Below are 144179 nucleotides of genomic sequence, written 5' to 3' on the forward strand. Positions count from 1 at the left end.
GAGCATTGTCACCTTCCTCTGGGTGTGGTGGAGGCTAGTGCACGTAAAGCTGAATTGAAAGCACTCGTAAACCCACGCTCGTTAGCACATGTGCGGTTATAAAGTGTGCTGCACCGGTCAACTGTGATACAATACTGATAGTTGCGAGTGCATTCAAGTACACGCGAGCATGTACTGTTCTATGACGGAGGAACAATGTGAATTTAAAAATAGGAAGCGAACTTTACAAAGACATTTATGCAAGTGCATATTGAGGCAATTTGTAGACAAAGAATAAATGTATCCTCACTAAAAGCTCATGTGTTAACGCAGAAGGAGAAATCTCGGGACACCGCACCTCAGATTACCGAGAATGAAATGATAATATAATAGAGGAGAAAGTAGTTCTTTTGTGTATAGGTACATATGTACGTAGCATGTTATCGGATTTCTATTGAAATATTTGTTTCATGTGACCTATCATTTTAGAACGAAGTGCACATTCTTCGACAGCATGGGGTGTCACGGGGAGTCGCTGGTACCAAAAAAACTACGCTCTGAAAGCCTTTTCGCGGATGAATCAAAGGTCAGTCCTATTAACCAAACCTTTCCAATTCATCCTACGACTTTAACATCCAATAAGTCACCCGAAAAGAGAATTACCTGTGTAGGAATCTTGTATTTCTTTTTTTCTTGTTTGTCTTTCAGGCCCGAGGAACTGTAACTGTTTTACTAAAAAAGAATGGCTTTACTTTATTATTGAAATATGAAATTATAAAACATCTACAAAGAGAGAAATCGACTTATACGAAACTAAGGAGCTAAGAGGTAAGTCATGCGATGTAATCAGATAAGTTAGAATGATTTTTCTGATCAAAGACAATTTTGTGAGTTTCTGTAGTTGGAAGAGTAGAACGAAAGTACAATTCATGTTACTATGAAAACTGATATTCGAAAGAGCCACGTACAAGGTCAAAGTGACAGGGACAATACAGTTATAAATACTACGATTTGAAAATACCCCAGAACATTCTTGCCAAAGTCGAAGACAGTACGTAACAGACGTTTTATAAAGTGAATAATTGGGCTCAGTCGTCTGAGTGTGATCTACATAGACTTCACCCACGGGGAGGGTGAAACTTTACAATAAATAATTTTGATCACAGATGGAATATTATGATCTCTGTATAAAAACAGCAGATATGTTAAGATTGACCTCTTTGTGTCACATTCTGGCATCTTTACGTTTCTGGCATCTGTACTTTTTTACTTGTTGAATGGAGTTCATCCAGAGGGGAGTATGTCTGTTCATTGTTTAATAATGATCATTCAGAAGAATAAATCAGTGCACATAATTAATATTATACACCTGTTGCACCTTTTACTAAAGAGAAGGAGAATTATTTTAGTTGTTCTTCGAGGCTGTAAAAGGAGGTAAGTGGAACGGGTTAAAACTTTGCTGGCTTGGACTTCGTCAAAATGACTGCTTGTGCGGTACGTAAAAGTTAAGAGTGTAATTCTCATCCTTTTAAAGAGCTTGCAGGCTTTATCATTCTGATTTCACTGTCGAAACATAAAAGAAATAATATTTTTCTCAACGTCAACTCATCAAAGACGACCTCAGCCTCCTGCTTTCCGATGAAAGGCGAGACTACAATTTTTTTCATGAAATATTGCAGTAGAAAATAGCTCGTCTGCACCTCTCTCGTTAATGGAAATCCCTATTGTGTGCTGCGACTAACGATCCCATCCAAAAATTGCTGGCGTATCTCATTTTCGAAATTATTAACTTTATTTTTCTCTTAAGCGGCAGTCAACGGTTTTTCTATTCCCGTCAGACAACGCAAGTCATACAGAATGAGATTTATCATCATTAAATCTTATCCTGGTAGTATATAAATATTTTGTGACAGTTTCTCAACATTCAGATTACTTCTGTCATTAATTAATTGTTAAAGCAATGTCATCCACATAATGTGTTCAGAAACGTTTTCACCCTGCAGTTGGATTCCTTCCTCTAACATGAGGACGGATAGTAGAGGTGAGAAGGCAATGTCCTGGTTCAAATGGTTCAAATCGCTCTGAGAACTATGGGACTTACCATCTACGGTCATCAGTCCCCTAGAACTTAGACCTACTTAAACCTAACTAACCTAAGAAGAGCACACAACACCCAGTCACCACGAGGCAGAGAAAATCTCTGACTCCGCCGGGAATCGAAACCGGGAACCCGGGCGTGGGAAGCGAGAACGCTACCGCACGACCATGAGCTGCGGACAGCAATGTCCTGTCTCACGCCAGTGTATACAGTAATATTTTCAAAATCTTCTTCACATCCAATTCTATATGGGTTTGGTTGGGTTGTTTGGGGGAAGAGACCAAACAGCGGGTTAATCGGTCTCATGGGATTAGGGATGGACGGGGAAGGAAGTCGGCCGTGCTCTTTCAAAGGAACCATCCCGGCATTTGCCTGGAGCGATTTAGGGAAACCACGGAAAACCTAAATCAGGATGGCCGAACGCGGATTTCTATATGTACCATATATATTTTGTGTAATATTACTAATATTAAAACAATAAATCTAGTCTACTTTCTTATTCATAGCAGATGCGCATCACTTTATTTAAAGCATCTGCGACTTTCGAATTTTCAAGTCGCTCAAACGATTACATCATGAGTTCTTTCGTTTAAAATTATTTTTTGCTTTGTTTCTATGTTATTTACATGCCTTCTTCTATAAACGGGCCGCGAATCACCACTTCTTTTTTTGGTGACCACTGCAGATGCTGTAGAGAAGGTGAAGTGTGTCTAGTCCAAATGAGATTTTATATCGTCGACAAAGACGGGATCCACATCTACATGTACATACATACTCCGCAATCCATCATACGGCACGTGGCGGAGAGTACCTCGTACCACAACTAGCATCTTCTCTCCCAGTTCCACTCCTAAACAGAACGAGGGAAAAATCAGTGCCGATATGCCTCTGTACGAGCCCTAATCTATGTTATCTTATCTTTGTGGTCTTTCTGCGAAATATATGTTGGCCATAGTAAAATTGTACTGCAGTCAGCCTCAAATACTGGTTCTCTAAATTTCCTCACTAGCGATTCACGAAAAGAACCCCTCCTTTCCTCCAGAGTCTCCCACCTGAGTTCCTGAAGCATTTCCGTAACACTCGCGTGATGATCAAACCTACCAATAACAAATCTAGCAGCCCACCTCTGAAGTGCTTGTATGTCCTCACTCAATCCGACCTGATAGGGATCCCAAACGCTCGAGCAGTACTCAAGAATAGGTCGTATTAGTGTTTTATAAGCGGCCTCCTTTACAGATGAACCACATCTTCCCAAAATTCTACCTATGAACCGAAGACGACTAGCCGCCTTCCCCACAACTGCCATTACATGCTTGTCCCACTTCATATCTACCTGCAATGTTACGCCCAAATATTTAATCGACGTGACTGTGTCAAGCGCTACACTACTAATGGAGTATTCAAACATTACGGGACTCTTTTTCCTAATCATCTGCATTAATTTACATTTATCTATATTTAGAGTTAGCTGCCATTCTTTACACCAATTACAAATCCTGTCCAAGTCATCCAGTATCCTCCTACAGTCACTCAACGACAACAAATTCCCGTACACCACAGCATCATCAGCGAACAGCCGCACATTGCTATCCACCCTATCCAAAAGATCATTTATGTAGATAGAAAACAACAGCGGACCTACCACACTTCCCTGGGGCACTCCAGATGATACCCTCACCTCCGATGAACATTCACCATCGAGGACAACGTAATGGGTTCTATTACTTAAAAAGTCTTCGAGCCATTCACATATTTGGGATCCAATCCCATATGTTCGTACCTTCGTTAGGAGTCTGCAGTGGGGAACCGAGAGTAACGCTTTCCGGAAGTCAAGGAATATGGCATCCATCTGATACCCTTCATCCATGGTTCGCAAGATATCATGTGAAAAAAAGGCGAGTTGCGTTCCACAAGAGCGATGCTTTCTAAAGCAATGCTGTTGCATGGACCGCAACCTCTCTGTCTCAAGGAAATTCATTATATTTGAACTGAGAATATGTTCGGGAATCCTGCAACAAACCGATGTTAAGGATGTTGGTCTGTAATTTTGGGGATCCGTCCTTCTACCCTTCTTATATGCAGGCGTCACCTGCGCTTGTTTCCAGTCGCTCCGGATAAGTCCTATAGTACTTGCAAAATTGCTGCTATGGAAACAGGTCTCAAAAATATAGGCAACTATCTATGTGATTTGCCAAACAACGATTTTATTTTCTTTTAAATTTTGGTAATATTCGTATCGGCATATGATAGATCTCCAAATGACGGGCACTGAAGAGTGCGTCGTTTACCGTTAGTTTAGTCCCCCGATAGAAATTGAATGAATGGTGGCTTTGTACATCGAAACGAACAGCTAATGTTTGACTATTAGTGAGGGTGCAGTAACAAATTTGAACCTTCAGAGGAGGTAATTTTAACCGTTTTCCGATAAAATGTATTTTGCACATGTTTGGACACGAAAGGTATAAAAACTGTCTTCCGTTAGGTTCAGCAATACACCTTTCGCCGGAAGAAATTTAAGTTGACCGACTTTGAGAATCTTGGAGATGGGACACATGTGGCAAACGAACCTAATTAGGTCTATGATCACATGTGAACCGAGTATTTTGAACGATATATTTTTGTTTGTAGTGTGATTTTAGCTGGACTGTAAATACGGAAAAATACATAACAAATCAGTACCAATACACAAAAAATGGTTCAAATGGCTCTGAGCACTATGGGACTTAAATTATGAGGCCATTAGTCCACTAGAACTTAGAACTACTTAAACCTAACTAACCTAAGGACAAAACACACATCCATGCACGAGGCATGATTCGAACCTGCGACGGTAGTGGTTGCGCGGTTCCAGATTGTAGCGCCTAGAACCGCTCGGCCACTCCACCAATACTTATTTTTCTCTTCTGACTGTCAAAAACACGAAATATAACACACAATTTTTCAGCACAAAATTTCAATATGCCTGTGTCATTTACTAATATTTTGTACAACAACATCTATAACGCATAAGGACAGTCAGTTATCTCAGACATTCTTACAAGATGGTGATATGATTTGATTTTCGCGAAGGCCTGGCCACCTCACGGTCCGTAGTATTTTTCTCGAAGTTCCGAGAGCACATCGCTAGGTGGTAATACTTGTCAGATATTGGATATAGACATCCTGAAGCTCGAAACTGCGTTTCACTTTAGTGGGACATTTCTGTTCCATCAACCTAGAAAGTTAGATTGTGGATGACTGCAAGCCAATGGCTATGGTAAAGAGCCTTGTGTGTGATATTCAATTGTAAGATCAGTGGAGAAGAACTGGGGCGTGTCTCTTTTGTATAAATGATCAGTGGTAAGTCGATCAAATAGCAAGATCGCCGAAGGAAACCGATTACCAGACAGATCTGTTTGAAGCATTCTGGGAGAGTTCGTTCAGGGCATTTGTAAATGAAACCGCGTACAAAACTTTCTTTTTTTTTTCGTCATAAGTCTTCTGACAGCTTTGATGCGGCACACCACAAATTCCTCTCCTGAGCGAACCTTTTCATCTCGGAGCAGCACTTGCAACCTACATCGTCAGTTATTTTCTGGATATATTCCACTATCTGCTTCCTCTACAGTTTTTACACTCTACAGTTCCCTCTAGCATCATGCAAGTCATTCTGTCATGTCCTAACAGGTGCCCTACACTCCTGTCCCTCGCTTTGTCAGTGTTTTGCATATATTACTTTCATTGCCAATTCTGCCTAGAAACTATTGCGGTCAGTTCTGAATTGTTGAAAAATCGTTTATATTCCCTACGAAGTACGCATGGTAACAAAAATAAGATGAAAACAAATACGCGCTGCTACGACCTCAGCAGGTCGGTACTTATATAAAAGTGTAACAGAGGTGCTCGGCAAGGTTAAATGGGTTTCTTACAAGGAAAAGTGACGCTGTTCTAGCGAAACCCAGTTGAAAAAATTTAGCGAACTGATGTTTGGGAAGGCTGAGCGGCAGTTCTTCCGCCACCATCGTGCACCTAGCGGAGGAATCCTGAGAATAAGATAATAATGACGCTTTGCCTCCGAATAAATGGCCCAATCTCGGTAGGCGAATGGAATAATAATATTGAAAAGAAATACTCTCCACCACTCAACGGCTTGTGCATTATATACCAGAACTCCATTGACAAAGTTTCCGAGACGTTTCTACAGATCTCCACAACAGAAAGATCTCTAAACAGCTTACCTTCAGATACACAAGCACCATTCATCTTCGAAACATCTGCAGAAAGCTATTTGCTATTTTGGGAGGTTGTAGTACGGACAAAAACAAGAAAAGAACTGTCCAATAAACATGGGCGTAAAAGGCTTATCTTACGAACTATGAGTGCTTGGTCAGGAAAGGAGATGTGTTTCACAAATATTGAGATGAGCAAGTGTTCAGGGCTCTTAACGTATGCATTTCAGAACCAACGTTTGCTGTACTTTTCTTTCTTGTTTTGATCATCTCACCTCTCTCAAATTGCGGAAAGCAGAGCTTCCAGTGGACAAGATGTGTTTAACGCTAGCAAAGACGAGTAAATATTCCTTATGGCATGCATTTTGCAGCCCATGTTTACTAGAAATTAACCCAAAGTAATACGGAATTGACCACTACATGTCACGAGAGCCAAACCCATCACTATATAAGGAGGCGCTGTGTATTATGATGTTAGCAGAGGAGCAGTAGTAGCATAATGTGTCGGTCATAAGAGCTCAGTGGCTTCGGACGTGGACCAGTCACGGCAAATCACCTGAATAACAAATCTGTCAGGGACATTTCACCTCTTGTAAAGCTACCTAAGTCGATTGTCGGTGATGTCGTTCCAGAATGGAAACGCGAAAGAATAACTGAAGATAATCCGAGACTTGACAAACCTCATACACTGGTGAACAGGGACCACCGATCGTTGGGGAATGTGATTGTAAAAAGGCACATGAAAACGGTGGAAGGAAAGCGTCGTGAGTTCCTAAACCAGTAGTCCAGGTAACAAAGACATTATGCATAGGTAGTTAAAAAGAATGGGACACAATGGCCGAGGAGCCCCTCGTAAGCCACACATTTATGTAGTCACTGCCAAGCAACAGCTAAGACCGTGTAAAGAGCGAAGTTGCTGCTGAGTCAGTTGATGATGGTTGATGTAAAATGTCGTGTGACTAGGGCCTCCCGTCGGGTAGACCGTTCGCCGGGTGCAGGTCTTTGAATGCTGGCCCCTGTTTACCCACTCGTCCATCAGGGTGCCTGGAGATGGCGTAGTAAACTCCCGTAGCCAAATAAACAAACAGTTTGGAAATTCGACGACTGAAAAGTGTTTGATTTGACAGTATGTTTCTATAAATTTGTCGCTGACAGCATGGACTTAGACTACATGAGTGCTCCATTCTCCACCTGTGGATTTCATGACTGGGAGAGGAAAAAGGGACGTCTCACGAAAACAGCGCTCATCATCGCAGAAATTCTGTGACGTGGCTTCTGTGGTTGACAGTGAATTTCAGCATATGATTAAAGCAGAGGAAAATTGTTGGTTGGCGCGTGGTAGCATCTGTTAAACACTTGGCAATAAGAAGGCATGCTTTTCGTGGTGATAATGAAATTTTTGGAGACTGAAATAATGGTAATTATTCAGATTCCCTAGAACATCCAAGAGCATGGCTCTAAAAGTCGTGGCCGTCAGTTATATTTCCTCAAGTCTATTTGTGAGGAATTCATCGGCCGTATGGGAAACAAGGTACTGAATAAAATAGTTGATGAAATTCACTCAGCAAAATATTACGGTCTAGTTGTAGATTCACCAGTAGACACATCACATGAATATCAACTAGCTGTTGCAGTAAGGTACTGTTTTGAGGGAACAATCCAAGAAAGAGTTTGTATGTTTTTCACATACACAGTCATAGAAGAGACAGTCTTAGGAAAGTTATTCTAGATCTCGTTGGAAAATGCAGTATTAGGGTAGAATACCGTCCTTCTCAATTCTATGCCAGTGCTAGTAATATAAAGGGAAATATTCAGTGTTAAGTGGAAAGGTAAAGGAACTGAATTCATTAGCTTTGTATGTGTACTATGTTGCGCTATTGTTAAACCTCGTGGTCCAAAACAATGCAGAGGAATCGTTAAATCAGCTGGTTTTATTTTTCAAGTTTTGCTAGGACTATATGATTCTTTTGTAGTTTCTACTTATCGTTGACACATTTTTGTGAAGAATGATGGGTGACTTAAAACACTGTCCGATACTAGATGGTCGTGCCATGAAGAAGCAATACCAGCTGCCCGACAGAAATTTGGTGCAGTGTCACTTGAGGAAATTGTCGAGAGCGAAGAAGAAAAAGCTGTGACAACGAATGAGGCAGTATCGTTTCGATCAAAACCAAAATAACTGGAGGCTGCAGTTGCAATGTTTGTTGTTTTTGTTTGTGGCGTGTGACGAGGGCCTCCCATCGGGTAGACCGCTCGCCTGGTGCAAGTCTTTCGATTTGACGCCACTTCGGCGACTAGCGCGTCGATGGGGATGAAATGATGATGATTAAGACAACACAACACCCAGTCCCTGAGCGGAGAAAATCTCCCACCCAGCTGGGAATTGAACTCGGGCCCTTAGATTGCCAGTCTGTCGCGATGACATATTGTCTCGAATGGGCAAAACTAACAAATATTTGGAAAATCCTGGACAGGACTTAACTAGCGGTTGCCAATCGTTGCGATCATTGATTCCGTTTTTGAGTCGTGTTAGCATAAGTTTTGTTCAATATGGAAACCTATCGAGGAGCTTAAGTGAAAATGTGTACAAAGAATATACCGACAATGGAAACACAAAATAAGAAGATTTCGTGATGGAGAAAAATTAGTAGAATTCAATAGCCGTGATAAATTTCATGTGGCTTTTATCGCAGTTGTTGATAAATTACAAGCAGAACTAAAAAGGTGAGAAGGAAAGAATTGCGAAGCAGTCGATCTTTAAATACGTTTAGCAAACAATATTGTAAAGCAGGATGCTAAAGAACTCTTAATATAAGCGTTAAAACTTCGTGAAAAATACCGAGGTGTTCTCGATGAAGAAAGTTTTCGTTTTAGATTCTTCATTATAGTGTCTATGTGAAGTGTTCCCTCAGAGAAATAAACATTTCACCAATCGAATTGTATAAATTAATGGTTGAAAATGATCTTGGCGATGTTTCTCCTAATGTGATGATTGCTTACCGAATTTTCCTTCCACTATCAGTTGCAAATTGTAAATCTGAGAGACGATTGTCCAGACTCACCGTTATCGAAAAGAATTACTTGTCACAATGCAAGAAGAACGCATTTCGGCACTCGCCGTGTAGTGAGTTGAACATTAGGTGACCAATCTCTTGACTTCCTGGCGAAACGTGATAGAGGACTTCGGTAGGACGAAAGCGAGGTAAAGAAACTTTTGAAGAAATAATTTTTTAGTTATGAATATATATATTAGTGTAATTTTGTGCGCCAGACCTAGAGAAACCGACCTTCCTAGAGAAGACAACATTGATCAAAATCATTTAAAAGTGGCACCCTACAAAGCTTGAAGAGATGGATCTATAGCCATAGAGAAGACGACCATCTAAGGTGACACAACCCTTAAAGAAAAACTGGTGTCTTAGGATATCTAAAGTTGGCAGCTCCAACACCCAGTTACCCTGGCTACAGCTCGGTATCGTGTAACGGGGAATGACAACGTTGCTCACAAAAATCATGTAGAAAAACGGTGAAAAGTAGGTGTTACAGTACGAGAAATACAATGGCGCTTTCATTGACAGAGCTCGGTGTACGTACAATCAACGAAGTATTTGTCTTCCTATGTTTTATTTGGCGGTTAAGCGTTTTTGAATCATGTCGCTCGTACAATTCTGCCATTTAGTCTCCTGAGAAGTGTCGTATAGAGCAAAACCGTTCCTGGCTTCGTAAATGCACGTAGAAGAATAGCTGTTGTGGTTTCTAAACGTTCATGTTAATCAACCGCGAAAGCGCAGCGGAATCAAGATTATTGATACCTCTTATGTAATTAATAAAGGCTAAGTACTCGACTACGTTTTGTGATAACGTAGATGGACTGTCCTCGGTTTGAAATATGCATTCCGCGTACCACAGATGAGTTTCGCCTCAGTCACGCCTATAGGATGTTCATAGGTCGTAGCAGAAATAACCCCAGCACACTCCCCAAGCTACAGATGTTGCTATACAAAAGTGCGTTCAAATAGTAAGGCACTAGGATTCGGTGTCTCCTCTGTTTAGTGGCACCCAGCATCTGTGTAGGAGACAGCTGTGCTGACGTATCTGTTACGTCACGTCGTTACGACACCGGCGCTCCAGTACCGGCCAGCCCGGATAGTGGGTGAGGCCTTCCAGTCTGTAACCAGAGGAACACTACTGCCGGTCTAATGCGGCGGCAGAGCACAGGGATTCACTTAGTTTCACTCAGCTCGGAATCGCTTCAAGAACAATGGAATGAACGTAATTACATCTGCAGCCGGCTGGAGCGCTAATAGCAGCAGCCTGGCCCGGGCGCTCATTAATTGAGTTTTGTGCCGCCTCGCCCTGCCTCTACCACTAAAGCTGGCTGGCGCCATCCACTTGCAGTGATAGCTGGTGGTAGGGATGGGAAGTGGGGGCGGGGGGGGGGCGAGGTCGGGTGGGCCACACCCCCGTACTGCCCTACCCAAGACACCACCAGTAGCCACTCAGCTCTTACAGTGGTTGTGTAAGAGAACCGACAACATTCCCGCTCTGGTGGTCCATGAAACGCTAAAAGAGAGAGGGGGGAGAATGGTGTCAGGAATGGGAGTGGAAGTTTCGAGCTTCTTTGGATATGTATGAAATTACCTCTAAGTTCGTCGATTTCTCTCAGCTAAGAACAAGGAGTTGAACTCTATTTGCTATAAAGTCGCGCATCAATTCAAGAAGCTCGTCCGATACTCGCATTAGATCGTAGGCACTTCACTTAAGTTAATCATGATCGCGCCTCTTTCCTGTCATACAGGGTGAAGAAAAATTCGCGCTCTCGAACTTCCTCACGTACTAGCAATATAAACATGTCCCTCACAAAATCTCATCCAGAGCATATTTCGGGCAGTAAGTGAACGTTAATGACTGGCAATCCGGCAACACTGTAATAACATGTACAGTAACTACTTGTGTCAGCAGATACAGCAGTACTGTGCAGTTGCTACAGTCGATAGCGTTTTGAGTTAGCATGCAGGCGGTGGACGGTTTGATTCTGGGTGGAGGATTATTTGTTTTTATTTGCTACAAGCAGTGTGCATGGTACGGCGCCTGGCGTCTTAATCGTCATACGGCTATTACAGTGGTTCTTCTATAAAACATTTGCAGTTACGTACTATAAACACAGAAATAGAAGTACAATTGTTTTCATTGGTCAGCTTTTAAAGAAACATTTTGCACATTGTGGACGCGAATTGTTTCGCACCACTGCATCTACTAGATTCCAACGTTGTTTTTTTTTACCCTCCCCCAATGGTCTCATCGATTAATACCAACTACTATTCTTGCCAAGTTCAGGGTCATTAATTCTTTAAGACCTTTCACCAGTTGGGCTAGCAACGTCCTATGCAAAAAATTTCTTCGGGACCATTGGGTGAGGGTATACAGAAAACAGGTTTGGAATCTAGCAGATGCACTGGCGCGAAACAATTCATGTCCAAGACTTGCAAAAAGCTTCCTCAAAAGCTGATAAACGAAAATGAATGTAGTTCCATTTCTGTGTTTGTAGTACGTAACTGCAAATATTTTGTAGAGGACCCACTGTAACCTCTGTATGATAATTAACACCCCAGATATCGTACCACGCAGAGTACTTTTAGCAAATAGAAACAAATAAGCCACCACCCAGAATCGATCCCTCGACCTCCTGCAGGCTAACCCAAAACGCTAGCCGCTGCACCAATTGCCCAGGACTGCTGTAACTGTTGACAGAAGTAGTTACCGCACATATGACTACAGTGTTGCCGGACTGCCAATACTTAACGTCCATTTACTGCCGGAAATACGCGCAGGACGAAATTTTGTGACACAAATTTTTGTATTGCCAGTAAGTAAGGAATCGCACTGCTAAGTCCGAGTGCCTGTATAGTACGTTCACGGTACATGATCTGGCGCCTATGAAATTTATATATACCATTTTCTCTCTTTCTTCTGCTTCTCCCTTTATGGTCACAGAAGAAATGTTTCGAGTCACTTCCATGATATTCCAACAATTCATGTACTATTCAGTTTACACACAGTGTCATAGAAATGTTGAGACAAAATTCGACGTATTGTAGAGGGTATCTTGAAGATAGGAACCCTTGCCCGAAAAAGTCACTCAACGACGCTACAAGTTATAGGCACCATCGTCTGCCGCTAGGTCACGCTTCTGCAGGCAACGTAATTTCGTAGAATGATGGACGTAGGTGGACCGACTTGCAACGTAGTTTGCTACTCAGTCATCGATACTGATAGCCATGATCGCCTGTGGTGAATACTGTGTAGACAGGCCTTGTCTCCTGTGAATGAAATACTGTGTTGCCTTGGTGGATGACGCTTTTGGACACGGGTTCCATCTGCATTTCATTTTTCTCTTGTATACAGTAAAACGTAGGAGATTTTAGAGTGTTCCAGGAGGAAAAGAAACTGCAGATGGAAACCCATGTCCGAAACCGTCATCCACCAAGAAAGTAGAGCACTGCATTCATAGAAGGCAAAATCTGCTGGCGCAGAAGGCAGTCCTGTCTTCTGCACTGTCTATCGCCGCAACCAGAGACGATAAAAAACTGCACTGAGAGACGTTCGTCAACTTACAAAGTCACATCTGCTGCCGAGGGGCTGGCCTAGTAGCAGACGCCTAGGTCTGAAACTTCAACGCTATGTAGCGTCGTTGGACACGGGTCCCTGTCCTCAATTTGTTCCCCCAACACATTCCACACTGCATAAGTGTTTGTCATAAAATTCTGGGACAGCCTCTGCAACAAAACTTAAATTGTTATTGTACCTCCTGGCACTGTGTTCAGGCCAAAAATTCAACGGAAACCGAAGTAATATAGTTTCTTCCTGTCTGAAAGAACAGACATTGTTGATGACTCGCAGATGTATGAAATAGTTTCGAAATTAATTCACTGACTGCGAATTTCCTGGCCATTAGCTATGTTTAATATATATCTAATACCCAACAGTGACAGCAAATTTATGCTAGACTGGTTTCGGAACATTGATTTCCCACTTACCACGAGCGGCACATGAACATCAGTGGTTATCTATACACACTCTCCAAATTCACTCGAATTTCAATATGTCGCACTGTCTACAGTCTGACTGTGTGAGCTAACCTGTTCTTTTTCTTTCTTTTTAATGATCCTAATGGAATACATAGAAAAACCGTAGTTTAGTAGTAGGGCCAAGTGGATCCTGGGACTCTTTTGATACAAAATTGATTGGTTAATTACTTAATTTGATCAACTGAACCAACTCCCCTTAACCTATTGTTCTAGTAAGTAATTTATGTGCTCTCAAAGAACTCTCCTCTCATAACCTCCAAACCCCCAATGCTTCGCGAGAATTCTTGAAATTTAATTATGTGATTTGGTTTCTTCTTCCATATACATGGGGATGGAACAAGTCTCTCTTAGTGATGTGTTCACCAGTCAATAGTTCTTACCAATTGCACTTGAGGCACTTGGATAACTCAATGTTGTCCACGGGCCTGCTTACAACGCTTCAGGACACTGTAGGAAGCAGATGTGTCTTCACAAGGCTCCCAGCAAAGGAAAATAAGGGAGTAATTTGTCTATCATCATGCATCTGTTCAAGCTGTTAGTGTGTGTGTGTATTTTATACGGTTTATTTGTGGTACATGTATTAGGAGGGTTTTTTGTGATCTTTGTGGGATGCTCAAGTCTTTATTGGCGATGTTTTTGCGATATGTTATTCCCACTTCCAATCTGTAGCAGTGTAATCAGAACAGGACATCATGTCTTATGTTTGTGGCAGCTGAAAGCTAGTGCTTCCTGCCACCTCTGACCTGATGACTCAACCACAAAGATCGTTGTCATCATATGATGCTTTGTTCAGGGATTATGGCGACTTCTGATGTGCATGCCAAATGATGTAGCCCTGTATGTAGTCGTCTTTATTGACCTTCAAATGCTGAAATATGAGAGGCCACTGGTGCTGCTGGCTGTTGTGGTTCCCTGAATGTCTACCATGTCACTGGCGCTTAGACATCTTCACCAGATGTGGATTGCAGTGGTGGAGGAGTTTGCTTGTGTAGTCACGCATCACTGTGTACAAGATCTCAGATATATGATGAGTACTTTTCCTGTAAATTGCAATATTCTACACTTTCAATCAATTTGACGAGAGAGTTCCCATCAAATATGCAAGTGATCAATCAAAATTGCCTCAATATTACTGCAGAAGTGATGGGTGATGGACTCAATGCAGTAAGGATTTTGACCTAACTGCACCAGTATCCACCAAAAAGATGTGAGGTGATGTCAAAAGAGTGTAGGAACAACAACTGAGCTATTTCCAACCAGGGGGGGGGGGGGGGAGCCATGCTTCGCACAAAATGATCAAATAAAAGATGTGCATTAATATATTACTGTTATTGACATTTATGTGAATTATATGACATAAGATCCTTCCTCTCCATCACAGAGTGAGATATTTTTCTGCTACTTTGGGCAGATGGGAGAGGGAGGTGGAAGCAGGGTTAGTGTATGCTGGGGGATTTCTGCAGAGGGGAACAGGTGCTTTAGAAATGTGTCCCTTTTTCCAGAGGGGTGGAGGAGGGGGGAGGGGAGGGGAAGGAAGAAGGATAGGGATGTGACATGTCTCAGAAGGACATTATCCCCAGGGTTTAATACATCAACTACTTTGGAGTGGGGAGGATGTTTTAATTGGTCAGGTTAAGTGATTATCCCATCAATTTGATATCAGAAGTGCACCAGGGCCCGCTTTCTTCTACTACTAATGTAATGCCACATGTAAAAGAAAAGAAATTAACTTATTGTCTCACTCAAAAGCCACCGAACCTAGTTCCTAGCCTTGCCATATACTCTCATCGAAACATCCAAAACAGTTTGCCACCTGTGGAAATGTGATCGAAGTGTTTGATGGCAGTTAATGCAGTAACCCACTGAAATACAGCGAAATTTATGATAGAGTAATATTACTTCATAGAACTATAAGTGTTTTAACTTACAAGAAACCGCTAACTTATCTAACATCTATCTGACCAATCCAGATGTCTTCACGGTTTCATTATCGACACTTTAAAATTGTAGGTCTTCAGTTTCAAGACCTGTACAACGTTACAACTTGTTGCATAGTTATGTATGGAACACTATTGCCCAGACAGTGGGTAAGTATGTAGTAATTACGAATGTGTGTTTGTCTACTTGGTTACATAACACGGTATGTAATTCAGTCACAGTTAAACACAATCTTCCTGCTGTTTGTATTAATGCCGTTCACATGTTGTTGCAACTACAAGCATATGATTTCTGTACATAGTACTCGGGCAACAGTATGCCCATTTAAATGCAGATCACAGTTCACAGATTATTCATCGTCAATCATTGCTCTTGAGCTATCCACATAAATCCATTTTGCACGATATTTTCAGCGTTTTAGCCGAATTGTGAGACACAAGTAAACGACAACTAAATATAATGGAATGAAACTAAAAAAGAGTGCAAGGTAAATGACGTGTATACACTAACGTGACAAAAGTCATGGGATAGCGATATGCACTTATAGAGATGGCGGTAATAGCGATTACACAAGGTTCAGAAGGGCAGTGCATTGGCGTAGCTGTCTTTTGTACTCAGGTGATTCAAGTGAAAAGGTTTCAAACGTGGTTATGGCGCCACAGCAGGAATTGACAGACTCTTAACGTGGAATGGTAGTTGGAGCTAAACACACAGTACATTACATTTCAGAAATCGTTAACATGTTCATTATATCGAGAGCCACAGTCTCAAGAGAATGCCAAAAGTCAGGCATTACCTCTCACCATGGACAATGCAGTCATGGATCGCCTTCACTTAACGACCGAGAGCAGCGGCGTTTGTGTAGAGTTGTCAGAAACAAGCAACACTGCGTGAAGTAATCACAGAAATCAATGTGTGACGTATGATGAACATAGTCGTTAGGACAGTGCAGCGAAATTTGGGATTAATGGGGTATGAGGGCAGGTGATGGCTTTTTCCAGCACCAGGGCACTGCCTTCAGCTCTCAGCTCTCCTGAACTCTTAGTCATTTCGGTTGGAGCCTAGACGACTGGGAAACTGTGGCCAGTTCAGATGAGTGCCGAATCCATTTAGTAAGAGCTGAGGGTAGGGTTTGGGTGTGGCGTAGACCCTTTGTAGCCATGGACCAAAGTTGTCAACAAGGCACTGTTCAAGCTAATAGTGGCTCCAAAATGGTGTGGTCTGTGTTTACATAGAACTGATTAGGTCCTCTGGTCAAACTGACCCGATCATTGAGTGCAAATGCTCATGTTTGGTTACTTGTACGCCATACGCAGCCATTCATGAACTTCATGTTAAAGAAAGAAAAGATGGAATATTTATGGAAGACAATACATCATGTCAATGGGCCTCAACTGTTTGCGATAGATTTGAAGATAATTTTATAAATTAGGGTGAATCATATGATCCCTCAATTAACATTTATGGGACATAATTGAGAGATCAGTTCGTGCAGAAAATCTTTAACCAGTAACGTTTTCAGAATTATGAATTATTTTAGAGGTAACATGGCTCCATGTTTCTGCAGACGGCTTTGAACGAGGCTTGTTGAGTTCATGGCACATGGGCTGCACTATTCTGGGTAAAAGGACGTCCGACAAGATATTAGCAGGTATCACATGAGTTCTTTAACCTCAGCAAACGCACTCTATAACTGTAACATTACAGCATCGATTAGTGACAACTCAACTAGAAAATTTAAATTGCCTCGAATGAACTCAGGCAAGATATATTGAAGGTAGTTATATGATGAGGTGAGCAAAAGGGTCAATTTAATATGTAGGGAGTGCTGTGGTCTGGAAATCGCCGAATAATCATGGTTTACTGTGGCGTGATCCGTTTCGAAAAACCTGAAGATGCTACAGTCTCATTACTCGAAGTTCCTCTCCCTTGTTCAACTGTAATAAACCAAGAACATTTACATTTGTTTTTGAGGGTGTCTGGATGCTTTTTATCACGTAGTGTATATTCTCGTTTGATTATATCCGTTGTATTTTAAGTGGCATTCCCTCAATAACATGTTATACTTTATTTTATAGGACACTTTAACGAACTTGCTGACAGAAATAGAAAACAATTGATAGTGTTTTACTGCAGGGAACTGTGGACTCAGACTCATTGAAAATCATCTCCTTAGCATATGGGAAATTGTAATTTGTCCACTTGGAAACAAAAGAGATTTAAAGCTGGTAATAGATAACTGCTCACGTATGTGAGACTGGTATAAGTCGAACCAACAAAAGCTACAGAGCATATAAGTAGAAATTCATAGCGAATTGTCTCAGTATTGTGTGAATGATGAGAGAAGGTATCACGAATGTTGAAAAATCTTAACTAGCAGAAATGCACCGTACATCTCACGAGAAATTCCTTGGAGAACTGCCAGAACTGTCTATCATAGAGGAATTAGGGTTATTGCTCAGGCCGAATGAATACATTAAGGATTAAAAATATTAAATTAGACACATAGCAGCTAGCAAAAAGCCAGACAAGTAATGAATCTTCCTATGCTGCAAAATGGAAAGTAACAGGGAGAAGGAACAATAAATGGAACGGTAGAAGGCCACTATGTCACAAAACCACAGCAGTTCGATGAATATAGATGTAGAGGTCTACAGCACATGTACATGTTTAATGCTATGGAAAGTGGCATCACACTTTAAAAAAACCTGAGAAGCAGTTCTCTTATTCTTTTTACGATATATGATCAATAGCATCTGGTCATCCAAACGCAATATGGAAAGGACGACTAGATTCCAAGAGACGAGAACTTGTCGATAGAGAAGGAAGTGGGAAGTATTGCAAACGAAGTTACATTGTCAGAAGAGAAGCAAAAACAGCAGAATGGTTTAGTCAGGAGAGCTCAATGCCTTCTGTTGTGGACTAGTCATTGGATGTCACAATGAGCCACAAATTCATCTGGGAGATTTCAACCCCTCTAAAGTTTCTCTGGTCGATTGTTGGTAATGTACCTGTGAAGCAGTGTGCAGGGAGTTAATAAGAAGTACTTTAGGTGCAGACTTCTGTAGTCAGTGCTAAGATTTGCTTGAGGTGCTTGGAGAGTGGACGATGGGAAAAGAGTGATTTGGTGTGATGAGCAGCGATATGTCCGGTCGCAGTCCGATGGAAGGGTAGGTATAAAGAAGGTAGTGTTATGATATGGGGGTGCTTTTCATGGTTAGTGTGAGTTCATTTTATTACGCACAAGAAAACTCTAAATGTGGGATGATATGAAAGCGTTTTACAGAACTATGTGCTTTGTACAGTAGAAGAACAGTTCTGAGATGATGACTGCATCAGCATTACAATGCACCCTGTCATACAGCAATATATGTCATGCAATAATTTGTGTAGAGTATAAGACTCCAGAAATGCACTGGCCTGCCAATAGTCCCAAGCTGAACCCAATGGATGAGAACATCGACTGTGGTCCAGATCCCAACGTCCACACGAGTACCATCTATGGTTTTGACTCCTGAGGTAGAATGACCTGTCGTCCCTCCACAGACATTCCGACATCTCACTGAGAGTTAAACACGTCATTAGGACGAAGTGTGGACAGTAATATGTGTCTAGATGCTTTTGACTTGATGGTGTGTATATAAGATAAAGTACGCCAAGCAAAAATGGCGTTTGATCATCATATCAAACCTGTGGTCTTACGTCAGTACACGGCAGAGTGTACAGTTCTGACGCTACGTTTCATAAATGAAACGATCGTTATGTGCTCAGATGTGCAGGGCACATGTTTATACCAGCCAGTCGCACATTTCAGGAGAGGGTGGGGAGGGGGTGCTGGAGGGGAAGGTTGATTGTGCTGCCCTCGACTTGAAAGTCTACTACAAGTAGCTGGAGCGTTTGTTCCCACTATTGCCTACCAGCGTTCTGTTTCTGGGCTTTCCTAGGTCCTGAACCAGGTGATAAATTTTGTCAAAACAGGAAACTATTAGTGTTGCATTTTACTCATATCTAGCTACTGTATAGTGTTTCTCTTTTGTCGCCTTGCTGGTGAGAGACATACTGCATTTCCTAATTTTTTCCTCTTCAAATTTTTAAATTATTAATATAATCATTCCCCCTCCCCCATCACTCTACCGAATGTTTTGACATAATACGTGGTGATTTCCTCTTCTGTGCCAGTCTTGTAATCTCATACACATACAACGGACAATTGAATTAAAACAAGACAGATGGAAAAAGTAAGTAAACTGTTTGTTATTCCAAAAGTAATAGCTGCACTTGTTAGTACATCTATCCCACTCTGAGACAAGGCTGTCACAGTCTTCATGGAAAAATGTTTGTGGTTACCTACTCTAATGGTCACCACTGTCTTGTAGCCCAAAGTTGATTTATTAATTTTGAAGTAAGTTAATAATTGGGCAGCTGGTCACAATTTTACAAAACTTGGCATGGTGAGTTAGGGACACCCTGCAGGGAGAAGTAGCAATGGAAGAACTTGTATAAATAGTTTTCGTAATACTCGTCTTTTATTATTCTTCTTTGTTGAGTTGTGGGTTCATAGTCCTTTCTGAAATGCAGCTCTGTATATTGATCTAGAGGATGCTCAGCATCATTTTCTTTAAATAATATGAACACTAGCGGAGTTTCTGTTCTTGGATACATATACACTGAGTCATTACACTTCACAATACAAATTATAACCAACCACTATGCTAACACAACTGACATAGCTTCTACTCCATCCTCACACTTCAGACTCACAAAAAATGTTGTAATGGTTGTATTTCAGATTCCAAAGTCTTTTTAAACAAATACAACAAAAGTGTATATAATGCATTATTACTTCTTAAATTTATCAATAATCTCCTTACTTGTATCATCTCAGACAGGATATAATTTTAAATATTTGGAGAAAACATCAACCATGACACAAATATAACAATAACCAATTAGAAATTTGATAAATTACCTTAAAAATCCACAGCAAGTAAATCCATAGGTTTGTCATATATCATATTTTGCATCTCACCTTGACAAGTTTTGTTACTTACCTTGACTTTCTAACACCTGTCACAAGTAGACTATTTTTGGTGATATTTTTAGCCGTATTATAGAAATAAATCTTTTCTTGTAGCTTTTGTACACACTTCTGATTATCACAATGTCCATAACTCTCATATATATGCTTAATCAACTTCCCAGGCTGTTTCTCTGGCCAACATAGCTTCCAGTGGTTACAATCCACATCTATTCTCCTGAAAACTGTTCCTTTTTATACTTTACAATAAGCATCCAATTTTTCATAGCCTCTTTTGCTTACACAACTCCTTACTAACATCCAATTTGAATCACAGTTTTGATTCTTTCTAATTGTGTTACATATGGTCTTAATAATTTTCTTATAATGTATACCCTTCATGTATTTGATTTTAAATTCTTTTTCTTAATTTAGGGTGTAACACTTACACCTAATGACCTCTTTGACAGAGCATTTCAAAAACATTGTTTGATCACTTAATATATTTAATTTCATAATCAAATTTTTGCAAATACATTCCCTGTCTGGTAAGTATATTGTGATAAATTCTATAGTCCTGCAGGTAACTTAATGCTTTGTGGTCTGAATATACAATTACTTTATGTCCCAACAAATTAGATCCAAATTTAGTACATGCTCAGTAAGCAGCTAATAATTCTTCTTCTGTGACAGTGTTTGATTGCTATGTCTTAAGAGTCATAACTCCTTCTCAAAATTTTTTGCATACCTGCTTCAACAATTCAAAATGCTCTTCCCAGTTTTGTCCTGTTACCAAAATGTCATCTACATAAACATTAAGTTTTCGAACTAGATCTTGGTAAAACACATAATCTAATGCTCTTATAATTTTAGCTACAGATGATTTCAGACCATAAGGTGCTACACAATATTGGTAGAATCTACTGCTGTAAAAAAGTTTATTTATATGATCATGGAGCTGATGGTACTTGATAAAATCCATAGGTTAAGTACATACTAGACATGTTTTCAATATTTTTATATTTGTGTGAAATTTATCACTGTTTTTGAGGTGATCTGTTTCTCTGTGCAAATACTTGTTCAAATGCATAGAACCCAGTGCCAATGTCACTTCTCAGTCTCTTTTTGACTATTGGGATTTTATATGGGCTAACACTTCTCCCAGTCATATCACACGCTTCCATCTTATGCAACTCCTTCTTCACTTCAACTTTATTAGCTATATGTACACAATATGGATCTATGAAAAATGGTTCGTGTTGTTTTAGGTGTAAGGTACACTGATATCCTCTCATTCTACCTGAAATATTACTAAACACGTCAATATACTCCCACAAGAATGATTCCAAAGCCCATTCCTTATAATCAGTTAACCCATTTCCTTCTGAAATCTAAGTGTCTACAAGTTTTTTAAATTGTGCTTCATCTATATCTAATTTCTTATCTTTGACTACAAAGCCACTATCTTTTAAAAATTGTACACTATTTAGTTTATCCTCCTCATAAAATACAGTTGACTTTATTAAATTAGTACAAGTAGAATCCCAATGAGGTGCATTGATAATCAACTTCCATTCTCCCCAATAAAAATCTGCAATCACATTAACTATCCGTTACATACTCAGGATAAGATCCTCACTGAGATCTTGATTTGTTAAACATCCATGTGTAAAAGATATTCCCTCAGTTGTGGAAGTTATTAAAGCCTGACTTTTAACATCTTTACTACGTCCACAGTTGCACCTTTAATTCATACTCAGATTACAGCAGTCCCCAATATGTCTTAGTTTTTACTTAACGATTCAGACACTCCTGGAACCAGGCTGCCTGTGTCAATAAGATACCTGCCTTCTCACGATGCTATTCCGGCTTTAAAGAACAGACAACAAACATCAGTACATTTATCAGCCTCAACATCCTTATAAAACAGGTCACCTTCTATCTCTTCAAAACTAAAGCCTTCAAAATCACTGTTGTTGTTAGCAGTTCCATTGCCTTGGCACACTTTCATTAAATTATCACTGACATCATAATCACTGTCTCTGGGAATTTCCTCAGTCCATGTACACTTACTTGTTTCATGTAGATCCGCATTATCTATAAATTGCTTTACAATAACACATTTGATTTTATGCCACCAGTCTGAATATAAAGTAGATCACAGATTCTTATCATGATTCTAAAGCTTTTATCATTCTCAACAGCATCATCATTAACAGCATATTACATAAAAAAGATTCATTTTCTTTCACGACATTAAGTAGTTTCCTGTCACTGTCATAACTCGTAACTGAATTAGTATGATCATCTATACATGCATCTTTACTAGTAATGAAATCAAGAGTTTTGTTTTCTTAATCCTTTAACAGTGTCCTTGGGTACCTCTACAGCATCATAGCCACTACTCCTCATTTCCTTACTAATACCTAATCCCTCCAGTTCTTCTTTAAAACAAACAAAATACTTTTCTTCTTACTATTCACACCATCACTGACCTTCAGTTTATTATATTCAATAATACCACAAACATCGTCAATATCATCACACAGATTACCAAATCATCATTCCTGTTTAAATACCCAGTGTCACTTGAGTTGCTGTTTATGAATACATTATTCAGGTTCTTCTTTCCTGGTTCTTCTACTAATTTCTAAATACAAAAATCATCACTGAAATCTATTACTTCAGCATTTAAGAAATGACTAATCACTACCCAGTTTCAGAATTCAGATAAATTAACTTCTTGTTTACCCTCTCTCAAATTTCTGTGTGCTCACTTACCTTATTTGCATATTTTGCCTTACCTGGTGAACATACTTCCTTCTCAACAGACGTAATATTAACAGGATAGCACACATATTGAAGATAGCTACCGATAGCTTCATTACAGTGCTTTTCTTGTGTGTCAGTATTTGTGTAATTTGTAGTCTGTTATTTGTTTCATGAGCCACCAACTTTCAGATCGACTGTGGGGTTCAAATTAATTTTTCGTTTCCTGAATTGTCACCCAATCCTGTTTCCTTGTGTTTCTGCTATCATCTATATTCCAACTGTTCCAGCTATTGCCATGTTGCTCTCCAGAATAAAAAAAAAAGTAACTATTTAGTCTATTATGTTCCTGCTTATGATAATTGTTACCAATGTGGCTATGATGTTCCACCTGTTCTGATTATTAGTGTGGCAGTTTGGATTATTACCTCTTTCAAAATGAGTGAACCTGTTGTGGCTGTATTTCCGTGTTTATTTTTCCAAAACTCTATCTAATTTATATAGATGTTTCCTGAATTAGCCACCTGTGTCATCTGGCCCATACACTAAGTCCCACTGTATGTCAACTGCAATCTTCTTTTTAAAGCATCGCTCTAAAAGAGTTCATGGAAATGTTTGCTCAAATGAACTAATTTTTTAAGTTGATGCAAAACTGTTTCATGCTAATAAGCTCTTCCCTGTAGTTTGATCTATTGAGAAATAGACATTTTATTCTTGCTTGTTCAGTCTCTAATCAAAATCTATCTGGAAATACTTTCTGAAACTCTGTATAGGTTGTGTCATCACTAGTTTACTGATTAGCAAAAATTAATGCATCACCTTCGAGAAACTTCTCAACAAACCCTATTTTCATATCAGTCATATTCGACACAAAATAATATCTACAACGTCGCAGAAAATCTACAGGATGTAAACCACCTTCACCTCAAAAGTTTCTGACTGGAATGTAGCAAAACACAGTACTAAAATTGTTAGCAAGTTTCTATTAAGTATACCAGTGGGCAACTTTTTAACTTCTTTGTGCAGGAGAGAAAAATTATTTTCTAGTGTGCTGGTTTCGTTGTTACTTAACATTACATTTTCTACAAATTTATTATCTACTGTCTTCACCTGTTTGACAAACGCTTTAAAAAAATGGTTCAAATGGCTCTGAGCACTATGGGACTCAACTGCTGTGGTCATAAGTCCCCTAGAACTTAGAACTACTGAAACCTAACTAACCTAAGGACATCACACACATCCATGCCCGAGGCAGGATTCGAACCTGCGTCCATAGTGGTCGTACGGTTCCAGACTGTAGCGCCTCTAACCGCTCGGCCACTCCGGCCGGCACAAACACTTTCCAGAAGTACCAATATGATATCAACATTAGTTTCCAAAGTCGAAATTCGACTATGTACATTTTTGTCGATGGTGGAACTAACCCTTTGATGCTGGTACGAAATTAAGAAAAAAGTTAAAAATTTAAATAGATGTATAAACGAAGGCAGAGTAACCAGCTCTCTTGTACTAGCAGCCATTGTGGTACAAAATTCAAAGGCATCCAAGCAATCTGAAATTTGGTCCAAGGTCAGAAGTATGTAATGGTATCGATAAATACTGCTGTATTTCCATGTAAAAAATACTTAAGCTTGATCTGAATTTTGCATAAATTGGCATATACCTACTTACCTTACAGGTTAAGCAGCACTTGCAAACGAGCATATTTCAAGTTCTGTACCACTCTTGGTGTAAGGCACATGGACACTTAAATATTTCCACATCTAAATATTTTTATGAAACATATGGTGGGTGCCAAATATGACAATGTTGTTTCCACATGAAAGGTGTCCACAAAATGTCAGTAAAACAGCAGTGAAAGGTGTATGTCAAGCGTTATAAGGTTATTTCCACTCACACAAATATCTGTCTAAAATTTTCCTGGTGACTCTCACAATAAGAGCCACAAAGATATCTCCATGTCTAAATGATTACAAAATATATGAGGTTAAAACGTAATACACTAATCATGCAGTGGACATTTTATTTTTTGGAATACACTTGGTGTAATGCACAGTGGATTTTCAAATTGAATACTTAAAAATCCAAATTTTTCTACAAAATACAAATTTCTTGCCACAAGTCAAAATGTTAATTCAACATGTAAAAGTCTGCCAAAACATGTGACCTTCATCAACACCACAATGTTTAAATGTATTCAACCTCATTATCTAAAATATCCACACACACACACACACACACACACACACACACACACACACACACACATGTTACTTACACAGATAAGTTGTTACGAAACACATATGCATACAAAATATCAGGTTGAGCAGGTCCTTGACACATAACTTTAGGTCTAAAGTAAGGCACTGTTCCAATACACGCTCGACCAAGCCTAAAACTAAGCGAAACACATATTGGTTGAAGTACTAAACTAAGCAGGCAAGCCCACAAACATGCATGCAGGTTGAATTACTGTTAGCTGCTTGAAGAATGCAATCAATGTGTGAAACCTGAAGTATGAATGTAAACTCTCGAATTAACTGCCACGTCGCTGATTCCACATCTAAATTGTACTATATTTGTGCAAAGCAAATGTAGCATGAAAAGCAGGTAATAATTTGACTTAGTTTTTAATGAGTGCTTAAAAAAGCACGTGACATCAATAAAACAACATTATTGAAAAAACGCGTTTGTTAGTTATTTTATTCACAGCCACGGTAAAGCATTCTGAGCTACACAATATATTGTATTTCTATGAATGAACATCACCTTTACGTAGTAGCTTCCCCACAAAATTATAAGAGATTCTACTCGGAGGTGTCACTTTCAATATACCAAACAAAAATTACTGCACCATTTCAGTTGCGATCTTTTTGCTCTAGACGCATCCAGATATGAAGCTATTAAAGCCATACACTGCCGATTACTGCCACATAAGCCTGTCTCTCGCCAGCTTCACTTCTTCAACAGTCGTAAGTCATCAGACAACTTCCTGCATTCAGATTAAGACAAAATGAAAAATGCTTCGACCCCCTTACATCAACGTATTTCTTTATAATTTTACACAGAGACGACAAAAGCCATGAGATTGCTCCTAATATAGTGTCAGACCTCCTTTTGCCTGGTTTAGTGCAGCAACTCGATGTGGCATGGACTCAACAAGAATTTGGAGGTTCCTGCAGAAATGCTGAGGCATGCTGCCTCTATAGCTGTCCGTAATTGCCCAAGTGTTGCTGGTGCAGGATTTTGTGCACGAACTGATCTCTAGATTATGTCCCATAAATGTTGGATAGGATTCATACAGGGCGAACTGGGTGGCCCAATTGTTCACTTGAACTGTCCAGAATGTTCTTCAAACCAATGAAGAACAGTTGCGGCCCAGTGACAGGGCTCACTGTCTTCCATAAAAAGTCCATCGTTGAATGGCTGCTGATTATTTCCAGGTATCCGAACATAACAATTTCAAGTCAATGATCGGTGCTCCTGAATCATAAGACCTAGTCCAATCCATGTAAAAACAGCCTAAACCATTACGAGCAACCACCAGCTTCAAAACGCCTTCTTGATAACCTGTGTCAATGGCTTCTGCGTCACACCCCAACCTTACCACCTGCTCTTACCAAGTGAAATCAGGACTCATGTGATCAGGCCAAGCGTCTCTCCAGTACTCTAGGGTCCCAAAGACATGGTCACGAGTCCAGGAGAGGCGCTGCAGGCGATGTCATTCTGTCAGCAATGGCATTCGCGTCAGTCGTCTGCTACCAAAGCCCACTAACACCATGTTTCATTGCACTGTCCTGACGGACATAACCACGTCGGGAACCTTTTCACATGTGTAATCTGGCACAAATTACAACTCTGCCAGTGCACTGCCCATCTATACTTTGTGTACTAAATACTTCTGTCCCATGAGTCTTGCCACCTCAGTGTTTTTCATAATCTGTTGGAATAACGTTCTGGTCCAGGTATGGTACTATTAGATTTTCTGCAGGCTGGTTTACACACTGATCTCAACGCCTTGACTATTCCGCAAGTGACCAGGTTTAAGTTCCTACCGCTGCCAATGGATCTATCCCCATAAATCAATGAAACGTATTACAACATTTATATTCAGATTATGATTGAAGTCGTAAGTCCACATTACACCGTGACCTTTACATCGTGTAATGGGGTTTCCTCGACAGTTCTATAATTTGAGACAGCCCAAATACTGTAGTTGTTGGTGTGAAATGCGCTTCGTCAGTCCACAACACTTTAGACAACCAATGGTCATCTTCTCGTCTCTCTTGAAGTGTCCACAACGCAAATGCTCTCCGCGTCTCAAAATCGGTGGGTAGCAGTTCATGATAACGCTGGATTGTGAATGGATAGAATTGTAGGCTACACCTTAGCGTTCTGCAAACAGCAGTGCTTGGAATGCTTTTGCGACGTGTGACTTCACGAGTGCTGGCTTCACCATGCAGAGATGAATCCTCTCCTCGTTTCTTTCTGAAGTATCCGAGAAGCAGCAGTACCTGTGTCTGGTAAAGTTAATAAGTTGCGGCTGCTGCCGCATCTGACTCCTTCCATCACTACAGCTGACATTATACACGGTCCTAATGTAGTGCCATTGACGTGGTACTTCCCAGCGCTTTCTGCTTGTCCGTTTTTGCACCCGTTTTTGTTTCAATAAACCATCATGTCATTTCAGACATGTATGTCAATTTTTACTTCTCTACCTACATTATGCCTCGAATTAGTGCATTTTCAAATGTTAACGGACTTCTGGGTCACTCCGTTTTAAGGCGTGACACCAATTGTTTTTGGTGAATACAACAAGATGCTTTCAAAAGTGTCGTTGTGTATAGTATAACAATATCGACAGTTGTGTTAAGTTAATTGGTATAATACACTACTTTCAATCATCCTGCTGTGTATTATAGTCTCACACATACGGCCATATTTCTGCGCAACAGGTGTCCGATAAATTGCACTAATTTATCTGAGCTATTTCACAGTAGTTTCTCTATTTGTTAGCAGACAGTTATTTCCAGCGACGGGGTGTGCTAAAGTTGGGCTCGAATTTCGGATAGCGTCAGAGGAACAGCTCAACAGTTGTTTTTTACTTAGCCTAGCTGAATACAACGTCTGGATGGACACCAGAATAAATAAACAGAAGAGGAAATTTGGTGTGGAATATTTATAGTAAACTAAGTACAGATTTAATCAGTATCACTCTGTTTCTTCATTGCAAGAGGTGGTGGAGCGATACACAACCGTAAACTGCTAATATAACAGGTTCAGTAGAAATTGATTTTTCTGTTTTTAAATCATAACCTAAATCGTTCTCGTGGCATTCAATGTATTTCCTAAACCATATCAAGAAACACTTGACAATGGTCTTCCTTGAAACTAGGACAATTAATGTTTTTTCAACATAGAAATGAATTGAAACTGGAGCTGTAGGAATAATTCTTTTCAGAATGAAGCCTCCGATGTCTCTGAAGATGAAAGTGCCAGCACCTACTTCTACTTGTCACAGAGATGCATGAAATTTCACGTGAAGTCCCTAGAGGATTCGAGATTGCTGAGCAAGATTTGTAGAGCAGCACTTTAGGAATATTTAGGTGGAAAAATAAAAATAAAATTGAACATGTAAAGGACTCTAGCAGAAAACGTAAATGACCAGATTCAAGGCGGACAGATGGCATCAGAAAACATATTACATGCGTCCAAGTTTTATTCATTACAGACATACCAGAAGTTTTCATATCGCGTGACAGTACTCCTGTTGCTGTGGGTATATTATCCACTGTCATTTTGGTTTTGTAGTTCTAGTTGCGAATTTGTGCATGAGCTGATATGACTGATTTTTTCAACTGTGGGTGTAATACATAGTTCAAATTTAATGGATCGCTTCAAGCATGGTTCACGTTCACTGCGCAACACAATTAAAATATAGCTTTTTCGAAACTCCATGATTGTGTCCCACTGCGACGCATAAGTTTCAAATTAAGACAACCTTCCGATTTAATGGTGCAAATGCGTTGCGTCCTGCCACATCACCCTCGGTCTCCGGGACGCTTCTAACGGCAGGGTGCCGACACATTCGAGAAAACGTCCAGAACTCAGAAGAGTGAGGTGTATGGTGGATTAATGATATCACACTGGCACCAGATTTCATAACATTCTGTGCAATTCTATAGTTGACAGGTCACACCACGACAGGATCATCACATCACCTTTTAGCCACAATCAACCCTTCTTTTGACACCTCTGCGATGGACACAGGTCCTCAACTCCCAGAGCTATCATCGCGCTGTTTCCTTATGGATAGCTGAGCTAAGATTTCAGACAAACCGCCGCTCAAAATCGACACGAAAAGACTTAAGGTTGTGGCGTAGATCGTGACAGTGAAACCTCTTCTTCCTGCGGACGTCGATTCCCGCACACTTTGCATTCGAAAACAACAGTTCGCTGTGCAGTGTGACTGCAATTTTTACTCTGGTGTACAAGGTGGAAACACTAGGGACCGTCCAAAACTATTCGACGACACTTGAACGTGATCCGAAGCAGCAAAATATGTTTATGTTTTTTCAGCCTATCTATTTCGCGCACGACTGTGACATGATTACGGAGGGGTGCAACACTGACACATGCACGAGTAAAATGGCAACGGGTCTCTCTAGGACCAACCAACTCGGCAACACCCTCGGTGACATCCACCCATCCTTGCTGGGCTCCTTCAAAATGTCCTTGCACAGACAGGACCGTTGACATTAGTCCGTCTGCTGGCTGGATATGATGAAGCTCTTGCGCCTGTCACAGTAGACCATGCGGAATTGTTGTTGGAGGCATGCCTGTCTGCGAGAGCCCAGGGCTTCGTCACTGATTTTCTCTGTTCAGGTAAATTTTTAAGTGCTCAACGAAAGTGAGAGGGTCACACCGAGGATGTTACCAAAATGAGTGGTCTAGGAGGGACCATTGTCGTTTTATCATACATGTGACAACGTCACACCTCGCCGAAATTACGCCACTGGAGGGTGTGAAACAGGAGGACTGAAAAATAAAAGCAACTTTTGCTGCTCCAGATCACCTTTAAATTTCTTCTAATGGTTTTGAAGGGTCGTAGTGGTTCCAGCATCTAAATCGGAACAAAAATAGCGGCCGTACTGCAATCCAAAGTGGTGCAATCACGTTCAGTGGGGTTGCCGATCCACGATGTCCTGAGTGATAGGTTGCAGAGTTCTTGAGGTATCAGCAGTGTCAAAAGTCGTTAAGAACGCCATAGTGTTGCTCATCGCACCTGCGAACTGCCGTATTCGACCGGAAAATGTGTGGAAATGAACGCCCCACGAGAAGGGGTAGTTTCATTGACACCCTATATGCCACCTCCTCAGGTCTTTTCCTATCGAGCCTGACCGTTGAAGTATATGAGAGACTTTTCTCGACAACCCATAAGAAAACCGTGTGAATTCAGCTCTGAATGTTGTGGTTCTGACCTCCATCGCAGAGGCGTTAAATGAAGGTGTTAATGTGGATAAGATGGGATCTTATGGTCCTTTACACGTGTGCGACGTCCACTGGGGCGTTTAACAACATTTTTTGAGAAATTTGGTGCCAATGTGACATCATTAACCCAGGTTACACCTCACTTATGTGCTCAGAAGTTTTTTTCCCGCATGTCTCTACATCCCGATGTTTGAAGCGTCGCCGAAAACGAGAGTGGTGTCAGGGGCGCCATGCATTTGAGCCACTTAAGAGGAGAGTTGTAGGCACCCTTTAGCCACATTTGAAACTTACGTTTCAAAAAGGGAGACAATAACGGTGTTCTGAAAAAGTATTCCTTTAATTTGTTGCGTAGTGTATTTACAAAGGCACAGTGTCTCTAGTCTTGTTTCGTAATGGAAACACTGCTGTTGCTTATAAAGAATACTGTAGACGATTTTCCGAAGACTGAAAGAGCTGACAAGTGCGAGAATTATCGCACTATCAGCTTACAACTCATGCATCCAAGTTGCTGACAAAAATAAAATTCAGAAGCATTAAAAAGAACATTTAGATTGTGATGAATGACGATCAGATTGGTTTTGGAACAGCTAAACGCAATTCTTACGTTCCGGTTGATAATGGAAGCAAGACTAAAGATAAATCAAGACATGTTCATTGGATTTAACGACCTAAGAAATGCGTTCGACAATGTAAAATGGTGTAAGGTGTTTGAAATTCTGAGAAAAATAGGGTAAGCTGTAGGGAGAGACGGGTAATGTACAATATGTACAAGAACCAAAAGGGAACAATAAGAGTAGACGGCCAGGAACGAAACGCTCGGATTAAGAAGGGTGTATGGCTTGGATGTGGTCTTTCGCCCCTACTGTTAAATCTGTACATCGGAAAAGCAATGATGGAAATAATAGAAAGGTTCAGCAGTGGAATTACAATTTAAGGTGAAAGGCTATCAATGACATGATTCGCTGAAGACATTGGTATCCTGAGATTAAGTGAAGATGAATTACATGATCTGCTGTATGGAATGAACAGTGTAATGAGTACAGAATATGGATTGAGAGTAAATCGAAGAAATAGGAAAGCAATGAGAAGTTGCAGAAACGAGATGTGTGAGAAACTTAACATCAGGTTGATGGTCACGATCTTGACAAATTTAAGGACTTCTGTTACCTAGGCAGCAGTATAACCAATGACGGATGGAATAAGGAGGACATCAGAAGTAGACCAGCAGCGGCAAAAAGGGCATTCCTGGCCAATAGAATCTACTAGTATTAAACATGGTCCTTAATCTGAGGAAGAATTTTCTGAGAATATACCTTTGGGGCACAGCATTGTGTGGTATTGAAACATGGACTGTAGGAAAAGTGGAACAGAAGAGAATCGAAGTATTTGAGATGTGGTGCTACAGACGAATGTTGAAAATTAGTTGGGCTACTGATAAGGTAAAGAAAGAGGAGGTATTGCGCAGAATCGGAGAGAAAAGAGTAAGTGGGAAACACTGACAAGGAGAAGGGACACGATGACAGGACATCTGTTAAGACATAAGGGACTGACTTCCGTGGTACTAGCAGGAGCTTTAGAGAGCAAAACCTGTAGAGGAAGACAGAGATTGGATTATATCCAGAAGATAATTGAGGATGCAGGTTGCAGCTGCTACTCTGAGGTGAAGAGGTTGGCACAGGAGAGAAATTCATGGAGGGTCGCATCAAACCAGACAGAGGATTGATGACTCAAAGAAGAAGAGAGTAGCAGGTTCAAGATTATCTACTTTTTTCACTAAACTCTGTAAGACAGGGACAGTGTCAGCAGTCATGCAAATGAAAAGAGTATAACTGAAGTAGAAGAGATTATTCGGTTTGTAGAACTTAGTCCTTCAACAAGAAAAAGCAAAATTTCTGCATGTTTCTCAATTGCACATGCAAGATTTCAGAGTATGTTACGTATGTACGGCCTTTATTCTCATCCCCTATAGCGGATTTAATACCTCCGAGAATGAGATTAAATAAGATCATTGTAGTTTTATCGTTGAGAGACGTTGCAAATCGCCTAGCAGTCCCATTAGTACTGCTCGCTGGGGAAGAAGCTTTCACTCGTGACGGTTTCAATAACACATGGAACTTGCGTTGGTGGTCCGACATGTTACGGCCTTTTGTTTTGAAGAATGCTTCTAAGTTAGTGTGAGTTGTGGTGTGATGGACAATCAGTTAACTGGGCTTATTGTCTTGCGGCATCGTCTTACATAGAACAGTTACCTAGAGCTTTCTTCAGCCTTATAATAAGCGGTTCCTTAGGCTAAAAATATGTGTATGTTCTGCTCGTATGACGGGGCTCCAGCGCATTCTAGTCGTCAAGTGACACGTCATCTAAACCTAACATTCCCCGGATGATGAACTGGCAGGAATGTTAGAGACTCTTGGCCATAAAGGACTCCAGACCTTATCTCTCTAGAGTTTTTGTCGGTGCGGATGGATGAATGGCAACGCCATATACAGGGTGTTACAAAAAGGTACGGCCAAACTTTCAGGAAACATTCCTCACACACAAAGAAAGAAAATATGTTATGTGGACATATCTTCCTCCTCCTGTGACTGCTGCATCCTATCTTATTTTACCCAATTTGCTGCTGAGAAGCATTGGTCTCCCGTAGCAATATTTGCGCTCGCAGTTTCCAACGTTACCAGGTAAGATCCGAGGATGCCACAGAATGAGTGCTGCCCACTGATCTTGTACAGGGTGCCTACAGGATGCTGCGTTCTCGGAATGCTATACAACAATTTAAACAAATAATATTGATAGTTTTATTTCAATAAATCAGATTTGACGGTACTTAACTTGAATTTACAGCAAGTGTTGCAAGCGATGAGAGACATGCAAACAGTAATGATCTTCGCTATAGACCAAGTCCAAACAAGCAATGGGTATGGATCACTACTAACTGATCTCGTAGCACTCCCTGCAAGGCCGTACTAATACTCCACTAACGATCGCTCGAGGATGGCGCTTACATTCACTTCTTGCAGACGTTGTCCTGTTGAGGCGCAGTCCTTGTCAGCGGGCAATTGGCTAACGTCACCTCACTGCGTTGTCTGGTCTTGCGTTCTTCCTCTTCGTTCCAGCGCTTGGGGTTAAGCCAGAGCATCAACCTAGCCCTTCTTTAAGTAAGTGCCTAAAATTTATCTCTTTCACAATTCGATTCAGTACCATTTCATTAGTTATCCATTTTACTCTTATAATCTAGAGCGTTCTCCTGTAGCATCACATTTAAAAAGTCTCTATTCTCTTCTTGTCTGGACTATTCACTTTTCACTTCTGGGCAAGACTAAATTCCAGACAAATACCATAAGAATAGTGTAATATTTAAATATGTAGCCTATTTCATGTTAACAAATTTATTCTTTTCGTAAAGGCTTTTCTTTAATTTGCCAGTGTGTGTTTTATATGCTCTCTACTTAGACCACCGTGACGTATTTTGTGTACCTATTAACAAAACTCATCAGGTTCTTCCAGTATATCAACTCATTTCCTAATGTAATTACATCAACATCGAATTACTTAATACGATCACATTCGACTCCTGGGTTACTTTCCTTGATGTTCATCTCATAATATCCCTTAATGACGTCATCATCCTGTCAAATATTCTCGTAGGTCTTGAGATGTCTGGCTTTACATAATGATTTCCGCAAGCTTCAAAGTTTTAATTTCTCTCCCTGAACATTAATACCCTTCCCAAATTTTCATTGGTTTTCTTTATAGCTCGCTTAACATAGAGACTGAATAAAATCGGAGCTAGGTTACAATTCTGTCTCCATTTATCTCTACGTACTGCGCTTATTTGATAAGCTACCAAAATAGACGCAAGCAGAAAAAAGGCCTTACAGCAATTTTGGCCATGTATTGTAAATATCTCGAAGTATTTCACACCGCCTCCCATCACAACGACAAACAGTAGTTCTTATGTCTTGAAACTGTTTGTAACTATACGTATAACAGCACGGTCGCAACCTCGCAATCATTCACATATCGCAGCTATACTCAACCATGGACCACTTGGTCTATGATGACAACATTGTCTCTAAATAGTGCTGAGTATTACTGTCAAACTTAGCAAACGTATCTCGTCTGGCAAATACGACTCGAAATGTCGCATCGTGTGATGTAAAGTTGGTCAACTGGACCGACCCTCCAAGTATTCTTAACCTTTTCCTTATTTGAGGAACGTAACTTTGGCGTAGAATCGATATCTATCCTAAGTAGAAAATTCCAGGTCATTGTGAATGTGCTGATTAGTGTGTAATGTATTGGTCGTCTGTCCTTTATATTGTTTCCATGTGGCCCCAGTCAGGTCATATGCTTCTAAAGTAATTTCGGCCATCTGGAGATGATTTCAAGTACAGTGAAAAGATGTTTACTATAATAACAGACGTGACATTATAGAGTTTGCACACGTGTGGCTGAATAAAACAGGTTCTCACAGCGAAATTAAACAATTTTGGAATAAATATTATTGCCACATTTTTCGTACCCAAAACATTCGAAAAAAATATGTAATGAGCAAACTGATACATCCATATCATCAGCTACTTCTCTGAAAATGATTCGGCGATAGTTAAAAATTATTTCCTTAATTTTTACACGATATCATAGGTTGATGATGCAATGGGACGTCATGAGCGCCCGTCGTCTTTAAGGTCTCCACGGTCTTCTTCGGAACTCTTGTAACACATGTAAAGCCTTATTTTATTTAAAGCACTCAATAAAAGCAACATTTCAGATTTCTAAAACTTTGCTGCACTGTATTCATTTCCTACAACTAAATTTACCGTCATTACTCCACAAAACGTGGATTTGGCTGAGGTGAGGTGGTCAATGTGCCTCTACTATGCAAACAGCCGTATCGTACGAACAACCACATTGAAGTGGTATCTGTAGAGAGACCAGAACAACATTTGTGTTGTGAAGAGTGCCAAAGCCTCTTCGATGGTTGCCATGGCAATGATCTGGTTGATCGAGCAATATAACGAACATAGCTGTAATTCATTACTTTTATATAAGAAAATTTAACGCAAGTACTATAATCCGTTTTTACGCAAAATAATAATTGTCGATGCTACGAAAATACGTGAAACCTTTTGACAGCTGACAGCAGACAATATCCAACATCGCTACAATAGTTTTCTAGACTTGTTTACCAATAGAACAGCGAAAATAACGTGCCAATCGGAGTCATACGCTGAATTACTAAACTCCCGTTTTTTTTAATATACCCATTCTTACTAAATGCAAGGAATAAGCCACCACAAGTATTGTCACCCACACAGCGCACTCAAAAGTTGCAGTTTGTGACTTATCCATGTAACCAACGTGAAAATACATGGAAATTATAAGGAATGCATTATGAATGTTTTAATCATTGCCTCAGTCACTATTTTTAATAAATCTACGGGCTCTAGTCAACATCAAGACGCACATGTTCTGACTGGGGAGGGAAACTGATGTTAACAAGACCACTTACTTAAACAAGTAGCGCCAATACCGGTTTCGAACCGATAGATTCATCCTCAGACCCCTGTTCACATTCACATTAAATTTATTGTTACTGTTATTTCCTGGTATGACAGTTCAAGTGTTCGTAAGAAAGTATTTATTGTCTAATATTTCTCACTATTCTTTGCAGCAATGCGGTGAGCATTATCGCTCATCGGTACATTTTCCTTAAAAAATTTTTGTATGCTGCATTATTTTGCGTTATTCGGAGATAACATTCGAAGATCTGCAACCAAAATAGGATGTAAATTGCCATGAATCTGTATCTGCAGCGATATATGAATCTCACTCGAACTTTCGAGGTGCTTCTTAGTGTCATTTACACTGTGTGTTAATGCTGTTAAGATGTTAGTTCCATTTCTTCCGTCAGTTGCTGTTCTGTTTTCTTGGCATATTTTACTCTCCACACTTCTAGAATCTGAAATTTTTAATACTAGCAAAATGAAATCGTGAGTGCTTGGCGCGATCTGGATACTCTTCAGCAGAAAACCTTAGTGCTACTCTAACAGTTTTGAGACATTCGTCACAAACGACATTCATTTTCTCTGCTGGTTTAAGACCAAGTTATTTGTTTGCTGCAACATGCTGATGGGCTTCAAATGCACAGGTAAACACAAGCACCACATCTGATGTTACGTTTTTGTGTGCATTTGTTATAACAGGGCAGAAGTCTGTGAAATCTCTTCCGCTGACGGCATAACAGTGGATTTACGGCGCTGTTATCTTGATACTTTTGATCAATTCTCATACATGTCATGTCTCTGAAGTTCTATTAAAAGCTTCTTTCAGATGCCCTGAAAAAAAAATTGTATAGTTACATTAGAAGAAACAAAGTCTTTGTAATCTGACGACTAAAAACAATGGAATTTACTTATAAACATAGGGAAATTTGCCGTATTGCCCTCACCTCGATATGTTTACTCATTCTGGATATATGTGAAGTTGGCTGTCTTAGCTGCCTCACCCTGTACATGCCGGTTAATGACGAAAACACTAAAATTAGGGAATTTGGGGCTAATACCGAATGGCACAAATCGTCTTTCTTTCCACATATCACCTTAAAAAGGATAAGTGTGTGGAAATGGGGGCGCGGATGGGTGTGGAAGAAGTGAATGACACTGGCACACCACTAACTCTTTTCCACATATCGTACGGCGGCTTGCGAGGTAAAAATGTAGAAAATGTGGGCCATATGCAGACCGATCCCTGTGTATAATTTTGTGCTTGTAGTATAGTATAACGAAAATCTGTGCCTCTATGGAACATCTTTTCACGATGCCGCCATTGTACCAGATGAGTTATTAACAACACAGAAAGCATGCAGGGCTAAAAGAAGTGTGTCGGTCGGCACTCGTGAGCGTAACCTGAGAACAATCCCCTTTGTGAGAAGTTAACATTCGCTCACAAACATAACTATACTGGATTGTTCTACTCAATGTCTCTTTTTCTTCGAGCTGTATGGCAGCTTTTTAGAACCGCAAGACTTTCACTCGTGCAGGCAGTGGTCCGTTGTCTAAATAAAGAACAAAGGGTGCCATAAACCCAGTGGCGTAATTTCTTATTTGGATAATTTTACGCCGTGTGCCGAACGCTACCATGTAAGAACTAAGAACGCTAATATAAGCAGGCGCGGCACCCAGAACAGTCATTCCGCACGGGGTGCACGTGTGGGAACTTTTAGCGCAGAAACAACTCTACTACATAACCCAGCGCAGGTAAACAGGTAAGAACTGAAGGCTTATCCGCCTGAATCGTTCATCTTCTCATATAATTTCATTTTCTTTATATTCTTCAGCTGTTCTTTCGATGATAAACTCCTGAAATCTGATTTATACAGTTGTTACGTTCTGTGTCACCTCATTTCAGAATAAACACTCAAACGGAGGCGCTGTTGAATTTTGGTGACGCCATCTGCACTGGCTGCTACGATCATGAAGTCACCGCCCGCATACTTCGCGCTCTCCTTTGTCTTAGCGGTAAGTCATTGCTCAGAGCATCTGTCGCCTTGTTTTCTCAGTAACTGGAGATTATGTTCACCATTTTTCACTGTAGAGATCCGTCACTGTTTCGGGGTTATGGTGACGCCAACATTTGATAATGGATGAAATCTTGCACATGCATCTACATCTACAATTGCACTCTGCAGTGCTTACGGGCGTGGTTTCCCCCTACGAATACATTTACCGATCTTGCGTCAGAAAAATACTGTTGGTGGTACCCCTCTGAATCGGCCAGAACGTGTCTAGTTAAAAAGTCGTGGCAAATTACACGAGATATAATATGCAGGAAGTAGATTGGTTCTCTACCTGTTTCGGAATTTATTTCAGAATTATATAAAAATTTATTTAAGATTTATTTAAGAATTTTTTAAGGATCTCTGAAATGTCACACATCTTCCACGTAACTGCCTATCTTCTGTGATACATTCTTGCATAAGAAGCCCGTGACGATCCGTGCCATTCTTAATTGAATCGTTTCTATCTGTTGAATTTCACTTACTTCGCACTGGAGCCGACACGGGAGAGTTAAGGGATCCAGTACTAGAACCATAATTTGAAAGAGCTTCGAAAGACTTAACATCAAATTAGGCACAAGAATTAAATAGTATTCCACTGGAATTTCTGAAATAACTGGGGAAGTGGCAGCCAAGGAACTATTCATATCGATGTGTAGAATTTGTGAGACCAGTGACATACCATCATATTTTAGGGAAAATCTTGGCCACACTATTCCGAAGATAGAATGAGCCGTTGTGGCCGAGCGGTTCTAGGCGCTTCAGTCAGCAACCACGCTGCTGCTACGGTCGCAGGTTCGAATCCTGCCCCGGGCATAGATATCTGTGATGTCCTTAGGTTAGTTAGGTTTAAGTAGTTCTAAGTCTAGGGGACTGATGACCTCAGATGTTGAGTCCCATAGTGCTCAGAGCCATTTGAGCCAAAAGAGCAGATAAGTGAGAGCACTACCGCGTAATCAGCGTAACAACTCATGAATATATGTTGCTGACAAAAATAAACTAGATTTGAAGGGAAAAGAAAAATGTGAATTTGTTAGATGCAAACAGTTTCGCTTTAGGAAAGATGTACCAGAGAGGCAGTCCTGACGTTGTGCAGAAGAAAAATCAAGACATCATCATATGATTTTCCGGCCTCGAAAAAGAGTTCGACAACATAAAATAGTTCAAGATGTAAAGTCTGAGAAAAATAGAAGTAAGCTTCAGGGAAACACACATTTTGTATACATTATTTACAGGAACCAAGAGGAAAAAATGAAGACCGGAAGACAAAGAACGAATTGCTCGGCTTAAGAAGTGTGTAAGACAGGAATGCAGTCTCTCGCTCCTAGTGTTCAGTCCATACATCGTGTAACATGAAAACTTGTGATCCCGAAATAGACGAAATTTAGGAACTCTGTTTTTTTTTTTTTTTTTTTTTTTTTTTTTGCTTCCGTGGTAGCAAAATAGCCCTTGATGGGCGAAGCATAGTGGACATAAAGAGCAGACTAGCACTAGCAAAAAGGGAATCCCTGGTCAAGAGAAGAAGTGTACTAGTATCAAACATAGGCTGCAATTTGAGGAAGAAATTTATAAGAATGTACGTTTGTAGCCCAGTAAATATCTGATTTTGGGAAAATTGGAAGAGAAAGAATATCAGAGCCTCTGAGATGTCATGCTACAGAACAATGCTTAAAATTATGGATGCTAGTAACGTAGGTAATGGGAAATTTCATCGGAAAATCGGCGAGGAAAGGAACGTATGGAAAACACTGACAGAAAGGAGGGACACAATAACAGAACGTGTGTTAAGACGTCGGGGCGTAACTTCTATTGTACATACTATTAGAAAAGTTGTAGAGTGTATAAACTGTACAGGAAGACAGAGATTGGAACATACCCAACAAATACTTGAGGATGTATGGTACAGATGCTAATCTGAGATGAAGAGGATAACTTAAAACTAAACTCCGATCGAACAGGTCTCGAAAGACTCTAAGGTACTGACCAACCCCCGTGTGATCCACAGCCTGTAAGCGTCACTGGTTGCGGGCATGGAGGGGCGTCTGACCAACACTCCGCTCTTCAGGTAGTTGTCAGTTTCCATGACCGTAGCCGCTACTTCTTAATCAAGTAGCTCCTCAATTTGTCTCATAAGGGCCGAGTGCACCTTGCTTGCTAACAACGCTCGGCAGACCGGACAGTCAGACATCCAGGTGTTAGCCAAGCCCGACAACACATTACTTGGGTAATCTGACGGGAACCAGTGTTACCTCTGAGGCAAGTCCGTTGGCTGAAGACGTTGGAGAGTAATTCGTGGCAGACTGCATCAAAACGGTCAAAAGGTTAGTGACTTAAGGAAAAAAGACATTATGCTATCAAACCTGAATCTGGTGTCCGCCTCCCCCAAGAACATTCTGGCGTGTAGTTACACCTTGAATGGGTCGGGAAAATGAAATTGGATACTTGAAGTTTGTGACTGTTTGCATTAATTGACCGCTAGTCGCGTTATTTACACGTATTGCATCACACATTATATTTATAAGCTTTATATTACAATACTTTGAGTTCGGAGTTAACAGCTATTCCCTGTAACAGACACTGATTTTCTGCAAGTCTTCATGAATTTCGTAACAAGTTTCTTGAGACGTCACCTCCGCACAACATACATAGTGGTCTGCAAAGAGAGTCCTAGAACTAAATCCACATCCACACTCCGCAAGCTACCTTACGGTGTGTACCGGAGGGCGCTACTGGTGAAACTGAACGTCGCTCTCCCCCTTCCAATGTCGTGGTCTGAACAGTCGGACGGAAAGACAGACAGACAAACAGACTGCGAAGAATTCCTATAATGATTCCGCTGGCACCGAATGTTGTACGAAACCCAAAAAAATAACAAATTGCTCATTGTTCGAGGCGGAATCTTCAAGACAGATTATCGTAAAGTGACGGTTTTTTTCTGTTCGACAATTCTAACCTGTAACTTTTTACTGGCGTCGGTTACTAATCCCGGTAACCGGATTGGACAATCTTTTCACTGGATGACGGAGAGAAAAACGTATCGTTGTCAGGCAGAGATCTATCGTTCGGGAAAGACTCAGTCTAAATTGATAAGCGAGAATGATGAAATTCCATTTACCGATGTCGTGCTGTTGATGTTAAAAGGATAGATAGACACGTTTGTGTAACTAAATAATTTTCTGTACAACTTTCTCCTCAAATTACGTTCGCTAAATCTGTACAGAATGGGGTTCACCATCACAATGACATCAAATAATCAGGGTACCCGTGAAAGATGGCAATACTGAGGAAGCTACTGATAAGCTAGCGGTTCTCTACGACAAACATTCAACAGTCCATACAGTGATAGTAACAAAACTTCCTCCTTCTTTGGTGGCGCATCTCAAAAACGTTTCAAATCAAATTCAAAGGCACAACACTACGAAAAATAAAGAATGCAGCGAAACAGCGTAGGGCAATAACTCCGCAGTGCCAAAATCAGGTACGCTTTTTGTGTTGCTTGCAGCGAGACGACAACGGCGATTCTGTGGAAGGATCTCCGTTCAAGCCCTGTCAGTAACCTTTCCACAACTATGAACTCTGGAGAGAATCACCGGGCTACAGAACTAACTCTCACACTTTCCACCTGACGCGCATTACAAGGAAGCGACCAAAAATAATTGGCTTGCCTAATACGACGGATAAAAACATATCGCATTCAAAACGACTTCCAGTTGTCTGGAAATAGTGAATATAGATTCTATAAAGGTTTCAAGGGACTCTTATAGCACTGTTCCTGCGAAACGATGGCATGTTGGGATAATGATGATGGAGGTGATAGCGATTACATACACTTCTGTCTAAATTAGACCACATATTGAGATCTGGTGATTGAGGTCGTCACGGTGGATGTGGCTATTCATCCTCGTGCTCACTAAAGAAGTCCTGTAAGATGCGTGCTTTGTGAACTGGGACGCTGTCTCCTATGAACACAGCATCACCAGTGGGGAACAAACACTGGTATGGGAAGGACGTTATCACCCAAAATGGTCACAAAATCCTTAGCAGTAATGCGACCTTGCAGAATAACCATATGACCATGGAATAACATGAAATGACCGCTCAAATCATCACAGAAGCCTCACCATGTTTCACTCTTGGCAGCAAGCAGTGTGCATCGTAAGCTGGTCACATCGTACGACAGACGCAAACTCGGTCTGATGTTGGAAACCGTATGAAACAAGACTCATCCGACCAAATGAATTTTTCCCCGTTGCTGCGTATGCCATACTTTATGGCTCGGTACCGCATTTCCCTATTACGGCGTGGTTTAGGAATCGAGCTCAGTCAGTACTTTCCAGCTTGGGGAGCACTTTTTTGTTTCGGTGCAAGCATGATCCATGAGCACGGTATTCAGTTATGCAATGACTTTCACAGTCGTCGTCCTTTTATTTCTTGTCACAGTCCTCTTTAATGACCGTCTGTCACAATCACTCAACATACATTTTCGACCACGTCGTAACTTAGCGGATGGCGCTTTTCCGCTTTCCCTGCATGCGATTTATACACTCCTGGAAATTGAAATAAGAACACCGTGAATTCATTGTCCCAGGAAGGGGAAACTTTATTGACACATTCCTGGGGTCAGATACATCACATGATCACACTGACAGAACCACAGGCACATAGACACAGGCAACAGAGCATGCACAATGTCGGCACTAGTACAGTGTATATCCACCTTTCGCAGCAATGCAGGCTGCTATTCTCCCATGGAGACGATCGTAGAGATCCTGGATGTAGTCCTGTGGAACGGCTTGCCATGCCATTTCCACCTGGCGCCTCAGTTGGACCAGCGTTCGTGCTGGACGTGCAGACCGCGTGAGACGACGCTTCATCCAGTCCCAAACATGCTCAATGGGGGACAGATCCGGAGATCTTGCTGGCCAGGGTAGTTGACTTACACCTTCTAGAGCACGTTGGGTGGCACGGGATACATGCGGACGTGCATTGTCCTGTTGGAACAGCAAGTTCCCTTGCCGGTCTAGGAATGGTAGAACGATGGGTTCGATGACGGTTTGGATGTACCGTGCACCATTCAGTGTCCCCTCGACGATCACCAGTGGTGTACGGCCAGTGTAGGAGATCGCTCCCCACACCATGATGCCGGGTAATGGCCCTGTGTGCCTCGGTCGTATGCAGTCCTGATTGTGGCGCTCACCTGCACGGCGCCAAACACGCATACGACCATCATTGGCACCAAGGCAGAAGCGACTCACATCGCTGAAGACGACACGTCTCCATTCGTCCCTCCATTCACGCCTGTCGCGACACCACTGGAGGCGGGCTGCACGATGTTGGGGCGTGAGCGGAAGACGGCCTAACGGTGTGCGGGACCGTAGCCCAGCTTCATGGAGACGGTTGCGAATGGTCCTCGCCGATACCCCAGGAGCAACAGTGTCCCTAATTTGCTGGGAAGTGGCGGTGCGGTCCCCTACGGCACTGCGTAGGTTCCTACGTTCTTGGCGTGCATCCGTGCGTCGCTGCGGTCCGGTCCCAGGTCGACGGGCACATGCACCTTCCGCCGACCACTGGCGACAACATCGATGTACTGTGGAGACCTCACGCCCCACGTGTTGAGCAATTCGGCGGTACGTCCCCCGGCCTCCCGCATGCCCACCATACGCCCTCGCTCAAAGTCCGTCAACTGCACATACGGTTCACGTCCACGCTGTCGCGGCATGCTACAAGTGTTAAAGACTGCGATGGAACTCCGTATGCCACGGCAAACTGGCTGACACTGACGGCGGCGGTGCACAAATGCTGCGCAGCTAGCGCCATTCGACGGCCAACACCGCGGTTCCTGGTGTGTCCGCTGTGCCGTGCGTGTGATCACTGCTTGTACAGCCCTCTCGCAGTGTCCGGAGCAAGTATGGTGGGTCTGACACACCGGTGTCAATGGTTCTTTTTTCCATTTCCAGGAGTGTATCTTCGATACGCCGCCTCTTGATATACCAACCTACCTTGGCTACAGAGGCGCCCACGATACGAGCACGAATAACTGTCCACAATCGAATTCACTTAAATCCGACGTAATGCACTCACAACTACACGTGACATTGTCCAGACCACGAATAACATCTTTAACTCATTGAGGAAATTGCACCTTAGCCGTTCCAAGTAAAATACTACAGTGCACCTTTCAGGAGTGGGTAGCATCTGCGTATATTTTCAAGCTTGCATTTCTCGCTGCGTTTCCATATTAATGTGGAGTCCATGTATTTACCTATACAACTTGACCTTGGACATCATGCTGCTGTTACATAGGGCTTGTGGCAGTAATCGATATCACGCTGACAGCTGCGAACCACCTGCATCCCTTCATGCTTGATGTCTTCTTCGACGGCGATGTCATAATTCAGAAGTATAATTGTTCGTGTCTCGGAGACAGACCCGTGGTACAGTGCTTTGAAGAGCATTATAGTTAACTCACGTTGATGCCTTGGCGGCCAGATTCGCCTTATGCCTGTGGAACCTCTCTGGGTCACTGTCGGGCGTCATCACCACGTGCGCAAATCAGCGGCCCATTATTTATGTGAATTACAAGACCAGTACATAGGCATATAATGTCACACACCTCCACACACCTACCAACAAACTTATTTTAAAGGGCCACACCAGCAGGTGACTGTTCTGTTGTTTATTTAAGTACAATCCACGTTTCGGCCTATTACGCCATTTTCAAGTATTTGATTTTATGTATTTAACACGTCTTGCAGGACACTTAACTGTTGTCCTGTAATATATGCTAAACACACGCTCTGCGAATAAACTGAAGTCTTTAGTTACACTAACCGTTCAAAGTAACCGGACAACCCAATGTAATGCGAAATTCATCGATAGATGGCATGAGAGTTGTACTCGACAGAATAAAAGCACGTGGTGATTACTGTGTTTGCAGGAGGGCGTAGTAGTAGCAGCAGACTGGTTCAGTCAGAAGGACTCAGTAGCTTCGAATGTGGCTCGCAATTCTATGTCCCTGTGTAACAAATATGTCAGGGACATTCAACCCTTATACGGCTGAGCATTCGACCTTTGGTGATGTGGCAGTAAAGCGGAAACAGGAAGGAACAAACTACTTATAAACAACACCGGGAAGACCTCTGTACTGAAGGACTGGCAGCGTCGAACATGCCGAAGAGTCGTTGTAAGAAATCGCATGAAATTAGCAGAAGAAATCACTCGTGAGTTGAAAAGTGGTTTGAGTAGCCAAGCTAGCACATTGAAAAGTACACTACTGGCCATTAAAATTGCTACACCACGAAGATGACGTGCTACAGACGATAGATTTAACCGATAGGAAGAAGATGCTGTGATATGCAAATGAGTAGCTTTTCAGAGCATTCACACTAGGTTGGCGCCGGTGGCGACACCTACAACATTCTGACGTGAGGAAAGTTTCCAACCGAATTCTCAAACACAAGCAGCAGTTGACGGGCGTTGCCTGGTGAAACGTTATTGTGATGCCTCGTGTAAGGAGGAGAAATGCGTACCATCACGTTTCCGACTTTGATAAAGGTCGGATTGTAGCCTATCGCGATTGCGGTTTATCGTATCGCGACATTGCTGCTCGCATTGGTCGAGATCCAATGACTGTTAGCAGAATATTGAATCGGTGGCTTCAGGAGGGTAATACGGAACGCCGTGCTGGATCCCAACGGCCTCGTATCGCTAGCAGGCATCTTATCCGCATGGCTGTAACGGATCGTGCACCCACGTCTCGATCCCTGAGTCAACAGATGGGGACGTTTGCAAGACAACAACCATCAGCCCGAACAGTTCGACGACGTTTGCAGCAGCATGGACTATCAGCTCGGAGGCCATGGCTGCGGTTACCCTTGACGCTGCATCGGAGACAGGAGCGCCTGCGATGGTGTACTCAACAACGAACCTGGGTGCACGAATGGCAAAACATCATTTTTTCGGATGAATCCAGTTTCTGTTTACAGCGTCATGATGGTCGCATCCGTGTTTGGCGACATCGCTGTTAACGCACATTGGAAGCGTGTATTCGTCATCGCGTCACTGGCGTATCACCCGGCGTGATGGTATGGGGTGCCATTGGTTACACGTCTCGGTCACCTCTTGTTAGCACTCTGAATAGTGGACGTTACGTTCCAGATGTGTTATGACCCGTGGCTCTACACTGCATTCGATCCCTGCGAAACCCTACATTTCAGCAGGATAATGCACGACAGCATATTGCAGGTCCTGTACGGTACTTTCTGGATACAGAAAATGTTCGACTGCTGGCCTGGCCAGCACATCCTCCAGATCTCTCACCACTTGAAAACGTCTGGTCAATGGTCTCCGAGCAGCTGGCTCGTCACAATACGCCAGTCCCTACTCTTGATGAACTGTGGTATCGTGTTGAAGCTGCATGGGCACCTGTACCTGTACACGCCATCCTAGCTCTGTTTCACTCAATGCCCAAGCGTATCTACGCCGTTATTTCGGTTAGAGGTGGTTGTTCTGGGTACTGATTCATCAGGATCAATTCACCCAAATTGCGCGTAAATATAATCACATATCGGTTCTAGTATAGTATATTTGTCCAATGAATACCCGTGTATCATCTGCATTTCTTCCTGGTGTAGAAATTTTAATGGCCAGTAGTGTATGTGGTACAATGGTCGATCAGTTCCACTTTATCTGCACTCTGCCGTGGTCAGGGGTAAGCAAAGATAGAGGCTTCTGTGATGTACCTTTCGCATTTCTTGCTTTTATGTTTTCGTTTTCTTCAAAGGCAAAGAGAATAGGTGAAGCGGTAGCCCAGAGTAGAGCCCGCGCCTACCGTAATGTATTTTTGTTTTTCCAGGATTAAAAAACATAAGATGTTTTTTTCTGTTCCTCGGTAAAAGAGAATGGACTCCCTCTCTGTTAATGAACGAAGGTAGAGGCACCCTACGCGCATGTACATTAGTCACTATTACCACTCAGCTCAAGAGGGGCTTCCGTTCCTCCATAGACATTCAAACACCTGCCTTGAAGTGTCCCCATCACCGTTCGAGCCGTCGTCAGGGATGGAGCACCCCATATTAGAATTCACTGACAACTGGCCAGTTATTTATGATTAAATTGCGTCTTTTCTTCCTAGTCTTAAAAGACAGACATTAAATTTTTCCCTCGTGAGTGGTAGATATCAATTGGATTACGATGAGGAATAATTTTATTTATTGCATCAGAAGTACTATTCTTTGTTTCATTTTTCTGAGCATTTTTTAGAAGAAGACTAGCACCCCATCTCAGTTGCAAAGTAGTACAGTCATTCCTGCCCTAAGAATGAAATCCCACAATAAATTTGTGACTTCTGCCCAACCAGTTTCTTACCCTCCATGTCCAAAGCCCAGTAATATATTATTCGCTATCATCTGACTGAATACTTCCGGAAATTCAACTTACACGACAAATATCAGGGTACGCTTCGTAAACACTACACTAATTAAGGTAATTAATGACCTGAATTAAGCTACGGGCAACCGTGATGCTCAAATACTGACACTGTAGCACTTCAGAAAAGCATTTTACACTGCTAGCTTTGCTAAATATGTTAGAAAACATGCACCAGCTAAATTATTCAGATAGTGTGCCGTAGTGTTTTGAAAGCCATTTGCAAATCAGACATGGGATGAGGAGCCGATCTGGAACGATATCCTCTCAGCACAGCCACAAGTCTTAATCCTGAGACCACTATTCTTTTCCTTGTACATCAGTGACGTGCAGCTGATTTTGTGCTCCTACATGCAACTATGATTTCTGCGCCGACAACCTTCATCCCTATCTTAATTCCACACCGGAATACATCAAAACGGTCATCGACGACGTGAATGACGATCTGTCTTCTGTGCTCAAATGAGTGCTAAACCTAGGATTTAACCGACATGGGAAAAAGTCCCCAGCAGTTCCAGTATCGAATCTTAAATGAATTAAATCCGAAATTTCGGAACAATTGTGTCCTATTCTTTCGATGGTGTGCCCATTTATATTATAAAACATCTCTAATCTGTTTCTACGTTTCGAGAAAAATCTGCTCCTGTTTTGAGTGAAATTCAATGCCCCCGTTGTTTTATGGAAAAATTATAGCACTTGGTTCTGCTAACCTTAAAATACAGAGAATAGACGACAGACTTCAGTTGCCAGAGACTACAATCATGTGTCTGTGAGTTGCGTTTGCGTGTGTGCGTGTGTGTGTCGACTATTCTTGACGAAGGCCTTGCTGGCCGAAAGCTTATTTGTGACAGGCTTTCTGTTCTGCCTATCTACGACTCTGCATCTCCGCTTTATGGTGAGTAGCAGCTTTCCTTTTCTTAATATAATTGCATTATCTTTGACTCCAATGTCAAAAATAATATTTATTCTGTGTTTTTACCTCACTCTAGATGAGTACATCTCTTACAATGTTATCTACAAATGTTGCAACTTCTTTTACGACGATAATGTGACATTGTAAGCCGAAAACAGGTTTAATTAATAAATTAATATATCTTGCAGAATATTGAGTCTAACAAGTCCCTGTCTCTTTAAGCAAGCATCGTAGCTAATTGGTCAGTTGCCTTATTGTTGTTGTATATGTAACGTGACACAGGCTGGAGTAAGCCAAGTTTACTGTCTTCAATTCTCTCTCTATTCTGTCAGCTTCCCATGAGTAATGGGGCTATTTTCACTAATAAAAAAAAATCAGTGGTTCCCAAAGTTTGAAACGCTGCCTCAACTTTGTTACGTAGTGAAGAAGAGTTAAATCAAGCTAAACTTCTGCTAATTGTTTCTTGTCTCTAAATGTCCCACCTGTCCGAATACATCCACACAGCAATGTCGGGCAGGAGCCCTTCAGTAAGGTAAGAAGTCTAACGCTGCCACCGTCATGTTGACAGGAGAAATTCTCTGGTGGTAAGACATTACTTATAGACGAAAAAGGGAAGAAAGTGACATTTACAGAAACGCAACAGCTCATAGTTAACCAGGATACGGCCTGGCCCATGAACCGTTCCTTCCCTTTACCGTAATTGTACTATAAACCTCTTTTTTCCCCATTTAGATTCGGTACTTGCTAATTAATTATTCGATCTACTGGTTTAGGAAACCACTAAAAGTAGTCCTTGAAGGCACTTACCACCTTCTCTCACAGTGGGATAAAACAGTTAACGGTAACGGCGATTAATTTTGAAATAATGAACTGCTTACTTGTTTATCTTTCATTTGTTTAGGTTTTGACAGAGCCTTATCCTAGCTCAGTATTCGCTTCTCGCTGTGTATCTGAAACGAGTGCCTGTCTAGCATCACTCCAGTAGTAAGACTGTACAGTATTTTCCTACAGCTGCTATATGATTCCATCGAATTTTCAGAGTGTGTGCCTGCGCTATATAAGGATTTATCTCTCGATACCGTGTTCCTAGGATCAGTGTTGTAGACTGCGTATTTACACAAGGTGGTCCATTGATGGTGACCGGGCAATTTGTCAGCTACTGATGTGCGGATTAGCCGCGACAGCAGCTATAACACCTACTTGGGCATCATTACTTGTTGCAGGTCGTGGTTGACGTTTCACATGTGGCTGAACACTTCCTGTTTCCTAAAATAACGTAACTATCCGGCGAAAGGTCCGGACACTTGGATGATGTCGTCCAGGATACCGAGCAGCATACATACACACGCCTGTTGGGGATTTTGAGCACAATAGCCATACATAAACGCCATATCGACCTCTTCCGCAATTGGAAAACCGTCCATTCTAACACGGATAATGTATCACGAAGCAAATGCCGTTCGCACTGGCGTAATGTTACGTGATACTACGTACTTACACGTTTGTGTCTATTATAGCGCCATCTATCACAAAGCGAAAAAAGTGGTCCAACTAAAACATTCTAATTTCTTTACGTACTACTTGAATTCGTAATAAAAATGCGGGTTCCTATTAAAAAAAAATGCAGTTGATATCCGTTTGACCTACGGCACTGCCACCTGGCGGGCCAACCATAGCGCCATCTGGTGTCCCCCTTCAAGCTAGACAAGTTTCGTTCTATGTAGTTTTTTCGTTTGACGCTTATTTCATGAGATATTTGGCCCGGTCATGATCAATGGACTACCCTGTATATGACTAAGTAGTTCATTTCTTTTATGATAATCTGCTATATTTTTTTAATTCGTACTTTTTACTTCTACAGGTCCTGTTCTTCTCGCAGGGCTATACTGGTTCCAGGTATGGTTTAAACTGTACGTATTCAATGAAAGTCTTGCTGAAAATCTGCGTATTGTGCTGCTGCCAGCCTACCTGATTGTTCAGGTGTCAAAATAACAATAAAGTAAAAAAAAAATAAAAGTCTTACACTTTAAGCAGTAGCGCCAATAATACACATAACATAATTTGCGTCTAATAAGAAGTATCAGCATTAATCAAATGCTAGTACCAATCTCAGGACAAAGGTACCTCTGAAACACTGCTAACTGATTACATCTACATCTACATCTACATCTACATCCATACTCCGCAACCCACCTGACGGTGTGTGGCGGAGGGTACCCTCAGTACCTCTATCGGTTCTCCTTTCTATTTTAGCAGTCTCGTATTGTTCGTGGAAAGAAGGATTGTCTGTTTGCTTCTGTGTGGGCTGTAATCTCTCTGATTTTATCCTCATGGTCTCTTCGCGACATATACGTAGGAGGGAGCAATATACTGCTGGACTCTTCGGCGAAGGTATGTTCTCGAAACTTTAACAAAAGCCCGTACCGAGCTACTGAGCGTCTCTCCTGCAGAGTCTTCCACTGGAGTTTATCTATCATCTCCGCAACGCTTTCGCGATTACTAAATGATCCTGTAACGAAGCGCGCTGCTCTCCGTTGGATCTTCTCTATCTCTTCTATCAACCCTATCTGGTACGGATCCCACACTGCTGAGCAGTATTCAAGCAGTGAGCGAACGAGTGTACTGCAATCTACTTCCTTTGTTTTCGGATTGCATTTCCTTAGGATTCTTCCAATGAATCTCAGTCTCGCATCTGCTTTACCGACGATCAACTTTATATGATCATTCCATTTTAAATCACTCCTAATGCGTACTCCCAGATAATTTATGGAATTAACTGCTTCCAGTTGCTGACCTGCTATTTTGTAGCTAAATGATAAGGGATCTATCTTTCTGTGTATTCGCAGCACATTACATTTGTCTACATTGAGATTCAATTGCCATTCCCTGCACCATTCTTCAATTCGCTGCAGATCCTCCTGCATTTCAGTACAATTTTCCATTGTTTCAACCTCTCGATACACCACAGCATCATCTGCAAAAAGCCTCAGTGAACTTTCGATGTCTTCCACCAGGTCATTTATGTATGTTGTGAACAGCAACGGTCCCATGACACTCCCCTGTGGCACACCTGAAATCACTCTCACTTCGGAAGACTTCTCTCCATTGAGAATGACATGCTGCATTCTGTTATCTAGGAACTCTTCAATCCAATCACACAATTGGTCTGATAGTCCATATGCTCTTACTTTGTTCATTAAACGACTGTGGGGAACTGTATCGAACGGCTTGCGGAAGTCAAGAAACACGGCATCTGCTGTGAACCCGTGCCTATGGCCCTCTGAGTCTCGTGGACGAATAGCGCGAGCTGGGTTTCACACGACCGTCTTTTTCGAAACCCATGCTGATTCCTACAGAGTAGATTTCTAGTCTCCGGCAAAGTCATTATACTCGAACACAATACGTGTTCCAAAATTCTACAACTAATCGACTTTAGAGATATAGGTCTATAGTTCTGCACATCTGTTCGACGTTCCTTCTTGAAAACGGGGATGACCTCCTCCCTTTTCCAATTCTTTGGAACGCTACGCTCTTCTAGAGACCTACGGTACACCGCTGCAAGAAGGGGGGCAAGTTCCTTCGCGTACTCTGTGTAAAATAGAACTGGTATCCCATCAGGTCCAGCGGCCTTCCCTCTCTTGAGCGATTTTAATTGTTTCTCTATCCCTCTGTCGTCTATTTCGATATCTACCCCTCTGTCATCTGTGCGACAATCTAGAGACGGAACTACAGTGCAGTCTTCCTCTTTGGAACAGCTTGGAAAAAAGACATTTAGTATTTCGGCCTTTAGTCTGTCATCCTCTGTTTCACTACCATTTTGGTCACAGAGTGTCTGGACATTTTGTTTTGTCCACCTACCGCTTTGACATAAGACCAGAATTTCTTAGGATTTTCTGCCAACTCAGTACATAGAACTTTACTTTCGAATTCATTGAACGCCTCTCGCATAGCCCTCCTCACACTACATTTCGCTTCGCGTAATGTTTTCTAACTCGTTTGTTGTACCACGGTGGCTCTTTTCCATCTCTTACGATCTTGCTTGGCACATACTCATCTAACGCATATTGTACGATGGTTTTGAACTTTGTCCACTGATCCTCAACACTATCTGTACTTGAGACAAAACTTTTGTGTTGAGCCGTTAGGTACTCTGTAATCTGCTTTTTGTCTCTTTTGCTAAACAGAAAAATCTTCCTACCTTTTTTAATATTTCTATTTACGGCTGAAATCATCGATGCCGTAACCGCTTTATGATCGCTGATTCCCTGTTCTGCGTTAACTGTTTCAAATAGCTCGGGTCTGTTTGTCACCAGAAGGTCTAATATGTTATCGCCACGAGTCGGTTCTCTGTTTAACTGCTCAAGGTAGTTTTCAGATAAAGCACTTAAACAACTTTCACTGGATTCTTTGTCCCTGCCACCCGTTATGAACGTTTGAGTCTCCCAGTCTATATCCGGCAAATTAAAATCTCCACCCAGAACTATGACATGGTGGGGAAATCTACTCGAAATATTTTCCAAATTATCCTTCAGGTGCTCAGCCACAACAGCTGCTGAGCCAGGGGGCCTATAAAGACATCCAATTACCATGTCTGAGCCTGCTTTAACCGTGACCTCCACCCAAATCATTTCACATTTCGGATCTCCGTCAATTTCCTTCGATACTATTGCACTTCTTATCGCTATAAACACGCCTCCCCCTTCACTGTCCAGCCTGTCTCTGCGGTATACATTCCAATCTGAGGTTAGGATTTCATTAGTGTTTACGTCTGGTTTCAGCCAACTTTCTGTCCCTAGTACTATATGGGCGTTATGAACGTTTATTAATGAGAGCAGTTCTGGGACCTTTCTATAAGCGCTCCTGCAGTTTACTATTAGCACATTAATAATTTTATTCCCTGTTGCATTTTGCCTACTCCTACCTTGCCGCGTCTCAGGAGGCTTCTTATCAGGCCTAGGGAGGGAATTCCCTAACCTAAAAAACCCCCATGTGCACTCCAAACGTACTCCGCTACCCTTGTAGCCGCTTCCGGCGTGTTGTGCACGCCTGACCTATTCAGGGGGACCCTACATTTCTCCGCCCGATAGCGGAGGTCGAGAAATTTGCACCCCAGATCACCGCAGAATCGTCTGAGCCTCTGGTTTAAGCCTTCCACTCGGCTCCAAACCAGAGGACCGCGATCGGTTCTGGGAACGATATTACATATAGTTAGCTCTGATTCCACCCCGCGAGCGAGGCTTTCCGCCTTCACCAATTCCGCCAACCGTCTGTACGAACTGAGGATGACCTCTGAACCCAGACGGTAGGAGTCATTGGTGCCGACATGAGCAACAATTTGCAGTCGGGTGCACCCAGTGCTCTCTATCGCCGCCGGTAAGGCCTCCTCCACATCTCGGATGAGACCCCCCGGCAAGCAGACAGAGTGAACACTGGCCTTCTTCCCCGACCTTTTCGCTATTTCCCTAAGGGGCTCCATCACCCGCCTAACGTTGGTGCTCTCAATAACTAATAAACCCCTCCCCCCGTGTGCCTGCTCGGACCTTGCTGAAGGAGCAGCCACATGTCCACTCACAGGCAGAGCGGGCGATGCCACACGGCCAGCCTCCACATTTACCCTCCGCCTCGTGCGCCGCGAACGCCACTGAACCCGTCACTCCCGTTGGGGAGAGGGTGGCCCAACCGCGCCCGTTACCCGCGAAGATGTCTCGACAGCAGGGACACTGGGTGAAGCATGTAACACCTGGGGTGTACCTTGCGACGCACCAGACTCCCCACTGCCGCTACACTCCGAGGCAGCAGCCTGAAGACGGCTGAACGCGGCCATCAACACGTTCAGCTGTTCGCGAACAGTGGCCAGCTCCTCCTGCGTCCGTACACAGCAGTCACACATCCTATCCATCCTAAGGAATCAATTTACTGAAGAGAGTTAATCAACTTTTAACTAGACTGCTAATTCACTAAAGGCATCCGACTATTGACTAAACTGTGATTGCTAGCCACTTCTTGTACAAAACAAAGAAAATAGCACTACCTGTCTCTGGACTGTATTGAAAACAAACACTAGCACTACTGTCACTATGGTTGACTAAAGGGACTCTCTCTGACTGTATTCAAAACAAACACGAAATCTATGGAACACTATTAGTAGCACTCGACAAATAAAGCTTCCTAAAAGCAAAAACACACGGAAGAAGAAGTGACAAGTAAGGGAAATACAGTTAATACTTAAATTAAGGTAGCTCGCTGCACAGCAGACGTGAAGCAGACGGCGGTTTTCAGTTACAGAGGCACGTTAGGCCATAGTAGCAGTAGGTAAATCACAATTCATGGCGACATGAAAAATGTGTTAGTCATTTTGGAAAATATATTTATTTAGAGAAGCCAACGTGTACGACGGGCAGAGTTACGAACTACCGCACTGGTCACGGTTATTATCGACGGCGATTCTTTACAAATTATCCTGTTAATAAGTACATTAAAACAAAAGAAATGGTATTCGTAATGACATAATTTGGAAAGGGAGTCTCTAATTTGTTGTCAATAAGGTACCATCGTAAACAACAGGTACGAAGCTGGGCATCCATGACGCCCTTTTTCCTGTGCTAGTTAATAGTCTATTTCATGTTAAAATTTTCCACAAATAGTAAGTCTTGGGGAAAAATCGCTATTCAATCTCAGAAGCCGGTTAAATAAGTTTCTAACGGTACTTAACTAACCACTGTACGATTATTATGTGTTGAGAAAAAGGAATGTTGACTTGAGATATAGTATATATGACATACTAAAGCTATGAATGGAGGTTTCTCTCTCATCAATCTCTCCTATAAAATACGTCATAGGTCAATATTACCTACCGTTTTACTGCATTTCTCCTGAAGCCAAACACATCTAGCCCCAGACAGACATCTACGACTCGTTTCCTTCTGATGAAAATAATTCCTGTGATTGTGTTGCATGAGTTGCAAAATTTGTAGCGACAAAAGTACTGCAACGTGCCGAACGTCGCTGCCAGAACAGGTCAGCACCGAACACAACCACGACGTGGATAACGGCCAACTCTTCACTACTAAAACTGTATATACTGCTGTGCATCGCTGTTAATGGTAAAGCAAACCTAAGAGAAATCCGAGCAGCAGCGAATGCTAGCTTGAGGGCATAGAAGGAAAAAATTCCTATTGGCAGTGGCAAGAACCGTGACTGACGCGATCCTTCACTTTTTCTCGGTGTCACTGATTAATGATGAGCTTACATTTCTTTACACAATATTTTGACGACCCAGTCCTCTTTTTCAGGTGCTGTAAGTTGCGATATTATGTGCACTCGCTCCGAAAGAGAAGCCACGAATCTCTAATCTATGTGACGCCCACCCCATTTTCTGGCGAGATTGGTAAAATTCTAGAGAACAATGACATTTGCTGGGTTTCGCTCCCGTCAAAGAAGATAAAAAGTGTAAATCTGAGTGATGTACGCTGTGTTTGATGGTCGCATACATGCTTTTATGAAACAGTGTGACGGTTCCTTGAAGTTATTTTCAGTGCAGGTGCACTAGTACCGTCTACACTCCTACGAGAATCATTCTTTTACGTGCAAGATAATTAATGGACGAGGGACCCTGCATTGCAGTGTACGATAATTTGAGAATTTGGGTCGGATGGTAAGCATGCTCGGATGGCAGAGGAAGTTAAGGAAACCGTTCTACGGACGTGGAGCATCAGAATTCAAGTCCCGGTATCGCACAAATTCGACTTTCGGCGTTGTATTACCACAATACCCTATGCGAGGTCACGAATTCTCATACTTCCTTCCACATTCTTTCCCCATCTTCTGTTTCATATAAAAATATAAGGAGTGTTTTATAATGTTAAAGACGATCGAATTACCCGAAAGCCTGGTGTGTACTGTGTTCCATGCGAATGCGGCGCGTCTTACACGGGGCACACAATAAGAGAAGTCGAGGCGAGATGCAGTGAACATTAGCGACACACCCGTCTAAAACAACGATGTCCATTTGGTATCGCCAAGCACTCTTTGAAATACGATTATGATATGAAATACGGGGAGATCAGTATTGCAGTGCAAACTCCAAGTTCGTGGAAGAGAGCGTTTAGGTAATATATCTAAATGAAGATTACGCAAAATCTAATAGACGGGAAGGGAGGCTGCAATTTGAACTATGATTGAAGTCTGGCGCCTTATTAAGATCTCGACGGCTGTCACATACATCACAGCTGGAAAGGACTGATAGAATATGCCTGTGCCTATACGGGAACTGAAAAACGAAAGAACATCAAAGTGCGTACTGGGCGTCGGGAGTCGAACACACAATCAACTATAAACAGCGGAGCGGTAGTAACATTGGTTAACAGTGTGGCTGGAGTACATGGAGCGAGTGCACGTAGCACCGCAACTTGCAACACCTGAACACGACGGCTACATAACTCGTCGAAACATATTCTGAAAATTGAACAACAACTGGGCTGTATACCCGCGAGTACACAAATACCGTTTAGTAAATGAAACAAGTTAGTTTCCATAGAAGACACACAACGGTAATGTTGTCATTTGCACATTTGAGCCGATATTTGCAATGCATTACAAATTTGGGCAAGAAATCAACCAGCCATGAAACTCCACGGATTTACACAACACCTTACCCGATGATGGGAGAATAAAGAAGACCACTTGACTTCACATTGTTTTAATTATGTAAATGCTTACATTCAACTGTTTTTTCTAGCGAGGGAGGGTAGATATTTTGTTAAAATGTTAGATGGCCATTATAGCGAACTGCCACCAGGATGAGTTTTTTCTCCATAATCACGAAGGAATTCATCGGTGCACGAAGTATTTTGCTGGTTTCAAGAAGCACAGACTGACAACTTAAGGTATGTCTTACTGTAGTCTTGAGTCCACTGCCCTGCCACGCACTGGTTATGTGATATTGTCTAAATGCTCTTCGTGTCCCCAAGCCTCATACATTCAAATGCTGGGTTCGAACATCTGCAACGCTACAAAGAGGCGTGACTGATGGACAATGAATGTTTCCGAGACTTGTCAATTATTAAGGGCTGTAAACTGAAAGCTACTTCTACATACCATCCTAATCCCAAACCAAGATGGAACGACTTCAGCACAAGCTGCAGTTTTCCATGTGAGCCAAATTACAGAGAAGCTGAATAATAACTTACCCAATAAATCTTCTTGGTGTCCTTTATTCTTTGTGGTGTGGAGAAATGAAAACGCTAAAACGCTGAAATGAAAATTACCGATCTGTCAGTTTAAAAGGTGATGGTCGCAAAATACCAACACGAATTCTTTACAGATGAATGGATAAACGGGTTGAAACTGACTTCGAGGAAGATCAGTTTGGATTCCGGAACACGCTAAGTAGTACTGACCCTACGACTCCTCGTAGAAGATAGGTTAAAGAAATGCAAACCTACGTTTATAGGAATTGCAGACATAGAGAAAGCTTTAGACAATGTTCACTGGAATACTCTCTTTCTAACTCTAATGGTGGTATGGGTAAGATACGGGGAGCGAAAGCTCTTTACAGTTTGTACAGAAACCAGATGGCAGTTATAAGAGTCGAGGGGCATCAAAGGGAAGCAGTGATTTAGAAGGGAGTGAGACAGGGTTGTAGCCGATTCCCGGTGTTATTCAATCCGTATATTCAGCAAGCAGTAAAGGAAACAAAAGAAAAGTGTGCGTTAGGAATTAAAATGAAGGGAGAAGAAAGATAAACTTTGAGGTTTGCCGATGACATTGTAACTCTGTCAGAGGTAGCAAAGGACTGGGAAGAGCAGCTGAATGGAACGGGCAGTGTCTTAAAAGGAGGATAAACGATTGACATCAGCAAAAGCAAAACGTGTATAATGGAATGTAGTCGAATTAAATCAGTTGATGCGGAGGGAATTATATTAAGGAGTAAGACACTTAAAGTAGTAGATGAGTTTGCTATCTGTGCAGAACAATACCTGATGATGGTCGAAGTGGAAAGGATATAAAATGTAGACTGACAATGGCAAGAAAAGATTAAGAGAAATGTGTTAACGAAAAGTATAGAATTAAGTGCTAGAAAGACGTTTCTGAAAGTATATGTCTGAGGTTAATCACGTATGGAAGTGAAACATGGAGGATAAACGGCTCATACATGAGGAGAATAAAAGCTTTTGAAAGCTTCTGCAGAAGAAAGCTGAAGATTAGCTGGGTAGATCAGGAGGTACTAAATAGAACTGGGGAGAAAAGAAATTTGTGGCAGAACCTGACTAGATGAACGGATCGGTTTGTGGGACACATTTTGAGACATCATTAACAATTTATTATGGAGGGATTCGTAGGTGGTAAAAAATGGTAGAGGGAGACCAAGAGATGAATACAGTAAGCAGATTCAGAAGGATATAGAGTGCAGCAGTAACTCGGAGATGAAGAGACTTCCACGCGACAAAATAGCATGGAGAGCTGCATCAAACCAGTCTTTGGACTGAAGACCACACAAAAAACAGCAACTAAGTGTGGTAATACACTGAAGTTACGTAACCACTTCTTTCAGGAGCCTGAGATTGTGATATCCGTACAAGAAAATGTAACTATTACGTATAAATAACGAGGAAGATCCATTTTTATAATTACACGATTGCAACATAATCATCGAAAACAGTCGCATCCGTTAGATATCTGAAACAATACTAAAGCAAACTGTAAGCAAGCAGACGACAGTCTAAGATCCGATGAAAGTATCTTCAGGAACTATAGTCCACCCATAAGGAGGTAGCTTACAAAACCACGTTCGACCAGTACTTGCATATTGCTCGCCAGTCTGGGATTCGCACAGATAAGATTCACGGAGGAAACAGAGAAGGTCGAAAGAAGAGCAACGTGTTTCGCTGAAGGTTCTTCCGCACAGATAGGATTCATGGAGGAAACAGAAATGATCGAAAGAAGAGTAACGTGTTTCGCTGGAGGTTCTTTTAGCAAATTCGTGAGCATCAGGAGGTTGCTGAGCCAACGTCAGCTTCCGAGAACTTACGTTCCAGGTACAGTCAACAAATTAATTGCTTCTTCCCATGAATATGTCACGAAAACACGATGATGGCTTTTTTTCTTTGTTATTTAACAAGTAGTGGAGCCACATCACGCCAGCACTATCATGGTGACCAACACAGGACGTTCTACTGTCACGTCTACGAGTTAGTATTCGAATCTAGGAGTCACAGGAAGCGGGTGTGTAACACCTGTACGTCTGGGTGCGATACCCATTGATACGATCACTTCAGGGAGACACTAGACGGAAAGTGACTGTAGGCTACCAGTTTTAAGTGCAGAGGCGGAAAAAGCGCTACGTTAAGTCGATTGGGAAAAGAGACCTCTGCAATTGTCTGGGCGGGAAATAGGACTGCCGATAAAATTGTGCCAGTAGCGGCAACTCATGCTTGGGTATTGGAAAATTTTAGTGGACAGGTGATACCGGTGTAAATTATCTTTGGGGAAATCTCTTGGGCCACCAACAGTGTCTGCGTATCTGTAACTTACCAAGTCGTCATATTATTGCTAAAGTTGTCTATAAAACTGGCCGCTTGTTGCATAGAGTTGTGTGGGCTTTGTTTTTGCACGGAACGTTTCAAGTCCCTGCTTGTGTTGAATCGTTGAATTGTACAGCTGGCGGTGCCTATCATTTAGCTTCAAAGCTTGTATGCTGAATTTAAGCACTCCATAGATGGTTAATTTTCCCTAAGGAACAGAATTGTTGAGCGGTTATACTTTCACCTCTGGGTATGATAGCAGTTTCTCAGATTCAGATTGAAGGGTTTGTTCGAGTGTGTCGAGGCGTTGTAAAGTCGTGTGGCGAGTACTTTGAATACCTCTACAAGAGTATCGAAGAGGATTCCATTATATAAATTCTCGGTACATGCGTAACTTGGGTCACTGCTTATGATCTGTAATACCTCACTCTGTATGACGTGCAGACGGCACGGATGTGATGGGGCTGCTTAACCACGGACTGTGGCTGCGTACGAGGGGGCTAGCCTACAGTAGTTCTCGCCGTGGGAAGGTACCATCTCCCGTATGTAGATGCGCCCCCTGCTTATCTTCAGTCAGCAAACTAATGAACAGGACAAGCTACCTGAAACAAGAAGATCACTTCCGCAGCGCCAAAGCAATTCCAATCGCTCACAAGCATCTTCACGTACAAGGATGAAGGGTACACTCATACAGACAAATAAAGGTCCTTGTAATATAATTCCGTGACTTCTGTTGTTGTGTGCCACAAAGACTAAAGATGAGTTAATGAACTTCTTACTCATCGGCTCAATCCAGGCATTTTACTCTCAAGGGGCTGCACAAGAGGATCTAAAATTATTTGGTCAACTGGCAACTAACACAGATACGAAGATCTCCATACATCCCAAAATAAACATGTGGTTAAGTTCCCAACCAAGCTCTCAGACGTCATTGACTAACACCATCATTGATGCGGCATTCCAAACTGGTGACCAGTAACGTAAAATGAAAAATTGCTCAAGGCATATTTTCATAAAGTATCTCTTTATCTTAATATTTGTTGATGCAGTTGTAAGGGAGAGGAACGTATGTGGGTGTGGAATAAGAAACAATAACGAGGAAAGGGTTATTTCTGTTTTTAGATCTCGTACTAAAAGTCTTTAATTGTAAGGGAAGCTCTCCTCAGTGTCTGCTCAACATGTTGGCAGTACTTCGATTAGTTGTTATACATGTCGTCCTCCCCCCATGACCCATAGACCTTGCCGTTGGTGGGGAGGCTTGCGTGCCTCAGCGATACAGATAGCCATACCGTTGATGCAACGACAACGGAGGGGTATCTGTTGGGAGGCCAGACAACCGTGTGGTTCCTGAAGAGGGGCAGCAGCCTTTTCAGTAGTTGCAGGGGCAACAGTCTGTATGATTGACTTATCTGGTCTTGTAACACTAACCAAAACGGCGTTGCTGTGCTGGTACTGCGAACGGCTGAAAGCAAGGGGAAACTACAGCCGTAATTTTTCCTGAAGCCATGCAGCTTTACTGTATGGTTAAATGATGATGGCGTCCTCTTGGATAAAATATTCCGGAGGTAAAATAGTCCCCCAATCGGATCTCCGGGCGGGGACACCTCAGGAGGATGTCGTTATCAGGAGAAAGAAAACTGGCGTTCTACGGATCGGAGTGTGGAATGTCAGATCCTTTAATAGGGCAGGTAGGTTAGAAAATTTAAAAAGGGAAATGGATAGGTTAAAGTTAGGTATAGTGGGAATTAGCGAAGTTCGGTGGCAGGAGGAACAAGACTTTTGGTCAGGTGAATACAGGATTATAAATACAAAATCAAATAGGGGTAATGTAGGAGTAGGTTTAATATTGAATAAAGAAATAGGTTTCCCTGTAACCTACTACAAACAACGTAGTCAACGCACTATTGTGGCCACGATAGACACGAAGCCCACACCTACTACAATAGCACAAGTTTATATGCCAACTAGCTCCTCAGGTGACGAAGAAATTGAAGAAATGTATGATGAGATAATAGAAATTATTCAGATAGTGAAGCGAGACGAAAATTTAATAGTCATGGGTGACTGGAATTCGACAGTAGGAAAAGGAAGAGAAGGAGACGTAGTAGGTGAATATGGATTGGGGGTAAGAAACGGAGCCGCCTGGTAGAGTTTTGCACAGAGCATAACATAGTCATAGCTAAAACGTGGTTCAAGAATCATAAGAGAAGGTTGTATACATGTAAGAATCCTTGAGATACTGACAGGTTTCAGATAGATTATATAATGGTAAGACAGATATTTAGGAACCAGATTTTAAATTATAAAAAATTTCCAGGGGCAGATGTCGACTCTGACCACAATCTGTTGGTTATGAACTGTAGATTAAAACTGAAGAAACTGCAAAAAGGTGGGAATTTAAGGAGATGGGACCTGGATAAACTGACTAAACCACAGGTTACACAGAGTTTCAAGGAGAGCACGAGGGAACAATTGACAACAATGTGGGAAGGAAATACAATAGATGAAGAATGGGTAGCTATGAGGGATGAAGTAGTGAAGGCAGCAGAGGATCAAGCAGGTAGAAAGACGAGGGCTAGTAGAAATCCGTGGGTGACAGAAGAAATATTGAATTTAATTGATGAAAGGAGAAGTTATAAAATTGCAGTAAATGAAGCAGGCAAAAACGAAAAATGAGATCGACAGGAAGCGCAAAATGGCTAATCAGGCGTCGCTAGAGGACAAATGTAAGGATGTAGAGGCTTATCTCACTAGGGGTAAGATAGATACTGCCTACAGGAAAATTAAAGAGACCTTTGGAAAAAAGAGAACCACTTGTATGAATATTAAGAGCTGAGATGGAAACCCAGTTCTAAGCAAAGAAGGGAAACCAGAAACATGGATGGAATACATAGAGGGTCTATACAAGGGCGATGTACTTGAGGGCAATATTATGGAAATGGAAGAGGATGTAGATGAAGATGAAATGGGAGATATGATACTGCGTGAAGAGTTTGACAGAGCACTGAAAGACCTGAGTCGAAAAAAGGCCCCGGGTGAAGACAACATTCCATTACAACTACTGATAGCCTTAGGAGAGCGCCGAGCGGTTCTAGGCGCTACAGTCTGGAGCCGCACGAGCGCTACAGTCGCAGGTTCGAATCCTGCCTCGGGCATGGATGGATGTTTGTGATGTCCTTAGGTTGGTTAGGTTTAAGTAGTTTTAAGTTCTAGGGGACTGATGACCTCAGAAGTTAAGTCCCATAGTGCTCACAACCATTTGAACCTTAGGAGAGCCAGCTCTGACCGTCTGCTGAGCAAGATGTATGGGTCAGGCGAAATACGCTCAGACTACAAGAAGAATATAATAATTCCAGTCCCAAAGAAAGCAGGCGTTGACAGATGTGATTTCTCTGCCTCGTGATGACTGGGTGTTGTGTGATGTCCTTAGGTTGGTTAAGTTTAAGTATTTCTAAGTTCTAGGGGCCTGATGACCATAGATGTTAAGTCCCATAGTGCTCAGAGCCATTTGAACCGTTTTTGACAGATGTGAAAATTACCGAACTGTCAGTTTAATAAGCCACGGCTGCAAAATACTAACACGAATTATTTACAGACGAATGGAGTATCAGTTTGGATTCCGTAGAAATATTGGAACATGTGAGGCATTACTGTCCCTACGACTTGTCTTAGAAGGTAGATTAAGAAAAGGCAAACCTACGTTTCTAGCATTTGTAGACTTAGAGAAAGCTTTTGATAATGTTGACTGGAATACTCTCTTTCAAATTCTGAAGGTGGCAGGGGTAAAATACAGGGAGCGAAAGACTATTTACAATTTGTACAGAAACCAGATGGCAGTTACAAGAGTCGAGGGGCATGAAATGGAAGCAGTGGTAGGGAAGGGAGTGAGACAGGGTAGTAGCCTCTCCCCGATGTTATTCAATCTGTATATTGAGCAAGCTGTAAAGGAAACAAAAGAAAAATTCGGAATAGGTATTAAAATCCATGGAGAAGAAATAAAAACTTTGAGGTTCGCCGATGACATTGTAATTCTGTCAGAGAAAGCAAAACATTGGAAAAACAGTTGAACGGAATGGACAGTGTCTTGAAAGTAGAATATAAGATGAACATCAACAAAAGCAAAACGAGGATAATGGAATGTAGTCGAGTTAACTCGGGTGATGCTGAGGGAACTAGATTAGGAAGTGAGACACTTAAAGTAGTAAAGGAGTTTTGCTATTTGGGAGCAAAATAACTGATGATGGTCGAAGTAGACAGGATATAAAATGTAGACGCAAGGAAAGCGTTTCTCAAGAAGAGAAATTTGTTGATATTGAGTACAGATTTAAGTGTCAGGAAGTCGTTTTTGAAAGTATTTGTATGGAGTGTAGCCATGTATGGAAGTGAAACATAGACGATAAATAGTTTGGACAAGAAGAGACTAGAAGCTTTCGAAATGTGGTGTTACAGAAGAATGCTGAAGATTAGACGGGTAGATCACATAACTAATGGGGAGATATTGAATAGAATTGGGGAGACGAGGAGTTTGTGACACAGCTTGACTAAAAGAAGGGATCGGTTGGTAGGAGAATTTTTGAGGCATCAAGGGATCACCAATTTAGTATTGGAGGGCAGCGTGGAGGGTAAAAATCGTAGAAGGAGACCAAGAGATGAATACATTAAGCATATTCAGAAGGATGGAGGCTGCAGCACGTACTGGGAGATGAAGCAGCTTGCACAGGATAGAGTAGCATGGAGAGCTGCATCAAACCAGTCTCAGGACTGAAGACCACAACAACAACACATGTCGTCCTCTCTTATATTGTTCCAGGGTCAGAAGGTTGGAGTGCCTCGAGGAAGGTGTGGCGTCCGCTTGGTTCGCCTGCGAATTGTTCTTTGTCTGCGATCGTGTAGGCGTGTCGCCGCTGTTAGAGAAGTGCAACTGGCTCGAGACGTACGACCTCGGCTCGAGGAGGTGCCTGCCACTGAGGAACCCGGATGAGGAAACTGTGGTGAGCAAAAAATTTTACTTATTCTCGTCTCGGCTGGTCCCGGCGGAGGTTCGAGTCCTCCCTCGGGCAAGGGTGTGTGTGTTTGTCCTTAGGATAATTTAGGTTAAGTAGTGTCTAAGCTTAGGGACACATGGCCTTAGCAGTTAAGTCCCGTAAGATTTAACACACATTTAATTAATTTTTATTCTTGTCTTTCGTACGTAAAGTTCATCAAAATCGGTAAACCGCGTCAGTTTAAAGGCCAACTACACACGATATTTTTGTTAGTACTAGCCACTTAAAGGTCTCGAAATAGTGCTCTAGATGCAATATAATAATTATTAACGTGGTGATTGAGGTGTTCGGACTGGGGTTGTGCAGACATGGGACTCAGTATTTTTATTACCCCTTTTTTCACAATGAAAAAACTGTTTTAACCAGATCTAAAAAAGTATTATGGACAAAATATTCCTTGAGGCCCGAATAAACTTCAACAAAATATGGTTAATGCGATATACCTTTTTCAAATGCTGACGGTAATTAATACAAAACCGTCATACATAGTCCCAAATGGGAAATCCAAATACACTACATTAGAAAGTCTGTGGCCTCCAACTGTTGTGCCAATGTCAACTTTTTGTAAAAGTAAATATTCATTTATGTACAACAGAAAACTTGAATCTCACTGGCTGAAGTTGAGTGGTCTCCGTTGATGGCCCACCGTGCGACTCGGTGGGATACCAGCCTAAATATTGCCCGCCATAAGGCCTGACAACCAGGATCTACGGTCTAGAGTGCCATTTCATTTGGTAGCAGGACCTCTCTGGTTGTCATCTGCGGTACCCTTATAACACAGTGCTACGTAGACGATATTCCACGACCTGCGCTCTTGCCAATCACGCCAAGCCATTCTGTTCTTAAGCTTCAGCATGTAGTTCCCGCCCGCAAATGGCGAATGTTTTCAGTGCTTATCTCCATGCATGCCTAAACATACCTCGCCCAGCAAATTCGGCGAGCCTCTCCCCGACTGAGATCTTTCGGAGTGTTGTGGGCAGAGTCCTTCAACCAGCTTGGGATTTTCACGATGTAACCGCCAATTGTACAGAACATGGCACGATACCCCTCACATAGGCACCCAATAACTCAGTCAATCAATATCAAGCCGAATAACAGCTTGTACACTCCCCGAAATTGAAATAAGAACACCGTGAATTCATTGTCCCAGGAAGCGGAAACTTTATTGACACATTCCTGGGGTCAGATACATCACATGATCACACTGACAGAACCACAGGCACATAGACACAGGCAACAGAGCATGCACAATGTCGGCACTAGTACAGTGTATATCCACCTTTCGCAGCAATGCAGGCTGCTATTCTCCCATGGAGACGATCGTAGAGATGCTGGATGTAGTCCTGTGGAACGGCTTGCCATACCATTTCCACCTGGCGCCTCAGTTGGACCAGCGTTCCTGCTGGACCTGCAGACCGCGTGAGACGACGCTTCATCCAGTCCCAAACATGCTCAATGGGGGACAGATCCGGAGATCTTGCTGGCCAGGGTAGTTGACTTACACCTTCTAGAGCACGTTGGGTGGCACGGGATACATGCGGACGTGCATTGTCCTGTTGGAACAGCAAGTTCCCTTGCCGTTCTAGGAATGGTAGAACGATGGGTTCGATGACGGTTTGGATGTACCGTGCACTATTCAGTGTCCCCTCGACGATCACCAGTGGTGTACGGCCAGTGTAGGAGATCGCTCCCCACACCATGATGCCGGGTATTGGCCCTGTGTGCCTCGGTCGTATGCAGTCCTGATTGTGGCGCACACCTGCACGGCGCCAAACACGCATACGACCATCATTGACACCAAGGCAGAAGCGACTCTCATCGCTGAAGACGACACGTCTCCATTCGTCCCTCCATTCACGCTTGTCGCGACACCACTGGAGGCGGGCTGCACGATGTTGGGGCGTGAGTGGAAGACGGCCTAACGGTGTGCGGGATCGTAGCCCAGCTTCATGGAGACGGTTGCGAATGGTCCTCGCCGATACCCCAGGAGCAACAGTGTCCCTAATTTGCTGGGAAGTGGCGGTGAGGTCCCCTACGGCACTGCGTAGGACCCTACGGTCTTGGCGTGCATCCGTGCGTCGCTGCGGTCCGGTCCCAGGTCGACGGGCACGTGCACCTTCCGCCGACCACTGGCGACAACATCGATGTACTGTGGAGACCTCACGCCCCACGTGTTGAGCAATTCGGCGGTACGTCCACCCGGCCTCCCGCATGCCCACTATACGCCCTCGCTCAAAGTCCGTCAACTGCACATATGGTTCACGTCCACGCTGTCGCGGCATGCTACCAGTGTTAAAGACTGCGATGGAGCTCCGTATGCCACGGAAAACTGGCTGACACTGACGGCGGCGGTGCACAAATGCTGCGCAGCTAGCGCCATTCGACGGCCAACACCGCGGTTCCTGGTGTGTCCGCTGTGCCGTGCGTGTGATCATTCCTTGTACAGCCCTCTCGCAATGTCCGGAGCAAGTATGGTGGGTCTGACACACCGGTGTCAATGTGTTCTTTTTTCCATTTCCAGGAGTGTATAAGTGCCAGAGGTAGACCCATGCGTTATTAACTTGCACAACTGTGAAACCTTTTCTGTTGAATAAATCATAAAAATTTTCTGAAATCATAATCACTTGTTTATGTATACATGCACATCGCACCTACCGATTCCGTAGTGAGCCGTTCTTTTTTGTTTGTCTTAGAGTATATATTGAGAATATATTAATATAGAAATTCGCAGTATAGATGGATGAACCACAGGTTCAAATACAGGATCTGTAGTGAATCGACAAAATAACCAAGGAGTATGGAATAGATCCACAGTTGTGACAAGATGCTAAGTTACTTTTGAATAATCACGAGCACTGCATGCACCGATGTGAACCAGTTTGCTTTCGACACAATATCCTCTTATCACTGTCTCACGTACAATAGGCCAATCAAGCCATAGCGATCGCAACTTCTGGATGAAATGAGCTATCACTGACGTCACATTTGTATGTAACTCTGTCACTCGACTTGAATACAAAAGCATCAGGCTGCCGAGATTAACTCAAAAGCACTCTCGCTGAGGTCCTTGCAATATGCTGAAGCCATTCCTCGCCTACCACCGACAGAGTTCATGTGACTGAAGAAAACAGCACCCGCTCCAAAAAATGCGTGTGGAATCTTATGGGACTTAAGTGCTAAGGTCATCAGTCCCTAAGCTTACACACTAAGGACAAACACACACACTCATGTCCGAGGGAGGACTCGAACCGCCGCCAGGACCAGCGGCACATTCCATGACTGCACCGCCTCAGACCTCTCGGCACACCCTCCAACAGGCTGCAGTCCACACGCCAGTTCCGGTGCTGCCCGTGCTGACCACGTCCGTTTTTGTGTCGCTACACACGCCAACTTAGAGTCTTGGACTGACGTACCACCAGAACTGCTCTTCTTGGGGTCTCTCCAGAAGGTCCCTTGATTCACTGTCCATCTCTAATCACCGGTCGAGCTCCCAGACTCGTTGGCCGTCTTAGCCCTCTGTTCCCCCTCGCTGAATTTCGACGGCGTGCAGACAGCCCCTCCTACAGACTCGGCACTAGCTTCCGGGAGGTGTCTGTCCCCTCTACTTCAGTCCAACTGACTGCCACCGTTCGTGCCTCTCCTCAGCACCGACACGTCGGCGGTCTCTTCGGTCACGTGTCTAACAGGAGTGCCAAACACAGCGCTAAGATCCAAATCACTGGCGCAGGGGAACATAAGCAAGCCGTCCTACATGGTGCAGTGTATGTCTTGAATACTGCTCGTGTAACCAGTGGTACACTCACATTTCATTCTTGCACTTTTTTTCTTCATGTGATCCACTTTCAGTTACAAATTTGTTTGTAGGAGAGATGAAGTGGTCAAGGAGAAATGATTGTAGGCCAGTTTTTACATTTGTTTTGCTTTTTATTACGTTTTCAGCCAGTGGAAGAAATTTGAATCCCTTATTTAGCAAAATGAGAGTGAAACCACTACCTGGCAGATTGAACTGTGTGCCGGACCGAGACTCGAGCTCGGGACTCTTGCCTTACTCGGATAAGTACTCTACCGACCGTCGGTAGAGCCCCTGCCCGCGAAAGGCAAACGTCCGAGTTCGAGTCTCGGCCCGGCATGCAGTTTAATCTGCCAGATAGCTTCAGTTCTTTAGCAATTTATTACACAAGATGTAAGTGGGAGGAGTGGACGTCAAAAAGCGGGCAAGATGAAATTATACAGTGAAAGATGGAAAATTAAGATATATTCTAAACGATAGGTTACATATGCATGGCCACCCTGCGCAACATCGAACAACTTTTCGGCCACCGAAAACTTTAATTGTTGTGCCGAGAGAAAATACGTTCCCTGGTTCAACGGTTCGTTCTTTGGTTTGCTTTCGGTGGAACTCTAAGACATAAAATTTGACTAACTTCCAGCATACTGCATAAATGTTCATTTACAGTTATTTATACGTATATTTTTGCTATCTCCACAAGTTTCTTATATTTTGGGAAATGCCATTGTGACTCTCTGGATGTTTTGAAACTTGGCGCCGACACGAAACTCATTCTGTCTAAGATATCTGACATACTGGAAAAGTATATGCTGTCGTTTTGCTCGGTGACTGAGATTTGCGGTGAACTTCCCCTCTGTTTAGCTGCAACTAGGCTATCAAATCCAGTGGCGTAGCATATCTCTAGGAGGTGTCGCTACGCTGACACACATCATTCCTTGGTACGACTTGAAGAGACGGCATGCAGCAACTATTATTTTCTATGGGTTCCTTGCGAGGTGCCAACTTGCTTTGCCGCCCTGTTCTTTGGACGACATCACGTCCCAGCCGCTCCCCGCCAACCGCACCTTCGCACCGTCGTCGTGCAGGGAGCATGCACGTGGCTTTGACGAGAGTGAGGAGGGGATGGGGTGATAACTGAATGCTGACACAATGGAGAACAGAGCGAGGGTAAAGAGGGCCCACACCACATTGTGGTGACCAGGAACACTGGACGAAGAACCAGTCGCAGATGGCACACTTGCATCCAGACACGCAGACACTGTGGTGTCTTGAACAACAATGTGGCCATCTGTGGCGGCACGAGACACTTCTGGGTGTGGACATCGCTTCAGCCTGCTGAACAGGCGCCCAAATTGGTGACATCAGGGGCGGCTGTGAGCCATTTACCTCCATGAGCAACAATGTGGATTGTGCCACCCGCGACTTGCAGCGAGACAAATGCGATTGCTGGTGTGGGCTAGGCCGACGTACTCGATCTGAGGATAGGCATTCTGCAGCAAAATCAATAATATACGAAGAAGAACACCATGAAACTTCCTGGCAGATTAAAACTGTGTTTTAATCCGACACGAAGTTTCATATCAGCGCACACTCCGCTGCAGAGTGAAAATACAATTCTGGAAACATCACCCAGGCTGTGGCTCAGCCATGACTCCGCAATATCCTTCCTTTCAGGAGTGCTAGTATACAAGATTCGCAAGAGAGCTTCTGTAAAGTTTGGAAGGTAGGAGACGAGGTACTGGCAGAAGTAAAGCTGTGAAGACGGGGCATGAGTCGTGCTTCGGTAGCTCAGTTGGTAGAACACTTGACCGCGAAAGGGAAAGGTCCCGAGCTCGAGTCTCGGTCCGGCATACAGTTTTAATATGCCAGAAAGTTTCATATCAGCGCACACTCCTCTGCAGAGAGAAAATCTCATTCTGAAGAAGAACATATCTGGTTTTAGTGTCACCCCTGCAGCCATACACTAACTTGTCTGAAGTAAGAAGCTCGTCTGGAAGGCTCTCACAACCCTTCGCTGCTACCAACACTGTTTCTGTGCAAATCCTTAGTAGAAGACCTCACTTTGCAGCCGAAATTTAGTTTCCATGGTGTCCGCATAAGATGCCACAGGGTAAGCTGTCTACTATCGTGTAACAATTCAGTTGGCGACGACCCGACACGTTGCAAAGTGTGGTAGGACGACAGGAAAATCTGTAAAGCTTGCTCCCATGTGTGGGGAAATGGAGTATTCTCGTGTGACGTTTTAACGTTCAAACGAAACGTTCAGCTTCACCACTAGACTGAGGATGGAAAGGTACAGTAGTCAAATGGTGTATGAAATTGGTGGAACAAAACTATTGGAAATAGGCTGAGGTTAATTGTGATCCATTGCCTGAGACAATGACCTCTGGAAGACCTTCACGACAAATAAAAGAAAACAAATCCGGATGTCGTGGGGACAACAAAAGGAAACATTGTTTATGTGCCTACCTCTAACAACAATCGTGTGTTCCAGAATGGACTCGCGAAATCAATATTACTTCAGGCGCAAAGGAATTGACGACAATGGCTGTCAGTGGGCATGGATTTACATCAGTTGGGAATGCCAAAATTCGTGCCAGACAGGAATTTGAACCAAAGTCTCCTGCTTACTAAGCAGATGCTCTGACAACTAAGAGCCCGTGGTCAGCATAACTGCACGCTCTTCGTTAGTACGCCTCATGTCAGACCCAAATTCTAACCTTACCCACACACTTCTGATGTAGTGCCCATTGCTCATTTCCCTTTTTATTCGCGGTACTTCCACTATTCCGACAAGACATCGAACCTGGTGTGCATCAGCACTAAAGAGGTCATTGGCCATCCTCATCTTTATTATTCATACACCGATCACCCAGAACATTATGATCACCGACTTACTATCTATATAAACGTCAAGGCGGAAGCAGAGTCACCTGGCGAGGGAAGTGTGGAAGTCAGACACATGCATGGTGCGTGTAGTATCGGTGAGTGTCTATCCGTGTGTAGAATGGGGAAGGTGTGTTGTATATCTGAGTTTGACCGAGGCCAGATTGTGATGGCTGGAGGCTCAGCACGAACATTTCGGAAACTGTACGACTTTTTGGGAGTTCGAGGAGTACTGCATGAGTGTATTCAACACGTGGCGAAAACAATGTGAAACCACGTTCAGGGGTTGGGTGGACATCCCTCATTATACATGTCAGACTTCGTAGGACTGGCAGACTTATAAAACAGGAAAGGCGGCGAACTGTGTCGGAACGAACATCAGGCTGGGCAGAGTAAAACAATGTGTGACCACGCAGTGCGCCCAACACCCCTAACGATGGACCTCCATAACCGACGGCCCAAGCTTTTGCCACTGTGAACAACACGACATCGACAACTACGACTGAAATGGGCAAGCGACCATCGGCACTGGTGGCAGAGCGCTCCATGACCCGATGAACTCCGATTCCTTCGTCATAATGTTCATACCGATTGGAGGTCGCGAATCCGTAGCCTTCCAGGGGAACAGTTCCTTGACACATGTACTTCGGGTCATGGACAAGCTGGCGACTTCTCCATTGTGCTAAGGCACCATGATGGCCAAGGAGTACCCTTCACCGGTTGGAGACCACGTACATCCCTTCAGGACGATCACTTTTCCCGTTGGCAGTGGCAATTTTCAACAATACAAAGCGTCATGTCACAAGGCCAGTACTGTTGTGGAATGGTTCGCAGACACAGAGGCAGGTGGGTGTTTGTCGGCAAGTAGACCTTGTGACGGCAGAAATATAGGTAGAATTTTGTAATACATAGATAAGGCGAGTGTCTCTTTTCTAATCTGGCTGTGGTTACACTGTGTTTTGTTACGAGTTTTAGAGACAAAAGCTATAGGTCTACTGGAATAAACAATTTTATGGGAGAGCACAGCCCCGATGCTGTACGAAGGTCCATCTACAGCTAACACAACCTGCTTAGCTGGGTCGAAGTGAATGAAACGTCGAGGACTGAACAATGCTTCGTTTAATGCGTTCTGGAGCTCTTTGAGCTACACGAAAGGAACATTTTCGCAGCGCAGGCAGTTGAGCGATGCAGCAATTTACACAGAGTTAGCAATAAATTTGATGTAGTATGCATGCATCCACACAACTGACTGGAGCTCCTTAATGTTTCGCAGATCTATAAACGCATCCAAGTGTGATGTAGTAGAATGAATACTTCGTGCATTAATTAAATGACCTAAGTAGTACAGTTCTTCCTAAGGTGAAGCTCTACCAAACGGTAATCTTTATGCTGGAACACAACCCAGGTGAGAGCTTATCGTGAAGTATTGCTTGGACTGCTCGTCCAGTGGCAGCTGAAAATACGTCTCACACAAATATTTACTTGAAAAATATCGACCTTGCCCCAGATTCTCCGTAAATTCCTCCAAACGTGAAATAGGAAAAGAATCCACGGCAGTTTTTTGGTTTGGTGTTGCTTTAAAATCAGTACACAGACGTAAACCACCTGAAGACTTCCTGAGAAAGACCAAGGACGATGATCACAAGATTGCAGAAACGGGATGAACAGCCCAACTGTCTTTATATATTTACAGTACCTCAGCAACTTCCTCACGTATTGTATGGGGGACAGGCCGTGCGCGAAAGAATCTTGATTGCGCATTGTCTTTCACAGTAATGTGCGCTTCAAAGACTGTAGCCCTTGCTAAACCTTGCCCAAACAATTCCTCGTATTTACTACACAATTCATAAACGTTACTGTGAGGCCTTGAAACACTGATTTGTAATACACTGTCTTGTGTTCAATGGTTCATCAAATGAAATGAGTACCATGATGAGCCAGAGAAACTGATATACCTGTCTAATGTCGTGTACAGCCCCGCGAGCACGCAGAAGTGCTGCAACACGACGTGGCCTGGACTCGACTAATGTCTAAAGTAGTGCTGGAGGGAACTGACTCCAGAATCCTGCAGAGCTGTCCATAAATCCGACCCAATACGAGAGGGTCGAGATCTCTTTTGAACAGCACGTTGTAAGGCATCCAAGATATGCTCGATAACGTTCATTTGTGGGGAGTTTGGCGCCAGCGGAAGTGTTTAAACTCAGAATACTGTTCCTGGAGGTACTCTGTAGCAATTCTGGAGGTGTGTGGTATGCCATTGTCATGCAGGAATTGAGCAAGTCCGTCGGAATGCACAACGGACATGAATGGATGCAGGTGATCAGACAGGATGCTTACGTACGTATCACCTGTAAGAGTAGTATCTAGACGCATAAGGGGTCGCATATTACTCCAGGTGGACACGTCCCACAGTTACAGAGCCTCCACCAGCTCTAACATTCCCCTGCTGACATACAGTGCCCATGCAGTCATTAGATAAAATTTGAAACGAGACTCTTTCGACCAGGCAACATGTTTCCAGTCATCAACAGTCTCATATCGATGTTGGCGGGCCCAGGCGAGGCGTAAGGCTTTGTGCCATACCGTCATCAAGGGTGCACGAGTGGGACTTCGGCTCCAAAAGCACATGTCGTTGATGGTCCGTTGAATGGTTCGCACACTGACACTTACTGATGACTCAGCATTGAAATCTGTAGCATTTTGAGGATGCATTGCCCTTCTGTCACGCTGAACGATTCTCTTCCGTCGTCGTTGGTCCTGTTCTTTCAGGATCTTTTTCCGGCCGTAGCGATGTCGGAGATTTGATGTTTTGTCGGATTCCTGATGTCGTACGGGAAAATCCTCACTTCAGCGCTACTTTGGAGATGCTGTGCCCGTTGCTCGTGTGGCGACTGTGACACCACGTTGAAACTCACTTAAATCTTGATAACCTACCATTGTTGCAACAGTAATGGATCTAATAACTGCGCCAGACACTTGTCATATTATGTAGGCGTTTCCTACCGCAGCGCCGTTTCTACCTATTTACATGTCTCTGCCTTTGAATAAGCATGCCTATGCCAATTTCTTTGACCCTTCAGTGTATAACCGAAATGTGTTTGCACTGTTTCTAGAACTAAGAACAAGAAGCGAAAGACCCTCTGTCAGGCCGGCCGGAGTGGCCGTGCGGTTCTAGGCGCTACAGTCTGGAGACGAGCGACCACTACGGTCGCAGGTTCGAATCCTGCCTTGGGCATGGATGTGTGTGATGTTCCTAGGTTAGTTAGGTTTAATTAGTTCTAAGTTCTAGGCGACTGATGACCTCAGACGTTAAGTCGCATTGTGCTCAGAGCCACCCTCTGTCACGCCACGAAAAATTGTAGGCGAAATACACACGTCAAGGACTAGAATTTCTTGTCTGTTGTACGCAGACAAAATAGAAATAGGCTGCTGTAGCGGTAGAGTATCAATTGAGCCATATGTGTCTTTGTCAGTTAGAGAAACAGAAGTACCAATATCCATTTTAATTTAATTGTTTTTGTTCCACGAATAAATGAACAAAAATTATGTTTGCCTGCCTGCGTACTATAGTGAAAGATAATGCGACGTGGAAGTGCGCGGCATGGCCTGTTCCATTGTTAATGGCTTCCCCATAACTGTGTGTTCTTGTTGACAGCATTGCTATAGCCACGCGTTTTCATGGTGGCCCTAGTTGCGAGAGTGGGGGTTGCCGCTTAGACACTGTTTAAATGTGAACTTGTTGTCCGCATTGGTAGCATTTTGCATCATGACAAAGGCAAACTGTCTGGTCATGATGCGAAAAACACGGAGTAGAAGACTGCCCCCCAGAATTTTGTAGCGCACTTTGAGACTGAAAGTTTGCACTTCTACATTTACTGTGTGCCTGAGCACTACGTTTTATCCCTTTAACTTTGTCTTGTACTTCAGAATGAGCACTGAACAACAGAAATGCATGGTGCCTCAAAATCAACCTCTATCGACTGTAGAATAGTGACAGATGCCAAAGTAGACAGCACTCTTCTTAAATAAGTACCTGATAGTTTTAGAATTGCAGCACTAATGCACGTATCTGATACATTATGACTGATACAGTAATGTATCATGACCTTACTGTAATTGACAGCACAAGAACACTTAAACGTATGATGCCTGGTTAGTACTCTAATCCAGTGGTTTATTGTTGATGTAAGCTGCTGTTTGAGATGAAAAATATATAGGTCGATGCTATGACATGGACCTGACTATCATAACGTTCATCCAGTAACTTAAGAAGGTTTTCTTACTTAACTAATTCGGGACTTAAGTCTGAACTCAGTGTAACACAGAGCGGTAGACTGACTGCGACAAAAAGACAGCATTGCAGTCCATACACGTTTTGTTTTCTATAGAAAAATCAGCCTCCAATTGCTCTAGATATTCCGACATTCTACAACAGATGAAATAGTAAAACACTTTATTACAAGGTAAGAAAGAATATTTACCTAACTTAGTACAATTCAATTCCACAGGAGGTTTTCGTGTATTTGATACTGTTTCTGAATATTAAAGCGTCACCTGATACAGCTAAAATTCCAATATTCTTCACTTGAAGTATACCTGACATATTGTTCACATTAAGTCATGCCTAAGACATTTATTATACTGGCGAAATTGTCGGATGATGCTGTCGTCTTGATTGGTGCCAACCTGCCTTTTTTTTCTACTAGTGTAGTAACTATGAACTGAAATAGACTGTTCTTTTGTAGTTTTATTAGCAAGTGAATGAATTGTGAAATGAGAATAAAATGTCTAATGCCTTCAAGAGTTGTCAGTAGTATGATGGTAGATGAACTACGTACATTACCTGAACTGCTCTTTCCAAGGGATATATTGCCCTAAAAATTGTGCCATACGATATAAATATGAGAAAATATGTATTATAGCTTGTAATGTTAATTTGTCTTCTTCTATAACAATCAACTATTGCAAACCCAGAAGTAGACTGTTTCAGAGTTTTCGTTTGAACTGCATACATCCTCCTCTTCCAATCAGAGCTACCTCACACTCCCTCCATCCATCATCTACCATCCCCTACATCCTTACCCCTCCCCCCAATTTTTGGAATCCGAATGCCTCGATTATCGTACAATTTAGTGATAACACAGTTAACATCAGATACATTAGTGTGGTGTAGGGTAGCATCTTTGACAAATAACTAAATTATTGCATCTACATCTATAGTCATACTTAGTGAACCGCTGTGAAGGGCCGGAAGTTGGTACTTCCTATTGTACCAGTTATTGCGGATTCTTCCCATTTAAGACTTCACCGTCGTTCTTCCAACGGCTTTGTCTAGGCTGCGGAGGAGCAGATAGAGGTTCGGGGCATTTCATGACCGTTGGAATGGCGAACTGCCGCTAAAGGCGAAAGACCCCGCAATGCTGAGTTGCCCTTGTACTTATACACCAGTGCAACGATTTTATGGTATTAACAATATATACAGATATGTCTCATCTTGTTGACAGTTTGAACACACAGTTTGACGTCACTAGACAATAACTATAATAATTCTGCACAAGATCAACTCCTTGCCACTATAGCAACATGTTCATCGTCAATATCTTTGCATGTAATTTGTAGTGAGCATCCACTAAGATACTGCCCCAATAATTCCATTATCTTAAATGGTAGAACAGTCAACCAGCAACTGGTGGCAATAGAAACGAACACAGATTTATCAGAGCATATCTGCCCATTCCTAATACTTGGTGTTTTCCTTTCAGGAGAAAGGCTTCAGGAGTTTCCCATGCAAACCCTGGCCTGGGACGAATGAAAAATATTGGCTCACAATGCTGAAAGTTTTGAAACCACCATCTGAAGCTGAAATGTAAGTGGATTTGTTTTTCTATTTTCTGGTTGTTAGTCCTTTACTCCACTTTAAATAATGATTTAGTAGTACCCATGTGCTGGCTCTTCCAGTACACATACTGTCAAATCTCAAAATTACTTCATTTTCTTGTACGTAACGTGGATAGGCGTAGTTCATGATGTACACTGTTGTGGTAAAGGTCATGAAATACTTTCTAATATTGTGTCGGATCTTCGTTTGTCTAGCGTAGTGCGACAACTCGACGCGGCATGGACTCAATAAGTCGTTCAAGTTCCTCGCGGTAATACCGATCCATGCTGTCGCCTTAGCGGTACGTAAATGCGAAAGCGTTGCCGGTGCAAGATTTTGTACACGAACTGACCTCTCTATTATGTTCCACAAATGTTCGGTGGAGGTTCGTGTTATTTGGAAACATGAAGTCGATGAATGGCTGAGAATGGTCTCCAAGTAGCCGAACATAAAAATTTACAATCAATGTTAGGTTCAGTTGGACCAGAGGGCGAAATCCATTTAATATAAACACAGCCCACACCATTGTGGAGCAATCATAAGGTCATACACTGCCTTGTTGACTACTGGAGCCCATAGCTTCGTTGAGTGTACGCTACATTCGAACCCAACCATCAGCTCTTACCAAGTGAAATCGGACTCATCTGATCAGGCTACGTTTCTTGTCGTCCCTAGGGTCCAGCCGATGTGATCACGAGCCAAGTAGAGACGATCCAAGCACCGTTGTGCCGTTAGCAAAGGCACTCGCATCGGTCGCCTGATACCATAGGCCATTAAGGCCAAATTTTGTCGCATTGTCCTAATGGTAGCTTACGCTGTACGTCCCACGTTGATTTGCGCGATTATTTCACACAGTGTTGCATGTTTGATAGCACTGACAACTCTACGCTAACGCCGCTGCTCTCGGTCGTTAAGTGAAGGACGTCGGCTATTGCGTTGTCTGTGGTGAGAGGTAATGCCAGAAATGGTTTTCTCGGCACTCTGTTGGCACTGTGGATCTCTGTCCCATATGTATAGCTCCAGTCAACATTCTGCTTTCAAAGTCCGTCAGTTCCTGCCACGCGTCAGTAATCACGAGGACAAGTAGGAGCTACGCCAATGTGCTACTCCTTTATTCCTTGTGTACGCAATACTACCATCATCTGTATACGTGCATATCGCTATCCCATGACATTCGTCATCTCATTGTATATTTTCACAGTGGCTATTTGAATGAATATGCTTCTCACTTAGTCTTATCATGGATAAACAAGGTGTCGAAAGTTGGTAACCATATGCAGCAGATATCCGTCTTGTTGGAAAAGCGATAATGGTGACACGTCGTAGCTCTTTGGAGACGTACCGTAACTGTGTTATAAAAGCGAACTAAGGGCTTAGTTACGTGTAATTGTGGAGGCAGTTACGATATCTTCTTGCCAATTCATGGTGCGTGAAGTCCTCCACAGAATGCCACATTGCAGCACCCCTCACCCAGTCTGATAAACTTGGGGTAAATGCTTACAAGAGATGGTCCATTCGTTCTACCTCCGGACACTTGACGGTGTCAACGCCAATCTAACGACAGGCATCGACATAGATTTCGCTTCGAACGGCAGCATTCCAATTGTTTTGCTGATAATTTTTTAAATGTCACATATTCTGCCTGAGAAAATATATGAATGACAAAACGCTCTTCCCTAAATCGGTGGAGGTTAGTGTCCCGTAATGTTGGATGGACAACTGATGACAGGGGCAGCATTAAGGATATCAGAACGCTTTTGTGGTGGTCTCTTCTTTTTTCTTCAGTTATCGGTCTTCTGACTGGTTTGATGCAGGCCCCCCACGAATTCCTCTCCTGTGCCAACCGCTTCATCACAGAGAAGCATTTTCAACCTATATCGTTAATTATTTGCTGGATGTATTCCAATCTCTTTATTGCTTTTGCCGTCTACAGCTCCCTTTAGCAGCATGGAAATTATCCCCTGATGTCTTAACAGATGTCCTATCACTCAGTCCCTCCTCCTTGTCAGTGTTTTGCACATATTCCTTTCCCCTACAATTCTGCGAAGAACCTCCTCATTCCTTACCTTGTCAGTCCATCTCATTTCCAAGATTCATCTGTAGAACCACATCTCAAATACATCGATTCTCTCCTGTTCCTGTTTTCCAACAGTCCATGTTTCACTACTATACAAATCTGTGCTCCGAACGTATATTCTCACAAATCTCTTCCTCAAATTAAGGTCTATCTTTCATACTAGTATACTTCTCTTAATCAGAAATGCCCTTTTTACCAGTGCTAGTTTGCTTTTTGTATCCTCCTTGCTCTGTCAAAAAAATGGCTCTGAGCACTATGGGACTCAACTGCCGTGGTCATCAGTCCCCTAGAACTTAGAACTAATTAAACCTAACTAACCTAAGGACATCACACACATCCACGCCCGAGGCAGGATTCGAACCTGCGACCGTAGCAGCAGCGCGGCTCCGGACTGGAGCGCCTAGAACCGCGCGACCACCGCGGCCGGCCCTTGCTCTGTCCGTCATTGGTTATTTTGCTACCGCGGTAGTAGAATTTCTCAATTAAAATCTACTCGGTGACCATCAATCCTGATGTTAGGTTCATCACCTGTCATTCCATTCTACAGCTGATGGTAGTCATTATTCGCAATTGCATAGTCATCTGATGTGTATCAAATAATTATTCTTCACTTTCACTCAGTATAGCAATGTCATCAGCGAAACCTTTCACCTTGAATTTTAATTTCACTCCTGAAACTTTCTTTTATTTCCATCATTGCTTATTCGATGTACAGTTTGAACAGTAGGGGCGAAAGACTATGTCCTGGGCGTGCACTCTTTTTAATCTGAGCACATCGTTCTTGGTCGCCTACTCTTATTGATCCCTCCAGGCTTTTGTACATATTGTGTATTGCCCGTCCCTCCCTATAGCTACCCAAATTTGTCTCAGAATTTCAAACAACTTGCAGCATTTGACATTGTCGAACGCTTTTTCCATGTCAACAAGTGCTATGAACGTGTCTTTATTTTTGTTTAGTCTTCTTTCTATTATCAATAGCAACATCAGAATTGCCCCTCTGTTCTCTTTACCTTCCCTAAAGCCAAGCTGATGGTCGTCTAACAAAACCTCAATGTTGTTTTCCATTCTTCTGTATATTATCCTTGTCAGCAACTTAGGTGCGTGAGCTGTTAAGCTGCTTGTGCGATAATTTTCGCACTTGTCAGCCCTTGTAGTCGTCGGAATTGTGTGGATGATATTTTTGCAGGAGTCATATTGTATGTCGCCAGACTCATATATTCTAACCACAAATGTGACAGTCACTTTGTTGCCACTTCCCCCAGTGATCTTAGAAATTCTAATGAAATGTTATCTAACCCTTCTGCCTTATTTGTTTATAAGTCATCTATAGCTCTCTTAAATTATGATTCTCATCTGACAAATCTTCCCACTCACAGGGTCCTTCAATGTACTCTTTAAACCTATCCTCCTCTCGTCTGCGTTTAACAGTTGGTTCCCCACTAACATTTTAATGTTAACACCGTTGCTTTTAATATCACCGGAGAAATTTTGACTTTCCTATATGCTGAATCAGCCCCTCCGACAATCATTTCCTTTTCGATTTCTTCACAGTTTTCATCCAGGCATTTCCTTTTATTTTCCCTGCATTTCCTATTTACTTCATTCCTCAGTGACTTGTATTGATTTATTCCTGGATTTCCCTGAACATTTATGTACTTCCTTCTTCATCGATCAACTGAAATATTTCTTCTTTACCCATGGTTTCTTCGCAGTTACTTTCTTGTATCTATGTTTTATTTTCCAACTACCGTCTTTTCCATTTCTAAAGACGTCCATCCCTCTTCAACCGTACTGACTACTGAGCTATTCCTTATTGCAGTATCTTTAGCTTTATAGAACTTCATTCGTGTCTCGTCATCCGTTAGTACTTCTGTATCCCACTTCTTTGCGAATGGGCTCTTCTTGACTGATCTCTTGAACTTCAGTCTACTCTTCATCACTGCTACATTGTGACCTTAGTCTATATCTGCTCCTGGATCCGAATTACAATATAATATCTGACTTCGGAATCTCTGTCTTACCATGATGTAACACTTATTACAGAACCCAATTAGTCTTTCTTCTCTCTCATTCTTTGTCCCAAACCCACATTCTCCTGTAACCTTTTCTTCTTTCCCTACAACTGCATTCAAGTTCCCCATCACTATTAGATTTTCATCTCCCTTTGCGTACTATATTACCCTTTCAATATCTTCATGTAATTTCTCTATCTCTTCATCTTCAGCTTGTGACGTCGGCATATTTACCTTAACTGTTGTTGTCGATGTTGGTTTGCTTTCGTGTCTGATAAGAACAACCCTTTCACTGCACTGTTCGGTAATACACTCTCTGTCCTTCCTTTCTACTCACAAAGAATCCTACTCCCGTTACACCATTTTCTGCAGCTATAAATATTATGCTATACTCATCTGACCAGAAATCCTTGTCTTCTTTGCATTTCACGTCAGTGATCATTACTGTATGTGGATTACGCCTTTTCATTTCCCTTCGCAAATTTTCCACTTTCCTACTACGTTCCAGCTTCTGACATTCCGCCGGCCGGAGTGGCCGTGCGGTTCTAGGCGCAACAGTCTGGAGCCGAGCGACCGCTACGGTCGCAGGTTTGAATCCTGCCTCGGGCATGGATGTTTGTGACGTCCTTAGGTTAGTTAGGTTTAATTAGTTCTAAGTTCTAGGCGACTGATGACCTCAGAAGTTAAGTCGCATAGTGCTCAGAGCCATTTGAACCTTCTGACATTCCACGCCTCGACTCGTGATTGGATTTTCAATCTTTTTCTCATGGCCACCTCCTCCTTGGCAGTCCCATCCCTGAGATCCGAATGGGGGACTATTCCGTAATCTTTTGCCAATGGAGAGATTATCACGACACTTATACACATGTCCTGTGAATACATTTTATGTTCCATTACCAATTGCTTTCTCATGTCATTGATCATCGCTGAATCTTGTGCCTTTAGCGGCAGTTTCGCATACCAAGGACAGGAGAGTGCCCTGATCCTCTGTCCACTCTTCCACACCCTTTGACAAGGAGTTTTGAGAAGGAGGGTCATTTCTTATGCCGGAAGTCTTCTGTCGGCAATGCTGATTATTAATTAAAATTTAAGCGATGGTGGGTTTGGAATGCATGACCGAGAACATTTTGATTAGTAATCAGAGATGCTACCCTTATTTTAAAGAAAAGAATCTAATTTTGTCCGTTGCACTCGTTCGGGCCGGATGTCCCATAACACGCATTCAGATTCATCGTTGACCTCTGTTTTTTGTTTAATGCAGAGGGCAGCTAACCCTGTGACCGAACGCTCAGCTACCGTGCCGGCCCCCCTAGACCACGGGTTACTGTTGTAATAACTCATCTGCGCTGTGGAACAAGCATTACACCATCACATTGGGCACCAAGCGGAAGAAATTGCAGTCAGATTACAATTACTTGACTGTTGTCGTCTAGCACTTGCCGCTTCTGCGTTGTGCCGCGCGGGATTAGCCTTGCGGTCTAGGGCGCTGCAGTCATGGACTGTGCGGCTGGTCCCGGCGGAGGTTCGAGTCCTCCCTCGGGCAAGGGTGTGTTTGTTTGTCCTTAGGATAATTTAGGTTAAGTAGTGTCTAAGCTTAGGGACACATGACCTTAGCTGTTAAGTGCCATAAGATTTCACACACATTTGAACTCGAGTTTAAGCGTTGGGCCATCCTCTACCGTCTACGCTCGGTTATGGGCGACACACAAACACGGTACGTCACTTCACAAATGCTGTTAATGTGTAACGCGGAATTTAAACCGACAAACTGTGGGAATTTGTAGGGGACATCAAAACAAATATTTTCCCCTAGTGTAATTTTTTCCTATGAGGATTATTTAAACCGGTGGAGGCCGTATTACGACCTTCAGTTCAAATGGCTCTGAGCACTATGGGATTGAACATCTATGGTCATCAGTCCCCTAGAACTTAGAACTACTTAAACCTAACTAACCTAAGGACAGCACACAACACCCAGCCATCACGAGGCAGAGAAAATCCCTGACCCCGCCGGGAATCGAACCCGGGAACCCGGGCGTGGGAAGCGAGAACGCTACCGCACGACCACGAGATGCGGGCGACCTTCAGTTGTTCGAGGGCGTATTACGCTCTTCAGTTGTAGGAAACTGCTGTCCCCCAGTGTGGTAGTGCATTGTCTATGTTTACTAATGGAGCTATACACCTGGAGTGAGTACACTGATAAGGTTGGTGCATACTACGTAGCACACCACAACGGACGAGCTGCACAGCGGGTTTATCAGCAGCAATATCCTAATCGCCGTGTCCCGCATCATACGATCTTTGTTGCTGTGTACCAACGTCTGCGTGAGACCGGCTTATTCAGCAGATTACCTGGACAGGGACGCCGTCGCCCGGTAAGAGCGCTGCAATTTGAGGAAGCTGTCTTGCAGCATGTGGAGTGGGATCCTTCAATCAGCACTCGTGCAATTGCACGTAACGTGGAGACGAATCGGACGAATGTAAGATCAGTCCTTCGAGAGCAGTTGTTACGTCCATTTCACTAACAGTGTGTCCACAACTTGGAACCAGTTGATTAACCACCCAGAACACAGTTTTCGCAGTGGTACCTGGAACAGTGTGAAATGCATCCTACCTTTCCATCCTCTGTGTTGTTTGTCGATGAAGCAACGTTCGGGCGTGATGGAGTCTTCAACATGCACAATTCACGTGTTTGGAGTGAGGATAACCCATATGCCACAGTTACTAGCGCTCATCAAGTGCAGTTCTTCGTTAATACGTGGGTCGGTGTTGTTGGGGACTGTTTAATTGGGCCGTATCTGCTACCTAGGCCATTAAATGGCAGGCACTATTACAATTTTCTCGCCAGAGCATTGCCAGAATTGCTGGAAGGCGTCCCGCTCTCTACAAGACGACGCATGTGGTTCCAACATGACGGGGCGCCGGCACATTTCAGTCGTCGTGTGTGTCGATTCCTGGACCGACGGTTCCCCGAAACGTGGATTGGCAGAGATGGCCTGCTCGATCTCCAGATATATCCCCTCTGGGCTTTTTTGTGTGGGGAGAGACGCACAACCTTGTTTACGCAACTCCTGTTGCATCAGAAGAGGATCTGGTTGCCTGGACAGTAGCAGCAGCAGCAGGAACAATTCAGGATACTCCTGATTGAATTGAATTGGATTGTGTTACTGTGTTGTCTCTTGGTCATAAAAAATGGAAAAGTGTTTGTTGGTTTCATTAATTTGCTTCCAGAGATATCTTCCTCTACCGATTTAAATACTCCTCATAGGAAAATATGGCATTTGGGAAAAATATTTGTTTCGATGTCCCCTACAACGTCCCAGAGTTTGTCGGTTTAAATACTTTTCACGCTGTATGGACAGCTGCTTTCAAGTGAACGACTGAACTGCGGCAGACGATGCGTTTCATAGCCGCGAATTTAGAACTCATGTTCTAACCTAACCGCAACCGTTTGACATGCAGTGCGTCTGAGAAAACGACAGTCAGTAGTTTACAGCAGAACTAGAATCATTATCACTTCGTTCACGGAATTCAGGATTAATCTCTAGGGGTGATTCAGGACATTAAAATCTCAGTTTCAGCGGTAGAAGTCTACTATAATTTCTTGTGGTCATTGATTACCTGTGACTATCCTCACACTGGCTTCACGGGCTCTCCCATTAACCAACCGACGAGCAGTTTTGGTTCCCACTCAGCTGCAGATTATGGGCCAGACAAGCAGATTTAAAACGGAAAGAGAATGACAGGAAGAAAAATACGAGTAAGATTACATTTAGACCAATTAATTGAGTAAAAATAATAATCAAAATCTTTCATTTAGAACAGGAAAAATAAAACCTTTTATTCTACTTGACAAGATTTTTTTTTCTTTTAATTTCGTTGATGCACCCACGTAGAATCCATACATTGCCAAGAGAGGACACCATAACTACAGTTCGGTGAATTTTTTTCGACGGCTGAAGTCTTTCAGGCTGGAGCCTTCGGATTTATTTGCGAATTTTGATACAATATCTGTATTCACATGAGTCCGCTTGCAACTGTCCTTCAGTCTGACTAGTAAAAAACTGGATGACGAGTTGGTGAAGCTTTGTCGTCATTTGCTGACATCCACGTACTTTTCATCTACTGCTAACATTTACGAACAGAACGACGGAGAGGTCCTTTCTCGCCCGTAGTCATCAATTTGTACACTGAGGACATAGAGGACAGAGAACTGAGGACTTCAGTATTGCAACCTGTATGTTTCTAGATCATATCTATATTATTTGATATCATGCACGTCACACTCTTAACTGACTTTTAGACCACTTAAAATGTCTTCATACCGGCATAAAATTTACCATCGAGGTCGCAAGTGTTAGGAGACTTTCAGTTCTGGACGTCACGGTTTACAGAATACGTGGCGGTACTCTAGGACATATTGTTAAACTAAAGCTGATTCATACAAGTCGGTAACTGCATGCTAAGATTTGCCACCCACTGAACCAATGAAAGAGCGTCCTTAGGACTCTGGTAAGCATTTTAACGCAGAATCGCGCACATTTGATGCTTGTGCTTCACCAAAATGGATTCTCTGAGAAACAGATACGTCGTAGCCTTTGGACCAATCCCAGAGGTGCATCAAGCGTAGCACAGATCTGTGGCCTTTATTCTTTCCGCTAAGGCATATCCCTGAAAACTGGAGGAATGTTGAGGAATTTCAACCTTAACAGTGTGTTCCGCCCATCTACCAAGATTGGGGTACATCTTGGCTCCGATAGAGACAATTTGCTACGTAGGATGCCAGTGTGCGAAACTTTACATCGCCGTTGGATTCGCAGGTTCCTGAGACATTGCCCTCACGCAAGGTTACGACTGTCTGAAAAAACGGCTTCATCGAAACATAGTTTAAACGACAGCCAAAGGATAACATTTGACGAGACTCATAGTTGCCAGTACTTCCGGTACCTGGAACAGTGTTTATAAAGAGGTAGACGATGTAATTAAAGAAGACACGGGTTTTCCTCTAAACACTTCAAAAGACCATGTTCTTTGGTGCGGCCAGTCCGCGTGTACTGAGTACGATATATCGCTGCCGCCACTGTTCTACTAAGAGGACCGTCACCAACCCTCTCTCAGGGGCAGCAAACGTGACGGACGACGCATGCGCTGTATGTGGTACAGTGGTCTACATTGGACGACGATTTGCAGCCTTAGCATCAGTTTTCGGCAGGATTCAGCAACAGTTACATTCTCCTGAAGATCCTGGGCATGTGGGGCGCAGAAATATCGAGCCGTTTTGATTTTACAATCCCGCGGAAAATCGGAGGAGACACCCGGTTACCGGGAATGTTCTCTTGCGGTACAGGTAGCGGTCCACTTGTCTCAGAACCCGCCCCATTCTAGTGCAGCAGCAAAAATGACTGTATACCGCCAACAGGCAGACCAGTAGCTTAGTCAGCGGTTTGTGCCACAGACCCATGTACAGCGACGCTACTATAGGAAATTTTTTCCTGTTTCCAGACATGCATTCAGATCCGTGACATCTTGCACTTTTCCTTCGCTGTTTATTTTTTATTATTAATCATATTATTTTTTTACTTTTTCTAATTCTTTTACTAGTAATGGATCACAAACTAGTGAATTCGGGCACTAAAATACTCTTGTGTAGTCTGCCTAAATTGTACTGAAATTTTGATAAACTGTAGTGATTTCGTTGTATTCACCAAATACACTTGGCGTCAAAAACCGAAATCGTAGGAAGATAACTCCCTACCACCGAATGTAATTGCTGTTATGAAATTGCATTCTTACGTGTAGAATCTATACATCTTCTTCGCACTTCCTGTTACGATAAAACTGGAGGAAGTACAGAATAACAACAATTTACAATAAATGATTAAGGAAAAACAAACATGACGAATTTAAGTGTGAAGATGATGCTTGACAATGTGGTTAAAAGTTCACTTGCACTGTTATAGCTTTGAACACTGGTCTAGTCCAACGTGTATTACAGTTGCAGGTAGTCAGTATGGGTGTGTACAAGATCAGCAAGGCATTACACGTAAAACTATTTGATTAAAACACCAGAAATGCTCTGCTCTTCGCGTGTATCGATGCATTAAAGGAATATGGAGAGGTGGAGTTGAGGAACATGATTCAGAGATTCGATTTAACTGGTGATTTTGGAGCTGCTCTTGAGGGAAGCCGACTACCAATTGCACCACGTTTTGCTGAAGAGGTTATTGTTTGTACAGCTGAGAGTGATAGACCCAATATGCGATCTGCAAGCAGTCCACAAGCTGTGTTACGACAGCTGAACATTCATTCCGAGGTCCACCGTCCGAAGTGTGGTGCAAACAATGATCTTTCTAGCATGACTTACAAATGTTTCCGAAAAACATTATCGCCATTCTATGATTCTTTTTTCATGAGGGTCCTCTCAAGTAGCGAAAGTTTAATCATAACCACTCTGCAGAACGTCCATTTGGACTTTTCTTAGCCACGACGATGGATATATACAATTGCTGTCTTGAGGCATGGTGTTAATACTGTCCGACTCGCAACGGTAGGGGTAGAAAATATTTTGGGCTGTAAATTAAATTCGATGGCTCTCATTTTCTATCACAGAAACGAACACGAACCATTAGCTATGTGATCCTTTAATACAAATGCGCCCCCACAGGTATGGCTATGTGAGTTCCACCCTTGACAGACCAAACTCACACAGCAGAAAATTCATTAGGACAAACGCAGACCAGTCCCGCCACAGTTTGGAGAACAAGACGCGTGACTGCAGTTTTGTTCAAAAAAATGGATCAAATGGCTTTGAGCACTATGGGATTTAACATCTGAGCTCATCAGTCCCCTAGAACTTAGAACTACTTAAACCTAACTAACATAAGGACATAACACACATCCATGGCCGAGGCAGGATTCGAACCTGCGACCGTAGCAGTAGCGCGGTTCCGGACTGAAGCGCCTAGAACCACTCGGCCACCGCGGCCGGCTGCAGTTTTGTACTTCAGATTCTGTGATCAGTGTCTTTGCGCAGAAACAACAGCGACCAAATTACTGCATCCATCAGAGAACGGCACCTTTGCCTCAGTTAAGTTACTCTTGGTGCAATCAATCAATCAAGCAAATAAACTGGCACATCAACTATCTCTACATAAAATTTGAGCATGACGGCACAAAATCTAAATAAATTTTATTAAATATCATGAAATCGGCCAAACACCGTTACATGTACCTCCGCACACCAAGAATTAATCCACAAGACTAATTTGACTAAAACTTACCATAAGTAAAACATACATAACATACATACAAAATAAATTCCAAAAAATCTTAACTTATATCTATGTACAAATGAGTTAGTAACGTTTCACCACAAAGTGAATGATTGAAACGAAGGTGGTTCCGATTAGTGCCAACGTTCAGTCCAATATATCCGTCTTGGTAACTGATGCTACCAGAATTGTTTGCCAGAAAGTCTGTGCCTACTAAAATATTGGTACACACACACACACACACACACACACACACACACACACACACACACACACACCCGCACACAGCTCCACCACGTCCAGCCGCCATGTCATGGTGCAAGTGCCATTCAAATGCTGCCCTCGACCAGACGCTATGTTTCACATATGAACACATTCTGTATTGTAACAGACTTTTAGTACACTCTCAGTGGAGTGGCGCGGCGGATTGTATTCGAATTTGACACATGAATTCCACTTGAGAACTATTCAGGTGAAATCAGACAGATGCATAACATAGTCCGTGTTGTGAGCCCTCTGTGGCGTCTGACCATAGCGATGTTGCGCGACTCTGGAGGCTCAATTTACACTGTGGGGTCCTCTTCGTGTATGGTACAGAAGATTGTTTTTACTGTCAGGTATATCCCACGATATTTAGTTTGTTAAAATGTTCTAAGAGCTTTTGTATCACTCATTTTAAAAGTTCCATTGTACATTACTGTCTCCTATTGTGTATATAATTGTGTTGCTGCGTTATTTGTAACACAGTATACTTATTTATTACATATCGTATCGGTAGCATATGTTTACTATATCTTTCCGCAACATTATTCGTTCTGTTCTGTACTTCCCGCATTCAGAACGGAAGCTATTATCCACTACTGGTCCCCGACGCAGTTTCTGATACGTCACTGCAATTGTCCCTTCTGGAACCTGCTTTCATTCAGTGGTCCCCGCCACCTGCACCTCAGGAGTGGACTTAGCACATCCTTCCAGCTCACTAACATTTACCTTCTTTAGCGCGTACTTTTCAGGCCCGACAGCCTTTGCCATATTGAACCTGTGATCTGTCTGTCTCTATTCTCATTCATGCAACGAGTTTAAAACATCACAAACTGTAACCTATTTTGAAAATTGTCGTGAAGTAGCTGATAGAAGAAAATGTGGAAATCGTCTAATGCATTGTATCATAATGCTTGCAGAACATTCCTTTGGCTGATCCAACCAGTATATTCAAGTTGTGTCACAGTGACATGAATGACGATCAATAAAACTTTAGTTTTCATTCGATTATCAGATGGTGTTATTTTTAGTTCTTGCGTTTTATTAACCACATCTGCATTACCATGACATTTTTAATGACTGAAAAAGAATGATAAGCAACGAGGTATATTAAAAACTAAGTAAAACTTGCAGTGTAGTGATTTTTTTTTGTAGTGATTGCAAAGATTTGAAGAATAAATAACGAAGTAACGACATTGGCTGCAAATAAAAGGGTAAACATAATGCTGCATGGAGAAATATTTGAACATGATCAGCTTTAAATACCTAGGGAGCATGTTAGAAACCGACTGGAAGAGCAGTACAGAAATTAAAATCAAGACAGCAAAGGAAAAAGAGGTGTTTTATAAGATAAGGAGGTATTTCTGCAGAAATATGGACAAAGATGTCTGGAAAATAATGTATTTCCTATGGGCTGTGGTTTTGATGGTGCTGAAGCTCTGGAGACTGAGGAAGAAAGACAGAACAAGGCTGGAGACCTGTGAAATGTGGACTTGGTGGAGAACGGAATGAAAATCTTCAATAGAGTGAAAACTGAAGAGATAATAGAAAAGTGCAAGAGCAGAGAGAATGACTGTATGTAACAAAAATAAGAAAAACTAGCTATACTGGACACGTATTAACAGAGAAGAAGCGGATCAGAGAAAGAGTGTTAGAGGGGTATGTGGAAGGGAAGATGTGGCGAGGAAGGAAGAGATCTGAGAATGGTTCAAAAGGCTCTGAGCACTATGGGACCTAACTTCTAAGGTCATCAGTCCCCTAGAACTTAGAACTACTTAAACCTAACTAACCTAAGGACATCACACACATCCATGCCCGAGGCAGGATTCGAACCTGCGACAGTAGCGAAAGAGATCTGAGATCCTGAGTGATATGATGGATGACAGCGCCTACAGCAATATTAGAAGGAAGCAATGGACACAAGAAGAAAGACTCACAGAGGACCTGATGACATACCGGAAAATTAATAATGATGAGGCTGATGATGCAAATACACATCATGAGGGCGTGGTACAGAGTGTCTCTGAGCATGCAATCACACCACTCCTTTAACAGTTTCTTGATTTCCATCATGAAAGACTCATACCTACTTATACACTGAGATTATCTCATTTTCTTCACCACGAAGTCATCTGGTCAGCATAACAGCAGAGCACAGTCTAATGGGCTTCAAGGGCACAGGTAATCACACGAACTGTACCAAAGACACAGATACGCGATATATTTTATCGTTATGTTTATACCTTCAGTGTGAGGTGTCTTATCTGCTACAGTCTACACTTTAATGACCTTATCGATAGCGTTTGTAGCCCTAAGAGGCTGTCTGTAGACAAAGATGTTGTTTGAAGAGAGGTGACGTCACTGGGAACGTATTGCGAATGCAGAAAAACTAGCAAAGAATCAATGCCTGGGAAAAATATTGTTATCTTACTCTAAGAATTAAGAAATCTTAAGCAATGAGGGTATACAGACAAATACATTAACAGCTTGAAACTTTCTTTAAGAGTATTATTTAGGGGTACTTATAGAGTGGAAACAAAAATATACAAAAAGAAACCATACAAAGAAAAGAAAAATCAGTAAGTAATAGATAATTAGTTGACAGTTACAACCTTAAAAGAGTTGCTATCAGTAATTAGAGACAGAATACAGAATAATATGAAAACAGCAGAAGAACATCAAAGATTTAAGGAAAGCAGAAGCACGATATATGTTGTTTTCTCTGTAGGACAGATTGTGGAAATATCCATAGATTCTAATGAACCGCCGGCCGGGGTGACCGACCAGCTATAGGCGCTACAGTCTGGAGCCGCGCGATCGCTACTGTCGCAAGTTCGAATCCTGCCTCGGGCATGGCTGTGTGTGATGTCCTTAGGTTAGTTAGGTTTAAGTAGTTCTACGTTCTAGGGGACTGATGACCTCAGAAGTTAAGTCCCATAGTGCTCAGAACCATTTAATGACCCAGCCTATCCGTTTTTTTATTGGCTTGTCAAAAGGAACAGGAAAAGGATAAAATTCAAACCTTAATTGTCAAGAGAATCTCAATAGATTTAGCGACAGTTTATATACAGTACACAAAGCGAGAATTACCAGACCCGAACTACGGACAGATGAAATTATAACAGATAAACAAGTGTTGGTTCAGATGGCTCTAAGCACTATGGGACCTAACATCCGATGTCATCAGTCTCCTGTACTTAGAACCACTTAAACCTAACATAAGGACATCACACACATCCATGCCCGAGGCAGGATTCGAACATGCGACAGTAGTAGCAGCGTGGTTCCAGACTGAAGCGCCTAGAACCGCTCAGTCACAACGGCCTGCTAAACAAGTGTAATGAGTCACAAGTGTGATGAGTCATTACACCCACTCCTGTTTAACTTAACAGTAGACGATATAACTGATGCCATAACAAAGAAACCAGGATATAAAACTGGAAACAAATGTGATAAATACTATAATGTATGCTCATAGAGAAGATAATTTTCAAAAACTGCTTAACCAATTCAGGAAAACTGCTAGGTAATATAACACGGAAATCTCATCTAAAAAACCATAGGGTATGGTAATATGAAAAGCACATTTAAAGTGTAAATTAGAAGTAGATGGTGTGTCAATTTAACAAGTGATGAGCTTCAACTAACGCTTACTGTATGAAGAAACAACTGATGGAAAACTAAAAACAATTAAGAAAATAGTGCATGTTGTTGTGATATATTCAGCATAAACAAGAGCGGAAATAGAAAAAAATGTAAAACAAAAGTTAATGGCAATGGAAATGAAAGTAGTAAGACAGATCCAGGCAGTAACCATGCGTGACAAGAGAACAAATGTATCTACGGTGGACCACTGTGGAATACAAGATATAAATTAATTGAGGCTGACACAAAAAGAAATTGGGAGGATAATATGGAAATGTGAACCGCACAAGACTAATTAAAATTTGATAACATGGACGACTGCAAGGGAAACGATTGCCTGGACGACCACCCAACAGATGGGACAACAGTTGGTCTAATTCATTCATGGAATGAGGCAGACAAATAGTGGAAACTCTAATGAGCAGCAGAAGTAGAAGATCTGACACTGTCAGAAAACACGATCAACTTAGACGATTTTGTGAAGGCACGTTCCAAAATCTAACGGCGCTACAGCATTTGATACCAGAAATGCGAAGATTATGTCACCAGATCATTGTCGTGCATATCAGATTCATGACTTTCGGTCGTACTGCACAGGAGATAATGTGAACACTGTAGGGAACTGATGGAAGAAGTGGAATCGAAGACGGACGTTCACTATTTTGTAGTTAAATGCTGCGAGTGACTATTAAGCTCTCTTTCCAGCTCTCATTCACACATACTCTTTATGGGGTCTGAGAAGCATTTCTTACTTTCTGTCCTGTCCCTCTCATTGTATTCGAGCATTCTTGCTGAAAGTTAGGTGTTTCGAATTGTTTCTGTGGCTGTAATGAGAGGTGGTATGACAGTGAATCTGATTTTGTAGGTAGCTTAATGTTAACTGTTGGTGACAAAAGTTAAACTGTGAGACTGCATGGATAAATCTAACTTCGATATCTTAAGGAAACCAAGCTCTGCCTGGAACTTATTGCAATCACAAGATCTATAAACCTCGATTGAAAAAAGTTGGTCCCTGTGAAATTTAATTAATAGAAGAATCTGTTCACTACACATTTTGTCTAACCTGGGTGCAAATGGCTCTCATAGCTACTGCACGTCTAGATAACAGAACTGCAAAATCTAACTACAGATATTGCAATTCGCACTCTAAAACATTGCTATCATTCCTGCTTCACAGTTTTTGATTATGGGTTTCAAATAAATTGAAAATTAATTGACTATTTGGATGTGGACAATGACTCTGGTTTAAATAGACTCAATTCCACTCTCATTTCCTGTAACTTAATAAATTTATGAAAGTTCAAAAAGAGTTAAGCTGCCCGTAAACTCGCGTAGCAATAATCTAAGAATTAGAAAATGTGAACTTCACATGTATAATTTCAAAATCTATTTCTTAAATCCATTTCTCTCTCAATGATCGTAAATCATAACAAAAAATCAAAAGCAAGAAGCTTCTGGATGTGGATGTCTGACGAACCAGGAATGCTGCGTTATTAAACTGATACGCTAATGAAACAAACTTCATCTTTATCTGTAATCCACTCTTCGCAAGTATAATAGTACCAAAGTGAAATCAATTTTTTTCTCTCTGGAATAAATCTTCTGCTGATTCATAATATATGTCTCTTTTTGGTACCAATTCAAAACCGAACTGTTCACATCTAGCAACAGAGTTCAACTAACTGTCTCCTGTTCTCTCCTTCCGATTGAGTGGTAACTCTGCAGCGCCTCTTCACAGAGAAATGATTATCTTTGATTCATCTCTATTGAGGCTGCGCCCGCATGTCTAAGAAATTAAAACCCTACGAGCGCTATTTCGGACGTCCGAAACAAGAAAAGTTCCTACAAAATTAACATACATACTTTTCATTGTCCCTCGACCTCTCTGGCCGAATTTTGCTGGATGAGATTTGTAATTAATAGAGATTAGACTGCAAAATTCGCTAACGGAGTTAAAATTCAAAATTCATAAGTATAGGTAAACGAATGATAACTGTAAATGGTGTAAAGCGATTGCAGGTTCCAGAAGTTACAAACTGTTTTCAATTGTCGTTCACAGGCACACTAACAGTTTAAATTGTGCACAGGCGCATAAGCAGTCCACAACAAATTGCTTTAAGTAATCGTGTACAGGATCAGCAGCAGTCCATAAAACTTTGTGTGTTCAAAGCGTCAGTAGGAAAACAAATACGGTAAAATTACTGTTTTATACACCAATACATAAGCTATGTAGCTATCGTTGAACTACATGTACTCAGTGAAAATCATCTTTAACTTGAGTGTTCCCAGTAAATCCCTTAAAAAAATCATCGAAGTGTGTCTTGAAGTGAACAAGGTCTGGAAGGACTGAATGCAAAATCATTTACATCACTGTACTGGATTATTTGTGAGGCAAAGCGTAGACTCAGAAAATGCAGTATTGGTCTATAAATATTCGGATGACGTCTCAGGGCCAAAGTCACTCACAGTAGCACTGTAAAGTCCCATAGTATAGTAGCATTTTCTCACCAAATGTTTTTGAAATAAAAAGAATAAAATCCAGTTCACATGAGTTACAAATCGTTATTGTAAAAATACATCCACACGTTACAAAAGGGTTTCATGGCGTAGAAGAGAATGTCCAAATACGCCCATGAATTTTCTGATTCAGCGAAAGATATAACATGCAAACAATTATACGAATGAAAAAATACTTCAGCTAGAATAAAAATTGAAATGTGTGTATGTTACCATATGGAAACATCTAAAGCTAGTTTGCTTAAGACAAAGAGTTAGTTGGTTGCATTCAAGACCAATCCACAACATACAGGTAAAGCTGACAAATTACCATAAAGATTGACTGTCAACATTACATGTGATTCTTACATCAGTGGTACACCGTATTCTAGGTAAGAAAAGACGAGAAAAACATCGTGTGTATAAAAGGAATTAACTGAGGATAAAAATTATAGCATTTTAGTACAAATATCTGTAAGACAGCTACAAAAGTAAAAGCTGTCGTAGATACTCTATCAAGTAATCGTAAAACATAATGCAATTTTCTATAAAATCCATTAGCTCGTTCAACTGTTCAGAAGGAAATCGGATGAGGCAATAACGGTTTGCGCACAAAATTATTGCTGTACCTGTCAAAAGAAATCAAATGAAAGCGAAAATGTGGCCACAGATGCTATATTATCACTATTATCTACAAATATGCTTGGCTTCCCCGAAAATGCAAGAAAGACTAAATGGTACCAAAAATACCTTGCAGCTATACGTAAGTAAGATAAATAATTGTGCTAACTGTTAGTAAACGTAAACCAGTCCGTTAAGCTGAGCTCAAAATGTAGAAAGTGTCATTAACCAGTTAAACGACAGAGAAGGGTTGTGAGGTCAAGCAGAACCAGACAGTTGTCAAGTCAAGCCCATGAACGGAAGTGTTAGCCACCACAAATATCACCACTCGTACAGAAAAGTTCTCACAGGCCAAAAGTTCTCATTACGATGTTTCATTTAAAGTAATAAATTTACCAATACATCTCGTCTCTTTTGATAAGAGGTCTCCTGCTCTAGACAAAAATCACTACACAACAACAACTCATAGTGTGGACTGCAAACAAATCATCACATAATACCTAACAGGCCACAGCCCCATTCCCTTTCTCCTGAAATCTTAGAACATATCACCTCAAATACGTAATCCCAAAGTTCAAAAAATCATCTAATTCATCATCACTAACTCCGAATTACCTTCATCACACACTATATATTAAAAAAGAAATAAAGTTCGTAGACGGAGTCCCTACAGGTGCTACTTCGTGTAATTATGTTCAGAGCTCCAAAGAAAAACTCTGTCTTTTCCGCAAATCCGTTTTGTACAACATTTGTCATAAACATCCGGTTGTTGCATGTATCAGTGAGTTATCCCCAAGAAAAATTCCATTACTGAACGCAGTACCCGATGTTAACATCCAACACTCATAGTTTTCTTCCATTGCGCAACTCTACTCGTTTGAAAGTTGGTGCTTCTTTCTTTGGAATGTAGTTTTGCCTAAATATTTGTGTGACACACTCAGCTGGAAAGTTTCTTTACTAGTGACGTAATTTATATATGAAACAGTATAGGTCATTTACTAACTAATATACATAAAGTTAAACAAATACAAAGAAATGGAAAACCTCTATTACCTTAGGCAAGGAAAAAGTTATGATCTACACATACACAGGATGAACTGGCTTACGACTTAACTTCTATATCCCATCGTTAGTGAGATAATCACATGTATCAAAACATGGCTGTGCTAAGAAATGTGTACCAACCAGCAAAAAAGAGGAAGAATAAGAATTACTTTACAAAATTAATTGATGTTTTAGCTTGATGTAGCCTGTTAATTTCCTATTCCTGCAATGAAAAATTCTTCTCAAAATGCAATGTAACTGACGCATCATTGTTTTGTAGCAATATACGTGACTTCTCAAAGTCCAGTACTGCTTTTCGTCTGTTTAAGAAATCCACGCCAAGCATAGTTTCTGTTGTTAGTAGTCGAACGATCCTGAAGTTTACATAACAAGTGGTACCTAGTACAGTAAAAAAAAATAAAGAAACTGTAAATGTGAAATAGCTCCTCTAACTCTTGTTCTATGTAATAGTAAAGTAGAAATAGTTTCATCCGAATTATATATATTGAATGCTGCATCAATGGTACTGAAACTGGAAAGCCTAGATCTAAAACTGCATTTAAAGTGTGTGTGGCTTTTTTATGCTGATGACGGGATGATAAGTTCGTTTTTGAAGTTTCTCTTTTTCCTGTAACAATGTCTCCCTGGGGTCTTTGTGCGTGAACCTTCTGTAGTCTACTCCTTTAGTCACTGTCGTTCGCCCCTGTCACATTGCTGTGAAGTAGCTTGCATACCTTCAACTGTTTGTACAGAAATTGTCTGTTCTGCAGTATTAGAATTAACTTGTCGTGGGTGTAACGACTGTCCGATTCATTCAAAACTAAATTTTGCTGTTGTCTGCAATTTTCGTCTCTCCTATTCCCATATCTATAACTTTCTCGGAAATTATGGCTTTGTTGTCGTTGTAGTTGTGATTGAGTGGTTGCTACCTATTCATATGCAAATTGTTATTCGTTTGTATGTAATTGTTTAATTGTTTTCAAAATTGCTATGTTGCTGTGGAGGACTGTCCATGTTGCCCATTGCATTATAAAAGCACTGGTTGTTGTGATAAAAATTCGGAATTTGTTGCAGGTTGTGTTGTAGTGATCTAGTGAAACTGTTATTCCCCTGATATGGGTTTTGGCAGTGTAGTTTCTTCCCGTGTGTTCTTTCTCTGTAGTCACTAAATGATCTGAAATGTCCCCGATTCATATTGTCATTGTGGTTGTGGTTGTTCTGATAAAGATTTCTTTTTTACGTCCATTCGGATACTTGTATCTCAAGCAATTGCAGAACGTCACGGAATGCATTGATGTTTCCTTTCTGGTATCCAGTCAGCAAAGAAATACATAAAGATCTCGGAATTTTAGAAATACAAAGCTGGATTAAAGCAGATTGGCAGATTGGATTCATTAAATATTGGTTCTGCATAACCACATAGTCGAAGAAATGCGTTAAAGTTGCAAATTGTGAATTTTCAAAATATGGCAGGCTGATGAGTATGTCCTCAACTGGACACTATGTGGTCTCTGACCAGTACGCTGCAAGAAATGCATTTTGAAGTTCATCTAAAGAAGAGTTTTGTCTTCCTGTGGGTCGCATCCGCGCCACTGGTTCGTCTTCCAAACAACTGCAAATATATCCTGACTCGTATGTCACTGATCAAGCAGGTGTCGAAGAAAAGGTAAACTACTGTATCCAATCTACAGGATGTACATCATTGATGCCATTGCGAAAAACACAAAATTTCCTAACGGATAAAAAATTTTGGTAGTCAGATCCGACGTGTTTTTTTAAGTCATTAAATTTGTGTTTGGTTGAAATACATTTGTGACTGTTCGCGCTCATTTTCAAAGTATCTTTCACGTCTGAGTCGGCCAAAATGTTGTTATTGCACGAAATCTTTTTCTCATCCGTGACAGCTCTCACTACAATCAGGTGTCTCTTGGTCTTGTGGCAAATGCTTTTCACTGTCAGCTAGATGAGTGTGTAACCAATTTATTTCCTGTTTGTGCTGTTTGTTTACTGTCGTAAGTCCGTCCTTAAAATGCTCTAAAGATTGAAATGTTTCCGTTTCTTTGCAGTGTATTCGTTGTGTGTCTGCTGGGTAATCGTCTGTGTTTACTTGGAATTGCTCAAGTTTCAAAGTTCATCAAATTGTGCTTTCAGTGTTTCAAATTTTACTTTTGCTCTGGTGTCAGTTTTATTTGTTTCTGTTTCCAAAGTCTGTAACTGTTCCGCATAGTTTTGTAATTTCCGCTGTATTTTTGCGACTTTGGCACATGTAAATAATTGTCGCTGTGTTCCATAACTTAATTTTGTTTTTTCGTTATGGATCTGTAACTTCGTTAAATTTTCTATCAACCTCAGCCACAATCTGAGAAAACTAAAATTGTGATTGTGTGTGTGTTTTGACAGTTTCTTCTGTTGCTGTGGAGATTTTACTTAATTCTGTTTTGATGAATGTCGTCACATTCTTTACGATTGAATCAATACTTTCTTTTCGATTTGCTTCAAATATTTTGCCATGTCCGTGTAATTTTGTTTAATGGTGCTTTGATAATTTATTTCCTAATGTTTTTTTACCTTCTTGTAATTTTGTCTAGTTATTTTGTTCTTTTCTTGTAACTTTGTTGGAAGGGGAGTTGATAAACAATTAGCTAATATTTTATTACTTTCTTGTATTTTTTCAATTAATTTGTAGTTTTCTTGTAATACATGCTGAAACATAAGCTCAAGATCGTTTTTCTGCGAATAATTCGTGGTAACAGTTGTGTGATGAATTGTTTGTTCGTCTGTATTTTAATTCACTGACGATTTTTCCGAAAAATTTCGTGAGGAGTAAACTTGATTTGACAGTTCCATGAAAATATCAGCATAATCCCCGACGCCTGAATGTAGAAAAACTGTCGCCGAGTGAAAGTTGCACTTTCGATTTGTTTTTGTAAATGAAAGTGGGTCTGAAACAGAATGGGAATATGTAAGTAGCGTAACCCTTAATGTTGATGAAAAAATTCAGCTTCGAGAAAGCATAGCTACCATTAACTGCGAAAACCTTAAGAAAATTATGTTGTGTGTCTGGAACTTACTGTAATCACAAAATCTGAATATTAATTTTGATAAAAGATAACTGATTACTGCGAAAGTAAAATCAGTCCCTGAAAAGTTTAGTGAAAGGAAGATTCCGTTAACTACCCGGTTTGTGTTACCTGGATGCAAACTTCTCTAGTAACTACAGTATATCTGTATAACAGAGGTGTAAAATTTAACCACAGAGATACGCAGAGGTGTAATGCGTGCTTTAAATACGTTACTATCATTATTGGTCCATAATTTTTGTTATTGGTTTTAAATGAACTGAAAATTAATCGACTCTTGGGATGTGGACCGTGACTCTGGTTTAAATGAACTCACTTCCAGTTTCATTTCGTTTGACTTGATGAAGTTTAATGAAATTCCAAAAACTGCGAAGCCTTCCTGAAATCACGTAATAACAATCTAATAATTACAAAAATTGAACTTCAGGATTATAATCTCTCGTTACACACAATTCCCAAAACTAGTGCTTAAATCTATTTCTCTGTCCTAGCAAAAATGCAGATGCTAAAAATGTTCCTTATCTGGATATCTGACGAACAAAAAATGCTGCATTTTGAAACAGCTACCAATAATAAATCAATCTTTGTCATTACCTGTAATCCAGTCTTCACAAATGCAATCGTACCAAAGTTAATCAAAATTGTTTTCCTCTCCAGAATACGTCTTCGAATTCATAAAATAATTCAAAAATATTCGATTGCTTGTCGCTTGTTGCTGTCTATGTCGAGGCAGCGCACACATGTGTAAGCAATTCCAACCCTTCGAGCGCGATTTCAGACGTACAAAACAAGATAAAGTCCTACAAAACACTTCTCATTGTTTCATAATGATCGTTTTGTTTCTTCTTTTTTAGAGACAGTAAATGGATTTGGATTTGGACATAGCAACAACTTCAACGCATACCTAATGAAGATCCTAAGACGAAATCGGCGTGTAATGGTCTACTGAATATGTATTCATATATAACATGCATCACTTTAAATTGTGACAAATAAAATAACGCCTCTATGTGAGGAATATATGAAATTCACCAAATAAATGTATTCTCAGACTGATGAATATTTGTAATCAGTTGGTCACATTTACTTCAAAATTAAACCTGAGCACCTCTTTCCCTGATATCTTTTCCGATGTACTCAGTATAACTACAAGTGCATTTACATGCATTTCAATTTACAGGTAATAAAAACACAACATAAAATCGACTATTATTTCTTAACTGAAGTATTATGATACAGCGTTACTTTGAACTCAGATTGTCTCTCTAGCTAATATGAAAAGAAGATAAATACTGTGGGCCAAGAACATTACGTAGCACACCTATATGCAGTGGTTGTGGATGTAAAAACGATGGCATATAATCATAACGCCGCTACTCTGATGGACATTAAATATTCTTGAAGGGACAGTTGACACAGTTAGCGGTGATGTGGAATATGTGAAGGGGATGAATTTAATTATAACACAATTATGAAGCGGCTACAAGGGTAGCGGAGTACGTGTGGAGTGCATATGTGGGTTTTCTGGGTTAGAGAATTCCATCCCTAGGGCCAACAAGACGCCTCCTGAGACGCGACAGGGTAGCACTAATCAAAACACGACATGGAATGACAACATTAATGTGATAACGGTATACTGCAGGAGAGTCTATAGAAATGTCCCAAAACTGCTCTCATTAATAAACGGTCATAATGCCCACATAGTACTAGGGACGGAAAGTTATCTGAAACCAGATCTAAGCAGTAATTAAATTCTTAACTCACATTGGAATGTATACCGCTTAGACAGGTTGGACAGTGAAGGCGGAGGAGTGTTTAGAGCAATAACAAGTGCAATAGTATCGAAGGAAATTGACGGTGGACCGAAATGTGAATTAATTTGGGTGAAGGTCACGGTTAAAGCAGGCTCAAACATGGTAACTGGGTGTCTCTATAAACCACCTGGCTGAGCAGCTGTTATGGCAGAACACCAGATGGAAAATTTGGAAAATATTTCGAGTAGATTTCCCTGCCATGTTATAGTTTTGGTTTGAGATTTTAATTTAGCAAACTGGGAGACTCAGACGTTTATAACGGGTGGCAAGGACAAAGACCCCAGTGAAACTTTTTAAAGTGGATTATTTGAAGCCGGCCACGGTGGTCTAGCGGTTCTAGGCGCTCAGTCCGGAGCCGCGCGACTGCTACGGTCGCAGGTTCGAATCCTGCCTCGGGCATGGATGTGTGTGACGTCCTTAGGTTAGTTAGGTTTAAGTAGTTCTAAGTTCTAGGGGACTGATTAACATACATGTTAAGTCCCATAGTGCTCAGAGCCATTTTTTTTTATTATTTGAAAAATACCTGGGGTAGTTAAACAGCGAACCGACTCGTGGCAATAACATATTAGACCTACTGGTGACAAACAGACCCGAACTATTTGCAACAGTTAACGCAGAACATGTAATCAGCGATCATATAGTGGTTACAGCGTCGGTGATTTCAGGCGTAAATAGAAATAATAAAAAAGGTAGGAAGAGTTTTCTGTTTAGCAAAAGTGACAAAAAGCAGATTTCAGAGTACTTGACGGCTCAACACAAAACTTTTTTGTCAAGTACAGATGGTGTTGAGGATCAGTGGACAAATTTCAGAACCATCGTGAAACATGAATTAGATGAGTATGTGCCAAGCAAGATCGTGAGAGATGGAAAAGAGCCACCGTGGTACATCAACCGAGTTAGAAAACTGCTACAACTTCGCAACAGCAAACATGAAAATAGCCAAATCCTTCGAAACAAACAAAAAGTACACGAAGCGAAATGTACTCTGAGCAGGCCAATGCGATAGGCGTTCAACGAAATCGGAAGTGAAGTTCTATGTACTGACTTCGCAGAAAATCCTAAGAAATTTTGGTCTTATTTCAAAGCGTTAGGTGAATACAAACAAAAAGCCTAAACACTCTGTGACCAAAATGGTACTGAAACAGAGGATGACAGACTAAAGACCGAAAGACCTAATGTCTTTTTCGAAAGCTGTTTCACGGAGGAAGATTGCATTGTAGTTCCTTCTCCAGATTGTCGCACAGATGAGAAAATGGTAGATATCTGAATAGATGACAGAGGGATAGGAAAACAATTAAAATAGCTGAAAAGAGAAAAGGGCGCTGGCCTGATGGGATAACAGTTCGATTTTACACAGAGTAAGCGAAGGACCTTGCCTCCCTTCTTGTAGCGGTGTACCGTAGGTCTCTAGAAGAGCATAGTGTTCCAAAAGATTGGATAAGGGCACATGCCATCCCCGTTTTCAAGAAGGGACGTCGAACAGATGTGCAGAACTATAGACCTATATCTCACACGTCGATCAGCTGTAGAATTTTGGAACACGTATTACGTTCGAGTATAATAACCCCAACAACTCAGAGAGTGGACTGCAACCAAATCATCACATAATACCTGACAGGCCATAGTCTCATTCCCTTTCTCCTGCAGTCTTGGAACATATCACCTCAAATACGAAGTTCAAAAAATCATCTAATTAATCATCACACACTTCGAATTACTTCCATCACACATTATGTAATAAAAAAGAAATAAAGTTCGTAGACGGAGTCCTTACAGGTGCTACTTCGTGTTATTATGTTCAGAGCTCCAAAGAAAAACTCTGTCTGTTCCACAAATCCGTTTTGTACAACATTTGTCATAAACATCCGGTTGTTGCATGTATCAGTGAGTTATCCCCAAGAAAAATTCCATTACTGAACGCAGTACCCGATGTTAACATCCAACACTCATAGTTTTCTTCCATTGCACAACTCTACTCGTTTGAGAGTTGGTGCTTCTTTCTTTGGAATGTAGTTTTGCCTAAATATTTGTGAGACACAATCAGCTAGAAAGTTTCTTTATTAGTGACATTGTAATTTATATCTGAAACAGTAAAGGTCATTTATTAACTAATATACATAAAGTGAAACAAATACAAAGAAATGGAAAACCTCTATTACCTTATGTAAGAAAAAAAGGTATGATCTACACACACACGCAGGATGAACTGGCTTATGACTTAACTTCTATATCCCCTCATTAATGAGAAAATCACATGTATCAAAACATGACTATGCTAAGAAATGTGTACCAACTAGCAAAAAAGAGGAAGAATAAGAATTATTTTACAAAATTAATTGATGTTTTAGCTTGATGTAGCCTGTTAATTTCCTGTTCCTCCAATGAAAAATTCTTCTCAAAATGCAATTTAACTAGCGCATCATTGTTTTGTAGCAATATACATGACTTATCAAAATCCAGTACTGCTTTTCGTCTCTTTAAGAAATCCATGCCAAGCATAATCTCTGTTGTTAGTAGTCGAACGATCCTGAAGTTTGCATAGAAAGTGTTACCTTGTACAGTAAAAAGAAGAAATTAAATAAATAAATATGGAAAACTGTAAATGTGTATTGGATTTTACATAGAAACTTTTCCCTGAAAGAACTCCTCTAGATTTTGTTCTATGTAATGGTAAAGTAGATTAAGTTTCATCCAAATTATGTTTATTGAATGCTGCATCAATGATTACTGAAACAGGAAAGCCCGGATCTAAAACGGCATTTAATACGTGCGTGTCTATTTTTATGCAGATGACTGGATGATAAGTTCCTTTTTGAACTTCACATTTTTCCTGTAACAATGTGTGCATGAGATCTTCCAAACAAATTATATTTTCAGTAATGTCATCAGGACTGGTAATTCGTATTGTTGCCTATGTGTTTCAACCTTGTGTAGTCTTCTCCTCTAGTCACTCTTCTTCACCCCTGTCACATTGGTGTGAAGTAGCCTGCAAACCTTCAACTGTTTGTACAGATATTGTCTGCTCTGCAGTATTAGAATTATCTTGTCGTGGGTGTAACGACTGTCCGATTCATTCAAAACTAAATTTTGCTGTTGTCTGCAATTTTCGTTTCTCGTATTCCCATATCTGTTAATTTATCGGAAATTGTGGCTTTGTTGTCGTAGTAGTTGTGATTATATGGTTGCTGCCTATTGTAGCAAGTTGTTATTCCTTTGTATGTAATTGTTTAAAAATTGGTATTTTGCTATGGAGGACTGTGATGTTGCCCATTGCATTATAAAAGCACTGGTTGTTGCGATAAAAATTCGGAATTTTTTGCAGGTTGTATTATGGTGATCTATTGAAACTGTTATTTCCCTGATATGGGTTTTGTCACTGTTGTTTATTCCCGTATGTTCTGTCTCTGTAGTCACTGATGATCCGAAATGTCCCCGATTCCTATTGTCATTGTGGTTGTGGTTGTTCTGATAAAAATTTCTTTTTTACGTACATTCGGATACTCGAATCTCAAGCAACTGCAGAACGTCACGGAATGGATTGATGTTTCCTTTCTGGTATCCTGTCAGCAAAGAAACACATAAAGATCTAGGAATTTCAGAAATACAAAGTTGGATTAAAGCAGATTGGCAGAACGATTCTATTAAATATTGGTTCTGCAGTACCACATAATCGAAGAAATGCGTTAAAGTGGCAAATTCTGAATTTTCAAAATATGGCAAACTGATGAGTATGTCCTCAACTGGACACTATGTGGTCTCTGACCAGTACGCTGCAAGAAATGCATTTTGAAATTCATCTAAAGAAGAGTTTTGTCTTCCTGTGGGTCGCATCCGCGCCACTGGTTCGTCTTCCAAACAACTGCAAATATATCCTGATTCGTATGTCACTGACCAAGCAGGTGTTGAAGAAAAGGTAAATTGTTGTATCCAATCTAAAGGATGTACATCATTGATGCCATTGCGAAAAACATAAAATTTCCTAACGGATAAAATATTTTGGTAGTCAGATCCGTCGTGTTTTTTTAAGTCATTAAATTTGTGTGTGGTTGAAATACGTTTGTGACTGTTCGCGCTCATTTTCAAAGTACTTTCACGTCTGAGTTCTCCAAAATGTTGTTATTGCACGAAATCTTTTTCTCATCCGTGACAGCTCTCACTACAATCAGGTGTCTTTTGGTCTTGTGGCAAATGCTTTTCAATGTCAGCTAGATGAGTGTGTAACCAATTTATTTCCTGTTTGTGCTGCTTGTTTACTGTCGTCAGTCCTTCCTTAAAACGCTCTAAAGACTGAAAAGTTTCCGTTATTTTACAGTGTATTCGTTGTGTGTCTGCTGGGTAATCGTGTGTGTTTACTTGGATTTGCTCAAGTTTGAAAGTCCATCAAATTATGCTTTCAGTGTTTCAAATTTTACTTTTGCTCTGGTGTCAGTTTTATTTAATTCTGTTTCCAAAGTCTGTAACTGTTCCGCATAGTTTTGTAATTTCCGCTGTATTTTACCGACTATGGCACTTGTAAATACTTGTCGCTGTGTTCAATAACTTAATTTTGTGTTTTCGGTATGTATCTGTAACTTCGTTAAATTTTCTATTAACCTCAGCCACAACCTGAGGAAACTAAAATTGTGGTTGTGTGTGTGTTTTGACAGTTTCTTCTGTTGCTGTGGAGATTTTACTTAATTGTGTTCTGATGAATGTCGTCACATTCTTTACGATTGAATCAATAGTTTCTTTTTGCTTTGCTTCAAATATTTTGCTATGTCCGTGTAATTTTGTTCAATGGTGCCTTGATAATTTATTTCCTAATGTTTTGTTACTTCCTTATAGTTTTGTCTAGTTATTTTGTTGTTTTCTTGTGACTTTGTTTCAAGGGGATTTGATAAATGATTAGCTAATATTGTATTACTCTCTTGTATGTTTTTTCAATTAATTTGTAGTTTTCTTGTAACAAATGCTGAAGCATAAGGTCAAGATCGTTTTTCTACGAATAATTCGTGGTAACAGTTGTGTGATGAATTGTTTGATTGTCTGTATTTTAATTCACTGCCGCTTTTCCGAAAAATTTCGAGAGGAGTACACTTGATTTGACAATTTCAAGAAAATATCAGCAGACTCCCCGACCCCTGGATGTGGAAAAACTGGAACCCAGTGAAAGTTACAGTTTCAATTCGTTTTTGTAAATGAAAGTGGATCTGAAGGAGAATCGGAATATGTAAGTAGCGTGACGCTAAAAGTTGATGACAAAAATTCAACTGCGAAAACCTTACGAAAATCATGCTGTGTGTCTCGAACGTACTGTAATCTCAAAATCTGGATATTAATTTTGATAAAAGAAAACTGATTACTGTGAAAGTAAAGTCAGTCCCTGAAAAGTTTAGTGAAGGGAAGAATCTGTTCACTACCCAGTTTGTGTTATCTGGATGCAAACTACTCTCGTAACCACAGTACGTCTGTATAACTGAGGTGTAAAATTTAACCACAGAGATACGCAGAGGTGTAATGCCTGCTTTAAATACATTACTATCATTATTGGTCCATAATTTTTGCTATTGGTTTTATATAAAATGATAATGAATCAACTCTTGGGATGTGGACCGTGACTCTGGTATAAATGAACTCACTTCCAGTTTCATTTCGTTTGACTTGATGAAGTTTAATGAAATTCCAAAAACTGTGAAGCCTTCCTGAAATCACGTAATAACAATCTAATAATTACAAAAATTGAACTTCAGGTTTATAATCTCTCGTTACACACAATTCCCAAAACTAGTTCTTAAATCCATTTCTCTGTCCTAACAAAAAATCAAATGCTAAAAATGTTCCTTATCTGGATATCTGACGAACAAAAATTGCTGCATTTTGAAACAGCTACCAATGTAATCCAGTCAACACAAATACAATAGTACCAAAGTTAATCAAAATTCTTTTCCTCTCCAGAATACGCCTTCGGATTCCTAACATAATTTTAAAAAAATTCGATTGTTTGTCGCTTGTTGCTGTGTATGCCGAGGCATCGCACACATGTCTCAGCAATTAAAACCCTTCGAGCGCGATTTCAGACATAAACATCATGAAAAATTCCTACAAAACACTTCTCATTCTTTCATAATGATCGTTTTGTTTCTTCTTTTTTAGAGACAATAAATGGATTTGGATTCATGTGTAGGAACAATTTCTCGTGGAGCGTGGAGCTAATGGAGATCCTTAGACGAAATCGGCGTGTAACGGTCTACTGAATATATGGATATACAACCTGCATCACTTTGAATTGTGACAAATAAAATAACGCTTTTATGTAAGGAAAATACGAAAATTACCAAATAAATGTATTCATTTCAGAGTAGTTTCACTTATTGTTTTTCTCAGGCAGATGAATATTTGTAATCCGTTGGTCACATTTCCTTCAACATTATAACTGAGCACCTCTTTCCCTGATATCTTTTTCGATGTACTCAGTATACCTTCTAATGCATTTACTTGCATTTCAATTCACAGGTGAGAAAAACACAACATAAAATCGACTATTGTTTCTTAACTGAAGTATTAAGATACAGCGTTACTTTGAACTCAGATTGTCTCTCTAGCTCATATGAAAAGAAGATAAATACTGTGGGCCATGAACATTACGTAGCACACCTATTTGCAGTGGTTGTGGATGTAAAAACGATGGCATATAATCATAACGCCGCTACTCTGGTGGAAACTAAATATTCTTGAAGGGACAGTTGACACACTTAGCGGTGATGTGGAATAAGTGAAGGGGATGAATTTAAGTATAACACAATTATGAAGCGGCTACAAGGCTAGGTGAGTACCAGTGTGGATTGCACATGTTGGTTTTTTACGTTAGAGAAGTCCCTCCCTAGGCCCGACAAGACGCCTCCTGAGACGCGACAAGGCAGCAGTAGGCAAAACACGACATGGAATGACAACATTGATGTGGTAACAGTAAACTGCAGGAGCGAGTATAGAAATGACCCAAAACTGCTCTCATTAATAAACGGTCACAATGCCCACATAGCACTAGGGAAGGAAAGTTATCTGAAACCAGATGTCAACAGTAATGAAATTCTAAACTCCGATTGGAATGTATACCGCTGAGACAGGCTGGACAGCGAAGGGGAGGCGTATTTATAGCGATAAAAGTGCAATAATATCGAAGGAAATTGACGGAGATCCGACATGAGAATTAATTTGGGTGAAGGTCACGGTTAAAGCAGGCTCAAACATGGTAACTGGATGTCTCTATAAACCCCCTGGCTCAACGGCTGTTGTGGCAGAACACCTGATGGAAAATTTGGAAAAAAATTTCGAGTAGATTTCCCGCCCACCTTATAGTTTTTGGTTGAGATTTTAATTTAGCAAACTGGAAAACTCAGACGTTTATAACGGGTCGCAAGGACAAAGAACCCAGTGAAATTTTTTTAAGTACTTTATCTGAAAACTACCTTGAGCAGTTAAACAGTGAACCAACTTGTGATGATAACATATTAGACCTTCTGGTGACAAACAGACCCGAACAATTTGCAACAGTTAACGCAGAACAGGGAATCAGTGATCATAAAGCGGTTACAGCATCGGTGATTTCAGGCATAAATACAAATATTAAAAAAGGTAAGAAGATTTTTAAGATTAGCAAAAGTGACAAAAAGCAGATTTCAGAGTACTTGAAAGCTGAACACAAAAGTTTCATCTCAAGTACAGATAGTGTCTAGGATCAGTGAACAAAATTCAAAACCATGGTACAACATGCATTAGATGAGTATGTGCCAAGCAAGATCGTAAGAGATGGAAAAGAGCCACCGTGCTACAACAATCGAGTAAGAAAACTGCTACAACTTCACAGCAAACATGAACATAGTCAAAGCCATGATGCGAGAGGCGTTCAACGAAATCGAAAATAAAGTTCTAGGTACTGACTTCGCAGAAAATTGTAAGAAATTTTGGTCTTATGTCAAAGAGTTAGGTAGATAAAAACATAAAGTCCAAATACTCTGACCAAAATGGTACTGAAACAGAGCATGACAGACTAAAGAACGAAATACTAAATGTCTTTTTCCAAAACTGTTTCACAGAGGAAGACTGCATTGTAGTTCCTTCTCTAGATTGTCGCACAGATGACAAAATGGTAGATATCGAAATAACTGTCAGAGGGATAGACAAACAATTAAAACCGCTCAAAAGAGGAAAGGCCGCTGGACCTGTTGGGATACCGGTTCGATTTTACACAAAGTACGCGAAGGACTTTGCCCCCCTTCTTTCAGCGGTGTATAGTAGGTCTCTAGAAGAGAGTAGTGTTCCAAAAGATTGGATAAGGTCACAGGTCATCCCAGTTTTCAAGAAGGGAAATCGAACAGACGTGCAGAACTATAGACCTATATCTCTAACGTCGATCAGTTGTAGAATTTTTGAACACGTATTATGTTCGAGTATAATGACTTTTCTGCAGACTGGAAATCTACTCCGTAGGAATCAGCATGGGTTTCGATAAAGACGATCGTGTGAAACCCGGCTCGCGCTATTTGTCCATGAGACTCAGAGGGCCATAGATACGGGTTCCCAGGTAGATGCCACGTTTCTTGACTTCCGCAAGGCTTTTGATACAATTCCCCACAGTCGTTCGACGAACAAAGTAAGAGCATATGGACTAGCAGACCAATTGTGTGATTGGATTGAAGAGGTCCTAGGTATCAGAACGCAGCATGTCGTTCTCAATGGAGTGAAGTCTTCCGAAGTAAGAGTGATTTCAGGTGTGCCGCAGGGGAGTGTCGTAGGACCATAGCTATTCACAGTATATATATATGATCTTGTGGATGACATCAGAAGTTCACTGAGGCTTTTTACGGATGATGCTGTAGTATATCGAGAGGTTGTAACAATGGAAAATATTACTGAAATGCAGGAGGATCTTCAACGAATTGACACATGGTGGTGGGAATTGCAATTGAATCTCAATGTAGACAAGTGTAATGTGCTGCGAATACATAGAAAAACAGATCCCTTATCGTTTAGCTACAATACAGCAGGTCAGCAACTGGAAGCAGCTAATTCCATAAATTAGGAGTGATCTGAAATGGAATTAACGTGTAAAATTAATCGTCAGTAAAGCAGATGCCAGATTGAGATTCACTGGAAGAATCCTAAGAAAATGCAGTCCGAAAACAAAGGAAGTAGGTTACAGTTCGCCCACTGCTTGAATACTGCTCACCGGTGTGAGATCCGTACCAGATAGGATTGATAGAAGAGATAGAGAAGATCCAACGAGAGCAGCACGCTTCGTTACAGGATCATTTAGTAATGGCGAAACCATTACGGAGATGACAGATAAACTCCAGTGGAAGACTGCAAGAGAGACTCTCAGTAGCTCGGTACGGGCTTTTGTTGAAGTTTCGACAACATACCTTCAACGAGGAGTCTAGCAGTATATTGCTACCCCCTAGGTACATCTCGTGAAGAGACCATGAGGATAAAATCAGAGAGGTTAGAGACCACACAGAGGCATGCTGACAACTTTCTTTCCACGAACAATACGAGACTGGAATAGAAGGATGAACCAATAGAGGCACTCAAGGTACACTGCGCCACACACTGTCAGGAGACTTGCGAAGTATGAATGTAGACGTAGATGTAGATGTAATTTTTGGATGTTGGTAGACTTATCCGTGCCAGTCCCGATATTTCACATCTGTTGATTAGGTGGATGAGCAGAAGAGGGGAGGGGGGATTACGAATGATAATGATGCAAAAGTATCGGAAACGTGGCAATGTGTACAAACAGAATTGAAAATATGTAAATCAACAAATTTTTATGTATACTCCAGCAAATATTTATTTTAAAACAACTAATGGAAAAGAGAAGAGAGTTCAGGAAGCCACTATTTATGCTCATCTTAGACTGTGAGAATTCTATGGTAAGGCAGTCAGGATGAAATTATAGGAAATAATCACTGACTACAATGTACTCATAAAATCGTTGAACGTAGTTAAATCGGTACAAGATAAACTAAGATAAGTAAAAACAAAGAATTATTGACTGTAAACTAAAGAGTAAACCAAAGGTGTGGTCTCTCCTCAACCGTTTCTTGGATCCCAGAAAGGAACAACTTTATTAACTCTATTTTATCTACAGACAACCTCTTGATCTCGTAGCAGACAGTGAAAGCTCTTTACAAGAAAGTGTGTTTCAACAGAATAACGTTTTACAAACTTATCAAATGGTTATATCCATCAATAAAACAAAAATAATGGCAATGGAAGAGAAATATATAAAAAGAGCAAGAATGGTGATAAATACCAAAAATTACTTGAAATATATCTCGACAAAGACGTCTGTATAAGAAATTAATTCAGTTGTGGTTCAGAATATACGGAAATATAATGCTGTAAATGATTGTATCAGGAAGTATTTTGGTAGACGTATGAGGAAAGAAATAGCATTAAGATTATACAACGTAGCGGCTGAGCCTACTCTTACGTATGATAATGAATAATGTACCCTACTAAAAGGAATGATAAACTGGAGCAGCTGAGATCACGTTTCCAAGATCACTTCTTGGAATAACGCTAAAAGAGAGAATACGGTCTCAAGAAATAAGACAACAATCTGGCGTAAAAAAGCAATAACAAAGGAGATTAGCCACTACTAACAAATAAAGTGTCGCATGGATACATCAAAAGGATACCACTTGAGTGTATGCCAAGGAAGTCATAATGTTTCAACCAAAATAGAAAAGTGCATACATGGTGACCAAGATGAGATGGAGACAATGTAAGAATGTAAAACATGAAAGACCTGGCGGTCCAAACAGTATCAACCGACCACCGTGTCATTCTCTGAGTCAATGGATGCAGCATGGAGGAATGAGGAGTCAGCACAATTCTGTTCCGGCCGTGTCGGTTTTCATGACCTGGAGAATATGGATTCGCTTCCCGATAGTGACAAACATTCTACTACGGAGGCTGGACTGGAATAGAGTGCACTCAGCTTAGTGAGCCCAATTGAGGAGCTGCCTGATCTGACCACTCAGCTATGGAGGCGACAACAGCTTTGTTAAACTGGTTTTGTTTCGGGTTTGTTTAACACCCATAAATTGAAATGGCAAAAGAATATTGGGACAAGTAGGTAAAATGGCAACACGAAGGGTTTTGCCGATAGAATCAAACTCTCACTGCAAAAATATGCTACGGTAAACGTTCCATGCTCATCTACTGTTATATTCAGACAGCTTTTTAAAACATGGGCGTTCTAGTTATAGCGACACAGTGTATTTACACAATGAAACACCTAACACTAGCACCTCAAATACTGGAGAAGTGGAAACTGCCGTTCATGTGCGGTTTTAACAGAATAGATTCTTTGTCAGGGGCTCGTATTGTTAGTCAATCAACACACTGTAATAATACTTAGAAAGCGTCCTTATTGTGCAAACTCACACATTTTTAAATTGAAAAATGTCTGTTGACATTAACAAACTAAAAGTAAAGTAGATTAGAACGCCAGTGGTATTTGTTGTAGGATTCTAATGCAAGTCGTTCACGAACTTTTGTATTTTGAATACATACTACACCGACACTCGTACAATATCTGTGGTAGCAGACACTAAAGAACAACACAAGGGCATAAACTAGATAGTTGGATAGTAAAGAGATAATTGGCCACCACAGTTTGTGTTCAAAATGACCACCCGCAGCGGAAATTCCATTCTGGTATGGAATGACTGCTGCTCACGTACTGCTATTTCAATGGAGATGTGCCAGCAGGCTGTAGTGATACGTCGTTACATACCATTGGGCGTAGTTGGTATGTCCTTGTAGATAGCAACTTTCAGCTTTCCCCACAGAAAAGTCTACAGGCTTCAGAAGCGGGAAATGGCCAACGTACAGGTCCTCTGCGTCCAGTCCAACGATTTGGAAACAATTCACGAAGACGTGCTGTAGTACATCTTGCACAATGGGCTCGACAGCCATCATGTTGGCACCACAGATCCATCTTAGTCTGCAGGGGAACACGTTCTAGCATCTGTGGAAGATACGTGTGTTAGGAGCCTTAGATACTTGTGCGCATTCAGTGTGCCATCTGTTAATAACGAGCCAATGAACTAATGGTTCGTTATCCCACACCACATGATTGTAATCAATGAACGCTATCGTTCCAACTCCCGAAGGCAATGAGGATTGTCAACGTACCAAAAGTGCATGTTTCGGCGATTTACCTGACCATAGTTGGTAAATGTTGTTTCATCACTAAACATCTGGAGTATCCCGCCTTAATGCCCTTGTACAGAAGTTAACACGATTCCCATAGTCGTTTCCATGCCACTCATAATGGAGAGAGATGTGATGGGGTTGGAACCAATGTGCATGGAGAAAGCTTGTTAAACTTGCCTAAAGCTCCTTGTGGAATTGCGCAGGAGATAACGTGCGGATCAAGTGAAACGGCAGCAAGAACATTAATTTAGCCCTCATCTGACGTCACTTACTTCCTTCTGTTTCGTTTTGCAGGTGTTACACACCCACTTTCATGTGACTGGTCGAAGTGGTTCATAAATAATTGCTGAGATGGTTTATGTCTATCGAGATATCTTGCCATATAGACCGTACAGGAACGAAGTGCGTTCTTCCTACACTCTCCGTACACCATAAGCATGTTGGCTTTCTCTGAAATGGTAAACCCCGTCATCCACACATGACCTACTGCTTGAACTGACACACACTAAATGATTAGCAAGTAGCAATGCGCTCAAGGAACACACAAGCGCACTGTAAGCCAACATAGCAACATCATACCCAGCAATTACGCAGGTTGAATGGCACATTCAAAATACGGCATTCGATACGAGCCAATGTAACTGCCGATACGCCTACTTTGTCGTCTGCTGGTACATAATTATTATCTCACAGGAAATTGTTTTTTTTGTGGGTGAATAATGTTTCATGTACGTACACAACTTTCATAACCTTGCTAGAGACTAAAATAATGGTGGAATTATTCAGCATTCAAAAAGACAGCATCGGCAATAAAGCATTAGAAGAGAAGGGTAGGTGAAGGGATTCGACATGACTACTCACATACGTTTCCGGATATGTACACTGGCATACAAAGGTGTTAGAAGTGTGATAATTATAAATGGGTCTGCATAAGATTTGAATAGCTATCTTTAGATAAGAAATGAATTCAGTTAACTAATGTATTAAGGAGCCTCTGTTCAATAGTTTTTCAGTCCCACGACTGAAATGTAATAACTGAAGATTAACCTTAAGTAATTAATTTATAGTACAATAAAGTACATTATAATTATAATAGACTAAGGAGTGCACAGTTCAGTAATGAAAGCGAAATTATTGTTTGTTACAATGAAACACAATAATCAGACACATACACTCACATCTTTAAAGAAAACCATAATAATCGGAGTTCATTGCGCACTGCTGCCATTGATAAGAGACAAATCAGAAATGTTTGTTATGTGCTGATCGGTGGGTATCAATATCTTGTTTCTATTACTGAGAACTGTGATTCACGGCTTGGTTCTGAGGCAAACGTAATAGTCTATTGACACTGGCCTGTTCTGTTGTAGTAACAGGTGGAAATAGGATGAAGACGACTTCAGTTGCGATTCCCTCTACGCTTGTAATACGAGTCTTGAGTTAAGAGTGTTATAGAGGCTTTCAACAACGGTCGATACGGGACGTCCCTAAGTGGTAGCTCTTGAGTAGTGTACAGACCTATACGAAGTTCTCTGCGCTAGTCAGACACGTCGGGTAATCCAACACTGCTGACAAGGTGACGTAAGTACCCCACGAAAATGTGGAGTCGAAAGGTGTCCTTTGAGAACTGTGTTTTCTTTTTTGTGTATGATTGGGGCCCTCAGTTTAGTAGTTTTGAAGTCCCACAACTGCAGTGGCATAGCTTACAAGCGTCTTGTGGTGACTGATTGTCCACAATTTCAGGTCCACAGCTTTAATCCCTGTTTGAGAGCACATAGTGAGTTGGAAAACCAAACGATAACTTTACTCAATACTTGTTTATAATCATTAACCTCGCGCAGAAATACATCGCCTATCTGCTGCACCTCAATTTGGCCACCATCTGTGTTCTCGCTATTTTATTGCTCAGAGACGTAGTATTCTCGGAAGCTGTCAAGGAAGACCCACACTGTTGTACCTCTTACTCCGCCAACAACTGCCGTAGGTCACTGAAATACTTCCGCCTTCATTTGAGGCAGTTTCTTTTACTAGGGTGGCTTGTGATGTTGTTCCTATGGCTTCAACAAAGCCATGTCACAATTAGACATCTTATTTGGTATCACGTTTGTACTGAGACAATTTGAAGTGACTGCGAATGTTGTAAGCAAGGGTCAGTAGAATGAAGTAGAATTTGAGGCCGCACACACATAGCCGGTCCTCTACATAGGCAAGACAAGTTTATAATGTATTGGTGAACCGGTTTCACCAGGGGATAGATATGCTAAAAACTAAAAAAAAATCACTATGAAATTAACAACTTTTTATTAGCAGATTCCAAACGTTATCTTGAATTTTGCCGAGAAAATGTGTTTGGTAAGTTTTCGTAGCTTGTTTATCGCTGTATTAACCATTCATAATTAAAACAACGACTTATGCATGAAACAAGTTACCTTTAACGAAGTATTTTGACATTGTATATCGACTGAGACATCTTAACTGGTTCATAATTTTTTCAATTAAATACTGAAAATTAAGTGTGGCGGTGCTCTCATGTTCAATTTGGAGGGATAAGTTCTTGGGATCCAGCAGACACAAATCATATTACGTCACTGCGAATAAAAGAGCATTATGGCTTTCAGTTAATTTCAGTAATATTGTGGACAACAGGGAAAGTAAATATGAAAACTTGACTCCATAATGTAATGCGTTAAAAATGACCTGAAGGAAAGAGACTGATATAGAAAGAGAACAAAAGTTTTTAGCATTTTTATGTTGCAGTAAGAAGTATTTCTTACATTATGTTGAAATCAGCTTCCATAAAAGAAAAGTTTAGGTTATAACGCACTCTATTATACACATATCAAATAAAAGCAGATGATTCAACACAACTACATCACATCACTCCTCCACTCCTCAGAGGACTATGCACAAAATAATGAATTGTATGGTGAATTTCAACATATCCCAATGAATCTGAACATATCCAGATAAAATTCCTTTAATCCATATGGTTATGCATAGACTCTTTACTGTGTCTACTACAGTGCCATGAGAAAATCCAAATTCATAGCATATAATTTAATAAAAGAAAATTATTCGTTTTTATTTTCAAATATAGTGATACGAAAATGGTGTTAGGAATTGATAAGAATGAAATGAATACACCTTGTGATAAAATAAATAACAAGTGGTAGAAGCAGCAAATGAATTACGTTTCTCTGTTCTCACCTGTGTACAGTGAATTGCAATTTCTATAAAAGTGATGAAAGAAGCAACCTTGCTGTTGTCAGCGTCGTGTGTTGTGGTACCAGTAGTTGTTTCATATTTACTTCATGCCCACAACCGATGCTGGCGTCACTGCAGACAGAATTAGTGTCATGACGACACTTCTCACACTAAGTCAGTTCCCGATGTTGAACTCGTGGCAGGAAATGCAGAGGAAATACTCCCCTCCATAATGCTTCACCGCCTTCCAGCTGGAAGACGACGAAACAGCGTCGGCTAAAGGTATCACTGTTAAGTTGCACAAGGAATGTGATACTACGACTCGTGTGACCAATCTAGTGAAGCAAAATTCTGACTGTAGACTCTTTAATGACTAAAGAACCATGAGTGGTTAAAACACAGCTCAGGCAACATGACATCATGAACACTGAGATGCACAATAAACTGCCGCTTCAGGCATGGTGGTTAAATTTAATACTCCTTTGTTTCTTACTCTATTAGCTACATCTGTCGCCAACAGGATCGACGTAAACCGCTGTCTGTGCTTACAAAATTATGTAATTTTATGACACATAAATTAGGGGGTGTGCGGTCACAAATGTTGAGCTACTTGAAAGAGAAGCTTCGGGATGAAATTCGTTAGAGATACAAGTGAAATATTTGTGGAAATACATGTGAATTATGGTAAACATATGTAAAATCTAAATGACATGGGAGCATTCCAGTGACATAAAAATCGTCCTAAGCTCCTTGATCAGTTTTAACTAAACTTGGTATGAATACTAACATGTGGAGGTAGAGGGGGCGAGATGGAAGTACAGGAAGGATGAGATGGAGCCTAATATACTGTAAGAGGAGATGGAAAGACAGAAGGCAAGCCAAAATGGGCACTTAAGTGGGAGAGGACGATCGAGAGAGATAGATGCGAGGTGGAGATAGAGCGAGAGAGAGAGAGGAAGGAAAGATAAGGAGATGGACAGAGACAGAAGAGAAGAGTACAAGGATAGACAGAGAGGAGAGGGGAGAGGACAGTGAGATGGAGAGCAGCGAACGGAAAGAGAAAGAGAAGAGTGGTGGGGAAGGAGGAGATATGTAGGAGGAGATGGACAGAGGAAAGGAAAGATGGAATTGGACTGAGAGGGCAGTGAGGAAGCGATAAGGTACTACAGAGAATATAAACAGAGAAGTCAGAGAGGAGGCAGAGATGGAGAGAGAGGATGGAAAGAGGAGTAGAGACAGAGGCAGGACGTAGGAGTGGATGACCTGTCAGTGACGAGAGGAAGAGACGACAGGGAAATGCAGATAAGAAATTTGGAAAGAGAAAGCGAAGATGGGTGGGGAGGAAGAGATGGACTGTAAGAGGTGGACGAGGAAATGAACAGAGATAGGGAAAGGAGGAGTTTGACTGAAAGAGCAGTGGGGAACAGGTACGGGGTTAGGAGAAGATGAACAGAGAAGCTAGTGTAGCAAAGGGGCAGCATGGAGTGGTGTTTTGGCTTTGGATAGTGTAGGAATGGGGATATTTTATCATAAACACTTATTAATTATCAAATAAATGTCATCCACAACAAATTACAACAGGAAGTTAAACTATATTGATAACTCGAAGCTAAATTGCACAGCTCATGGTCTTGAGCAAAATGGTCATCAGAATATCACAAATAACGAGGCCTTGAACAAGATCATAAAGCCATCTAACAAAACATACAGGCCCACTGACACATAAGAGAGCATAAACAAAATACAATTACAGCTAAAAATATTCGCACTCTTGCCTCAGAGACATAACATTTGGGCACTACTCAATATGTCAGAACAAATGCACAAAACCAGAGCCACCTCTAAATTAGAACAAAAACTATAAATAGTGGAATCACACTTTAAGACCTTTGGCTTACCAATCAGGTCTCTAGTCTGTGTAGAAGAAGAAAGGAACAGTAAAATCTATCTCTAAGGCTAGTAACCAGTACTCCACAGACAGTTCACTACTACTACTACAATCAGAAACGCTACAAAGCTCTCTACACTATGAATAAAAGTAATCACACAGTTTCCTGCAATATAATACATATACACAACTAACCACGCTGTCGATGCAATACAAAATATTTACAGAACTCTGATTTTGAAGAAAAGGTGTTAACATGCGCCAGAAACGTGTAAGGAAATAACATAAAAACACACCATATTGTACCCACATGCCCCTGGTGCCTTTCATTTCAGTAAAGAACTGTTGCACTCGGAACATGTATACTCTCTCCCTATCTCTCTCTCTCTATCTCTCACTCTCTCTCTCTCTCTTTTAACTGCACAGTGTACTAATAATACATGACTCTTAATTTGGACATTTGTCCACAGACATTATCACACCAGGACACAAGAACACATTCCTAGTGCTTAGACTCTACTGTACTAATCAAAACCACCCATCATTGTATCTTCCTAGGGTTGCCATATTCCATCGTCACTGGGGAAGGACACTTCATCCATCTCCTCCTCTCCTCTCTATGTCCGTCTCCTTGCCCCTTCGGTGTCCATCTCCGCCTCCCTCTTATTTCTGCCCGTCTCCTATTCCCCCTTTTTTTGTTCATTTCCTCCCTCTATATCTCCTTCTCAACCTACCTGTCTCCATCTCGTCCTTAACCCTCTCATGCATCTCAGTGTTCATGAGGCCACATCTTACGATGGTACTGGGCACTGCGCACTGTAGACTGTATAGTTAGCTCGAGCTTCCACGTGCTATGATAAGATTATCTTGAGCGACCCAGAGATGTGGCTGGTCTCAATGGTTCAAATGGCTCTGAGCACTATGGGACTTAACTTCTAAGGTCATGAGTCCCCTAGAACTTAGAACTACTTAAACCTAACTAACCTAAGGACATCACACACATCCATGCGACTGTAGCGGTTGCGCGGCTCCAAACTGTAGCGCCTAGAACCGCTCGGCCACCCCGGCCGGTGCTGGTCTCAATGTTTGCTACGTTTATTGTCATAGGGTGCCAGCTCACAACTGTCGTATTTTCAAGCTAAAGTGAATTATAAAAAAGACAATGCAGGTCGGTATTGCGACGAAATTTAAAAATACTGAGTCACTGACGTTGATTTATAATTTGAACAAGTAGTTTATTTCTATTTTTCCACGAACAGCCCTCAATATATTGACTAAACACTTAAAATGCAGTCTGAGGGGCTTCTACGTGAGGGCAACTGTTAACAACTGACGCAACAACAGTTCACCATAAAATTCATTTTTTGCGATCACGACACTCGAAAGTATGTTCACAGTTCAAAAAATACACTCTTGTCTTCTGTCCTAAACCACTATATGCGCTCAGGTTGATCGTTTTCGAACGTCGCTACGTACATACTTGTCTCCAGTCGTGGCTACCAACCTAGATGGGCGGCACGTCCGGCTCTTAGCGTCGCTGAAACTCCACTCCTTAAATATGGCAGCCCTATGCAACCTCTAAACGACTACCTAACTCAGATCACTGTTTGCCAAAAAGTTACGAATATTCTAAAAGTAAACAAAAAACACATATGATACATTGAGAAATAAAGAAATTTTCCGGGCAATAACAACTTGAAGTCCAATGTTTAGTATCTAACATCGTTTTTTCACAAATAATCTTCTTGTGGCGTGATATTGCTTTTCTCGGGTTTTTGATATTAAACAAAAGTAAACAAATAAAAACAGATACTTCATTACTCATCTATCTCATAAACCGCAGCTAGTTCCATCAGTCGAATCACATATTTCCATCTCTCATTAAAAATGGTACACATTATGCTAAATCAGGAATTACTTCTCCATGTAGGTCTACTAGCCGCATCCGTAAACACTTCGTTCATATTAATCGGCCAAACCATTGCCAAGGTATTAGCTTTTTGGTAAATGATGATGGCGTCCACTTGGGTAAAATATCCCGGAGGTAAAATAGTCCCCCATTCGGATCTTAGGGCGGGGACTACTCCAGAGGACGTCGTTATCAGGAGAAAGAAAACTGGCGTTCTACGGGTCGGAGCGTGGAATGTCAGATCCCTTAATCGGGCAGGTAGGTTAGAAAATTTAAAAAGGGAAATGGATAGGTTGAAGTTAGATATAATGGGAATTGGTGAAGTTCGGTGGCAGGAGGAACAAGACTTTTGGTCAGGTGAATACAGGGTTATAAATACAAAATCAAATAGGGGTAATGCAGGAGTAGGTTTAATAATGAATAAAAAAATTGGAGTGCGGGTAAGCTACTACAAACAGCATAGTGAACGCATTATTGTGGCCAAGATAGACACAAAGCCCATGCCTACTACAGTAGTACAAGTTTATATGCCAACTAGATGATGAAGAAATTGATGAAATGTATGATGAGATAAAAGAAATTATTCAGGTAGTGAAGGGAGAAGAAAATTTAATAGTCATGGGTGACTGGAATTCGAGAGTAGCAAAAGGGACAGAAGGAAACATAGTGGGTGAATATGGATTGGGGCTAAGAAATGAAAGTGGAAGCCGTCCGTTAGAATTTTTCACAGATCATAACTTAATCATAGCTAACACTTGGTTCAAGAATCGTAAAAGAAGGTTGTATACATGGAAGAATCCTGGAGATACTAGAAGGTATCAGGAAGATTATATAATGGTAAGACAGTGATTTAGGAACCAGGTTTTAAATTGTAAGACATTTCCAGGGGCAGATGTGGACTCTGACCACAAAGTATTGGTTATGAACTGTAGATTAAAACTGAAGAAACAGCAAAAAGGTGGGAATTTAAGTGAACGGGACCTGGATAAACTGACTAAACCAGAGGTTGTACAGAGTTTCAGGGAGAGCATAAGGGAACAATTGACAGGAATGGGGGAAAGAAATACAGTAGAAGAAGAATGGGTAGCTCTGAGGGATGAATTAGTGAAGGCAGCTGAGGATCAAGAAGGTAAGAAGACGAGGGCTAGTAGAAATCCTGGGGTAACCGAAGAAATATTGAATTTAATTGATGAAAGGAGAAAATGCAGTAAATGAAGCAGGCAAAAAGGAATACAAACGTCTCAAAAATGAGATCGACAGGAAGTGCAAAATGGCTAAGCAGGGATGCCTAGAGGACAAATGTAAGGATGTAGAGGCTTATCTCACTAGATAGATATGCCTACAAGAAAATTTAAGAGACCTTTGGAGAAAAGAGAGCCACTTGTATGAATATCAAGAGCTCAGAGGGAAACCCAGTTCTAAGCAAAGAAGAGAAAGCAGAAAGGTGGAAGGAGTATATTGAGGGTCTATACAAGGGCGATGTACTTGAGACAATATTATGGAAATGGAAGAGGATGTAGATAAGATGAAATGGGAGATACGATACTGCGTGAAGAGTTTGACAGAGCACTGAAAGACCTGAGTAGAAACAAGGCCCCGGGAGTAGAAAACATTCCATTAGAACTACTGAAGGCCTTGGGAGAGCCAGTCCTGACAAAACTCTACCATCTGGTGATCAAGATGTATGAGACAGGCGAAATACCCTCAGACTTCAAGAAGAATGTAATAATTCCAATCCCAAAGAAAGCAGGTGTTGACAGATGTGAAAATTACCGAACTATCAGTATAATAAGACACAGCTGCAAAATACCAACGCGAATTCTTTACAGACGAATGGAAAAACTGGTAGAAGCCGACCACGGCGAAGATCAGTTTGGATTCCGCAGAAATTTTCGAACACGTGAGGCAATACTGACCCTACGACTTATTTTAGAAGCTACATTAAGGAAAGGCAAACCTACATTTCTAGCATTTGTGGACCTAGAGAATGCTTTTGATAATGTTAACCGGAATACTCTCTTTCAAATTCTAAGGGTGGCAGGGGTAAAATACAGGGACCGAAAGGCTATTTATAATTTGTACAGAAACCAGATGGCAGTTATAGGAGTCGAGGGACATGAAATGGAAGTAGTGGTTGGGAACGGAGTGATACAGGGTTGTAGCCTATCCACGATGTTATTCAATCTGTATATTTAGCAAGCAGGAAAGGAAACAAAAGAAATATTCGGATTAGGTATTAAAGTCCATGGAGGAGAACTAAAAACGTTGAGGTTCACCGATGACATTGTAATTCTGTCAGAGACTGCAAAGGACTTGGAAGTGCAGCTGAACGGAGTGGACAGTGACTTGAAAGGAGGATATAAGATGAACATGAACAAAAGCAAAACGAGGATAATGGAATGTAGTCGAACTGAGTTGGGTGATGCTGAGGGAATTAGATTAGGAAATGAGACACTTAAAGTAGTAAAGGAGTTTTGCTATTTGGGGAACAAAATAACTGATGATGGTCGAAGTAGAGAGAATATAATATGTAGATTGGCAATGGCAAGGAAAGCGTTGCTGAAGAAGAGAAATTTCTGAAAGTATTTGTATGGAGTGTAGCCATGTACGGAAGTGAAACATGGACGATAAGTAGTTTGGACAAGAAGAGAATTGAAGCTTTCGAAATGTGGTGCTACAGAAGAATGCTGAAGATTAGATGGGTAGAACACATAGTTAATGGGGTGATATTGAAGAGAATTGGCTGAAGAGGAGTTTGTGGCACAACTTGACAAGAAGAAGGGACCGGTTGGTAGGATATGTTCTGAGGCATCAAGGGATCACCAATTTAGCATTGGAGGGCAGCGCGGAGGGTAAAAATCATAGAGGGAGACTAAGAGATGAATACACTAAACAGGTCCAGAGGGATGTAGGTTGCAGTTGGTACTGGGAGATGAAGAAGCTTGCACAGGATAGAGTAGAATGGAGAACTGCATCAAACCAGTCTCAGGACTGAAGACGACAACAACATATATATATATATATATATATATATATATATATATATATATATATATATATATATATATATATAGATTCTCTGTGGACACAGACGCCAAAATGAATTAATTACAAAACGTTATCAAAATCGATAACACACAGAGAAAGCGAAATATAACATAAATAACAAATTTACAATATTAAACCAAGGATTGATTGAATGAGCAACTTCCGCAAGAGATAAGTGAAATGGAAGTGTCTATAAGCTTACAAGACATTTATTAAGAAACTAACGGTGAGGGGCCACACATGATGACTCTGATGTCAGAAGTGCATATGATAACAAAATGTATCATACCACCAACCTAATAGCCAGATAACAGCGCTGGAAGCAATGGGTCCTTGATAGGTGACTGGAGCTGGTGCCACATATGCACACACACGCTACTAAATTCCACAAATTCCGGGCAGGAGGGGAAGAGCTCTGACGAGATGTTCAGTCATATCCCAGATGTGTTTAATCGGGTTCTGATCTGTCAGGTTCTGGGGCCACCACATCCGTTGGAATTTGCCTCTGTGTCCTCCAACCACTCCACCACACCCCTGGCGAAGTGACATAGCGAATTATCTTGTTGAAAAATGCCCCTGCAGTCTTAAAACATGATCGTCATGAAGTGATGTACGTGGTCTGAAACCAGAGTACGAAAATCCTTGGCCATTACGCTGTCTTAGCATAATGGAGCCGTCGCTAGCTTATCTCCGTGCCGTACTACAGGTGCCAAGGAGCTGCTTCCTTCGAAGATAACGGATTCAACAGATCATGAAACAATCTGACAGCCCGCCAACGTCCACTGCTGGTAGCCGCTTGCCCATTTCAGTCGTAGTTGCCGATGTCGCGGTGTTGACAGTGGTACATGCTTGCTTTATCGGCTTCGCAGGCCCATCATTGGCAGCCTTCGGTGCGCTGTATGTTCAGACACACTTTTACTCTGCTCATAATTAAAGTCTGATGTTTGTTCCTCCACAGTTCGCCGCCTGTCCTGTTTTACTAGTCTGCACAGTCTGCGAGGCGCGACATCTATTACGAGTGTTGGCCACCCATCCCCACGATATCTGAACGTAGTTTCAACTTGGTTTCGCCACGTATTGAAGACACTCGTCAATCATCCGACAAGTCGTTAAGTTTCCGAAATGCTCGTGCTAAGCGATCACAATTTGCCCTTTCTCAAACTCAGATAGATTGCATGCCTTTCCCATTGTACAAGCGGACAGCACACTCACTGGTACCACATGCACTGTGCGTTTGTGTGACTAGTAGTCATTCATCGCCATTTGGCGCTGCTATCGTCTGGTCGGGTTTGTATCGATAATAGGTCCTATTATTCTGGTTGATCGGTGTAAATACGCTAATCATTGACGAGACCACGACCAGTGAAGCGGAATGTTGGAACTGAACGACGTGGCTCATTGGTTACAACACTGGACTAGCATTCGGGAGGACGACTGTTCAAACCCGCGTCCGGCCATTCAGATTAAGGTTTTCCGTGAGTTCTCTGGATCGCATCAGGCAATGGTTCCTTTGAAAGTGGACGGCCAATTTCCTTCACCATCGTGCCTTAATCGGAACTAGCGCTGCTTCTTGAATAACCTCGTTGTCGACAGGACGTTAAACACCAATCTACTCCACTTCCTCCGAAATGTAGAAATCGTGGAACCTAATCCTACCACACCACACGCCTATGGATGACTAATGACATCCATCGCTCGATTGCGGTTGCTTCAAATTGTCACCATAATCACCTGCTAAATGTTGTGGAAGATCAAGCACAAGTTACTGGCGGCAGAAGCTGCTGACAATGATTACTCTCTTTCAGAAACTACAGTATTATCTCCACATAATCTGAAGAAGAACAGAAGCCTTAAGCTAAGTCTGCTTTCCTCAGAACCATAAACCACGTGTGGCTCCTCAGAAGTCGTAAGCTAAGCGACCAGAAAAACTGAACTCTCTCTGATGTCCACAAAAGTAATCTCCATCAATGAGACAGCTTCATCAAAACTGCCCATTGATATTATGTTTCACAAACTACACAACTCGACTCCTAGTAAATGTTTTATAAGATAGTCAAACCCCACTTCTCTTGAAATTGATGTTACTTCGGTGAATTTTCTGCATCTCATGTTCGAAATTTCCAGACTACCAATTTCCACTCCCCGATTTTTTTAAAATATAAAATCAACAATGAATCTGCTCCTCGATTTATTTATTTATTTATTTTAGCGACCAGAAGCTGCTGCGCTCGCGTGTATGCATGTCCAGTGAAGAATTTCGCATCTTTGGGAGGACAATTTGCCCACCGGTGAGTGTTACCCTTCGCTGATTCGGAGTACGAGGTGGTTCTTGCGCAAATAGGCTTTCGGTTTTCTGGTGGTACTTCGTCTAGTTCAGTTCTTTTGGTGCGCTAGGTGGTCTGGTTTTGTCTGATCTGATGCGGGGTGCTTCTGAGATTCCTCAATGATGAAAGAACGGTTAAGGTCGTACCAGTTACTTGCTGTGGTGAAAGTTACGTGAATGCAAAGGTTATTTCGGTGCTGTGTCCTAAATTTCTGCACAGTTTACTCCTGAATAATTTTTCCTTTAAAATTGTCTATAGTATTCATATTTATTGTAAAATGGAGCCTCAAAGAAGTGAATATCATCTTTTCAGTTTCTCGTTTTGCAGATGCAAAATTATCATCCTCACTTGAATTATGAAAGAGTTGTTACTTTGTTTAAAGTTGTATAATCCGAATATATTGTTCCGATTCCACTCGTATTATTTTCAGTCGTATTTGTTATTCTGGACACATACCACATTCTTTTGTTAACAATGTACTAGCATATTAATGATATTCCTCTCCGAATTATTTTGCTAGGAAACAAAAAGTCATTTCTTTAATACCTGATACACCTTAGTGTCACGTTTTCATGCTGCCATTTAGCTACCACTTCGTGATTCCGACTGTGGCACGTCACTATTCCGATGTATAACGAACAGTTAACTGCATTCAGTCTGAAATTCTAGCTACTGGGAATAACTGTTAACCTCTTGCATGAAAATAGGTTGTAAGGTGTATTGTGGCATACAGGATGGCAAGGGGCTTGCCAAACATGATGTTAGTTGGAAATTTTATTCTGAACTTCTGTTTTAGCCTTACAGGTTCAATAAAGTTGCTTTTCACCTGTATTACCTTTTATTTAATTGGAGTGATTATCACCCTCTTACATGAATTTTCCCTTTGTGGTATTACTTTCTTGTTATATTGCTACTTGTGGCAAGAGTACATATTTTTATATTTACATTGATATTCTAAGTTTCGTAACTTACTGGTATTAATTGTCCATATACATAAAGGGACTCTGTAGAAACTAATTCCAACATTCTGAAAGCAACTTACAGTACTAACATTTAGGCAGTTATGTGATCTGTTGTTAGTTGTTACCTCTTACTTGTTTTGTGTCAACTTGTATGAGTATATAGGATCAGCATTCAGTCAAACTGGGTGAAGATAACAGTCTTATAATCTCATTCTACTTCAAGTGTGAAAACTGCTTGGTTAGGTTGTATTTATTTGGTGTAAAGCGAGAGAACAGAATTAATTTTCAGATGTGATTGTAAAAGAGAGGGCAAGCTATCAGTGACCACTTACTGACACAATTTTGGAAACTGAAGCAACATAATACGGAGAATTTGTGGGATATTTTAGTGTTTGGGATGTGTAATCACCATTTTCTTTCTTTAAGTTCATTATAAAGTGCCTAATTATCTTTCGTTTGAAAATGCATTGGAGGAAGGGAGGAGGAATAGTTAAACATTCAGTCAATGGCTACGTCGTTAGAGACGGAATACAGGCTCAGATTGCCAAAGGTTGGCGAAGGACGTCGATGTCTTCAAGAGAATCTTCCCAACCTTAACCTGGAGTCATTTAGGAAAATCACGTAAACCCCAAATAAGATGGCAGTAAGGGGAGTTGAAGAGTCGTTCTGGCGAATGCGAGTCGCCGGGAAAATACATGGAAGTACAGTGGTATGTCAGTGTCAGACCACTATCAGATAATTATATGTGAAACAGGCTAATTGTCTAATTTCATTCTTCATATTAATGTAATAGTTATTTTTTAATGTATTAAACCAACAACTCTGTGCTTTAGGTACAGATTTTCTTTCAGTGTTAAACATCATTTGTCATTGATGTGTTTTGCATTTCGAACTTATATTTTCAATCGTGGATGTTAATTCATTGTAACTATACCCTGTCGATTTGAGAGATTTTTGGAACTGCTGTTTATTTTGTACACGTTGATGATTCACATATAAGTAAGAAATGACGAGTGTGGAATTATTCTAGTCTTCTTCAGGATTGAATTATATTGTTCGGCAGCCAGTCAAGTAATTTTATTTATGATATAGATTAGTTTTTTTTTATTTGAGTCGTAAAGATAAGAAAATCTCCACTCTCCTTTACAGGAACATTCTGGGGAATTAAAAGTGTGACAGGGTTGAGTAAGGGGCACCTTCAGACAGTAAAACAGTAGTAAAAACATTGAAACAATTGTAATTTATTTTATGTGTTAATTTATTTAGCTGTGAGAAATGTATACTTGGATTTAGAAAAAACTATGAGTAAAACTGATCTGATACAATTATGAACATAATTACTGAATGTCGAGATTTGTAGGGTTTTTGTTATCAAACAGATGACGCTTCAGATGTGTAATTTTCTATGTAGTTCTAGGTATTTCATTCCTTAAGTGGTATTGTATTAATTCTTGAGCAATCTCCATCTCTTGTTTTCTTCCGTTTAATTTGTAACACTGGACCTTGAATGCGGTAATAAGAAGAGACCCTGCACAGTGGTATTATTTGTCTTTATTATTAGGTACTTTGGGAAAGGCTGTGGGAGTTTTAGGAGTATATTTTTCGTTTTATTCATACGTAACAACATGTGAAATATTTTTGTGTAAACGTAGGCTTCCGCAGCCATTGTCACAGTCAATAAAATTCTTCTCGGTTTGAGGCCGCATTGTCAATACAACCTGATGAAGGCGTCTTACAGTATTCGCCAAAACGTCGGAATTTTGTATAGCTGACAATGATGGCACAAACCCAGAAAAGTTTTTTTGCCTGTGAAATATTTTGTTGGGCTTGTGTGATAAGATTTCACATCGATTCCGGTTTTTAGTCTTTAATGGTTTTTTATTCGTTGTATGATGGAGAAGGTTAGTCAAAATTAAACCAGAAGATGCCGTTTTGAAAGAAGTCAATCGAGAAGTGAAATGTATAGTGTGGTGGAAGACTCTGATTCTTTTATTCTGACTATGACTACGAAGCAGGAGAAAGTAGGGGTGTCCTATGATGATTCAGTTCGTGTGCCAATTAGTGAGGGTAGGCGGCGGTGATGTTAATGTTATCACTGAAGTAGTCAGTGCAGTTGAGTAGGTGTGATTCAGCCACTCGGCCCTACTAGTAGCAGATGCTTCTGCAGTGACTGTAGCTTGACATGTTCAGATTGTGCAGCAGAATGTTATCCCAACTACCAAACAGTTTTCTGAACGGAAGCTATAAGGAAGTAATGTAGAGCCAATGCCAAAGAACATAATAACGAATTAGAGGCTCGTAATAAACAATATGGTGAGAAATTAGGTGGAAGAATGAAGGCCACTCCCAACGATAGACAATAGAAGCTAGTGTGAGGTAACAATAAGCTAATGTTATTACTTTACACAGACAGTTTGGAACAAAAAACAAACCTAAATCCATTGGCGACGAAGTTGCAAAGAAATTTGATGTACTTGGCACACAGTTAAGGGAAAAATTGCATTCAGACTGTAATAAGAGAATTTGAAGTTGCCACTGTTGTTGGAGATCATGTTAAGTTTCAGGAAGTTGTCTGTTAATAAAACAGATAGTTACACAGTGATTTTCTAACTTTAAAGAAAGAAAGTGAGGAGATAAGACAGGTGAGACGGAGAGTTCGGATATCATGCCTAGTCAACAAGTTATTACTGAGGCTGGAGGACGAGTTACAAATCGTACTACGTTATTAATGAATTTAGACAATATTTTTCAGGAGCTGAAGGTTAGTTCCGAGAATAACGTGTCAGAGAGCAGGGATGAAATTCAGAAAGCAGTTAAGAAGACTGATGACTTAGGAACTTCAGTTGCACCGTTAGTTGTCAATGCCTAATAAAGTTCAATCCGTAATATACGTGTTGGTAGTGGTGAGTCTAAAGGACTGGATTGATTGGTGAGCTTTAAGGAAAATCAGTGGGAGATCAACAGAAAAGGAAAACGTTAGGCCAGAAATTAAATGTGAGAAAGTCTCAAACTATAAACAAGGAATTGGAGGAGATGAGGCTAAATCTACATTGCTTGGTAATGGGTCAGATTTGGTAATCGTTATTTCGGTGAAATACGTTCAGCAGAACAAAAATACACTCCTGGAAATGGAAAAAAGAACACATTGACACCGGTGTGTCAGACCCACCATACTTGCTCCGGACACTGCGAGAGGGCTGTACAAGCAATGATCACACGCACGGCACAGCGGACACACCAGGAACCGCGGTGTTGGCCGTCGAATGGCGCTAGCTGCGCAGCATTTGTGCACCGCCGCCGTCAGTGTCAGCCAGTTTGCCGTGGCATACGGAGCTCCATCGCAGTCTTTAACACTGGTAGCATGCCGCGACAGCGTGGACGTGAACCGTATGTGCAGTTGACGGACTTTGAGCGAGGGCGTATAGTGGGCATGCGGGAGGCTGGGTGGACGTACCGCCGAATTGCTCAACACGTGGGGCGTGAGGTCTCCACAGTACATCGATGTTGTCGCCAGTGGTCGGCGGAAGGTGCACGTGCCCGTCGACCAGGGACCGGACCGCAGCGACGCACGGATGCACGCCAAGACCGTAGGATCCTATGCAGTGCCGTAGGGGACCGCACCGCCACTTCCCAGCAAATTAGGGACACTGTTGCTCCTGGGGTATCTGCGAGGACCATTCGCAACCGTCTCCATGAAGCTGGGCTACGGTCCCGCACACCGTTAGGCCGTCTTCCGCTCACGCCCCAACATCGTGCAGCCCGCCTCCAGTGGTGTCGCGACAGGCGTGAATGGAGGGACGAATGGAGACGTGTCGTCTTTCGCGATGAGAGTCGCTTCTGCCTTGGTGCCAATGATGGTCGTATGCGTGTTTGGCGACGTGCAGGTGAGGGCCACAATCAGGACTGCATACGACCGAGGCACACAGGGCCAACACCCGGCATCATGGTGTGGGGAGCGATCTCCTACACTGGCCGTACACCACTGGTGATCGTCGAGGGACACTGAATAGTGCACGGTACATCCAAACCGTCATCGAACCCATCGTTCTACTATTCCTAGACCGGCAAGGGAAATTGCTGTTCCAACAGGACAATGCACGTCCGCATGTATCCCGTGCCACCCAACGTGCTCTAGAAGGTGTAAGTCAACTACCCTGGCCAGCAAGATCTCCGGATCTGTCCCCCATTGAGCATGTTTGGGACTGGATGAAGCGTCGTGTCACGCGGTCTGCACGTCCAGCACGAACGCTGGTCCAACTGAGGCGCCAGGTGGAAATGACATGGCAAGCCGTTCCACAGGACTACATCCAGCATCTCTACGATCGTCTCCATGGGAGAATAGCAGCCTGCATTGCTGCGAAAGGTGGATATACACTGTACTAGTGCCGACATTGTACATGCTCTGTTGCCTGTGTCTATGTGCCTGTGGTTCTGTCAGTGTGATCATGTGATGTATCGGACCCCAGGAATGTGTCAATAAAGTTTCCCCTTCCTGGGACAATGAATTCACGGTGTTCTTATTTCAATTTCCAGGAGTGTATATATGATGTTGTGGTCCTTGAAAGTATAAATCAGTTTCTCCTGCAAGAAGTAGAATATGTGTTTCAGAACACACCTGAAACAATACAAGAATATCGTTCAAAGTGGGCTATGGGTGAGTCGAAAGCAACTAGATAAAAAGCTGTGTAAAGTACAACATTCTGAAAGTGCTACAGGTAATTTTCCGTGAACCTAGTGTAATACCATTATATACAGAAGAATCCAGGTGGCAAGTAGTGGTCTAGCATATAATGGGATACATTTTCGTTTTTCTTATGAAGCAAATAAAATATCTGTAGTTCTTATTGTGGGATGTTCTAATACTTACTAGATTTTCAAATAATACCACATTAGGAGTATTGCTAAATTCTTTCTGGCTCTTCAGTTTTTTTGATAAAAATATAAAATAATTCATGCATTTTAAGTTTGTTAATATTAAAACAAAAAAGGGGGAATATAATAATTCATTGTCATGGTAAACACTGTAAAACATAACAACATAATAGAAAAATAAGAAATACACCTTTTTCAGTTATTAAATATTGTCGCATTTTCTCTAGTGAAACGTTTAGATTATTAAAAGAGGTTTCCTTCCTGTGCCACTTCAAGAAAAGGCGTAACCACCCTCTTCCAGCCTGTTCACCCGAAAACGTATTCAGGATATTGTCGGCTTTGGCAAACTTCGGTTGTGAAAGTACGGTGCAAAGTGGAATACTAGTATTCCATATTAGTGACACAGCCACCTTGAAATTCAGAAACGCAAATCGAATCGAAAAGTAAATTTAAATAAGCAACAAACACGTCCTTTTAGACATTAATGTATGAGCTAAACATCTGTTTAGAAAATACATTAACAATTTACGTAACATGAGAAAAATTAAACTGAAAACCACTATTCTGCAGGAATTATTCCTCCTAGTGAACACGTTAAAACAGTTTCACATACTGACAGTGGCTGCCAACTGCAATTTCACGACATCCCAAAGCAGTCTCCAGTTCCTGAACGTAATTTTCAAGTAGCTCACCATAGTAGAGCACATACAAGACGAGAAACCATAGTATTTCATATTACAACCCCAGTTCCATGTGTGTGCCTCTTCCTCTCTCTCTCTCTCTCTCTCTCTCTCTCTCTCTCTCTCTTCTCTCTCTTTGTGTGTGTGTGTTTATGTTTTTATAAGGTTGTGGCAATGGGAAAAAATTGACTTGGGATAAAAATATAGAGATCAGAGGACTTTTAGTGCACAGGACTGTTGAAGAGTTTCTGGAAAATGACATTCGTTGCATATTGTTTCACTTTTCCACTGGAATACCATGGACTCTAAACAAAAATGTAATCGTTGAAAAGATAGTGTTGTTCAAACTGAGCACATAGTGGAGCTCAGTGCAGACGTCTTTGGCAGCAATATTGTTTTGATGGAATTTGCTAAGCAGGGAGTGTTCAGTGTCTTTTTCGTATATTAATTAATGGCTTTTCTTGTATGAGTGGAAAGAGTTTACAAATTGCATTTTGAAGTGTTTTACAATTAATAATTTTCTTGGTAACCAAGCAGGTTTTCCTGTGTGCTGTCTTGTCTGTGTTGTTATATTACAAACTGCACATGTTTTATTTCATTGACAGCAGTATCAGCATTTCCTTATCTTCAAGCCCATACCAAGAACCATATGCCAAGGGCATGGAGGGTACTGGGGCGGGGAAGAGAATGGAGGGGAGGGCACGGAACACAGCCCCCCCCCCCAACCACCACGCTCCTGCAATTTCCACGAAGAGCATCCAACAGTGAACTCCCTCAGCTATTCCTTGTGAGAGCAAGAGTCGACTGTAGTCTGCATGGGCATATTTCACTGAAACCGCATTGAAATTGTCTTATCATCCCAGGAACCTTGTGCCAAGACTATGGAGAGGATATCAGTGGTAGGGGAGTGGTAGGGGACTGGGACTCACAGCTTTTTTTGTCATCAGTCTTCTGACTGTTTTGATGAGGGCTGCCGTGAATTCCTCTCCTTTTCATCTCCGAGTAGCACTTGCAAACTACGTCCTCAATTATTTGCCGGATGTATCCCAATACCTGTCTCCCTCTACAGTTTGTGTTGTCCATAGCAATTCTGCATAGACCCACTTTATTCCTTGCCTTAACCGTCCACATAATTTTCAACATTCGTCTGTAGCATCACATTTCAGATGATTTAATTCTCTTCTTTTTCGGTTTTCCCACAGTCCATGTTTCGCTATCATGTTATTCTGTGATCCAAACATTTATTCACAGAAATTTCTTCCTAAAATTAAGGCCTAAATTTGATGTTAATAGACTTCTCTTGGCCAGGAATGCCCTTTTTGCCGTCGCTATTCTGCTTCTGATGTCCTCCTTGCCAATCCGTCATTCGTTATTTTGCTGTCTAGGTAGTAGAATTCCTTAACTTCATCACTACGTGACTATCATACCTGATGTTGAGATACTCACTGTTCTGATTTCTGCAAGTTCTCATTACTTCCGTCTTTTTTTGATTTGCTCTTAATCCATATTCCGAAAGCATTACACTCTCCATTCTGTTCAGCAAATCGTGTAATTCTTCCTCACTTTCACTCAGTATAGCGATGTCATTAGCGAATCGTATCTTTCATATCCTTTCGCCTTGAGTATTAATACCACTACTGAATCTTCCTTTTATTTCCAACATTGCTCCTTCAGTGCACAGATTAAACAGTAGGGGCGAAAGATTACAGTCCTGTCTTACAACCCTTTTCAATCCGAGCGCTTCGTTCTTGTTCGTCCACTCTTACTAGTCCCTCTTGGCTCCTGTACATATTGTATGTTACCCATATTTTTCTCAGAATTTCGAACGTCTTGCTCCATTTCAATTGTTGAACACTATTTCCAGGTCGACAAATCCTATGAAGGTATTTGACTTTTTTTAGTCTTGCTTCCATTATCAAGTGCAACATCAGAACTGATTCTCTAGTTCCTTTACCTTTCCTAAAGCCAGCTAACTAGTCATCCAACACGACCTGTTTCCCTTTCCATTCTTCTGTATATTATTCTTGCGAGCAACTTAGATGCCTGAGCATTTAAGCTGCTTGTACGATACTTCTCGCAACTATCTGTTCTGGAAGTCTTCGAACTGTGAGACTGATATTTTCCCGAAAGTCAGATGGTATGTCGCAACCTCATAAACCCTACACACCAACTTGAACAGTCGCTTTTTTGCCACTTCCCTCAATGATTTTAGAAATTCTGATGGAATGTTAATCATCCGTTCTGGATCATTTGATATTAATTCCTCTAAAGATATCTTAAATTCTGATTCTAATAATGGATCTCCTATCTCTTCTAAATCGACTCGTGTTTCTTTTCCTATCACATCAGACAAATCGTCCTCCTCATAGAGGCCTTCAATGTACTCTTTCCACCTAACTGCTCCCTCCTGGGTATTTAACAGTGGACTTCACATTCCACTCATAATGTTTCCACCCTTGCTTTAATTTCACCGATGGTGGTTTTGACTAACCTATTTGCTGAATCTGTACTTCAGGCAATCACCCTTGCTTTTAATTTCAGTAAGGATGTTTCGACTTTCCTACGTGCTTAGCCTGTCTTTTTAACAATCATTTCTTTTTCGATTTCTTTACATTTTTCATGCAGCCATTTCGTCTTTGCTGCCCTGCTCTTCCTATTTACTTCATTTATCAGTTACCTTCTCTGTACCTGTGTTTTTCTTTGCTACTTTCGTGATTGCCCTTTTTAGAGATGTCCATACCACTTCAACTGAACTACCTGTTGAGCTACTCATGATCACAGTATTCATGGACTCTGAAAAATTCAAATGCATCGTGTCATTACTTAGTATTTCCGTATCTTACGTTTTTGCATATCGATTCCTCCTGACTAATATCTTGAACTTCAGCCTACTCTTCACCACTACTACACTGTGATTTGAGCCTGTATCTGCTCCTGGGTACGCCTTACAAACTGGAATCTGATTTCAGAACCTCTGCTGACCATGATTTAATCCAGCTGAAAGTTTCCCGTATCACCCGGTCTTTTCCAAGTGTACCTCCTACTCTTGTGAATCTTGGACAGAGTATTCCCTATTACTTGCTGAGCCCATTTAGTCTTATTTCTCTCTCATTCTTTTCCGCAAGCCGATATTCTCCTGTAAACTTTTCCTCCACTCCTTCCCCTAAAACTGTATTCCAGTTCGCCGTGATTATTAGACTTTCTGCACCCTTAACTCACAGTACTACCCTTCCAATATCGTCATGTACTTTCCCTATATCTTCAACTTCAGTTTGCGACGTCGGTTTATGTATACCTCAACTATCGTTGTCGGTGTTGGTTTGCTGTGGATGTTGATACGAACAACCCTATTACTGAACGGTTCATAGTAACACCCACGCTGTCCTGTCCTCCTATTCAAAACGAATCCTAATCCCACTTTTCCATTTTCTGCTGCTGTTAATATTGCCCTATACTCATCTGACGAGAAATCCTTGTCTTCTTTCCCCTGCAGCCGGCCAGAGTGGCCGAGCGGTTCTAGGCGCTACAGTTTGGAACCGCGCGACCGCTACGGTCGCAGGTTGGAATCCTGCCTCGGGCATGGATGTGTGTGATGTACTTAGGTTAGTTAGGTTTAAGTAATTCTGAGTTCTAAGGGACTGATGACCACAGCAGTTAAGTCTCATAGTGCTCAGAGCCATTTGAACCATTTTTTTTCCTCCACTTCATTGACCCCCAGCTACATTTAGATTGATGGTCTGCATTTCCCTTTTCAGTTTTTCTATGTTCCCAACCAGGTTCAAACTTCTGGCACTCCACGCGCCGATTCGTAGAACAGTATCTTTCTGTTGGTTATTAAGTATTTTTGTCGTGGTAGTCTGCCCCCAGAGATCCGAATGAGGAACTATTCCGGAGTCTTCTGCCGAACTTGAAACAAAATTGACACTTTTTCAGTTACAGTCCACATGTCCTGTGCATACAGGTTATACGTCATTAGTGCAATGGTTTCCATTGCGTTCTGCGTTCTCGTGCCGTTGATCAGTGCTGCATTTTCCCACTCCTAGGACAAGAGAGTGCCCTGAACCTCTGACAACCCCTCCGCCCACTTTGACCTGGCAATTGGCAGAATTAGGGTGACTTCTTATGGCAGAAGCCAATGCTGATCAATAATCACATTTTGAGCAGTCACGGGTTTTGAACCCAGAACCGATGACATTTTTATTACTAATGAGAGACGCTACTCCTGCACCAAAGGCACTTCCTCAAGTCATATCAGCATCACATCTGCCTTATCGTCGAAGCCATGCGTGGAATCATAACATCAGCAGCAGCAGATGCCAAGAGTACGTACGGGGAGCGGAGGCAGAGGCCTCCATGCATGGGCACGCCTGCTCGGCAGCCAAATGAAGTATATGAATTGCCGAAAATTTTGTCAGTTACGTTTGCATTACTGACTATCTAAAACTTCTTTGAGGAATGGCTAAATAATCACATCGCTATTTTTTTCCCTTTACTGTTATTTCATACCTCGTTCCATGTGAGTTAGGGTGGGCTGGCAGTAGCACATTTCGCCACTCTTCAAGCGAGAGACTGTATAAAATAAACCATTACATGCATAAAAACCGGCGATAAAAGTTGAAGTTTATTCAAGAGAAAGGGAAACAATGGGATTTAAAATATACAAATAAAGTAATAACCTCATGAGGCACGTTTACATAAAATCCACACATAATTAAAATGACGCTCGAAGAAGACATAGCATATAAACATCGGCTGCACAAAGAGCCCAATTAAAAACGGTGTAGTAATGAGAGCCACATGGAACAACGAACTTGAACACACACTGCACTTATGTTACATACACTGCGAGCACCGAAGCACGTCAAAGTAGTTGGATTAAAATTGGAAGGACCTACCAAGGGAGGGGAGGTCAGAGAGGAGGGAGAGAGGAGAGAGAGAAAGGGGTCAGCAGATGAGGGAGTTGCTGGAAGGGGTGGAGAAGGAAGTCGGTAGCACACCAAGTCGCACGAGACAGCTAGGGTGGTGAGGGAGCAGATTAGGAAAGAGCACGATGACTTGGAAAGGAAATGAGGGCAGGTGGCAACAGCAGAGAGGGAGTGGAAGGAGGGGGAGCCATAGATAGGAGAGAGGTAAATAGTTGGGTCAGATACGGATCGAAGGATAAATATCAAGGTCAAGATATCACGTGGGATGTGGAGACATTGAAAGTATCTTTGGGAGCAGAGGTGGAGGGTGTGGAGATGGAGAGAGGATGTCACACATTGGCAGAGGCGCGGTAGCAAGCTGGAAGTGTAGAGGAAAAGATACACAAGGGGTTAGGGGGACCAGGGTGTGGTCATAGTAGAGGATATGGATGTGTTCAAGGAACAGTAGGAGATGTGGGAAGGATCCTTGACACGGATAGGATACAGATAGGAAGAGTGAGGAGGCAGAGTCTATTGTGGGCTTTGCATTAGATGGTAAGCAGATGGAGAGTCCAAGTGACGTGACGGCAAGGTATTTCAGGGTGGGTGTAAGTTGGATAGGACAGTCATAATGGTAGTCAGAAATCATGGATCCGGAAGAAGATAATAGATATGAAAGAATTTACATTTTGGCGGAATGCCACTTCGGCACTCTTGAGCGTAAATTTTTGACACCATATGTTTTGTCTTCTTATGTAAAAAATCGGGTGGCCACTTTCACAGAAGGGATTAAAATATTTCGAAAACTACTCACTGGAGCAAAGAAATTGAGACATAAAGTGTGTCAGACTCCCAGTGGGATAGAGAACGACACAAAAAGTTTTCTCGCGACCTCTATTAGGGATAGAGTGGGGGAAGACAACTTTAAAATCCAAAGTTACACCTTTAATTTTTGTCGCAGAATCAGATTCCCCAGGACTGAATTGGCCTATGATTGTCATTTCTTTTACGTACACAGGGGTGATTTAGCTGCGCCTACCTGAGGGACTTTACGCAATCTGCAACACCCTCAAACGCCAAATGCAAGACTCATATTCTCTCTGTCGCTACATGCAAATTATTAAACTCTAAAGAAAAAATTAATAGGTCCTTTTTGTAGGAAATTTAATCTAAGTAAATTTCTTACGGGGATACGTTGACGCTAGAGACCATACTTTTCGTATCATTCAAGGAAAACGTACAAAAATGATCTTCGAGTGAGTTTTCCATTGAATGTCTCGAAAACCCTGGCCTCCGGCGAAGACGTATCCAAGTGCAAAATTTAACTTCTTTAAATTTCCTACAAATGATCCTGTTGATTTTTTCTGTAGAACTAACAGTTGGCGCGTAGCGAGCGAGAGAATACGCAAATCTAGCATGTGGAAAGAAAAGAAATTGTATAAAATATAACGATGTGATTAATTTATATATTGATCACTGCTGAACTATTACCAGTTACGGCTCTTTTAAGCTGCGAGTTTATAAAATTGCTTTTTACACACAAACGACGATACTCGACGGAATTGTTTTTTGCGTACGCGGTATCTAAGACCAAAGACTTCAATTTCATCAGTACCAGTGCCTATGACCAAAATGAAGAACTGCAAAGGGTAGCTATATGCCACATTATATTGTTTTAAGAAGCCTAGGTTTCATAGTCATTTGACATGTAATTACTTACCTCTCTCAGTCTTGCCACTGTAGAAGCAACATGTCAATTATTTGTACGACCTGCTTACCGAATAGTAAGTTAACATTAATTGTGTAACGGTGTCTAATTTCGTATATCTATACACATCAAAAAACGTTTTGCATCATCCCGGTTTCCAGAACTCCAGAAGATAGACGTTGACTGTCGATATTGTATCACAGACAGAGTCCCTTTGACTGTTCAGAGCTGTCACTAAACCCGCCCAAAGATGTAAACAGCCATGCATGAGCAGCGTCTATTAGACGTAGGGGGGCCGACAGCCGATCAGTTCCAGTCATTCCACCAGGAAGGAGGTACACTGCTCGTATTGTCTGTAGTTCAACCAAGCCAAGACTGTCAATACCGCGGTTCAATCGGGTCCGCACTGATTACTTTGTGCCAGGAGGGGCTCTCAACAAGGGAAGTGTCCAGGTGTCTCGGAATGAACCAAAGCGATGTTGTTCGGGCATGGAGGAGATACAGAGAGATAGGAACTGTCGATGGCATGCCTCGCTTGGGCCGTCCTAGGGCTACTAATGCAGTGGATGACCACTACCTACGGATTATGGCTAGGACGAACCCTGACAGCAACGCCACCATGTTGAATAAAACTTTTAGTGCAGCCACAGGACGTCGTGTTACGACTCAAACTGTGTGCAAGAGGCTGCATGTTGCGCAACTTCAATCCCGACGTCCATGGCGAGTTCTATCTTTGCAACCACGACTTCATGCAGCGCGGTATAGATGAGCCCAGCAACATGCCGAATGGACCGCTCAGGATTGGCATCACGTTCTGTTCACCGATGAGTGTCGCATATGGCTTCCACCAGACAATCGTCGGAGACGTTTTTGGAGGCAACCCGGTCAGGCTGAACACCTTAGACACACAGGGTGGAGGTTCCCTGTTGTTTTGGGGTGGCATTATGTGGGGCCGACGTACGCCGCTGTTGGTCATGGAAGGCGCCATAACGGCTGCCTCCGACCGACAGTGCAACCGTATCGGCGGCGTATTGGCGAGGCATTCGTCTTCATGGACGACAATTCTCGCCCCCATCTTGCACATCTTGTGAATGACATCCTACAGGATAACGACATCGCTCGACTAGAGTGTCCAGCATGTTCTCCAGACACAAACCCTATCGACCATGCCTGGCGTAGATTGTAACGGGCAGTTTATGGACGACATGACTCACCAACCACTCTGAGGGATCTACGCCGAATCGCTGTTGAGGAGTGGGACAATCTGGACCAACAGTGCCTTGATGAACTTGTGGATAGCATGCCACGACGAATGCATCAGTGAAAGAGGACGTGCTAGTGGGTATTAGTGGTACCGATGTTTACAGAAATCTGGACCACCACCTCTAAACGTCTCACTGTATGGTGGTACAACATACAATGTGTGGTTTTCATGACCAATAAAAATGGCGTAAATGATGTTTATGTTGATCTCTATTCCAATTTTCTGTACAGGTTACAGAACTCTCGTAACCGAGGTGATGCAAAACTTCTATTGATGTGTGTAGATGGAATATCTTACTTCCACTACCTGGATAACATTTTCCTGCTATATGTGTTATTTTTGATTTTCGGAGACCGTCGTCAGTGTGTTGGAGGCTGATTGTTCAATGACAAAAACAATTCGAGCTCCAGTTTTTCTCTTTTTATCATTCTCTTATTAGGTAAAGAAATTATCTTCAGCAATGTCAAAGTCCGATTACACTAATTTTTAGATTCCTTTAGTACAAAAATTGTAACAAACATTTACAGTCACGAAGCACTGAACAGCAGACAATCTACGAATTGAACTGAAACATCCTCATCTTTATGGCGATGGAAAAAATTACTAAGATTTTTTACTATTTCAGATCACCACAGATTTCTTACAAAAGGCATGTACGCTGTCTGGAAGCATAAAAGATTATCCCATCGCCACTGGAATGTGCCTTCTTCACGCGACAATACACTCACGTGAAAATTTAAAATCGTTCGCACTTTCCAATGTCGCTTAGTTGGAGGGTTTGTTTCTTTGCGGAAGTTTCTCTGTCGAGATAAGTTAGTCAAGAGTTGTCTTAAATCTTCACGATTATCTCTTTAAATGTGGATGGATACGTAGATTGACTCTAACCAGAATGTGAACTGCATCTGGAGAATCACGAAGATTATTAAACTCTTCTCCTGCGACTAATTACGAGCAATGTAATTGAGAACCGCCAATATATTCAGCAATGTAAGCTATTGATTGGGGGAGTTTTTAAACTTGACAATAAGTGATCTCACGTATGTTCTTTCAGAATCATAGAGACTAGTCCTCCATCTGAAGAAGCTGTTTTGCTGTCAAATATTTTGAACTATTGCTTCATCGAGTGATTGAATATGTAGCTTAGATATCTGTGAACATAACAAAGCTAAGAGAATTCGTATTCTAAACACTAAATATTACTGTACTGTGTACCAATTTATCTTATGTTTCTCAACGTCCTACTACTAATATTTTCGCAATTGTTTCAGTAATACAGAATTTGAGCCAAAGGAGCAACAAGTTTATTGGAGATGAAATTTTCTATGTGCACAAATCTAACTTCGGTACATCATGTAAGAACCGATGAAGAATAGTTGCAAATATTACCAATACCATTCCACGTAAAAATTATTTCAGTTGGGTTATTGGAAAAGCTAAACTAAGGACCTGACAATTAATCACCTTTGCAGGCGAGGGAATATCTCTTAGTGATGCTGATATGGTTCATATAAGAGTAAATACCAGTTGACAGACAATCAGATATAATTGTCAGTTGTTCTTGATTGTTACTTGCAACTAATCACAGTGTAACATTTACAGTGATAAATCCCCAAAAGGGCAGCAAAGTGAGGTACGGTACTGAACATACATCCACTCCAAAATAAACCTTGTCATTTTACAAGGTACACAAATTTAATAAACAGCAAATGAAATAGTAAAGTCCAAATCATGGAACACAATAAAAATTATTATTATTACACACGATATCGGGCATATAAAATTAAATAAACTGACAGGCAGGATACACAGAAAACGACAAAATATAACTATCATACTGTGTGATGTTGTGGGGCTTGCGTCTTTAATTAGTAATCAATCTCACGGAATTTCCAAGAAAACACTCACATAGAAGTACTGGAACTTAGTTCTTGGCAACAGCATTCACATTTCAGTTCCAAACACAAATATATATTCATCATAAGCATTCAGAAACAACAATTTAATCAAAAAATTAATCATTAAAAGAAGATTACTTTAGACCATCTGTTATTCCAGAATTTGCTTTAGCAGTCACAATACTATGTAATGTGAGTAATTAATAAAAAAAGAATCAAGGTTCGTAGACTGGCTGACGCTCAGATTGCAACAGTACAATAAAATAAAAAGAAGCACCCCTAACTGAATAAAAAATTGCAGCCATTAAGAGAAGTAACTGGATCAAAATTACATAATTAAATAACATTTTATCAATAACTTTGCCTTAGAGAAACAAGAGTCACAACAGTACATAATTAAGGGAAGACTACACGCATAAAACCGATGGTCAATATAGTAACAAATCAGGTGCAAGAACATAAAACACTACAGCAAGTAACTTCATGGATTATGAAAAACGAGTAAGGTTCATTTATAACATTACGGGTATTTATTACTTCAAGGGCCATTTTCCAACCATAATGAATAACGACGTATTTTTGCCAGTTTCTTGCGTGGACTAGTTGCAACAGCGTAATAGACAGACGGGGTCTGCCTGGAATGGTTACACACGGCAAGGTGTGTCGCCCGATGTCTAGGTGACCCTTCCTCATCGGAGATGTACGGACTGACCAGTGCAAACCTCTCTATGACCAAAGCGTGGACAATTAACGCAAGAAAGTACGTTACGAACTAAGATTGGCGGCAGACCCAGAAAAAACTTATCAGTCGAGATACAAGAGGGAAAACCCACGTTAACTACATGGAGGGGTATTCCAAATTGGACCTGCATTACGATTATAAATTTTATTTGGGAAAACCTTACGCCGCGCCACTACGTTTGGGACTGACACAAATTCAAGCAGTCGCCCTAAATACGTGGGACTCACTACCTCGAAACCTGAATACCATGAAGAAGTTTGCACACACGGTAGAATGCGGTTAATGTGTCTACGTGAGAGCACAAGAAATTTACAGAAATCTCAAACCTGCAATCTGCAATAAAATATTATCTTTGATAACAAGTTTACATAATCAAGGCATGCTATTTTACCACAGACCCAGAAGTGAGCTCACGAATTAATAACAGGGCTCATACATGTAGCGGTGAACGCGTGTTGTGGGGCTTGCGTCTTTAATTAGTAATCAAATCGCCATTAGTCCCTCACTCGAACTCCCAAAATTTAAATTTTCAATAATAATCAGCATTGTCCTGCTGAAGACTTCCCGCATAAGAAGTCATCCTCATCCTGCCAAAGCCCTTATCAAAGAGGGCGGACAGAGATTCGCAGCACTCTACTGCCCTCGTGG

At 41.5% G+C, this 144179-nt stretch overlaps 1 protein-coding gene across 1 annotated transcript; it reads left to right on the forward strand.

Annotated features, from left to right (window-relative positions):
- The first annotated feature begins 37789 nt into the window (after positions 1-37789).
- LOC124612246 lies at positions 37790-101048 on the forward strand. Its single transcript, XM_047140322.1, has 6 exons — positions 37790-37855; positions 37999-38108; positions 50347-50381; positions 64818-64998; positions 77491-77594; positions 100968-101048. The coding sequence occupies exons 2-6, from the start codon at positions 38064-38066 to the stop codon at positions 100996-100998; spliced, it is 396 nt and encodes a 131-aa protein (XP_046996278.1). The 5' UTR covers positions 37790-37855; positions 37999-38063; the 3' UTR covers positions 100999-101048.
- Positions 101049-144179: the final 43131 nt, after the last annotated feature.

This window comes from Schistocerca americana, chromosome 4, assembly GCF_021461395.2.
Source record: "Schistocerca americana isolate TAMUIC-IGC-003095 chromosome 4, iqSchAmer2.1, whole genome shotgun sequence".
NCBI lineage: Eukaryota > Metazoa > Arthropoda > Insecta > Orthoptera > Acrididae > Schistocerca > Schistocerca americana.

What these genes read in the sequence shown, in the direction of transcription:
- LOC124612246 (XM_047140322.1), top strand. Translation starts at nt 38,064, where the DNA reads ATGAAGTCACCGCCCGCATACTTCGCGCTCTCCTTTGTCTTAGCG. An exon ending in CGCTCTCCTTTGTCTTAGCG is followed by an intron (nt 38,109 to 50,346) that starts GTAAGTCATTGC and finishes TTACTTCTACAG; the next exon opens with GTCCTGTTCTTCTCGCAGGG. An exon ending in CCACCATCTGAAGCTGAAAT is followed by an intron (nt 77,595 to 100,967) that starts GTAAGTGGATTT and finishes CTTCTTTTTTAG; the next exon opens with AGACAGTAAATGGATTTGGA.